The sequence below is a fragment of the Engystomops pustulosus genome, unplaced genomic scaffold (assembly GCF_040894005.1).
Source record: "Engystomops pustulosus unplaced genomic scaffold, aEngPut4.maternal MAT_SCAFFOLD_138, whole genome shotgun sequence".
NCBI lineage: Eukaryota > Metazoa > Chordata > Amphibia > Anura > Leptodactylidae > Engystomops > Engystomops pustulosus.
In genome coordinates, this window is record NW_027285018.1 from 77178 (window position 1) to 221356 (window position 144179).

The window sequence follows — 144179 nt, forward strand, 5'->3', positions numbered from 1 at the left end:
GCCAACCAATGCAGAACATCCCTATACAGACGCCAACCAATGCAGAACATCCCCATACACGAGCCAACCAATGCAGAACATCCCTATACAGACGCCAACCAATGCAGAACATCCCTATACAGATGCCAACCAATGCAGAACATCCCCATACAGACGCCAACCAATGCAGAACATCCCTATACAGACGCCAACCAATGCAGAACATCCCTATACAGACGCCAACCAATGCAGAACATCCTTATACAGACGCCAACCAATGCAGAACATCCCTATACAGACGCCAACCAATGCAGAACATCCCTATACAGACGCCAACCAATGCAGAACATCCTTATACAGACGCCAACCAATGCAGAACATCCCTATACAGACGCCAACCGCTGCAGAACATCCCTATACAGACGCCAACCAATGCAGAACATCCCTATACAGACGCCAACCAATGCAGAACATCCTTATACAGACGCCAACCAATGCAGAACATCCCTATACAGACGCCAACCGCTGCAGAACATCCCTATACAGACGCCAACCGCTACAGAACATCCCCATACAGATGCCAACCAATGCAGAACATCCCTATACAGACGCCAACCAATGCAGAACATCCCTATACAGACGCCAACCAATGCAGAACATCCCTATACAGACGCCAACCAATGCAGAACATCCCCATACAGACGCCAACCAATGCAGAACATCCCCATACAGACGCCAACCGCTACAGAACATCCCCATACAGACGCCAACCAATGCAGAACATCCCCATACAGACGCCAACCAATGCAGAACATCCCCATACAGATGCCAACCAATGCAGAACATCCCCATACACGAGCCAACCAATGCAGAACATCCCTATACAGACGACAACCAATGCAGAACATCCCTATACAGACGCCAACCGCTGCAGAACATCCCTATACAGACGCCAACCAATGCAGAACATCCCTATACAGACGCCAACCAATGCAGAACATCATTATACAGATGCCAACCAATGCAGAACATCCCTATACAGACGCCAACCGCTGCAGAACATCCCTATACAGACGCCAACCGCTACAGAACATCCCCATACAGACGCCAACCAATGCAGAACATCCCTATACAGACGCCAACCGCTGCAGAACATCCCTATACAGACGCCAACCGCTGCAGAACATCATTATACAGACGCCAACCGCTGCAGAACATCATTATACAGACGCCAACCGCTGCAGAACATCATTATACAGATGCCAACCAATGCAGAACATCATTATACAGACGCCAACCGCTACAGAACATCCCTATACAGACGCCAACCGCTACAGAACATCCCTATACAGACGCCAACCGCTACAGAACATCCCTATACAGACGCCAACCGCTACAGAACATCCCTATACAGACGCCAACCGCTACAGAACATCCCTATACAGACGCCAACCAATGCAGAACATCCCCATACAGACGCCAACCAATGCAGAACATCCCCATACAGACGCCAACCAATGCAGAACATCCCTATACAGACGCCAACCAATGCAGAACATCCCTATACAGACGCCAACCAATGCAGAACATCCCTATACAGACGCCAACCGCTGCAGAACATCCCTATACAGACGCCAACCAATGCAGAACATCCCTATACAGACGCCAACCGCTGCAGAACATCCCTATACAGACGCCAACCGCTACAGAACATCCCCATACAGACGCCAACCAATGCAGAACATCCCCATACAGACGCCAACCAATGCAGAACATCCCTATACAGACGCCAACCAATGCAGAACATCCCTATACAGACGCCAACGTGTCTAAGCTGCTGCATAACCTCACATTAATGTAGAAATGCAGTGGTGGGGGAAGATATGAGGGGATGATGCAGAGGGGTCTGTAAGGGACACTTAGGAGCTTCTTAGCTGCTCCTGCACACAGGACACCAAGGGGTTAAGGCAGAGTGTGAGGAGACACTGGGGGGAGGGAGCACTTAGCTCTGGCTGATTCCGGGCTGCTGACTCCTTCTCCTTCATGTCTCCTCAGTATGCAGCTCTCTGGTCTCCTGTATGAATCTCCCGCGCTGCTACATCCAGCCCCGGGATTGGCTGCAGGCAGACAGTCTCCTCCCCTCCCTCTCACACACGGAGGAGACTGCTGCAGGGAAGGAGAGGGAGGCGCCGCCCCTGAATTAACCCCGCGGACCCTGCGCTGCTCTGCAGAATACATCCAGGGGCATAACTACAGCCGGGGGCACAGCAGCCTGGTCTTGGCAGGCATATTAGCAGTTGCTGCAGCTGTAGTTAAGCCCCTGGATAGGAGCCCCGGCTGCGAGCCAGATGCGGCCATCAAAAGAGCCATAGGTTCCCGACCCCTGGCTTACAGTCTATGAGGATGAGGGGGTGACACAAGAGCTTACAGTCTATGTGGATGAGGGGGTGACACAAGAGCTTACAGTCTATGAGGATGAGGGAGGACACAAGAGCTTACAGTCTATGAGGATGAGGGGTGACACAAGAGCTTACAGTCTATGAGGATGAGGGGAGGACACAAGAGCTTACAGTCTATGAGGATGAGGGGGGACACAAGAGCTTACAGTCTATGAGGATGAGGGGGCACAAGAGCTTACAGTCTATGAGGATGAGGGAGGACACAAGAGCTTACAGTCTATGAGGATGAGGAGGGACACAAGAGCTTACAGTCTATGAGGATGAGGGGGTGACACAAGAGCTTACAGTCTATGAGGATGAGGGGTGACACAAGAGCTTACAGTCTATGAGGGTGAGGGGAGGACACAAGAGCTTACAGTCTATGAGGATGAGGGGGTGACACAAGAGCTTACAGTCTATGAGGATGAGGGGATGACGTAAGAGCTTACAGTCTATGAGGATGAGGGAGGACACAAGAGCTTACAGTCTATGAGGATGAGGAGGTGACACAAGAGCTTACAGTCTATGAGGATGAGGGGTGACACAAGAGCTTACAGTCTATGAGGGTGAGGGGAGGACACAAGAGCTTACAGTCTATGAGGATGAGGGGGTGACACAAGAGCTTACAGTCTATGAGGATGAGGGGATGACGTAAGAGCTTACAGTCTATGAGGATGAGGGAGGACACAAGAGCTTACAGTCTATGAGGAGGGACACAAGAGCTTACAGTCTATGAGGGTGAGGGGAGACACAAGAGCTTACAGTCTATGAGGATGAGGGGGGCACAAGAGCTTACAGTCTATGAGGATGAGGGGGGCACAAGAGCTTACAGTCTATGAGGATGAGGGGATGACACAAGAGCTTACAGTCTATGAGGATGAGGGGGGCACAAGAGCTTACAGTCTATGAGGATGAGGGGGGCACAAGAGCTTACAGTCTATGAGGGTGAGGGGAGGACACAAGAGCTTACAGTCTATGAGGATGAGGGGGTGACACAAGAGCTTACAGTCTATGAGGATGAGGGGATGACGTAAGAGCTTACAGTCTATGAGGATGAGGGAGGACACAAGAGCTTACAGTCTATGAGGAGGGACACAAGAGCTTACAGTCTATGAGGGTGAGGGGAGACACAAGAGCTTACAGTCTATGAGGATGAGGGGGGCACAAGAGCTTACAGTCTATGAGGATGAGGGGGACACAAGAGCTTACAGTCTATGAGGATGAGGGGAGGACACAAGAGCTTACAGTCTATGAGGATGAGGGGGTGACACAAGAGCTTACAGTCTATGAGGATGAGGGGGGCACAAGAGCTTACAGTCTATGAGGATGGGGGGGACACAAGAGCTTACAGTCTATGAGGATGGGGGGGACACAAGAGCTTACAGTCTATGAGGATGAGGGAGGACACAAGAGCTTACAGTCTATGCGGATGAGGGGTGACACAAGAGCTTACAGTCTATGAGTATGAGGGGTGACACAAGAGCTTACAGTCTATGCGGATGAGGGGTGACACAAGAGCTTACAGTCTAAGAGGATGGGGGGGACACAAGAGCTTACAGTCTATGCGGATGAGGGGTGACACAAGAGCTTACAGTCTATGAGGATGAGGGGGGGACACAAGAGCTTACAGTCTATGAGGATGAGGGGGGACACAAGAGCTTACAGTCTATGAGGATGAGGGGGTGACACAAGAGCTTACAGTCTATGAGGATGAGGGGGGGACACAAGAGCTTACAGTCTATGAAGATGAGGGGGGACACAAGAGCTTACAGTCTATGAGGATGAGGGGGTGACACAAGAGCTTACAGTCTATGAGGATGAGGGGGGACACAAGAGCTTACAGTCTATGAGGATGAGGGGGTGACACAAGAGCTTACAGTCTATGAGAATGAGGGGAGACACAAGAGCTTACAGTCTATGAGGATGAGGGGGGACACAATAGCTTACAGTCTATGAGGATGAGGGGGGACACAAGAGCTTACAGTCTATGAGGAGGAGGGGGTGACACAAGAGCTTACAGTCTATGAGGATGAGGAGGTGACACAAGAACTTACAGTCTATGAGGATGAGGGGGTGACACAAGAGCTTACAGTCTATGAGGATGAGGGGGACACAAGAGCTTACAGTCTATGAGGATGAGGGGGTGACACAAGAGCTTACAGTCTATGAGGATGAGGGGAGGACACAAGAGCTTACAGTCTATGAGGATGAGGGGGTGACACAAGAGCTTACAGTCTATGAGGATGAGGGGGTGACACAAGAGCTTACAGTCTATGAGGATGAGGGGGGACACAAGAGCTTACAGTCTATGAGGATGAGGGGGGACACAAGAGCTTACAGTCTATGAGGATGAGGAGGACACAAGAGCTTACAGTCTATGAGGATGAGGGGAGGACACAAGAGCTTACAGTCTATGAGGATGAGGGGGTGACACAAGAGCTTACAGTCTATGAGGATGGGGGGGACACAAGAGCTTACAGTCTATGAGGATGAGGGGGTGACACAAGAGCTTACAGACTATGAGGATGGGGGGACACAAGAGCTTACAGTCTATGAGGATGAGGAGGTGACACAAGAGATTACATTCTATGAGGATGAGGGGAGGACACAAGAGCTTACAGTCTATGAGGATGAGGAGGTGACACAAGAGATTACAGTCTATGAGGATGAGGGGGGACACAAGAGCTTACAGTCTATGAGGATGAGGGGGGACACAAGAGCTTGCAGTCTATGAGGATCAGGGGTGACACAAGAGCTTACAGTCTATGAGGATGAGGAGGACACAAGAGCTTACAGTCTATGATGATGAGGGGGGACACAAGAGCTTACAGTCTATGAGGATGAGGGGGGACACAAGAGCTTGCAGTCTATGAGGATGGGGGGGACACAAGAGCTTACAGTCTATGAGGATGAGGGGGGACACAAGAGCTTACAGTCTATGAGGATGAGGGGACACAAGAGCTTACAGTCTATGAGGATGGGGGGGGGGCACAAGACCTTACAGTCTATGAGGATGAGGGGAGGACACAAGAGCTTACAGTCTATGAGGATGAGGGGGCACAAGTGCTTACTGTCTATGAGGATGAGGGGGGACACAAGAGCTTACAGTCTATAAGGATGAGGGGGGGGCACAAGAGCTTACAGTCTATGAGGATGAGGGGATGACATAAGAGCTTACAGTCTATGAGGATGGGGGGGACACAAGAGCTTACAGTCTATGAGGATGAGGGGGGGACACAAGAGCTTACAGTCTATGAGGATGAGGGGGGACACAAGAGCTTACTGTCTATGAGGATGAGGGGATGACACAAGAGCTTACAGCCTATGAGGATGAGGGGTGACACAAGAGCTTACAGTCTATGAGGATAAGGGGGACACAAGAGCTTACAGTCTATGAGAATGAGGGGAGAACACAAGAGCTTACAGACTATGAGGATGGGGGGACCCAAGAGCTTACAGTCTATGAGGATGAGGGGGTGACACAAGAGCTTACAGTCTATGAGGATGAGGGGGTGACACAAGAGCTTACAGTCTATGAGGATGAGGGGGGACACAAGAGCTTACTGTCTATGAGGATGGGGGGACACAAGAGCTTACAGTCTATGAGGATGAGGAGGACACAAGAGCTTACAGTCTATAAGGATGAGGGGGGACACAAGAGCTTACAGCCTATGAGGATGAGGGGGTGACACAAGAGCTTACAGACTATGAGGATGGGGGGGACACAAGAGCTTACAGTCTATGAGGATGAGGAGGTGACACAAGAGCTTACAGTCTATGAGGATGAGGGGAGGACACAAGAGCTTACAGTCTATGAGGATGAGGGGGTGACACAAGAGCTTACAGACTATGAGGATGGGGGGGACACAAGAGCTTACAGTCTATGAGGATGAGGAGGTGACACAAGAGCTTACAGTCTATGAGGATGAGGGGAGGACACAAGAGCTTACATTCTATGAGGATGAGGGGGGACACAAGAGCTTACAGTCTATGAGGATGAGGGGAGGACACAAGAGCTTACAGTCTATGAGGATGAGGGGGGACACAAGAGCTTACTGTCTATGAGGATGAGGGGAGCACACAAGAGCTTACATTCTATGAGGATGAGGGGGGACACAAGAGCTTACAGTCTATGAGGATGAGGGGAGGACACAAGAGCTTACAGCCTATGAGGATGAGGGGGTGACACAAGAGCTTACAGACTATGAGGATGGGGGGGGGGGACACAAGAGCTTACAGTCTATGAGGATGAGGAGGTGACACAAGAGCTTACAGTCTATGAGGATGAGGGGACGACACAAGAGCTTACATTCTATGAGGATGAGGGGAGGACACAAGAGCTTACAGTCTATGAGGATGAGGGGAGGACACAAGAGCTTACAGTCTATGAGGATGAGGGTTGACACAAGAGCTTACAGTCTATGAGGATGAGGGGGGACACAAGAGCTTACTGTCTATGAGGATGAGGGGATGACACAAGAGCTTACAGCCTATGAGGATGAGGGGTGACACAAGAGCTTACAGTCTATGAGGATGAGGGGGACAAAAGAGCTTACAGTCTATGAGGATGTGGGGGACACAAGAGCATACAGTCTATGAGAATGAGGGGAGAACACAAGAGCTTACAGTCTATGAGGATGAGGGGGGACACAAGAGCTTACAGTCTATGAGGATGAGGGGGGACACAAGAGCTTACAGTCTATGAGGATGAGGGGGGACACAAGAGCTTACAGTCTATGAGGATGAGGGGGGACACAAGAGCTTACAGTCTATGAGGATGAGGGGGGACACAAGAGCTTACAGTCTATGAGGATGAGGGGGGACACAAGAGCTTACAGTCTATGAGGATGAGGGGGGCACAAGAGCTTGCAGTCTATGAGGATGGGGGGGACACAAGAGCTTACAGTCTATGAGGATGAGGGGGGACACAAGAGCTTGCAGTCTATGAGGATGTGGGGGACACAAGAGCTTACAGTCTATGAGGATGAGGGGGCACAAGAGCTTACAGTCTATGAGGATGAGGGGGGGGGGGGGGCACAAGACCTTACAGTCTATGAGGGGGTGACACAAGAGCTTACAGTCTATGAGGATGAGGGGAGGACACAAGAGCTTACAGTCTATGAGGATGAGGGGGCACAAGTGCTTACTGTCTATGAGGATGAGGGGGGACACAAGAGCTTACTGTCTATGAGGATGAGGGGATGACACAAGAGCTTACAGCCTAAGAGTATGAGGGGTGACACAAGAGCTTACAGTCTATGAGGATGAGGGGGACACAAGAGCTTACAGTCTATGAGAATGAGGGGAGAACACAAGAGCTTACAGTCTATGAGGATGAGGGGGGACACAAGAGCTTACAGTCTATGAGGATGAGGGGGGACACAAGAGCTTACAGTCTATGAGGATGAGGGGGCACAAGAGCTTACAGTCTATGAGGATGAGGGGGGGGCACAAGACCTTACAGTCTATGAGGATGAGGGGAGGACACAAGAGCTTACAGTCTATGAGGATGAGGGGGCACAAGTGCTTACTGTCTATGAGGATGAGGGGGGACACAAGAGCTTACAGTCTATAAGGATGAGGGGGGGCACAAGAGCTTACAGTCTATGAGGATGAGGGGATGACGTAAGAGCTTACAGTCTATGAGGATGGGGGGGACACAAGAGCTTACAATCTATGAGGATGAGGGGGTGACACAAGAGCTTACAGTCTATGAGGATGAGGGGGGGACACAAGAGCTTACAGTCTATGAGGATGAGGGGAGGACACAAGAGCTTACAGTCTATGAGGATGAGGGGGGACACAAGAGCTTACTGTCTATGAGGATGAGGGGATGACACAAGAGCTTACAGCCTATGAGGATGAGGGGGGACACAAGAGCTTACAGTCTATGAGGATGAGGGGAGGACACAAGAGCTTACAGTCTATGAGGATGAGGGGGGACACAAGAGCTTACTGTCTATGAGGATGAGGGGGGGACACAAGAGCTTACAGTCTATGAGGATGAGGGGAGGACACAAGAGCTTACAGTCTATGAGGATGAGGGGGGACACAAGAGCTTACTGTCTATGAGGATGAGGGGATGACACAAGAGCTTACAGCCTATGAGGATGAGGGGTGACACAAGAGCTTACAGTCTATGAGGATGAGGGGGGCACAAGAGCTTGCAGTCTATGAGGATGGGGGGGACACAAGAGCTTACAGTCTATGAGGATGAGGGGGGACACAAGAGCTTGCAGTCTATGAGGATGGGGGGGACACAAGAGCTTACAGTCTATGAGGATGAGGGGGGACACAAGAGCTTACAGTCTATGAGGATGAGGGGGCACAAGAGCTTACAGTCTATGAGGATGAGGGGGGGGGGCACAAGACCTTACAGTCTATGAGGGGGTGACACAAGAGCTTACAGTCTATGAGGATGAGGGGAGGACACAAGAACTTACAGTCTATGAGGATGAGAGGGGACACAAGAGCTTACAGTCTATGAGGATGAGGGGGGACACAAGGTCTTACAGTCTATGAGGATGAGGGAGGACACAAGAGCTTACTGTCTATGAGGATGAGAGGATGACACAAGAGCTTACAGCCTAAGAGTATGAGGGGTGACACAAGAGCTTACAGTCTATGAGGATGAGGGGGACACAAGAGCTTACAGTCTATGAGGATGAGGGGGGACACAAGAGCTTACAGTCTATGAGGATGAGGGGGGACACAAGAGCTTACAGTCTATGAGGATGAGGGGGCACAAGAGCTTACAGTCTATGAGGATGAGGGGGGGGCACAAGACCTTACAGTCTATGAGGATGAGGGGAGGACACAAGAGCTTACAGTCTATGAGGATGAGGGGGCACAAGTGCTTACTGTCTATGAGGATGAGGGGGGACACAAGAGCTTACAGTCTATAAGGATGAGGGGGGCACAAGAGCTTACAGTCTATGAGGATGAGGGGATGACGTAAGAGCTTACAGTCTATGAGGATGAGGGGGGGACACAAGAGCTTACAGTCTATGAGGATGAGGGTGCACAAGTGCTTACTGTCTATGAGGATGAGGGGGGACACAAGAGCTTACAGTCTATGAGGATGAGGGGAGGACACAAGAGCTTACAGTCTATGAGGATGAGGGTGCACAAGTTCTTACTGTCTATAAGGATGAGGGGGGACACAAGAGCTTACAGTCTATAAGGATGAGGGGGGGCACAAGAGCTTACAGTCTATGAGGATGAGGGGATGACGTAAGAGCTTACAGTCTATGAGGATGAGGGGGGGACACAAGAGCTTACAGTCTATGAGGATGAGGGGATGACGTAAGAGCTTACAGTCTATGAGGATGGGGGGGACACAAGAGCTTACAGTCTATGAGGATGAGGGGGTGACACAAGAGCTTACAGTCTATGAGGATGAGGGGGGGACACAAGAGCTTACAGTCTATGAGGATGAGGGGAGGACACAAGAGCTTACAGTCTATGAGGATGAGGGGGGACACAAGAGCTTACTGTCTATGAGGATGAGGGGATGACACAAGAGCTTACAGTCTATGAGGATGAGGGGTGACACAAGAGCTTACAGTCTATGAGGATGAGGGGGGACACAAGAGCTTACAGTCTATGAGGATGAGGGGAGAACACAAGAGCTTACAGTCTATGAGGATGAGTGGGGACACAAGAGCTTACAGTCTATGAGGATGAGGGGAGGACACAAGAGCTTACAGTCTATGAGGATGAGGGGGGACACAAGAGCTTACAGTCTATGAGGATGAGGGGGTGACACAAGAGCTTACAGTCTATGAGGATGAGGGGGTGACACAAGAGCTTACAGTCTATGAGGATGAGGGGGTGACACAAGAGCTTACAGTCTATGAGGATGAGGGGAGAACACAAGAGCTTACAGTCTATGAGGATGAGGGGAGGACACAAGAGCTTACAGTCTATGAGGATGAGGGGTGACCCAAGAGCTTACAGTCTATGAGGATGAGGGGTGACACAAGAGGTATAAGACTTTTTATAATGGTCCAGGCATTCCTTATAAGGGAACAGTATAAAATGATATAAAAATTCTCCTGCTTGAACCATCAGCCGCATCTTATATACAGGGTCTGAGGTGAAAGTGACTGTGGAGATGCCGGGATCTTGGTAAATATCTGCTGTTTGCCGGATTACAGGCAGGAGAAGGACATAGGTTGATAAAAGAGATGGATTAGAGGTCCATCTTTAGGGTTCTTCACTCTATGACCGTCTAGGAATTCTTTGCTTTTGTCACTGAGAACTGATATCAGCAATGAAATATCTATATCCAGGATTTACCAAAGCTGAAAGATCTGGAGGTCACGAAGTCTCCCTAGTGCCCCGAAGTACTTGGTGAATTAGTTCAAGCTTATTACCAAATTCCCAACCCTAGTGTGTCTATCCTGAGACATCATGGACCCCACTCATTTCCCACCATTAACTCCAAAGCTTGAGCAACATGTGTGTCATGACCTGTCCTCAACCCTTCAGACCTCTTATTCATCAGAACTGATCAGCGAGAAAGGAGACCTTGATATATTCCATAGTATATGGAACTGGCCGCCTCTCTAGATGCTGTACAGAATATTCTCGTACCAGGATGTTGGCTTTGTTCACTCTTCACCAAGGAAGTCCTGCTCAACCAGGATGCCAGTCAATCAGTCAATCTTCCGCTTTGGCACAGGTGAGGTTAATCTTAGTCGTGTTGTTTTCTGACTTTAGGAAGCTGAAGATTTCATTTGCATCTTGGATCTTCCTGGATCCTCTTCTTGATGTGTATAAATACTTGCTACCGTCCCCACTGGGAGCCACAGACAGCCCCAGAGACACCGCTCCGTGTAAGGTACCGTATGTTCTCCTTCAGATGGTTGGTGGTGGTGGGACAGAGGGTCAGGGTCCGGAGTATGAATGTACTGAGCAGAGCCCCTCATGTCCACCTCCTCATAGAACACACACCTGGAGGTCACCAGAAGGTATCAGGCACCCACCACTCGTTCTCCATCTACCTCACGCTCCGTGTAGTCAGGTGCAATAGGTGCAATACACCTTCTGGGGCTGGCGACATGTAGATAACTCTGTACAATCAGTAAGGGGGTCACATAAAATACATTAAAACAAAAGCAAGTACAAAATACAAGACTACAGTGATCAGGAGACAAGTAGGAGGAGCCTGCCCGTAATGGCTCACAGACTATATGGGGGAGATGGAGACATGAGGTGAGGGAGCAGAGCAGTTAATGTAAGTGACCCTGAACGGGAGAAGTCCTGGATGCGGCTGTGAGAAGAGCAGATGGTAATGGAGTGAAGCTGAAGGTCCTGTGAGGAGGTTACATGTGGGACAGTATTGGCTGACGAGGTCAGAGATATATGGAGGGGACAGGGTGTGGCGGCTTTGTAGGTCATGGTTAACACTTTAAAGAGAATTTGCTGTGCAATGTGTAACCAGTGGAGACAGATAAATGAGCCGGGTATCAGAGAGGAGAGGCAGAGGAGAGGTCAGGAGACAGAGGGATGAGCCGGGCAGCAGAGAGGAGAGGCAGAGGAGAAGCCAGGAGACAGAGGGATGAGCCGGGCTGCAGAGAGGAGAGGCAGAGGAGAGGTCAGGAGACAGAGGGATGAGCAGGGCAGCAGAGAGGAGAGGCAGAGATGAAGCCAGGAGTCAGAGTGATGGGGCGAGCAGCAGAATGGAGAGGCAGAGGAGAAGCCAGGAGACAGAGAGAGGAGCGGGGCAGCAGAGAGGAGAGGCAGAGGAGACAGAGGGATGAGCCGGGCAGCAGAGAGGAGAGGCAGAGGAGAAGCCAGGAGACAGAGGGATGAGCCGGGCTGCAGAGAGGAGAGGCAGAGGAGAGGTCAGGAGACAGAGGGATGAGCAGGGCAGCAGAGAGGAGAGGCAGAGATGAAGCCAGGAGTCAGAGTGATGGGGCGAGCAGCAGAATGGAGAGGCAGAGGAGAAGCCAGGAGACAGAGAGAGGAGCGGGGCAGCAGAGAGGAGAGGCAGAGGAGACAGAGGGATGAGCCGGGCAGCAGAGAGGAGAGGCAGAGGAGAAGCCAGGAGACAGAGGGATGAGCCGGGCAGCAGAGAGGAGAGGCAGAGGAGAAGCCAGGAGACAGAGGGATGAGCCAGGCAGCAGAGAGGAGAGGCAGAGGAGAAGCCAGGAGACAGAGGGATGAGCCGGGCAGCAGAAAGGAGAGGCAGAGGAGAAGCCAGGAGACAGAGGGATGAGCCGGGCTGCAGAGAGGAGAGGCAGAGGAGAAGCCAGGAGACAGAGGGATGAGCCGGGGAGCAGAGAGGAGAGGCAGAGGAGAAGCCAGGAGACAGAGGGATGAGCCGGACAGCAGAGAGGAGAGGCAGAGGAGAAGCCAGGAGACAGAGGGATGAGCCGGGCAGCAGAGAGGAGAGGCAGAGGAGAAGCAGAGGAGAAGCCAGAGGAGACAGAGGGATGAGCTGGGCAGCAGAGAGGAGAGGCAGAGATGAAGCCAGGAGTCAGAGTGATGAGGCGAGCAGCAGAGAGGAGAGGCAGAGGAGAAGCCAGGTGACAGAGGGATGAGCCGGGCAGCAGAGAGGAGAGGCAGAGGAGAAGCCAGGAGACAGAGAGAGTAGCGGGGCAGCAGAGAGGAGAGGCAGAGGAGAAGCAGAGGAGACAGAGGGATGAGCCGGGCAGCAGAGAGGAGAGGCAGAGGAGAAGCCAGGAGTCAGAGTGATGAGCCGGGCAGCAGAGAGGAGAGGCAGGGGAGAAGCCAGGAGACAGAGGGATGAGCCGGGCTGCAGAGAGGAGAGGCAGAGGAGAAGTCAGGTGACAGAGGGATGAGCCGGGCAGCAGAGAGGAGAGGCAGAGGAGAAGCCAGGAGACAGAGGGATGAGCCGGGCAGCAGAGAGGAGAGGCAGAGGAGAAGCCAGGTGACAGAGGGATGAGCCTGGCAGCAGAGAGGAGAAGCAGAGGAGAAGCCAGGAGACAGAGGGATGAGCCGGGCAGCAGAGAGGAGAGGCAGAGGAGAAGCCAGGAGACAGAGGGATGAGCCGGGCAGCAGAGAGGAGAGGCAGAGGAGAAGCCAGGAGACAGAGGGATGAGCCGGGCAGCAGAGAGGAGAGGCAGAGGAGAAGCCAGGAGACAGAGGGATGAGCCGGGCAGCAAAGAGGAGAGGCAGAGGAGAAGCCAGGAGATAGAGGGATGAGCCGGGCAGCAGAATGGAGAGGCAGAGGAGAAGCCAGGAGTCAGAGTGATGGGGCGAGCAGCAGAATGGAGAGGCAGAGGAGAAGCCAGGAGACAGAGGGATGAGCCGGGCAGCAGAGAGGAGAGGCAGAGGAGAAGCCAGGAGACAGAGGGATGAGCCGGGCAGCAGAGAGGAGAGGCAGAGGAGAAGCCAGGAGATAGAGGGATGAGCCGGGCAGCAGAGAGGAGAGGCAGAGGAGAAGCCAGGAGTCAGAGTGATGGGGCGAGCAGCAGAAAGCAGAGGCAGAGGAGAAGCCAGGAGACAGAGGGATGAGCCGGGCAGCAGAGAGGAGAGGCAGAGGAGAAGCCAGGAGACAGAGGGATGAGCCGGGCAGCAGAGAGGAGAGGCAGAGGAGAAGCCAGGTGACAGAGGGATGAGCCTGGCAGCAGAGAGGAGAAGCAGAGGAGAAGCCAGGAGACAGAGGGATGAGCCGGGCAGCAGAGAGGAGAGCCAGAGGAGACAGAGGGATGAGCCGGACAGCAGAGAGGAGAAGCCAGGAGGCAGAGGGATGAGCCAGGCAGCAGAGAGGAGAGGCAGAGGAGAAGCCAGGAGACAGAGGGATGAGCTGGGCAGCAGAGAGGAGAGGCAGAGGAGAAGCCAGGAGACAGAGGGATGAGCCAGGCAGCAGAGAGGAGAGGCAGAGGAGAAGCCAGGAGATAGAGGGATGAGCCGGGCAGCAGAGAGGAGAGCCAGAGGAGACAGAGGGATGAGCCGGACAGCAGAGAGGAGAAGCCAGGAGGCAGAGGGATGAGCCGGGCAGCAGAGAGGAGGGGCAGAGGAGAAGCCAGGAGACAGAGGGATGAGCCAGGCAGCAGAGAGGAGACAATTATTTTAAGAGGGGGCACTGCGCTCCTTGGTTGGAAGATATAGTCATATACAGATTAGACAGTTAAAATTGGAGATGGTGTGGATGAAAAAATGTCTAAATTTAAGCTGCTGCGTCCTCTGGTAATCAGGCCGTATGGCCTGGTATGTATGGCAAAGGTAATTTGGGTTTTTTTAACCAGTTAATAGGTCGCGCTGCCTATGGGAGGTATCTTATGATAAACTTTTTGTTATAGATGGTATGCAATGATACTGTGTACAGATGTGGATTTCTTGATACACAACATTTATTTCATAAATAAAAGAACATATATCGAATTAGACGGACAACGCGTTTCGGGGCAGGAATGGCCCCTTCTTCAGGTCCAGATGATTCTGAAAGAACGTGGAGGTGGTGGGTAGTAGTTCAAGTTATAATACAATATTACAATAGACATAATAATGATAATCATGAGTGCTGTACATATCATGGATCAAATAGTAATAAGCATGTGGATACAACAACCATAATAGAATTATCTTGGAATTAGGGCTATGATTAGTATGAGTTAGTAAGATTTAGAACATAAAACTTCATAGTTGGTAAGAGTATAATAGAAGGAATTCATAAAAAATCCTTTTTGTACAAAGGAATGTCTTTTTGAAACAGTATAAAATACAATAAAAATATAGTATATAAAAACATTAAATCAATTAAATAAATAATTGGATGAATGGAGAATGACATGATGTGAGACATAATGTATCAAAGGTACTAACCTTTTATTGTTTGGACGTTAGAATAGGAGTGTTAGCTGGTTACTAGTAGGGAGGAGGGAAGAAATGACTTGTAAAAGAGGGGGAGTGGTCCGGGGTTAATTAGTTAGTTATGAGTAAGAGAAAATGTTAACTGACCTCTAGGAAATGGAGAGCAAGGGTAACATGCCGGGTTAGGAGTAGGCGGTGAGATGAAGTGCCTTTTTTACTGGGAATTAAACTGAAAGATACAAGTGAAGGTGCATTATAGCACTAAAGAGGAAAGTTGTATGAGTAGCGTAGGGAGAGAGAGACTTACTCCGTATAGCGTCCTGTTCTGGCTTGCAGCAGCTTAAAACACCTAATGTCTGCCTGTGGCCGGACGGAGGTTTATATAGTACTAGGGGGAAGGCGCGCATGCGCAGTGTGTGGGAAATTCAGTAGTTCACTGCGCTTGCGTGGATAGCGGGGCTACGGGACATGAAACGGAATGTTGGATTGGAGGCGGCCGGTGATTGAAGTAAGGATGGAGAGGTACATGGGATGACTGATGGGCCTCGGGCTTTGTTTAGGGAATAGTGGAACTTGATGTTCAGGGTTGTATCTAGATCGAGGTGGCCACACTGAAAATAGAAGTAAAAGGGAATTAAGCGTGGTAAGAATAAGTCTTGTGAAGCATACGTTGAGAGAAGTGGGTTAGAGTTATCCTTGTAGAAGCCTTCATATTTTTTCTAATAGTTCATTCAGGCCAAAGGGGTTCATAGTGTTCAGTTTGAATATCCAGAAGTTCTCTCTTTTGATAAGTTGATTGAATCTATTCGGATGGTGTTTAGAAATCTGTTCAATTATGCTGACCTTTGCCTGAGAGAAGTCCTTATTGTGGTGAAATTTAAAATGCCTGGAAACACTGTGTAACAGGTATCCCGCTTTGGTCTTGGTGCGGTGGGCATTCATTCTCTCCCTAAAGGGTTGGATTGTGCGGCCGACATATTGGAGAGAGCAGGGGCATTCTAACAGATAAATGACAAAATCTGAGGCGCAGTTAACAAAGGACTGTATTGAGAAGGTTTCAGATGTGGTGTTAGACCGGAAAGTTTGTGCCTTATGTTGCATAATGCCGCAAGTAAGACATCTAGGGCCGTTACATCTGAAGGTGCCCCTAAGTGGTGTGGACTGAGTGTCCTGTTGGGAGTACTGAATAGCGTTCTTTGTGATAGAGCGCATCTTGGTCGGTGCCAGAAGTGTTTTTAGCGTTGGGGCTCGTTTGAAAGTGAGCATGGGATTCTTAGGGAGGGTTTTGGCCAAGTAAGGGTCTTGTAGAAGTATTGGCCAATGTTTTTTTCAAAACTGAACGGATAGTTGTGTGGTCAGATGAATAAGTAGTAATGAAATTCAGGTTTCGGTTTGTCTCTGAGTTAGAGTGTTTTATGGAAGGGAGTAGGCAGTCCTCCTGAGTGAGGTTGTTTGATCTCTGATAGGCATCCTTTATGATTTTGGGGGGGTAGCCTTTCTGTATAAAGCGTTCTCTTAGAATTCCTGCTTGTTCTTTATAGGTTGGTTTATAAGAACAATTTTTTCTTATACGTTTAAACTGGCTATACGGGATGTTATTAAGCCATTTCTTATAGTGGGAGCTAGAGAACTCTAAAAAACTGTTGACGTCAACAGATTTGAAATATGTTTCTGTTATCAGTCGTAGTTCGGTGGGGTCTATTGTAATTAATAGATCCAAAAATTCAATACGGACAGGTGAGATGTTCAGAGTAAGGGTGATACCCCATGGGTTGGTGTTGATGTTATGCAGAAAGTCATGGGCTTCTTGCTCTGTACCGTCCCAGATCAGAAAGAGGTCGTCGATGTAGCGTTTAAACATCTTTATCTTTTTTTGGTACTCTGGTTTGCCCATGATGAAACATCTCTCGAATTCCCCCATAAAGAGGTTTGCATAACTAGGGGCGAACTTCGTCCCCATAGCTGTGCCCTTTTTTGGGAGTAAATGGAGGTCTGGAATATGAAGGTATTGTGGTTTAGTATAAAATGAATGCTTTGTAGGAGGAAGTCGACTTGTCGAGTTGGCATTTTTTGATCTCTCTGTAGGACTTGTAAAATTGCTTGTAGACCTAGAGTATGGGAGATATTGGTATAAAGAGAGGTTACATCCATGGTTATCAGATAGTATGTTGGTTCCCATTTATGAATTCCTTCTATTATACTCTTACCAACTATGAAGTTTTATGTTCTAAATCTTACTAACTCATACTAATCATAGCCCTAATTCCAAGATAATTCTATTATGGTTGTTGTATCCACATGCTTATTACTATTTGATCCATGATATGTACAGCACTCATGATTATCATTATTATGTCTATTGTAATATTGTATTATAACTTGAACTACTACCCACCACCTCCACGTTCTTTCAGAATCATCTGGACCTGAAGAAGGGGCCATTCCTGCCCCGAAACGCGTTGTCCGTCTAATTCGATATATGTTCTTTTATTTATGAAATAAATGTTGTGTATCAAGAAATCCACATCTGTACACAGTATCATTGCATACCATCTATAACAAAAAGTTTATCATAAGATACCTCCCATAGGCAGCGCGACCTATTAACTGGTTAAAAAACCCCAAATTACCTCAGCATAGAGGAGAGGCAGAGATGAAGCCAGGAGTCAGAGTGATGGGGCGAGCAGCAGAAAGCAGAGGCAGAGGAGAAGCCAGAAGACAGAGGGATGAGCTGGGCAGCAAAGAGGAGAGGCAGAGGAGAAGCCAGGAGTCAGAGTGATGGGGCGAGCAGCAGAAAGCAGAGGCAGAGGAGAAGCCAGGAGTCAGAGTGATGGGGCGAGCAGCAGAAAGCAGAGGCAGAGGAGAAGCCAGGAGACAGAGGGATGAGCTGGGCAGCAGAGAGGAGAGGCAGAGAAGCCAGGAGACAGAGGGATGAGCTGGGCAGCAAAGAGGAGAGGCAGAGGAGAAGCCAGGAGACAGAGGGATGAGCCGAGCAGCAGAGAGGAGAGGCAGAGATGAAGCCAGGAGTCAGAGTGATGGGGCGAGCAGCAGAAAGCAGAGGCAGAGGAGAAGCCAGGAGACAGAGGGATGAGCTGGGCAGCAAAGAGGAGAGGCAGAGGAGAAGCCAGGAGTCAGAGTGATGGGGCGAGCAGCAGAAAGCAGAGGCAGAGGAGAAGCCAGGAGACAGAGGGATGAGCTGGGCAGCAGAGAGGAGAGGCAGAGAAGCCAGGAGACAGAGGGATGAGCTGGGCAGCAAAGAGGAGAGGCAGAGGAGAAGCCAGGAGACAGAGGGATGAGCCAGGCAGCAGAGAGGAGAGGCAGACGAGAAACGAGGAGACAGAGGAAATGAGCCAGGCAGCAGAGAGGAGAGGCAGAGAAGCCAGGAGACAGAGGGATGAGCCGGGCAGCAGAGAGGAGAAGCAGAGGAGACACCAGGAGACAGAGGGATGAGCCGGGCAGCAGAGAGGAGAGGCAGAGAAGCCAGGAGACAGAGGGATGAGCTGGGCAGCAGAGAGGAGAGGCAGAGTAGAAGCCAGGAGACAGAGGGATGAGCCGGGCAGCAGAGAGGAGAGGCAGAGGAGAAGCCAGGAGACAGAGGGATGAGCCGGGCAGCAGAGAGGAGAGGCAGAGGAGACACCAGGTGACAGAGGGATGAGCCGGGCAGCAGAGAGGAGAGGCAGAGGAGAAGCCAGGAGACAGAGGGATGAGCCGAGCAGCAGAGAGGAGAGGCAGAGGAGAAGCCAGGAGACAGAGGGATGAGCCGAGCAGCAGAGAGGAGAGGCAGAGGAGAAGCCAGGTGACAGAGGAATGAGCTGGGCAGCAGAGTTTAGGATGGATTGGAGGGGTGTTTTAGAGTTAGCTGGGAGACCGCAGAGAAGATTGTTGCAGTAGTTCAAGCAGGAGATGATGAGGGCATGGTCTAGTAATTTTGTAGACTCTGGATTGAGGAAGGGTCAAATGCGAGCAATGTTTTTGAGATGGAGGCGCAGGTTGTAATAAGGGACTGGATGTGAGGCTTAAAGGATTAGGCAGAGTCAAAGGCAGCTCCAAGGCAACGGACTTTAGGGACTGGGGAGAGGGTGGAGCCATGAATTGTGATGGTTTAGGTCAGGTGGGAGGGATTTGTTAGGTGGAGGAAAGAGTATGAGTTCTGTTTTGTCCATGTTGAGTTTTATAAAACGGGAAGAGAAGAAGGAGGATATGGGTGGCAGACTCTCTGGAATTCTGGCTAGTATACAGGAGATATCTGGACCAGAAATCTAGATCTGTGTCATCTGCATATGAATGGTATTGGAAGCCATGGAACTTAATTAAGTGTCCCAGGCCAGAGGTGTAGAGGGTGAAGAGCAGGGGTCCCAGGACAGATAGTGGTAGGTAGTGATCTTGTCTGAAGAGATGGTGGTATCTCCATAGTGTTAGGTAGTAAATATGTCTGAAGATATAATGATATCACCATACTGGTAGGAAGTAGACTTGTCTGAGGAGATGGATGGTGGTATCACCATAGAGGTGGATAGTGGACTTGTCTGAAGAGAGGGATGGTGGTATCACCATAGAGGTGGATAGTGGACTTGTCTGAAGAGATGGATGGTGGTATCACCATAGAGGCGGATAGTGGACTTGTCTGAAGAGATGGACGGAGGTATCACCATAGAGGTGGATAGTGGACTTGTCTGAAGAGATGGACGGAGGTATCACCATAGAGGTGGATAGTGGACTTGTCTGAAGAGATTGATGGTGGTATCACCATAGTGGCGGATAGTGGACTTGTCTGAAGAGATGGATGGTGGTATCACCATAGAGGCGGATAGTGGACTTGTCTGAAGAGATGGATGGTGGTATCACCATAGAGGCGGATAGTGGACTTGTCTGAAGAGATGGATGGTGGTATCACCATAGAGGCGGATAGTGGACTTGTCTGAAGAGATGGATGGTGGTATCACCATAGAGGCGGATAGTGGACTTGTCTGAAGAGATGGATGGTGGTATCACCATAGAGGCGGATAGTGGACTTGTCTGAAGAGATGGATGGTGGTATCACCATAGAGGCGGATAGTGGACTTGTCTGAAGAGATGGATGGTGGTATCACCATAGAGGCGGATAGTGGACTTGTCTGAAGAGATGGATGGTGGTATCACCATAGAGGTGGATAGTGGACTTGTCTGAAGAGATGGACGGAGGTATCACCATAGAGGTGGATAGTGGACTTGTATGAAGAGATGGATGGTGGTATCACCATAGTGGCGGATAGTGGAATTGTCTGAAGAGATGGATGGTGGTATCACCATAGAGGCGGATAGTGGACTTGTCTGAAGAGATGGATGGTGGTATCACCATAGAGGTGGATAGTGGACTTGTCTGAAGAGATGGATGGTGGTATCACCATGGAGGTGGATAGTGGACTTGTCTGAAGAAATGGATGGTGGTATCACCATAGAGGCGGATAGTGGACTTGTCTGAAGAGATGGATGATGGTATCACCATAGAGGCGGATAGTGGACTTGTCTGAAGAGATGGATGGTGGTATCACCATAGAGGCGGATAGTGGACTTGTCTGAAGAGATGGATGGTGGTATCACCATAGTGGCGGATAGTGGAATTGTCTGAAGAGATGGATGGTGGTATCACCATAGAGGCGGATAGTGGACTTGTCTGAAGAGATGGATGGAGGGATCACCATAGAGGCGGATAGTGGACTTGTCTGAAGAGATGGATGGTGGTATCACCATAGAGGCGGATAGTAGACATGTCTGAAGAGATGGATTGTGGTATCACCATAGAGGCGGATAGTGGACTTGTCGGAAGAGATGGATGGTGGTATCACCATAGAGGCGGATAGTGGACTTGTCTGAAGAGATGGATGGTGGTATCACCATAGAGGCGGATAGTGGACTTGTCTGAAGAGATGGACGGAGGTATCACCATAGAGGTGGATAGTGGACTTGTCTGAAGAGATGGATGGTGGTATCACCATAGAGGCGGATGGTGGACTTGTCTGAAGAGATGGATGGTGGTATCACCATAGAGGTGGATAGTGGACTTGTCTGAAGAGATGGATGGTGGTATCACCATAGAGGCGGATAGTGGACTTGTCTGAAGAGATGGATGGTGGTATCACCATAGAGGCGGATAGTGGACTTGTCTGAAGAGATGGAGGGTGGTATCACCATAGAGGCGGATAGTGGACTTGTCTGAAGAGATGGATTGTGGTATCACCATAGTGGCGGATAGTGGACTTGTCTGAAGAGAGGGACGGAGGTATCACCATAGAGGTGGATAGTGGACTTGTCTGAAGAGATGGATGGTGGTATCACCATAGAGGCGGATAGTGGACTTGTCTGAAGAGATGGATTGTGGTATCACAATAGTGGCGGATAGTGGACTTGTCTGAAGAGAGGGACGGAGGTATCACCATAGAGGTGGATAGTGGACTTGTCTGAAGAGATGGATGGTGGTATCACCATAGAGGCGGATAGTGGACTTGTCTGAAGAGATGGATTGTGGTATCACAATAGTGGCGGATAGTGGACTTGTCTGAAGAGAGGGACGGAGGTATCACCATAGAGGTGGATAGTGGACCTGTCTGAAGAGATGGATGGTGGTATCACCATAGAGGCGGATAGTGGACTTGTCTGAAGAGATGGATGGTGGTATCACCATAGTGGCGGATAGTGGACTTGTCTGAAGAGATGGATGTTGGTATCACCATAGAGGTGGATAGTGGACTTGTCTGAAGAGAGGGATGGTGGTATCACCATAGAGGCGGATAGTGGACTTGTCTGAAGAGATGGATGGTGGTATCACCATAGAGGTGGATAGTGGACTTGTCTGAAGAGATGGATTGTGGTAATACCATAGTGGCGTATAGTGGACTTGTCTGAAGAGAAGGATGGTGGTATCACCATAGAGGTGGATAGTGGACTTGTATGAAGAGATGGATGGTGGTATCACCATAGTGGCGGATAGTGGAATTGTCTGAAGAGATGGATGGTAGTATCACCATAGAGGCAGATAGTGGACTTGTATGAAGAGATGGATGGTGGTATCACCATAGTGGCGGAAAGTGGAATTGTCTGAAAAAAAGGATGGTAGTATCCCCATAGAGGTGGATAATGGACTTGTCTGAAGAGATGGATGGCGGTATCACCATAGAGGCGGATAGTGGACTTGTCTGAAGAGATAGATGGTGGTATCACCATAGTGGCGGATAGTGGACTTGTCTGAAGAGAGGGATGGTGGTATCACCATAGAGGTGGATAGTGGACTTGTCTGAAGAGATGGATGGTGGTATCACCATAGAGGCGGATAGTGGACTTGTCTGAAGAGATGGATGGTGGTATCACCATAGTGGCGGATAGTGGACTTGTCTGAAGAGATGGATGGTGGTATCACCATAGAGGCGGATAGTGGACTTGTCTGAAGAGATGGATGGAGAAATTACCATAGAGGCGGATAGTGGACTTGTCTGAAGAGATGGATGGTGGTATCACCATAGTGGCAGATAATGGACTTGTCTGAAGAGAAGGACGATGGTATCACCATAGCGGTAGGTTGTAGGCTTGTCATAAAAGATGGATGGTGGTATCACCATAGTGGCGGATAGTGGACTTGTCTGAAGAAATGGATGGTGGTATCACCATAGTGGCGGATAGTGGACTTGTCTGAAGAGATGGATGGAGGTATCACCATAGAGGCGGATAGTGGACTTGTCTGAAGAGATGGATGGTGGTATCACCATAGAGGCAGATAGTGGACTTGTCTGAAGAGATAGATGGTGCTATCACCATAGTGGCGGATAGTGGACTTGTCTGAAGAGATGGATGATGGTATCACCATAGAGGCGGATAGTGGACTTGTCTGAAGAGATGGATGGTGGTATCACCATAGAGGTGGATAATGGACTTGTCTGAAGAGATGGATGATGGTATCACCATAGAGGCGGATAGTGGACTTGTCTGAAGAGATGGATGATGGTATCACCATAGAGGCGGATAGTAGACATGTCTGAAGAGATGGATGGTGGTATCACCATAGAGGTGGATAGTGGACTTGTCTGAAGAGATGGATGGTGGTATCACCATAGAGGCGGATAGTAAACTTGTCTGAAGAGATGGATGGAGGGATCACCATAGAGGCGGATAGTGGACTTGTCTGAAGAGATGGATGGTGGTATCACCATAGAGGCGGATAGTGGACTTGTCTGAAGAGATGGATGGTGGTATCACCATAGAGGCGGATAGTGGACTTGTCTGAAGAGATGGATGGTGGTATCACCATAGTGGCAGATAATGGACTTGTCTGAAGAGAAGGATGGTGGTATCACCATAGTGGTAGGTTGTAGGCTTGTCTGAAAAGATGGATGGTGGTATCACCATAGTGGCGGATAGTGGACTTGTCTGAAGAAATGGATGGTGGTATCACCATAGTGGCGGATAGTGGACTTGTCTGAAGAGATGGATGGTGGTATCACCATAGAGGTGGATAGTGGACTTGTCTGAAGAGATGGATAGTGATATCACCATAGAGGCGGATAGTGGACTTCTCTGAAGAGATGGATGGTGGTATCACCATTGAGGCGGATAGTGGACTTGTCTGAAGAGATGGATGGTGGTATCACCATAGAGGCGGATAGTAGACATGTCCGAAGAGATGGATGGTAGTATTACCATAGAGGCAGATAATGGACTTGTCTGTAGAGAAGGATGGTGGTATCACCATAGTGGTAGGTTTTAGGCTTGTCTGAAGATATAATGATTATAATGGTATTTAGTAAATATGTTTGATGAGATGGCCGGTAGCATCTCATTGCGCAGCAGAGGTAAGTCATCTGAAACGATGGTGGATGAAAAAAGATAACTTTCTGGCATGAAATATGTGACTGATGGTAGCAGAAAAGGTTTATATGGCACATTTCTGCTGACAGGTTCCCTTTAAGTCATGGTGGAAGTGGAGAGGTGGTAGGTCTTAAATCTATATGATGTGATGGTGGAGGGTAGGAGGTGGTAGGTCATGGATCTATATGATGTGATGGTGGAGGTGAAGAGGTGGTAGGTAGAGATGAGCGAACATACTCGTCCGAGCTTGATGCTCGTTCGAGCATTAGCATAATTGAAACTGCTCGTTGCTCGGACGAGTATTTCGCCAGCTCGAGAAAATGGCATCTCCCGCCGTTTTGCTTTTTGGCACCCTTACACGTCGATAGCAGTGGTTGGCTGGCCAGATCAGGTGACCCTGGAATAGACTAGCCCCTGCCCGCGCTGCTCGGATCATTCTGTGTTTGGATGCCGCTAGGGAGAGAGCTGCTGCTGGTCAGGGAAAGCGTTAGGCTGTTCTATTAGAATAGTGTTAGGCAGGAGTGATTCTACAAGAACCCAACAGCCCTTCTTAGGGCTACAATAGCGTTATACATATTTTTTTTTTGTTTGCTTGTGGCTGGGCTTGCTGGCACTTGTAGTGCAGCTAGTACCATATTGTGAGGAATTTGCAGGGAGACTTGGGAACGTTCTATTTAGCTCTTAGTGACACACACATCTCAAACACCTAAGTGGGACAATTTATTAGGGGTTTGATTTGAATTAGGCACAGTCTGCTGACTTTTTTTTTACTTTTATTTTTTTTTATAACTCAAAGTCATCAGGCACAGCACAAAATCCAGTTGTGTGCTGTCAGTGTAGGTTAGAAACTAGCCATAGCAATAGCATAGCATCGTTTTGTAAAAAAAAAAAAAAAAAAAAAACACAAATAAAACACAAATAAAACAAAAAAAAAAAAAAAAAAATGTACAGCTTACACTTTAATTTTGAAAATGTTGAACCCGAGGGCTAGGGGTAGAGGACGATGGCGTGGACGTGGGCGTCCAACTACTGCAGGGGTCAGAGGCCGTGGTCCTGGGCGGGGTGAGACACCACCTGCTGATGAGGGAGCAGGGGAACGCCGCAGAGCTACACTCCCTAGGTTCATCATGTCTCAAGTTACTGGGACTCGTGGTAGAGCACTGTTGAGGCCAGAACAGTGCGAAGAGGTGATGTCGTGGATTGCGGACAATGCTTCTAGCCATTTGTCCACCAGTCAGTCTTCCACGCAGTCCACCCATGTCACCGAAATCAGCACTCCTCCAGCTCCTCCACCTCAGCCTCCTTCCCCCCAGTCTGCCCCCTCCCAGGAAAATTTGGCATTTGAACCGGCATACTCTGAGGAACTGTTTTCTGGGCCCTTCCCACAGTCACAAACCACTTGTCCGGTTGCTGCTGAGCTCTTTTCCGATGCCCAGGTTTTCCACCAGTCGCAGTCTGTGGGTAATGATGACATTATTCACGTAGTGGAAGAAGTGTGTAAAGAGGTGTCGGACGAGGAGGAGACACGGTTGTCAGACAGTGGTGAAGTTGTTGTCAGGGCAGGAAGTCCGAGGGGGGAGCAGACTGAGGGATCGGAGGATGATGAGGTGACAGACCCAAGCTGGGTTGATAGGCCGGGTGACCACAGTGCTTCTGAGACGGAGGGGAGTCCTATAGCAGAACAAGTTGGAAGAGGCAGTGGTGGGGCCAGACGGAGAGGCAGGGCCAGAGCTGGTGCATCAGCGCCAAATGTTTCACGTAGTCAAGCTCCCGTGGCGAGGGCTAGATTTTCAGAAGTCTGGAGGTTCTTTAAAGAAACACCGGATGACCTACGGACTGTGGTGTGCAACCTGTGCCAAACCAAGATCAGCAGGGGTTCCTCCACTACTAGCTTAACTACCACCAGTATGCGCAGGCATATGAATGCTAAACACCCCACTCAATGGCACCAAGCCCGTTCACCTTCGGCCGGGCACACCACTGCTCCTTCCCCTGGACCCCGGCACAAACACCTCCCGTGAGAAATCCACATCTTCGCCTCCACGATCCTCCACAGCATCCACCAGCGTTCAGCTCTCCATACCCCAGAGCGCAAAAGGAAGTATAGTGCAAACCAACCACACGCCCAAGCCCTCAACGTCCACATCCAGATTACTTAGCCTGGAAATGCTGCCCTATAGGCTGGTAGAGACCGAGGCCTTTCGCAACCTCATGGCGGCAGCCGCCCCTTGGTATTCGGTCCCGCTGCCACTATTGTTCCCGATGTGCCGTCCCAGCCCTGCACCAGCACGTGTCAGACAACATCATCCGTGCCCTGACCAACGCCGTTTCTGACAAGGTCCACCTGACCACGGACACGTGGACGAGTGCTGCCGGGCAGGGCCACTATATATCGCTGACGGCACATTGGGTTAACTTGGTGGAGGCTGGGACCGAGTCTGACCCTGGGGCTGCTCATATACTGCCGACGCCGAGGATTGCGGGGCCTACCTCGGTCCAGGTCTCTCAGGCCTACTATGCCTCCTCCTCCTCCCACCCCTCCTCCACCTCCTCCTCCGAATTACCATCCGTGGGCATGGCGCCATCAGTCGGTAGCTCTAGGTACAGCAGCAGTGCCGTCGCTAAGCGACAGCAGGCGGTGCTCAAACTGCTGAGCCTAGGCGATAAAAGGCACACCGCCCAAGAGCTATTACAGGGCATCACGGCGCAGACTGATCTTCCTGGCCCATGTGTTAAATCTCAGAGTTCAGCGTTTCCTCAAGACATACCCCAATCTGTCTGATTTGCTCACGAAGGTGCGCCGCATCTGTGCGTATTTCAGGAAGTCCAGCACAGATACTGCCACTCTCAGGGCAGTGCAGCGCCGCCTCCAACTGCCCGCTCACCGACTGTTGTGCGACGTGCCCACGAGGTGGAATTCAACATTAACCATGTTATCCAGAGTTTACCAGCAGCGCAGAGCGATTGTAGACTGCCAGATGTCAACTTCCACCAGAACTGGTAGTCAGGTCAGTCAGCTTCCTCAAGTCTACAATGAGGAGTGGACGTGGATGTCTGATATCTGTCAGGTGCTGAGTAACTTTGAGGAGTCAACACAGATGGTCAGTGGCGATGCCGCCATCATCAGCCTCACCATCCCGCTGCTTGGCCTGTTGAAAAACTCTCTGGTCAGCATGAAGTCGGAAGCTGAAACAGTGCTTCTGCGGGACAAGTAGCGAGGGAGAGTAGGCGAGCAGGCAGCTTTTCCAGCACTGGCAGGGGTACGCTTTACAAGGCCTTTGCCAGTTTTATGTCACCCCAGCAAGACACTGTCACCTGTCCCCAGTCTCGGCAGAGTAGGGCTGATCTTTACAGAAAGATGGTGAGGGAGTACGTAGCTGACCATACCATCGTCCTAAATGATCACACAGCTCCCTACAACTACTGGGTTTCAAAGCTGGACATGTGGCACGAACTGGCGCTGTACACCTTGGAGGTTTTCAGTGCAGCTGGTGGCATCATCACCGATAAGCGTACACGCCTGTCGACTGACAGCGCTGACAGGCTGACGCTTATCAAGATGAATAAAGCCTGGATTTCTCCGCATTTTCATTCTCCACCAGGTGAAAGAAGCTCAACCTGAATAATGTATGCACTCCTCCTCCTCATTGTCCTCCTTCTCCTCCTCTTTGTACACTAAAGCAGAGGAAACTGGCTATTTTTTGACAGGGCCAACTGGCTCTAGCTATAGTACTCTATGTATTTAATTTTTCTGGATGGCCACCTACCCGGTCCTCTGTTTTAAACAATTTTTGGGAGTGCCACATACAGGTACTCAATCTATTTAATTTTTCTGGAGGGCCACCTACCTGCTCCTCTGGTTTGAAAACTTTTTTGGACTGCCATATACAGGCACTCAATCTATTTAATTTTTCTGGAGGGCCACCTACCTGCTCCTCTGGTTTGAAAACTTATTTGGACTGCGACATACAGGCACTATCCAAATTAAATTGTCTCCATAGCAGCCTCCACATGTCGTCTTTTTAGCTGGCTCCACGCGTTGTCTCCATTGCTACCTCCACACGTCATCTCCATAGCTGCCTCCAAAAGTCGTCCATATAGCTGCCTCCATACATGGTCCCCTTATCAAACGAGCTGTGTCAGGCAGAATTTTGGGTTGTTTTCATGGCTTCCACATCAAACTTGTTAACTTTGTTGCCACCCTGCTGTGTAATCCACAAAATATACTGGCAAACTTTTATCATTTACCAATATTATTTCAGCGCTTCTTGCGTATCTGTTTACATTCCCCTCACCCGCCATATCCTAAACTTATAAGAACGCTACTACACTTGATCTTATACAAAAGGTTCTTAGAGGTGCTGTTTGGGGAGTAGCCTAGAGACAGGGGCTTGGATAGGCGAAAGCTCGCCTGGCAGCAGAGCGCCAGCTCCATCCCAAGATCCAACTAACATAGTTTTAACTGCAGCACCTTTAATCTACTACTACTTTACTGCCTCCATCTGTCGCCGCCATGCTGGAGACCTGAAGTTGCAATCATAGCAGCACAATATGGATGCCCCATACTGTCGCTCTTAATCATGGAACCATTTACGAAAAAACAATTAAAAATAGAACCGCTATGCTATTCCATTATTCCTAGGTGAAATATTCAAACGACCCCGCCTGCTTTGAAAATTATATTTTCAAAGTAAACGCTTCTGGCCCCAGGCCCATTTTGGGTGGGGAGGAGCCGAGAGACAGGGGCTTGGACAGGCGAAAGCTCGCCTGGCAGCGGACCGCCAGCTCCATCCCAAGATTAGGCAGCCTCAGAGGCATCCATGCATGCTGCCCCTGCTGTTTCCTGTCCATTTTGCCTCCACGATCCTCCACAGCGTCCACCAATGTCTCCATGCGCAACTTTCAACTCTCTATACCCCAGACGCTGGAGCACGAGAGGATATGCAGCACATCATCCCCTTATCAAACGAGCTGAGTCAGGCAGAATTTTCAGGTGTTTCACCAGATACATAGTGGAACTCGGCCCATCTGTCGCCGCCATGCTGGAGACCTGAAGTTGCAATCATAGCAGCGCAATATGAATGCCCCATACTGTCACTCTTCGTCATGGAAGTCGTCTCCATGGCTGCCTCCTTATGTCGTCCCCTTATCAAACGAGCTGTGTCAGGCGCATTTTTCGGGTGTTTCACCAGAGACGTTATGGAACTTGGTCACTATGTCGCCACCATGCTGTGTTATCGACTAAATATACCGTCAACCTTTTGTTCACATAGGAAATCATTTCAGCGCTTCCTGCTCACCTCCTTTGGTGAAGCCTGAGTCCATTTAGGGTATGTCGCCATGCCACTCTCTAGCCTGCCGCTGCTGCCGTTGCCTCTGCATGCCGTCCCCTATAGTGTCAGGGTCAATTATTGGATGTTTTAGATGCTATCTAGCCTCATTCGGTCACTCTGTCATGGCCATGCTGTTGCCCATTATTTTGGCATAATGGTGCGATTAAGCAGCCTCAGAGGCATCCATGCATGCTGCCCCTGCTGTTTCCTGTCCATTTCCGTGGTGTTTCCATCCTTTTCTGAGGTTTCCAGGTGTTTGGCCAAGCTTCCCTTGGTCCCCTTGAAAAATGCTTGAGTCTCCCATTGACTTCAATTGGGCTCGTTATTCGAGACGAGCACTCGAGCATCGGGAAAAGTTTGTCTCGAATAACGAGCACCCGAGCATTTTAGTGCTCGCTCATCTTTAGTGGTAGGTCCTAAATCTATATGATGTGATGGTGGAGGTAAAGAGGTAGTAGGCCATAGATCTATACCATGTGATAGTGGAGGTGAAGAGGTGGTAGGTCATAGATCTATATGATGTGATGGTGGAGGTGAAGAGGTGGTAGGCCATAGATCTATATGATGTGAGGGTGGAAATGGAGAGGTAATAGGTCATATATCTATATGATGTGTTGGTGAAGGTGAAGAGGTGGTAGGCCATAGATGTATATGATGTGATGGTGGAGGTGAAGAGGTGGTAGGCCATAGATCTATATGATGTGATGCTGGAGGTGAAGAGGTGGTAGGCCATAGATCTATATGATGTGATGGTGGAGGTGAAGAGGTGGTAGGCCATAGATCTATATGATGTGATGCTGGAGGTGAAGAGGTGGTAGGCCATAGATCTATATGATGTGATGCTGGAGGTGAAGAGGTGGTAGGCCATAGATGTATATGATGTGATGCTGGAGGTGAAGAGGTGGTAGGCCATAGATCTATATGATGTGATGCTGGAGGTGAAGAGGTGGTAGGCCATAGATCTATATGATGTGATGGTGGAGGTAAAGAGGTGGTAGGCCATAGATCAATATGATGTGATGGTGGAGGTGAAGAGGTGGTAGGTCATAGATCTATATGATGTGATGCTGGAGGTGAAGAGGTGGTAGGTCATAGATCTATATGATGTGATGCTGGAGGTGAAGAGGTGGTAGGCCATAGATCTATATGATGTGATGGTGGAGGTGAAGAGGTGGTAGGCCATAGATCTATATGATGTGATGGTGTAGGTGAAGAGGTGGTAGGCCATAGATCTATATAATGTGATGGTGGAGGTGAGGAGGTGGTAGGCCATAGATCTATACGATGTGATGGGTGAGGTGAAGAGGTGGTAGGTCATAGATCTATATGATGTGATGGTGGAGGTGAAGAGGTGGTAGGCCATAGATCTATATGATGTGATGGTGGAGGTAAAGAGGTGGTAGGTCATAGATCTATATGATGTGATGGTGGAGGTGAAGAGGTGGTAGGCCATAGATCTATATGATGTGATGGTGGAGGTAAAGAGGTGGTAGGCCATAGATCTATATGATGTCATGGTGGAGGTGAAGAGGTGGTAGGCCATAGATCTATATGATGTCATGGTGGAGATGGTAGGCCATAGTTCTATATGATGTGATGGTGGAGGTGAAGAGGTGGTAGGCCATAGATCTATATGATGTGATGCTGGAGGTGAAGAGGTGGTAGGCCATAGATCTATATGATGTGATGGTGGAGATGAAGAGGTGGTAGGTCATAGATCTATATGATGTGATGGTGGAGGTGAAGAGGTGGTAGGTCATAGATGTATATGATGTGATGGTAGAGGTAAAGAGATAGTAGGCCATAAATCTATATGAAGTGATGGTGGAGGTGAAGAGGTGGTAGGTCATAGATGTATATGATGTGATGGTGGAGGTGAAGAGCTGGTAGGCCATAAATCTATATGATGTGATGGTGGAGGTGAAGAGGTGGTAGGCCATAGATCTATATGATGTGATGGTGGAGGTGAAGAGTTGGTAGGTCATAGATGTATATGATGTGATGGTGGAGGTTAAGAGGTGGTAGGTCATAGATCAATATGATGTGATGGTGGAGGTGAAGAGGTGGTAGGTCATAAATCTATATAATGTGATGGTGGAGGTGAAGAGTTGGTAGGTCATAGATGTATATGATGTGATGGTGGAGGTGAAGAGGTGGTAGGTCATAGATCAATATGATGTGATGGTGGAGGTGAAGAGGTGGTAGGCCATAGATCTATATAATGTGATGGTGGAGGTGATGAGGTGGTAGGTCATAAATCCATATGATGTGATGGTGGAGGTGTATAGGTGGTAGGTCATAGATCTATATGATGTGATGGTGGAGGTGAGGAGGTGGTAGGCCATAGATCTATATGATGTGATGGTGGAGGTGAGGAGGTGGTAGGCCATAGATCTATATGATGTGATGGTGGAAGTGAAGAGGTGGTAGGCCATAGATCTATATGATGTAATGGTGGAGGTGAAGAGGTGGTAGGCCATAGATCTATATGATGTGATGCTGGAGGTGAAGAGGTGGTAGGCCATAGATCTGTATGATGTGATGGTGGAGGTAAAGAGGTGGTAGGCCATAGATCTATATGATGTGATGGTGGAGGTGAAGAGGTGGTAGGCCATAGATCTATATGATGTCATGGTGGAGGTGAAGAGGTGGTAGGCCATAGATGTATATGATGTCATAGTGGAGGTGGTAGGCCATAGATGTATATGATGTGATGGTGGATGTGAAGAGGTTGTAGACCATTGATCTATATGATGTGATGCTGGAGGTGAAGAGGTGGTAGGCCATAGATGTATATGATGTCATGGTGGAGGTGAAGAGGTGGTAGGCCATAGATCTATATGATGTCATGGTGCAGATGGTAGGCCATAGTTCTATATGATGTGATGGTGGAGGTGAAGAGGTGGTAGGCCATAGATCTATATGATGTGATGCTGGAGGTGAAGAGGTGGTAGGCCATAGATCTATATGATGTGATGGTGGAGGTGAAGAGGTGGTAGGTCATAGATCTATATGATGTGATGGTGGAGGTGAAGAGGTGGTAGGTCATAGATGTATATGATGTGATGGTAGAGGTAAAGAGGTGGTAGGCCATAGATCTATATGATGTGATGGTGGAGGTGAAGAGGTGGTAGGCCATAAATCCATATGATGTGATGGTGGAGGGGAAGAGGTGGTAGGCCATAGATGTATATGATGTGATGGTAGAGGTAAAGAGGTGGTAGGCCATAGATCTATATGACGTGATGGTGGAGGTGGTAGGCCATAGATGTATATGATGTGATGCTGGAGGTGAAGAGGTGGTAGGCCATAGCTCTATATGATGTGATGGTGGAGGTGAAGAGGTGGTAGGCCAAAGCTCTATATGATGTGATGCTGGAGGTGAAGAGGTGGTAGGCCATAGATCTATATGATGTGATGGTGGAGGTGAAGAGGTGGTAGGCCATAGCTCTATATGATGTGATGGTGGAGGTGAAAAGATGGTAGGTCATAAATCCATATGATGTGATGGTGGAGGTGAAGCGGTGGTAGGCCATAGATCTATATGACGTGATGGTGGAGGTGAAGAGGTGGTAGGCCATAAATCTATATGATGTGATGGTGGAGGTGAAGAGGTGGTAGGCCATAAATCCATATGATGTGATGGTGGAGGTGGTAGGCCATAGATCTATATGATGTGATGGTGGAGGTGAAGAGGTGGTAGGCCATAGATCTATATGATGTGATGCTGGAGGTGAAGAGGTGGTAGGCCATAGATCTATATGATGTGATGGTGGAGGTGAAGAGGTGGTAGGTCATAGATCTATATGATGTGATGGTAGAGGTAAAGAGGTGGTAGGTCATAGATGTATATGATGTGATGGTGGAGGTGAAGAGGTGGTAGGCCATAAATCCATATGATGTGATGGTGGAGGTGAAGAGGTGGTGGGCCATAGATCTATATGACGTGATGGTGGAGGTGGTAGGCCATAGATGTATATGATGTGATGCTGGAGGTGAAGAGGTGGTAGGCCATAGCTCTATATGATGTGATGGTGGAGGTGAAGAGGTGGTAGGCCATAGCTCTATATGATGTGATGCTGGAGGTGAAGAGGTGGTAGGCCATAGATCTATATGATGTGATGGTGGAGGTGAAGAGGTGGTAGGCCATAGCTCTATATGATGTGATGGTGGAGGTGAAAAGATGGTAGGTCATAAATCCATATGATGTGATGGTGGAGGTGAAGCGGTGGTAGGCCATAGATCTATATGACGTGATGGTGGAGGTGAAGAGGTGGTAGGCCATAAATCTATATGATGTGATGGTGGAGGTGAAGAGGTGGTAGGCCATAAATCCATATGATGTGATGGTGGAGGTGGTAGGCCATAGATCTATATGATGTGATGGTGGAGGTGAGGAGGTGGTAGGCCATAGATCTATATGATGTGATGGTGGAGGTGAGGAGGTGGTAGGCCATAGATCTATATGATGTGATGGTGGAGGTGTATAGGTGGTAGGTCATAGATCTATATGATGTGATGGTGGAGGTGAGGAGGTGGTAGGCCATAGATCTATATGATGTGATGGTGGAGGTGAGGAGGTGGTAGGCCATAGATCTATATGATGTGATGGTGGAAGTGAAGAGGTGGTAGGCCATAGATCTATATGATGTAATGGTGGAGGTGAAGAGGTGGTAGGCCATAGATCTATATGATGTGATGCTGAAGGTGAAGAGGTGGTAGGCCATAGATCTGTATGATGTGATGGTGGAGGTAAAGAGGTGGTAGGCCATAGATCTATATGATGTGATGGTGGAGGTGAAGAGGTGGTAGGCCATAGATCTATATGATGTCATGGTGGAGGTGAAGAGGTGGTAGGCCATAGATGTATATGATGTCATAGTGGAGGTGGTAGGCCATAGATGTATATGATGTGATGGTGGATGTGAAGAGGTTGTAGGCCATTGATCTATATGATGTGATGCTGGAGGTGAAGAGGTGGTAGGCCATAGATGTATATGATGTAATGGTGGAGGTGAAGAGGTGGTAGGCCATAGATCTATATGATGTCATGGTGCAGATGGTAGGCCATAGTTCTATATGATGTGATGGTGGAGGTGAAGAGGTGGTAGGCCATAGATCTATATGATGTGATGCTGGAGGTGAAGAGGTGGTAGGCCATAGATCTATATGATGTGATGGTGGAGGTGAAGAGGTGGTAGGTCATAGATCTATATGATGTGATGGTGGAGGTGAAGAGGTGGTAGGTCATAGATGTATATGATGTGATGGTAGAGGTAAAGAGGTGGTAGGCCATAGATCTATATGATGTGATGGTGGAGGTGAAGAGGTGGTAGGCCATAAATCCATATGATGTGATGGTGGAGGGGAAGAGGTGGTAGGCCATAGATGTATATGATGTGATGGTAGAGGTAAAGAGGTGGTAGGCCATAGATCTATATGACGTGATGGTGGAGGTGGTAGGCCATAGATGTATATGATGTGATGCTGGAGGTGAAGAGGTGGTAGGCCATAGCTCTATATGATGTGATGGTGGAGGTGAAGAGGTGGTAGGCCAAAGCTCTATATGATGTGATGCTGGAGGTGAAGAGGTGGTAGGCCATAGATCTATATGATGTGATGGTGGAGGTGAAGAGGTGGTAGGCCATAGCTCTATATGATGTGATGGTGGAGGTGAAAAGATGGTAGGTCATAAATCCATATGATGTGATGGTGGAGGTGAAGCGGTGGTAGGCCATAGATCTATATGACGTGATGGTGGAGGTGAAGAGGTGGTAGGCCATAAATCTATATGATGTGATGGTGGAGGTGAAGAGGTGGTAGGCCATAAATCCATATGATGTGATGGTGGAGGTGGTAGGCCATAGATCTATATGATGTGATGGTGGAGGTGAAGAGGTGGTAGGCCATAGATCTATATGATGTGATGCTGGAGGTGAAGAGGTGGTAGGTCATAGATCTATATGATGTGATGGTAGAGGTAAAGAGGTGGTAGGTCATAGATGTATATGATGTGATGGTGGAGGTGAAGAGGTGGTAGGCCATAAATCCATATGATGTGATGGTGGAGGTGAAGAGGTGGTGGGCCATAGATCTATATGACGTGATGGTGGAGGTGGTAGGCCATAGATGTATATGATGTGATGCTGGAGGTGAAGAGGTGGTAGGCCATAGCTCTATATGATGTGATGGTGGAGGTGAAGAGGTGGTAGGCCATAGCTCTATATGATGTGATGCTGGAGGTGAAGAGGTGGTAGGCCATAGATCTATATGATGTGATGGTGGAGGTGAAGAGGTGGTAGGCCATAGCTCTATATGATGTGATGGTGGAGGTGAAAAGATGGTAGGTCATAAATCCATATGATGTGATGGTGGAGGTGAAGCGGTGGTAGGCCATAGATCTATATGACGTGATGGTGGAGGTGAAGAGGTGGTAGGCCATAAATCTATATGATGTGATGGTGGAGGTGAAGAGGTGGTAGGCCATAAATCCATATGATGTGATGGTGGAGGTGGTAGGCCATAGATCTATATGATGTGATGGTGGAGGTGGTAGGCCATAGATCTATATGATGTAATGGTGGAGGTGAAGAGGTGGTAGGTCATAGATCTATATGATGTGATGGTGGAGGTGAAGAGGTGGTAGGCCATGGATCTATATAATGTGATGGTGGAGGTAAAGAGGTGGTAGGTCATAGATCTATATGATGTGATGGTGGAGGTGAAGAGGTGGTAGGCCATAGATCTATATGATGTGATGGTGGAGGTGAAGAGGTGGTAGGCCATAGATCTATATGATGTGATGGTGGAGGTGAAGAGGTGGTAGGTCATAGATCTATATGATGTGATGCTGGAGGTGAAGAGGTGGTAGGCCATAGATCTATATGATGTGATGGTGAGGTGAAGAGGTGGTAGGACATAGCTCTATATGTTGTGATGGTGGAGGTGAAGAGGTGGTAGGTCATAGATGTATATGATGTGATGGTGGAGGGTAAGAGGTAGTAGGTCATAGATCTATATGATGTGATGCTGGAGGTGAAGAGGTGGTAGGTCATAAATCTATATAATGTGATGGTGGAGGTGGTAGGCCATAGATCTATATGATGTGATGGTGGAGGTGAAGAGGTGGTAGGCCATAGATCTATATGATGTGATGCTGGAGGTGAAGAGGTGGTAGGCCATAAATCCATATGATGTGATGGTGGAGGTGGTAGGCCATAGATCTATATGATGTGATGGTGGAGGTGAAGAGGTGGTAGGCCATAGATCTATATGATGTGATGCTGGAGGTGAAGAGGTGGTAGGCCATAGATCTATATGATGTGATGGTGGAGGTGAAGAGGTGGTAGGTCATAGATCTATATGATGTGATGGTAGAGGTAAAGAGGTGGTAGGTCATAGATGTATATGATGTGATGGTGGAGGTGAAGAGGTGGTAGGCCATAAATCCATATGATGTGATGGTGGAGGTGAAGAGGTGGTGGGCCATAGATCTATATGACGTGATGGTGGAGGTGGTAGGCCATAGATGTATATGATGTGATGCTGGAGGTGAAGAGGTGGTAGGCCATAGCTCTATATGATGTGATGGTGGAGGTGAAGAGGTGGTAGGCCATAGCTCTATATGATGTGATGCTGGAGGTGAAGAGGTGGTAGGCCATAGATCTATATGATGTGATGGTGGAGGTGAAGAGGTGGTAGGCCATAGCTCTATATGATGTGATGGTGGAGGTGAAAAGATGGTAGGTCATAAATCCATATGATGTGATGGTGGAGGTGAAGCGGTGGTAGGCCATAGATCTATATGACGTGATGGTGGAGGTGAAGAGGTGGTAGGCCATAAATCTATATGATGTGATGGTGGAGGTGAAGAGGTGGTAGGCCATAAATCCATATGATGTGATGGTGGAGGTGGTAGGCCATAGATCTATATGATGTGATGGTGGAGGTGGTAGGCCATAGATCTATATGATGTAATGGTGGAGGTGAAGAGGTGGTAGGTCATAGATCTATATGATGTGATGGTGGAGGTGAAGAGGTGGTAGGCCATGGATCTATATAATGTGATGGTGGAGGTGAAGAGGTGGTAGGTCATAGATCTATATGATGTGATGGTGGAGGTGAAGAGGTGGTAGGCCATAGATCTATATGATGTGATGGTGGAGGTGAAGAGGTGGTAGGCCATAGATCTATATGATGTGATGGTGGAGGTGAAGAGGTGGTAGGTCATAGATCTATATGATGTGATGCTGGAGGTGAAGAGGTGGTAGGCCATAGATCTATATGATGTGATGGTGAGGTGAAGAGGTGGTAGGACATAGCTCTATATGTTGTGATGGTGGAGGTGAAGAGGTGGTAGGTCATAGATGTATATGATGTGATGGTGGAGGGTAAGAGGTAGTAGGTCATAGATCTATATGATGTGATGCTGGAGGTGAAGAGGTGGTAGGTCATAAATCTATATAATGTGATGGTGGAGGTGAAGAGTGTGTAGGTCATAGATGTATATGATGTGATGGTGGAGGTGAAGAGGTGGTAGGTCATAGATCAATATGATGTGATGGTGGAGGTGAAGAGGTGGTAGGCCATAGATCTATATAATGTGATGGTGGAGGTGATGAGGTGGTAGGTCATAAATCCATATGATGTGATGGTGGAGGTGTATAGGTGGTAGGTCATAGATCTATATGATGTGATGGTGGAGGTGAGGAGGTGGTAGGCCATAGATCTATATGATGTGATGGTGGAGGTGAGGAGGTGGTAGGCCATAGATCTATATGATGTGATGGTGGAAGTGAAGAGGTGGTAGGCCATAGATGTATATGATGTAATGGTGGAGGTGAAGAGGTGGTAGGCCATAGATCTATATGATGTAATGGTGGAGGTGAAGAGGTGGTAGGCCATAGATCTATATGATGTGATGGTGGAGGTGAAGAGGTGGTAGGCCATAGATCTATATGATGTAATGGTGGAGGTGAAGAGGTGGTAGGCCATAGATGTATATGATGTGATGCTGGAGGTGAAGAGGTGGTAGGCCATAGATGTATATGATGTGATGGTGGAGGTGAAGAGGTGGTAGACCATAGATGTATATGATGTGATGCTGGAGGTGAAGAGGTGGTAGGTCATAGATCTATATGATGTGATGCTGGAGGTGAAGAGGTGGTAGGCCATAGATGTATATGATGTGATGCTGGAGGTGAAGAGGTGGTAGGTCATAGATCTATATGATGTGATGCTGGAGGTGAAGAGGTGGTAGGCCATAGATCTATATGAAGTGATGGTGGAGGTGAAGAGGTGGTAGGCCATAGCTCTATATGTTGTGATGGTGGAGGTGAAGAGGTGGTAGGTCATAGATCTATATGATGTGATGCTGGAGGTGAAGAGGTGGTAGGCCATAGATGTATATGATGTGATGGTGGAGGTGAAGAGGTGGTAGGCCATAGATCTATATGTTGTGATGGTGGAGGTGAAGAGGTGGTAGGCCATAGATCTATATGATGTGATGGTGGAGGTGAAGAGGTGGTAGGCCATAGATCTATATGATGTGGTGGTGAAGGTGAAGAGGTGGAAGGCCATAGATCTATATGATGTGATGGTGGAGGTGAGGATGTGGTAGGCCATAGATCTATATGATGTGATGGTGGAGGTGAACAGGTAGTAGGTAGAGATGAGCGAACATGCTCGTCCGAGCTTGATGCTCGGTCGAGCATTAGGGTACTCGAAACTGCTCGTTACTCGGACGAATACTTCGCCCGCTCGAGAAAATGGCAGCTCCCGCCGTTTTGCTTTTTGGCGGCCAGAAACAGAGCCAATCACAAGCCAGGAGACTCTGCACTCCACCCAGCATGACGTGGTATCCTTACACGTCGATAGCAGTGGTTGGCTGGCCAGATCAGGTGACCCTGGGATAGACTAGCCGCTGGCCGCGCTGCTCGGATCATTCTGTCTCTGGATGCCGCTAGGGAGAGAGCTGCTGCTGGTCAGGGAAAGCGTTAGGGTGTTCTATTAGAATAGTGTTAGGCAGGAGTGATTCTCAAAGAACCCAACAGCCCTTCTTAGGGCTACAATAACGTTCTACTTTTTTTATTTTAATTTGCATCTTTTACCATTTTGTGAGGAATTAGCAGGGGGACTTGCTACCGTTGTGTTTAGCTCTTAGTGGCACACATATCCATAGCAAAGACCGAAGTGGGAAAATTCAGTAGGGGTTGGATTTCTATTAGGCAATAACTCAGTGTCATCTCATCTGGCATAGTAGTGTGCTTCCTTTGATACTTGGCTAGAAAATAGCCATAGGAGAATACAAACAGCTTCTTGAAGCCTACAGTAGCGTTCTATATATTTGATTTCTGGTTGATCTGCTGGTGGCTGTAGTTTCTGCAGTGCATGTACTTGCCAATTCTGAGCAATTTGTAGTGAGACTTGCGACCGCTGTGTTCTGCGCTTAGTGGCGCACATATCCATAGCAAAGGCCGAAGTGGGAAAATTCAGTAGGGGTTGGATTTCTATTAGGCAATAACTCAGTGTCATCTCATCTGGCATAGTAGTGTGCTTCCTTTGATACTTGGCTAGAAAATAGCCATAGGAGAATACAAACAGCTTCTTGAAGCCTACAGTAGCGTTCTATATATTTGATTTCTGGTTGATCTGCTGGTGGCTGTAGTTTCTGCAGTGCATGTACTTGCCAATTCTGAGCAATTTGTAGTGAGACTTGCGACCGCTGTGTTCTGCGCTTAGTGGCGCACATATCCATAGCAAAGGCCGAAGTGGCAAAATTCAGTAGGGGTTGGATTTCTATTAGGCAATAACTCAGTGTCATCTCATCTGGCATAGTAGTGTGCTTCCTTTGATACTTGGCTAGAAAATAGCCATAGGAGAATACAAACAGCTTCTTGAAGCCTACAGTAGCGTTCTATATATTTGATTTCTGGTTGATCTGCTGGTGGCTGTAGTTTCTGCAGTGCATGTACTTGCCAATTCTGAGCAATTTGTAGTGAGACTTGCGACCGCTGTGTTCTGCGCTTAGTGGCGCACATATCCATAGCAAAGGCCGAAGTGGCAAAATTCAGTAGGGGTTGGATTTCTATTAGGCAATAACTCAGTGTCATCTCATCTGGCATAGTAGTGTGCTTCCTTTGATACTTGGCTAGAAAATAGCCATAGCAATAGGATAGGATTGTTTGGTTTTAAAAACTCAAAAAAAAACAAAAAACACAAAAAAAAAAAACACACAAAAAAACACCAAAAAAAACAAAAAGAAGTAAAAAAAAAAAAAAAGTTATAACTCTCATTTTAAAAATGTTTAACCCGAGGGCTAGGGGTAGAGGACGAGGGCGGGGACGTGGGCGTCCAACTACTGCAGGGGTCAGAGGCCGTGGTCCTGGGCGGGGTGAGACACCACCTGCTGATGAGGGAGCAGGGGAACGCCGCAGAGCTACACTCCCTAGGTTCATGTCTGAAGTTACTGGGACTCGTGGTAGAGCACTGTTGAGGCCAGAACAGTGCGAACAGGTGATGTCGTGGATTGCTGACAATGCTTCGAGCAATTTGTCCACCACCAGTCAGTCTTCCACGCAGTCCACCCATGTCACCGAAATCCCCACTCCTCCAGCTCCTGCACCTCAGCCTCCTCCCCCCCAGTCTGCCCCCTCCCAGGAAAATTTGGCATTTGAACCGGCATACTCTGAGGAACTGTTTTCTGGACCCTTCCCACAGTCACAAACCACTTGTCCGGTTGCTGCTGAGCAATTTTCCGATGCCCAGGTTTTCCACCAGTCACAGTCTGTGGGTGATGATGACCTTCTTGACGTAGTGGAAGTGTGTAAAGAGGTGTCCGACGATGAGGAGACACGGTTGTCAGACAGTGGGGAAGTTGTTGTCAGGGCAGGAAGTCCGAGGGGGGAGCAGACTGAGGGATCGGAGGATGATGAGGTGACAGACCCAAGCTGGGTTGAGAGGCCGGGTGAACACAGTGCTTCTGAGACGGAGGAGAGTCCTCGACCTGAACAGGTTGGAAGAGGCAGTGGTGGGGCCAGACGGAGAGGCAGGGCCAGAGCTGGTGCATCAGCGCCACTGTCAACTAGTGAAGCTCCCGTGGTGAGGGCTCTTGCGGCGAGGGCTAGATCTTCAGAAGTGTGGAGGTTCTTTAAGGAAACACCGGATGACCGACGGACTGTGGTGTGCAACATTTGCCAAACCAGGCTCAGCAGGGGTTCCACCACTACTAGCTTAACTACCACCAGTATGCGCAGGCATATGAATGCTAAGCACCCCACTCAGTGGCAACAAGCCCGTTCACCTCCGGCCGTGCACACCACTGCTCCTTCCCCTGTGTCAGCTGCTAGTCAGCCCCCTGCCCAGGACCCTGGCACAAAAACCCCATCGTCGCCTCCACGATCCTCCACAGCATCCACCAGCGTTCAGCTCTCCATACCCCAGACACTGGAGCGGAAACGCAAATATAGTGCAACCCACCCGCACGCCCAAGCCCTTAATGTGCACATCTCCAGATTGCTTAGCCTGGAGATGCTGCCCTATAGGCTAGTAGAGACCGAGGCCTTTCGCAACCTCATGGCGGCGGCCGCCCCTCGGTATTCGGTCCCCAGCCGCCACTACTTTTCCCGATGTGCCGTCCCAGCCCTGCACCAGCACGTGTCAGACAACATCATCCGTGCCCTGACCAACGCCGTTTCTGACAAGGTCCACCTGACCACGGACACGTGGACGAGTGCTGCCGGGCAGGGCCACTATATATCGCTGACGGCACATTGGGTTAACTTGGTGGAGGCTGGGACCGAGTCTGACCCTGGGGCTGCTCATATACTGCCGACGCCGAGGATTGCGGGGCCTACCTCGGTCCAGGTGTTTCAGGCCTACTATGCCTCCTCCTCCTCCCACCCCTCCTCCACCTCCTCCTCCGAACTACCATCCGTGGGCACGGCGCCATCAGTCGGTAGCTCTAGGCACAGCAGCAGTGCCGTCGCTAAGCGACAGCAGGCGGTGCTCAAACTGCTGAGCCTAGGCGACAAAAGGCACACTGCCCAAGAGCTATTACAGGGCATCACGGCGCAGACTGATCTGTGGCTGGCACCGCTGAACCTCAAGCCGGGAATGGTTGTGTGTGACAACGGCCGTAACCTGGTGGCGGCTCTGCAACTCGGCAGACTGACACATGTGCCATGCCTGGCCCATGTGTTAAATCTGATAGTGCAGCGTTTCCTCAAGACATACCCCAATCTGTCTGATTTGCTCACGAAGGTGCGCCGCATCTGTGCGCATTTCAGGAAGTCCAGCCCAGATGCTGCCACTCTCAGGGCAGCGCAGCGCCGCCTCCAACTGCCCGCTCACCGACTGTTGTGCGACGTGCCCACGAGGTGGAATTCAACACTGACCATGTTATCCAGAGTTTACCAGCAGCGCAGAGCGATTGTAGACTGCCAGATGTCAACTTCCACCAGAACTGGTAGTCAGGTCAGTCAGCTTCCTCAAGTCTACAATGAGGAGTGGACGTGGATGTCTGATATCTGTCAGGTGCTGAGTAACTTTGAGGAGTCAACACAGATGGTCAGTGGCGATGCCGCCATCATCAGCCTCACCATCCCGCTGCTTGGCCTGTTGAAAAACTCTCTGGTCAGCATGAAGTCGGAAGCTTTGCGCTCGTCACAAGAGACGGGGGAAGAATATTCCCTTGTTGATAGCCAAAGCACCCTGAGGTCTGTTTCTCAGCGCATATCGGAGGAGGTGGAGGTGGAGGAGGATGAGGAGGAAGAGGAGGAGAATGTTGGCGAGACACAAGAGGGGACCATTGTTGAGTCCTTCACTGTTCAGCGTGTATGGGCAGAAGAAGAGGAGTTGGAGGAGTTGGAGGAGGAGGAAATGGACAGTCAGGCCAGTGAGGGGAGTGAATTCTTACGCGTTGGTACTCTGGCGCATATGGCAGATTTCATGCTAGGCTGCCTATCCCGTGACCCTCGCGTTCAAAGAATTTATTCCAGCACCGATTACTGGGTGTTCACTCTCCTGGACCCACGGTACAAGCAAAATCTTTCCACTCTCATCCCTGGAGAGGAAAGGAGTGTGAGAATGCATGAATACCAGCAGGCCCTGGTGCACAAGCTGAAACACTATTTCCCTTCTGACAGCGCTAGCGGCAGAGTGCGTAGTTCTGCGGGACAAGTAGCGAGGGAGAGTAGGCGAGCAGGCAGCTTGTCCAGCACTGGCAGGGGTACGCTTTACAAGGCTTTTGCCAGCTTTATGTCACCCCAGCAAGACACTGTCACCTGTCCCCAGTCTCGGCAGAGTAGGGCTGATCTTTACAGAAAGATGGTGAGGGAGTACGTAGCTGACCATACCATCGTCCTAAATGATCACACAGCTCCCTACAACTACTGGGTTTCAAAGCTGGACATGTGGCACGAACTGGCGCTGTACGCCTTGGAGGTTCTTGCCTGCCCTGCCGCTAGCGTCTTGTCCGAGCGGGTTTTCAGTGCAGCTGGTGGCATCATCACCGATAAGCGTACACGCCTGTCGACTGACAGCGCTGACAGGCTGACGCTTATCAAGATGAATAAAGCCTGGATTTCTCAGGATTTCCATTCTCCACCAGGTGAAAGAAGCTCAACCTGAATAATTGATCCACTCCTCCTCCTCCTCCTCATTTTCCTCCTTCTCCTCCTCTTTGTACAGTAAAGCAGAGGAAAATGGCTATTTTTTGACAGGGCCAACTGGCTCTAGCTATAGTACTTCATGCATTTAATTTTTCTGGAGGGCCACCTACCCGGTCCTCTGTTTGAAACAATTTTTGTGAGTGCCACATACAGGCACTCAATCTATTCCATTTTTCTGGAGGGCCACCTACCCGGTCCTCTGTTTTAAAAAATTTTTGGGACTGCCACATACAGGCACTCAATCTATTCCATTTTACTGGAGGGCCACCTACCTGCTCCTCTGGTTTGAAACATTTTTGGGACTGCCACATACAGGCACTCAATCTATTCCATTTTACTGCAGGGCCACCTACCTGCTCCTCTGGTTTGAACAATTTTTGGGACTGCCACATACAGGCACTCAATCTATTCCATTTTACTGCAGGGCCACCTACCTGCTCCTCTGGTTTGAACAATTTTTGGGACTGCCACATACAGGCACTCAATCTATTCCATTTTACTGGAGGGCCACCTACCTGCTCCTCTGGTTTGAAACATTTTTGGGACTGCCACATACAGGCACTCAATCTATTCCATTTTACTGCAGGGCCACCTACCTGCTCCTCTGGTTTGAACAATTTTTGGGACTGCCACATACAGGCACTCAATCTATTCCATTTTACTGCAGGGCCACCTACCTGCTCCTCTGGTTTGAACAATTTTTGGGACTGCCACATACAGGCACTCAATCTATTCCATTTTACTGGAGGGCCACCTACCTGCTCCTCTGGTTTGAAACATTTTTGGGACTGCCACATACAGGCACTCAATCTATTCCATTTTACTGCAGGGCCACCTACCTGCTCCTCTGGTTTGAACAATTTTTGGGACTGCCACATACAGGCACTCAATCTATTCCATTTTACTGCAGGGCCACCTACCTGCTCCTCTGGTTTGAACAATTTTTGGGACTGCCACATACAGGCACTCAATCTATTCCATTTTACTGCAGGGCCACCTACCTGCTCCTCTGGTTTGAACAATTTTTGGGACTGCCACATACAGGCACTCAATCTATTCCATTTTACTGGAGGGCCACCTACCTGCTCCTCTGGTTTGAAACATTTTTGGGACTGCCACATACAGGCACTCAATCTATTCCATTTTACTGCAGGGCCACCTACCTGCTCCTCTGGTTTGAACAATTTTTGGGACTGCCACATACAGGCACTCAATCTATTCCATTTTACTGGAGGGCCACCTACCTGCTCCTCTGGTTTGAAACATTTTTGGGACTGCCACATACAGGCACTCAATCTATTCCATTTTACTGGAGGGCCACCTACCTGCTCCTCTGGTTTGAAACATTTTTGGGACTGCCACATACAGGCACTCAATCTATCCCATTTTACTGGAGGGCCACCTACCTGCTCCTCTGGTTTGAAACATTTTTGGGACTGCCACATACAGGCACTCAATCTATTCCATTTTACTGGAGGGCCACCTACCTGCTCCTCTGGTTTGAAAAATGTTTGGGACTGCCACATACAGGCACTATCCAAATTAAATTGTCTCCATAGCAGCCTCCACACGTTGTCTCCATTGCTACCTCCAAAAGTCGTCCATATAGCTGCCTCCATACATCGTCCCTTTATCAAACGAGGTGTGTCAGGCAGAAATTTGGGTTGTTTTCATGGATTCCACATCAAAGTTGTTAACTTTGTCGCCACCCAGCTGTGTTATCCACAAAATATACTGGCAAACTTTTACCATTTAGGGATATTATTTCAGCGCTTCTTGCGCATCTGTTTACATTCCCCTCACCCGGCATATCCTAAACTTATAAGAACGCTACTACACTTGATCTTATACAAAAGGTTCTTAGAAGTGCTGTTTGGGGAGTAGCCTAGAGACAGGGGCTTGGATTGGCGAAAGCTCGCCTGGCAGCGGAGCGCCAGCTCCATGCGCATCATGCGCTTCTTGCGCATCTGTTTACATTCCCCTCACCCGCCATATCCCAAACTTATAAGAACGCTACTACACTTAACTTGGTGCAGGCTGGGACCGAGTCTGACCCTGGGGCTGGTCATATACTGCCGACGCAGAGAATTGCGGGGCCTACCTCGGTCCAGGTCTCAAAGGCCTACTATACCTCCTCCCACCCCTCCTCCACCTCCTCCTCCTCCGAATTACCATCCGTGGGCATGGCGCCATCAGTCGGTAGCTCTAGGCACAGCAGCAGTGCCGTCGCTAAGCGACAGCAGGCGGTGCTGAAACTGCTGAGCCTAGGCGATAAAAGGCACACCGCCCAAGAGCTATTACAGGGCATTCCACATCAAACTTGTTAACTTTGTCGCCACCCTGCTGTGTAATCCCCAAAATATACTTGCAAACTTTTACCATTTAGGGATATTATTTCAGCGCTTCTTGCGCATCTGTTTACATTCCCCTCACCCGCCATATCCTAAACTTATAAGAACGCTACTACACTTGATCTTATACAAAAGGTTCTTAGAAGTGCTGTTTGGGGAGTAGCCTATAGACAGGGGCTTGGATTGGCGAAAGCTCGCCTGGCAGCAGAGCGCCAGCTCCATGCCAAGAACCAACTAACATAGTTTTAACTGCAGCACCTTTAATCTACTACTAGTTCACTGCCTCCATACATGGCCGCCTTATCAAACGTGCTGTGTCAGGCAGAATTTTGGGTTGTTTTCATGGCTTCCACAACAAACTTGTTAACTTTGTCGCCACCCTGCTGTGTAATCCACAAAATATACTGGCAAACTTTTATCATGTACCGATATTATTTGAGCGCTTCTTGCTCACCTCCTTTGGTTCCTCTCTGCCACCCATTGGTTTGAAGCCTGAGTCCATTTAGGGTATGTCGCCATGCCACTCTCTAGCCTGCCGCTGCTGCCGCTGCCTCTGCATGCCGTCCCCTATAGTGTCAGGGTCAATTATTGGATGTTTTAGATGCTATCTAGCTTCATTCTGTCACTCTGTCATGGCCATGCTGTTGGCCATAATTTTGGCATAATGGTGCGATTATGCAGCCTCAGAGGCATCCATGCATGCTGCCCCTGCTGTTTCCTGTCCATTTCCGTGGTGTTTCCATCCTTTTCTGAGGTTCCCAGGTGTTTGGCCAAGCTTCCCTGTGCAGAGCCTTGGTCCCCTTGAAAAATGCTCGAGTCTCCCATTGACTTCAATGGGGTTCGTTATTCGAGACGAGCACTCGAGCATCGGGAAAAGTTCGTCTCGAATAACGAGTACCCGAGCATTTTAGTGTTCGCTCATCTCTAGTAGTAGGCCATAGATCTATATGATGTGATGGTGGAGGTGAAGAGGTGGTAGGCCATAGATGTATATGATGTGATGGTGGAGGTGAAGAGGTGGTAGGTCATAGATCTATATGATGTGATGGTGGAGGTGAAGAGGTGGTAGGCCATAGATGTATATGATGTGATGGTGGAGGTGAAGAGGTAGTAGGCCATAGATCTATATGATGTGATGGTGGAGGTGAAGAGGTGGTAGGCCATAGATGTATATGATGTGATGCTGGAGGTGAAGAGGTGGTAGGCCATAGATCTATATGATGTGGTGGTGAAGGTGAAGAGGTGGAAGGCCATAGATCTATATGATGTGATGGTGGAGGTGAAGAGGTGGTAGGCCATAGATGTATATGATGTGATGGTGGAGGTGAAGAGGTGGTAGGCCATAGATGTATATGATGTGATGGTGGAGGTGAAGAGGTGGTAGGCCATAGATCTATATGATGTGATGGTGGAGGTGAAGAGGTGGTAGGTCATAGATCTATATGATGTGATGGTGGAGGTGAAGAGGTGGTAGGCCATAGATCTATATGTTTTGATGGTGGAGGTGAAGAGGTGGTAGGCCATAGATGTATATGATGTGATGGTGGAGGTGAAGAGGTGGTAGGCCATAGATGTATATGATGTGATGGTGGAGGTGAAGAGGTGGTAGGCCATAGATCTATATGTTGTGATGGTGGAGGTGAAGAGGTGGTAGGCCATAGATCTATATGATGTGATGGTGGAGGTGAAGAGGTGGTAGGCCATAGATCTATATGATGTGGTGGTGAAGGTGAAGAGGTGGAAGGCCATAGATCTATATGATGTGATGGTGGAGGTGAGGATGTGGTAGGCCATAGATCTATATGATGTGATGGTGGAGGTGAAGAGGTGGAAGGCCATAGATCTATATGATGTGATGGTGGAGGTGAGGATGTGGTAGGCCATAGATCTATATGATGTGATGGTGGAGGTGAACAGGTAGTAGGCCATAGATCTATATGATGTGATGGTGGAGGTGAAGAGGTGGTAGGCCATAGATGTATATGATGTGATGGTGGAGGTGAAGAGGTGGTAGGTCATAGATCTATATGATGTGATGGTGGAGGTGAAGAGGTGGTAGGCCATAGATGTATATGATGTGATGGTGGAGGTGAAGAGGTAGTAGGCCATAGATCTATATGATGTGATGGTGGAGGTGAAGAGGTGGTAGGCCATAGATGTATATGATGTGATGCTGGAGGTGAAGAGGTGGTAGGCCATATATCTATATGATGTGGTGGTGAAGGTGAAGAGGTGGAAGGCCATAGATCTATATGATGTGATGGTGGAGGTGAAGAGGTGGTAGGCCATAGATCTATATGTTTTGATGGTGGAGGTGAAGAGGTGGTAGGCCATAGATGTATATGATGTGATGGTGGAGGTGAAGAGGTGGTAGGCCATAGATCTATATGATTACTTAAATTAGTTTTTGAATTTGGCGCAGATCTAAGAAAAATATCTGAGTATTTTAGAATGTAGTGTTGCTGTGGATCACTAAAAAGTAAGCCACTAAAAACAACTAATATAAAACAAAGATACCTGCGCCAACAAAAAATATTGGGATAAACATAGAGAAATACAGCAAATGTAACTATTATACGCCCCTAAGTCTGAATATGTATCTATACCTAATGCATTAACCAGCTATAGCACAATAGGTTTACTGGCTACGTTAGGTATAGTGCTGCACGTTCAGGCAAAATGGGCAGGAAGCTGTGACAACCTTTTCATCCGAGATGAAGCTGAATGTTCGGAGTCCAAGGATGTAGAATTCTTTGTAAATCCACGAAGAAATCCTTCACATTGCTGCATCCAAAAAGCAATCCACTGGTGGAAAAGTTTACAGACTTGAAGGGGTTAGCTGCACGTGTAGTGAAGCCCCGGCCGGCGGCTAACACTCCGCACACAGTCCAGGAGGGTTCCGTATTGTGACATCACCGAGCTATGGTAATTCCAGAGGGAAAAACTACCAACGCGCTTCAAAGACTGGTGCTGTCTTCTTCGTCAGGGAATCGATACTAATGTACCAAGGCGTGGGTTTGTAAACCCACGGTGCTACCCTGTGCCCCACACTAAGGACGTCATCCCTGGACCTCTCCGGGTTTAACCCTTTAATCCCTAAACAGGGATGTGGACTTTGCTGCAGAGAGATAGCAAGGCCGTTACCTCTCGTGGTGGTCCCAGTGTAGATAGCAGCTCGCCCAGCGGGCACAGAGACACCGGAACGTGGTAACAAAGTGGAGGCAGGCAGTGTACACGCAGAGTCAGGAAGAGGCAGAGGGCCGTAGCAGGCAGCACAGGATCAGGAACCAAGCCGGGGTCAAATGCCAGGGAACATGTAGTCGAAGGACGAGCCAGGGTCACACACACGACTGAAGGTAGGGCTGCAATGAGGAATGCGACCAGAGACACAGGCCGCACCTAAGGGAGCTGGAGCATGGGCAGACATGGTGCCTGAAGGTAGGGCTGCAATGAGGAATGCGACCAGAGACACAGCCCGCACCTTAAGGGAGCTGGAGCATGGACGGACATGGTGGCTGAAAGTAGGACTGCAATGAGGAATGCGACCAGAGACACAGCCCGCACCTAAGGGAGCTGGAGCATGGACGGACATGGTGGCTGAAGGTAGGGCTGCAATGAGGAATGCGACCAGAGACACCGTCCGAACCTAAGGGAGCTGGAGCATGGACGGACATGGTGGCTGAAGGTAGGGCTGCAACAAGGAATGCGACCAGAGACACAGCCCGCACCTTAAGGGAGCTGGAGCATGGACGGACATGGTGGCTGAAAGTAGGACTGCAATGAGGAATGCGACCAGAGACACAGGCCGCACCTAAGGGAGCTGGAGCATGGACGGACATGATGGCTTAAGGTAGGCCTGTGACAGGGAACGTGACCAGAGACACAGCCCGCACCTAAGGGAGCTGGAGCATGGACAGACATGGTGCCTGAAGGTAGGGCTGCAATGAGGAAAACGACCAGAGACACAGCCCGCACCTAAGGGAGCTGGAGCATGGACGGACATGATGGCTTAAGGTAGGCCTGTGACAGGGAACGTGACCAGAGACACAGCCCGCACCTAAGGGAGCTGGAGCATGGACAGACATGGTGCCTGAAGGTAGGGCTGCAATGAGGAAAACGACCAGAGACACAGCCCGCACCTAAGGGAACTGGAGCATGGACTGATATGGTGCCTGAAGGTAGGGCTGCAATGAGGAATGTGACCAGAGGCTCAGCCTGCACCTAAGGGAGCTGGAGCATGGACTGACATGGTGGCTGAAGGTAGGGCTGCAATGAGGAATGCGACCAGAGACACAGCCCGCACCTAAGGGAGCTGGAGCATGGACTGACATGGTGGCTGAAGGTAGGGCTGCAATGAGGAATGCGACCAGACACACAGCCCGCACCTACGGGAGCTGGAGCATGGACGCACATGGTGGCTGAAGGTAGGGCTGCAATGAGGAATGCAACCAGAGACACAGCCTGCACCTAAGGGAGCTGGAGCATGGACGGACATGGTGGCTTAAGGTAGGCCTGCGATGGGGAACACGACCAGAGACACAGCCCGCACCTAAGGGAGCTGGAGCATGGACGCACATGGTGCCTGAAGGTAGGGCTGCAATGAGGAATGCGACCAGACACACAGCCCGCACCTACGGGAGCTGGAGCATGGACGCACATGGTGGCTTAAGGTAGGCCTGCGATGGGGAACACGACCAGAGACACAGCCCGCACCTAAGGGAGCTGGAGCATGGACGGACATGGTGGCTGAAGGTAGGGCTGCAATGAGGAATGCGACCAGACACACAGCCCGCACCTACGGGAGCTGGAGCATGGACGCACATGGTGGCTGAAGGTAGGGCTGCAATGAGGAATGCAACCAGAGACACAGCCTGCACCTAAGGGAGCTGGAGCATGGACGGACATGGTGGCTTAAGGTAGGCCTGCGATGGGGAACACGACCAGAGACACAGCCCGCACCTAAGGGAGCTGGAGCATGGACGCACATGGTGCCTGAAGGTAGGGCTGCAATGAGGAATGCGACCAGACACACAGCCCGCACCTACGGGAGCTGGAGCATGGACGCACATGGTGGCTGAAGGTAGGCCTGCGATGGGGAACACGACCAGGGATGGCACACTTCATTATGATTCCCATGTCGGTTTAGTTCACTTCATACTGTGGAGCGGACTGCAAAACTAATTTGCCCTTCCCAGAGCCCCTGATAAAACTGGAGGCGCCTCCACTCCCATGTGATTCCTGGGGATAGAAATTGACTTGGCGCCAGTGGAATGTCGCTTTCTGTCCGTTAGTCGATTAACGGTTCAATCAGCTCGAAAAGTTCACTTACAGCAGTTACAGTCCTTATTAAGTAAGTTATGAAATGGTTGGGAAAGAAAGCGCTCGTAGGGAAATAATGTAGAGGTCAGGGAGCGATGAATATGTGTAACTCACCTGAAGCGGCTACGCACAACGTAAGGCATGTTCAGGGGCTAAACTACAGTGGTAGCAGCCACAGCAGCTGCTCTGGGGCCCGCAGTGTCAGGGGGCCCCCATCATCCCAATATGCTATATACATATGCTGGACATTGTACAGCATAATATGTATATAACATACGTGTGATGTATATATGCTGTATCTGGTGTTGTGTGCGTGTATATACTGTATGTGTGCATATGCACTATATGTGAGGGGATAACTGTGTGATTGTAACTTTCATGTGTAAGTATATACATATATGTATATTTTCTTCTCTGGGGCCCTGCCCCTCCCAGTTACGCCCCTGGGCGTGTTTCTCTGTCGTTGTTGGGTTTGCTAGTAGTCATTACACCTCCAGATGCGGCAGTCAGTGTGGTTATAGGACGCCTCAATCTCTAGTGTAACTGCTGCGTGGGCCGACCACTTGATGAGGTCCACGTCACATGTTTTGGTTAAATACAGTAGTGACCGGGAGGTTGATAAGAGATCTATACGGGAGTACGAGTTGTGTTTGTAGGAAAAGACTGAGTAATCCCTCTCTGTGTCATGAAGAATCCTCCAGCTGTCAAATAGCTCGTGTTCAAAGAGGGCGTTATTTGGGGATTGTCCCTGCACTATACGACATGACCGCTTTGGGTAGTGCCGACTCGGAGGAGGAGTTTGTGGAACAATCTCAACGGGCGTTATTTAGGGATTAATAGTGGAAGTGGAGTCTATGGCGGGGTCTGGGACCACCATATGACATGACCACTTTGGGTAGTGCTGACTATATGGAGGAGTTTGGGGGCATAAATCCCTATCAGCGTGCATGCATTCATTAAACAGTTTAAGATGATATACCTGCCCAATGGGTCTGTTTTGCAAGAGATCAGGGAGGCGGCCGCTGAGTTTTTAATAGTTCCTAACACTCCGCTTGGTTTTTTGCTGTAATGGCTTTGGAGAATATAGGGGAAAGAGGGCGTTTGATTCTCTGGACGTCTTTTTCAATTAAGTCTCTTGGCCGCAGATTATGTCACACCTCAAGGAAAGTGCCACATGTAGGCTCTTTTACATGGATTGTTGAGACTCTTCAAGTTGAGACTTGCAAATTTAAGCACCATGGGTACAATGAAGAGATAGGTCTGGTGTCATTATTACATGCGCTGTATTATAATGCCGTCTCCCTGCTCCCTCCACCATGATTGGTGATATACAACAAGTTGGATGCCTTATAAAACAAAAAAGAAACAATAGAAAAAGCAAAAAACTGGGGAGACCTAGCAAGGAAAGCCAAAAAAGATAAAGCAGATGCCGAATAAGTTCACAACAAGCTGCACGATGAGCCCAGCAGCTCGTAGATTAGTGCTTGGAGGCGCACTGGGAGGCGACCAACTTCCAGTCATTAGGTGGAGGATTAGGTCGATATCCAGGGTTATCTGGAGAATGAGGGGAGATATTCCAGTCGTGCAGGAGACATTGGCCTTCTTCCAGGGGGTTAATGATGTGGGAGAGTCCTTCTTTCACAAGGAACATGGCAAAGATGATGCTGACTTACACACGGCTTCTCCTTACTCCAGCGGCGCCATTACCTCCTCGCTGTCCTCTCAGCGTAGCAATGGAGCCAGCAGTGTGTCCACTCCAGAGCGCGTCTCCCCGGGAGGCATCTCACAACCTCCGCAGCCAGTAACACAAAGCCCCCTGGACAAAAGAGGTGACGGGCCACCGCCATCTCCATAAGCCAGAAGTTCTTCTAAGCAGCGCCAGAAGACCCAACACGTGGCGCCAGACCCAGTAAGTGATGTGCCCCTGCAACCCCAGACTGCAGCTCACATATGAGAGGCCTTTTCAGGGTTTCGCAGCATCAGGGAATCTCCTGGGAGAGATGCTTCTGACCTTGGGAGCCTTAGCAATCTGCTATCACCCATGCGTGCAGAGGTTAAGGACATTGATGTCAGAGTGTCCCATGTTGAAGATAAAATGAGAGACTTTGCCACTACTATTAACCAACTAGCAGATGCCTATAACGACCTAACAGATGAATTTAAGCCGCTAAAAGCCAAACTTAGGGACCTGGAGGATCGCTCCAGGCGAAAGAATTTGAAATTTAGGGGCCTGAAGTACCTGAAGTAGATCAGGCACAAGAACTACCTAACTACATTCAGGGCCTGATTAAGATATTGCTCCTGGGATGCTCAACCTTGGACCATTCCATGGACAGGGCCCACAGGGTCCCACACCCTTTGCACCTCCCGGATACAACCGACAGAGATGTCGTGGCACGCATACACTTCTTTCACAGCAATCAGGAAGGTGGGCGACTTTCCGTCTTCGCTGAGCTCTCTGCAGCCAATCACTTTAGCCCTAAGGGGCCACAAAATGCCGTACAGATCCCCAGTTAAAATCATTACCCAAAAAGTAAAGCTCCAGTTTGCCCTGTTTCTGCAGTTTGCTTTTGGCCCTGTACCTCGTCATGGGTTGTTGGGACATCGGTGTGTAACCGGAGGTAAGGGTTCATGGCCTGCTCGGCCGTTTTTTCTAGTCGCTTTGCGCTGGGATCAGAGGAGCTCTAGGGTCCAGCGTCCATTCAGCTCGGCAGCTAAGCCACGCCCCAGTGAAAATTTTTCTGTAAACAAGTGAAATTATAAAGTAGGACAGTGGTTGGAGAAGACATCCTGACAATGATACCTGTATATAACCATAAATATACAACAGGCGGAGTCATGTGATATCTGTGGGTGCCGGCGGTTGGGCTTTTCAGAGTAATCGGAAACGGTCACGACAGCTTCTGGTATTATCTCTACAGGTGAGATACACCGAGTATTAAATAGCCATTTGTAACTTTCCTACGGCGACCATTCATGTGCGGCCGTGTAGATGGTGGAGGAGCCAGAAACACTTCACTTGTGGCTAGTTCATGATTTGCCTCGGTGTTCGATGATGGAACATGTGCAGTCCAGGCGACCGCATCCAAAACTGCTGATAATTTTAGGAAAAAGTGAAATCTGTTTTGTAGCCGTTTTTGGATGTAATTTACTTGGAGCCAAAGTTTGGGAGTGTCTATACGTGAGCTTTGATTGGATGGGGATCATTCCGAAGTAATAAATCCTTTACGTTGTCCTGTAACAGATATTCCTCCCAAATACGTCCCTCGGGTGACACTAGAAAGGTTCGGGGTAATTCCAGGTGGCACAAGCTCCTTGCATAGTCTTGAAGGTTACGTTCTGGTGGCGGTCGGGAGGTTTCCATCTTCTCCGGTAACTCTTCTTGTCTTTATCCCTGTTGTTTGTGCAATGTCTGTAATGTTGCAGGGGAGACGACAGACACACAAATGTCCATAATGTGGATAGAAATGAGTTGCTTAGAGGTCACTGCAGGAATGTGGGTCTTTCTTCAGCCGCACCTGTAGGACGGGAGACCCCCTCTCTGTCCATGCTGTCCCAGGACCTCACCTGCAGACTGTCCTTTTCTGGTTCTCAACACCTTGGCTTCTGGGCCCAGTACTTTCCTTTCTTCATAGGACCTTATATCTTGGCCAGGAGCTCAGTGCCTCACACACCGCTCGCTCCTGCCTCTTACCAGCTTCTATGACCTCTCATACAGAATCACTTCCTCCTCCTCCTGCTCTATAACATGCTGTCTGCAGATAGGACACTATGTACAATGTGCTCAGCTCCTCCTGCTCTATAACATGCTGTCTGCAGACAGGACACTATGTACAATGCGCTCATCTCCTCCTGCTCTATAACATGCTGCCTGCAGATAGGACACTATGTACAGTCTGCTCAGCTCCTCCTGCTCTATAACATGCTGTCTGCAGATAGGACACTATGTACAATGCGCTCAGCTCCTCCTGCTCTATAACATGCTGCCTGCAGATAGGACACTATGTACAATCTGCTCATCTACTCCTGCTCTATAACATGCTGCCTGCAGATAGGACACTATGTACAATCTGCTCAGCTCCTCCTGCTCTATAACATGCTGTCTGCAGATAGGACACTATGTACAATGTGCTCAGCTCCTCCTGCTCTATAACATGCTGTCTGCAGACAGGACACTATGTACAATGCGCTCATCTCCTCCTGCTCTATAACATACCGCCTGCAGACAGGACACTATGTACAATCTGCTCAGCTCCTCCTGCTCTATAACATGCTGCCTGCAGATAGGACACCATGTACAATCTGCTCAGCTCCTCCTGCTCTATAACATGCTCCCTGCAGATAGGACACTATGTACAATGTGCTCAGCTCCTCCTGCCCTATAACATGCTGCCTGCAGATAGGACACTATGTACAGTCTGCTCAGCTCCTCCTGCTCTATAACATGCTGCCTGCAGATAGGACACTATGTACAATCTGCTCAGCTCCTCCTGCTCTATTACATGCTCCCTGCAGATAGGACACTATGTACAATCTGCTCATCTACTCCTGCTCTATAACATGCTGCCTGCAGATAGGACACTATGTACAGTCTGCTCAGCTCCTCCTGCTCTATAACATGCTGCCTGCAGATAGGACACTATGTACAATCTGCTCAGCTCCTCCTGCTCTATTACATGCTTCCTGCAGATAGGACACTATGGACAATCTGCTCATCTACTCCTGCTCTATAACATGCTGCCTGCAGATAGGACACAATGTACAATCTGCTCAGCTCATCCTGCTCTATAACATGCTGCCTGCAGATAGGACACTATGTACAATCTGCTCAGCTCCTCCTGCTCTATAACATGCTGCCTGCAGATAGGACACTATATACAATGTGCTCAGCTCCTCCTGCTCTATAACATGCTGTCTGCAGATAGGACACTATGTACAATATGCTCAGCTCCTCCTGCTCTATAACATGCTGCCTGCAGATAGGACACTATGTACAGTATGCTCAGCTCCTCCTGCTCTATAACATGCTGCCTGCAGATAGGACACTATGTACAATCTGCTCAGCTCCTCCTGCTATATAGCATGCTGCCTGCAGATAGGACACTACATACAATCTGCTCAGCTCCTCCTGCTCTATAACATGCTGCCTGCAGATAGGACACTTTGTACAATATGCTCAGCTCCTCCTGCTCTATAACATGCTGCCTGCAGATAGGACACTATGTACAATCTGCTCAGCTCCTCCTGCTATATAGCATGCTGCCTGCAGATAGGACACTACATACAATCTGCTCAGCTCCTCCTGCTCTATAACATGCTCCCTGCAGATAGGACACTATGTACAATCTGCTCAGCTCCTCCTGCTCTACAACATGCTGCCTGCAGATAGGACACTATGTACAATGTGCTCAGCTCCTCCTGCTCTATAACATGCTGCCTGCAGATAGGACACTATGTACAATGTGCTCAGCTCCTCCTGCCCTATAACATGCTGCCTGCAGATAGGACACTATGCACAGTCTGCTCAGCTCCTCCTGCTCTATAACATGCTGCCTGCAGATAGGACACTATGTACAATCTGCTCAGCTCCTCCTGCTCTATAACATGTTGCCTGCAGATAGGACACTATGTACAATCTGCTCAGCTCCTCCTGCTCTATAACATGCTCCCTGCAGATAGGACACTATGTACAATCTGCTCAGCTCCTCCTGCTCTATAACATGCTGCCTGCAGATAGGACACTATGTACAATCTGCTCAGCTCCTCCAGCTCTATAACATGCTCCCTGCAGATAGGACACTATGTACAATCTGCTCAGCTCCTCCTGCTCTATAACATGCTACCTGCAGATAGGACACCACGTACAATCTGCTCAGCATCTCCTGCTCTACAACATGCTGCCTGCAGATAGGACACTATGTACAAAGTGCTCAGCTCCTCCTCCTCCTGGTCTCACTGCTGTCCTGTCTGTTTCCCTGCAGATAGGACACTATGTACAGTCACTTTGTACAGTCTGGGCTGCTGGTCTCACTGCTGTCCTGTCTGTTTCCCTGCAGATAGGACACTATGTACAGTCACTTTGTACAGTCTGGTCTGCTGGTCTCACTGCTGTCCTGTCTGTTTCCCTGCAGATAGGACACTATGTACAGTCACTTTGTACAGTCTAGTCTGCTGGTCTCACTGCTGTCCTGTCTGTTTCCCTGCAGATAGGACACTATGTACAGTCACTTTGTACAGTCTGGGCTGGTGGTCTCACTAATGTCCTGTCTGTTTCCCTGCAGATAGGACACTATGTACAGTCACTTTGTACAGTCTGGGCTGCTGGTCTCACTGCTGTCCTGTCTGTTTCCCTGCATATAGGACACTATGTACAGTCACTTTGTACAGTCTGGTCTGCTGGTCTCACTGCTGTCCTGTCTGTTTCCCTGCAGATAGGACACTATGTACAGTCACTTTGTACAGTCTGGGCTGGTGGTCTCACTAATGTCCTGTCTGTTTCCCTGCAGATAGGACACTATGTACAGTCACTTTGTACAGTCTGGGCTGCTGGTCTCACTGCTGTCCTGTCTGTTTCCCTGCAGATAGGACACTATGTACAGTCACTTTGTACAGTCTGGGCTGCTGGTCTCACTGCTGTCCTGTCTGTTTCCCTGCAGATAGGACACTATGTACAGCCACTTTGTACAGTCTGGGCTGGTGGTCTCACTGCTGTCCTGTCTGTTTCCCTGCAGATAGGACACTATGTACAGTCACTTTGTACAGTCTGGGCTGGTGGTCTCACTGCTGTTCTGTCTGTTTCCCTGCAGATAGGACACTATGTACAGTCTGGTCTGCTGGTCTCACTGCTGTCCTGTCTGTTTCCCTGCAGATAGGACACTATGTACAGTCACTTTGTACAGTCTGGGCTGCTGGTCTCACTGCTGTCCTGTCTGTTTCCCTGCAGATAGGACACTATGTACAGTCACTTTGTACAGTCTGGTCTGCTGGTCTCACTGCTGTCCTGTCTGTTTCCCTGCAGATAGGACACTATGTACAGTCACTTTGTACAGTCTGGGCTGCTGGTCTCACTGCTGTCCTGTCTGTTTCCCTGCAGATAGGACACTATGTACAGTCACTTTGTACAGTCTGGGCTGGTGGTCTCACTGCTGTCCTGTCTGTTTCCCTGCAGATAGGACACTATGTACAGTCACTTTGTACAGTCTGGGCTGCTGGTCTCACTGCTGTCCTGTCTGTTTCCCTGCAGATAGGACACTATGTACAGTCACTTTGTACAGTCTGGTCTGGTGGTCTCACTGCTGTCCTGTCTGTTTCCCTGCAGATAGGACACTATGTACAGTCACTTTGTACAGTCTGGTCTGGTGGTCTCACTGCTGTCCTGTCTGTTTCCCTGCAGATAGGACACTATGTACAGTCACTTTGTACAGTCTGGGCTGCTGGTCTCACTGCTGTCCTGTCTGTTTCCCTGCAGATAGGACACTATGTACAGTCACTTTGTACAGTCTGGGCTGCTGGTCTCACTGCTGTCCTGTCTGTTTCCCTGCAGATAGGACACTATGTACAGTCACTTTGTACAGTCTGGTCTGGTGGTCTCACTGCTGTCCTGTCTGTTTCCCTGCAGATAGGACACTATGTACAGTCTGGGCTGGTGGTCTCACTGCTGTCCTGTCTGTTTCCCTGCAGATAGGACACTATGTACAGTCACTTTGAACAGTCTGGGCTGCTGGTCTCACTGCTGTCCTTTCTGTTTCCCTGCAGATAGGACACTATGTACAGTCACTTTGTACAGTCTGGGCTGCTGGTCTCACTGCTGTCCTGTCTGTTTCCCTGCAGATAGGACACTATGTACAGTCACTTTGTACAGTCTGGTCTGGTGGTCTCACTGCTGTCCTGTCTGTTTCCCTGCAGATAGGACACTATCTACAGTCACTTTGTACAGTCTGGGCTGCTGGTCTCACTGCTGTCCTGTCTGTTTCCCTGCAGATAGGACACTATGTACAGTCTGGGCTGCTGGTCTCACTGCTGTCCTGTCTGTTTCCCTGCAGATAGGACACTATGTACAGTCACTTTGTACAGTCTGGTCTGGTGGTCTCACTGCTGTCCTGTCTGTTTCCCTGCAGATAGGACACTATGTACAGTCACTTTGTACAGTCTGGTCTGCTGGTCTCACTGCTGTCCTGTCTGTTTCCCTGCAGATAGGACACTATGTACAGTCACTTTGTACAGTCTGGTCTGGTGGTCTCACTGCTGTCCTGTCTGTTTCCCTGCAGATAGGACACTATGTACAGTCACTTTGTACAGTCTGGTCTGGTGGTCTCACTGCTGTCCTGTCTGTTTTCCTGCAGATAGGACACTATGTACAGTCACTTTGTACAGTCTGGGCTGCTGGTCTCACTGCTGTCCTGTCTGTTTCCCTGCAGATAGGACACTATGTACAGTCACTTTGTACAGTCTGGTGGTCTCACTGCTGTCCTGTCTGTTTCCCTGCAGAGATCTCGCTGAGAAGTTCCTGAGATGTTCCTCCTGAGCGTCTTCCTGCTGAGCCTCTCCACCACCAGCACCGCCTTTATGTTCCCCAAGGATTGCGTCCCGCAGCCTCATCTCCCTGGGACGTGCTGCCCCTCCTACAAGGGGTCTCCCTGCGGCTCTGCCCTGAATCGGGGGAGCTGTCTCCCGGTGCAGCGCAGTCGCACAGAGACTCCTACCGTCCTCCTAGATGACAGAGACAGGTGCCCGAGCTTCTACTTCAATGTCTCCTGCGTGTGTAAAGATAAATTTATGGGCCCTGATTGTGGTCAGTGCAAGTTTGGCCGAGTTGGAGAGAATTGTGACCAGTTCATTACTGTGGTGCGGAGGGAGATCCGCCAGTTCTCAGTCGTGGAGCGAATCCAATTTTTTGCCAAAATAAATTATTGTAAGAAGCTCATCGACCCCCGCTACTACATCCTGAGGACGGGCGATCGCTTCCAGTCCTACACCTACAAATTCATCGATGCCTCCTACTACGACTGCTGGTGCTACTACCATTACTACGCCACAAAGCCCTTCCTGCAGGGCAACTCGGAATTTGGTTTCCTAAACTACGCACACGGCTCCACCGGATTCGGGTCCTGGCATCGGTTCTTCCTGTTGCTTCTGGAGAGACAAATGCAGCTGTGTCTGAAAGATCCCACCTTCGCTCTGGCCTTTTATGACTGGCAGGACGACCCCGATTGTGCCATCTGCGGTGATGACATGATAGGAGGCAACGATAAGCAAGGACGCATCAGCAAGTACAGCATCTTCTCTACATGGAGGGTGAGTACAAGGCCTTCTATAGAAAGCACAGAGGTGTCACCCCGACGGGGGGGGGGGGGGGGGGGGGATGTATCTGTGTATCTATGTGTATGTAACTGTTTATGTATGTATGTATGTATCTGTGTATCTATGTGTATGTAAGTGTATGTATGTATGTATGTATGTATGTATGCATCTGTGTAACTATGTGTATGTAAGTGTATGTATGTATGTATGTATGTATGTATCTGTGTATCTATGTGTATGTAAGTGTATGTATTTGTATGTATGTATGTATCTGTGTATCTATGTGTATGTAAGTGTATGTATTTGTATGTATATATGCATCTGTGTATCTATGTGTATGTAACTGTTTATGTATGTATGTATGTATGTATCTGTGTATCTATGTGTATGTAAGTGTATGTATTTGTATGTATATATGCATCTGTGTATCTATGTGTATGTAAGTGTATGTATGAATGTATGTATGTATGTATGTATCTGTGCATCTATGTGTATGTAAGTGTATGTATGTATGTATCTGTGCATCTATGTGTATGTAAGTGTATGTATTTGTATGTATGTATGTATTTGCGTATCTATGTGTATGTAAGTGTATGTATGTATGTATCTGTGCATCTATGTGTATGTAAGTATGTATTTGTATGTATGTATAAATCTGTGTATCTATGTGTATGTAAGTGTATGTAAGTGTATGTATGTATGCATCTGTGTAACTATGTGTATGTAAGTGTATGTTAGTGTATGTATGTATGCATCTGTGTAACTATGTGTATGTAAGTGTATGTATTTGTATGTATGTATCTGTGTATCTATGTGTATGTAAGTGTATGTATTTGTATGTATGTATATATCTGTGTATGTAAGTGTATGTATTTGTATGTATGTATGTATGTATCTGCGTATCTATGTGTATGTATGTATGCATCTGTGTATCTATGTGTATGTAAGTGTGTGTATTTGTATGTATGTATGTATGTATGTGTGTATCTATGTGTATGTATTTGTATGTATGTATGTATCTATGTGTATGTAAGTGTATGTATTTGTATGTATGCATCTGCATATCTATGTGTATGTAAGTGTATGTATTTGTATGTATGTATGTATGTATCTGTGTAAGTGTATGTATGTATGTATTTGTATGTATGTATGTATGTATCTGTGTATCTATGTGTATGTAAGTGTATGTGTATGTATTTGTATGTATGTATGTATCTGTGTATGTAAGTGTATGTAAGTGTATGTATGTATGTATCTGTGTATGTAAGTGTATGTATGTATGTATGTATCTGTGTATGTAAGTGTATGTATGTATTTGTGTATCTATGTGTATGTAAGTGTATGTATTTGTATGTATGTATGTATCTGTGTATGTATTTGTATGTATGTATCTGTGTATCTATGTGTATGTAAGTGTATGTATTTGTATGTATGTATCTGTGTATCTATGTGTATGTAAGTGTATGTATTTGTATGTATGTATGCATGTATGCATCTGTGTATCTAAGTGTATGTATTTGTATGTATGTATGCACCTGTGTATCTATGTGTATGTAAGTGTATGTATATATGCATCTGTGTATCTATGTGTATGTAAGTGTATGTATTTGTATGTATGTATGTATGTATGTATGTATCTGTGCATCTATGTGTATGTAAGTGTATGTATGTATTTGTATGTATGTATGTATCTGTGCATCTATGTGTATGTAAGTGTATGTGTATGTATGTATGTATCTGCGTATCTATGTGTATGTACGGCCAGAGACAGTCACCGAAAGAGACGGCCAGAGACAGTCACCGAAAGAGACGGCCAGAGACAGTCACTGAAAGAGACGGCCAGAGACAGTCACTGAAAGAGACGGTCAGAGAGAGAGAAAGATACACATAAAATATGTATGTATGTATGTATGTATGTATGTATATATGTATGTATCTGTGTATGTAAGTGTATGTATGTATGTATGTATCTGTGTATGTAAGTGTATGTATTTGTATTTATGTATGTATGTATCTGTGTATGTAAGTGTATGTATTTGTATGTATCTATGTATCTGTGTATGTAAGTGTATGTATGTATCTGTGTATGTAAGTGTATGTATGTATCTGTGTATGTAAGTGTATGTATGTATTTGTGTATCTATGTGTATGTAAGTGTATGTATTTGTATGTATGTATGCATCTGTGTATCTATGTGTATGTATTTGTATGTATGTATGTATCTGTGTATCTATGTGTATGTAAGTGTATGTATTTGTATGTATGTATGCATCTGTGTATCTAAGTGTATGTATTTGTATGTATGTATGCATCTGTGTATCTATGTGTTTGTAAGTGTATGTATATATGCATCTGTGTATCTATGTGTATGTAAGCGTATGTATGTATGTATGTATCTGTGCATCTATGTGTATGTAAGTGTATGTATATGTATGTATGTATGTATGTATCTGTGCATCTATGTGTATGTAAGTGTATGTATTTGTATGTATGTATGTATCTGTGTATCTATGTGTATGTAAGCGTATGTATGTATGTATGTATGTATCTGTGCATCTATGTGTATGTAAGTGTATGTATTTGTATGTATGTATGTATCTGCGTATGTATGTGTATGTAAGTGTATGTATTTGTATGTATGTATGTATCTGCGTATGTATGTGTATGTAAGTGTAAGTAAGTGTATGTATGTATGCATCTGTGTATGTATGTGTATGTAAGTGTAAGTAAGTGTATGTATGTATGCATGCATCTGTGTATCTATGTGTATGTAAGTGTATGTATTTGTATGTATGAATGTATCTGTGTATCTATGTGTATGTAAGTGTATGTATGTATATATGTATCTGTGTATCTATGTGTATGTAAGTGTATGTAAGTGTATGTATGTATGTATGTATCTGTGCATCTATGTGTATGTAAGTGTATGTGTATGTATGTATCTGTGTATCTTAGTGTATGTACGGCCAGAGACAGTCACCGAAAGAGACGGCCAGAGACAGTCACCGAAAGAGACATCCAGAGACAGTCACCGAAAGAGATGGTCAGAGAGAGCGAGAGAAAGATACACATAAAATATTTAACCCATTCTATTTTGTTATAGCTAAGAGCAGTTATGTCCTATCACAGATAACGCCAGAATCTACAGCTAGTTCTCTATAAAATATGAAGTATTTGTGAGATGAGTCCAATCCAGTGGAGCTTCAGACACGGGGCAGGGTGACAGATTGTACTATGACAAGGAAGACTTGGTGGAAAATGGAAACCGGTAACTATCTGGCTCTTTATTGAGCATCTGCCCACAGAAGCAGAGTTGATCGCATCCGGGTGGGATGGAGTCTTCATAATCCTTGACCCGATCCATGACATGAGGTTCTGATCTCTTAGCACTGGAGTGAGGGAATGATATCTGTGGCAGGTCAGACCTGGTGCCAGTATTCTACAGATGACAAGTTAATGCCTCATGTAAGAGACCCTTACAGTGCAGGATAACATCTCCGCTAGGGAGTAAATACATTGACAGCGCTAATGAGGACCTGTGACTGGTCTTCTGGACTGGACTGGAGATCAGGGTTGCTCGAGGCATCAAACCTTTGGTATTTTTTCTGTACTTTTCAATACTTTGTAATATGTATTATAATCTGCACTTTCCCCACCTCTCAGTCACCTCTGCTGCTCTACACTAGGTCGCTTTCAATGCTGCACTCCCAGTGCAGGAGATGCTGCTGCGGTCCAGGGCACAGCAGGAAATGCTGCTGCAGTACAGGGCACAGCATGAGATGCCGCTGCAGTCCAGGGCACAGCAGGAGATGCTGAGGCAGGCCAGGGCTCAGCAGCAGAGGCCAGTGCAGTTCAGGCTTCAGCAGAAGTTGCTGGTGCAGTCCACGGCTCAGCGGTAGATGCCAGTGCAGTACAGGGCTAAGCATTAGATGCTGCTGCAGTGCAGAGCCCAGTAGGAGATGCTGCCGCCATCCAAGGCTCCGCAGGATATGTTGGGGCAGTCCAGGGCTCAGCAGGAGAGGAAGGCACAGTAGAGGGCTCAGCAGTAGATGCCGGTGCGGCCCAGGGCTCAGCGGCAGTTGCCGGTGCGGCCCAGGGCTCAGCGGCAGTTGCCGGTGCGGCCCAGGGCTCAGCAGCAGTTGCCGGTGCGGCCCAGGGCTCAGCAGCAGTTGCCGGTGCGGCCCAGGGCTCAGCAGCAGTTGCCGGTGCGGCCCAGGGCTCAGCAGCAGTTGCCGGTGCGGCCCAGGGCTCAGCAGCAGTTGCCGGTGCGGCCCAGGGCTCAGCAGCAGTTGCCGGTGCGGCCCAGGGCTCAGCAGCAGTTGCCGGTGCGGCCCAGGGCTCAGCAGCAGTTGCCGGTGCGGCCCAGGGCTCAGCAGCAGTTGCCGGTGCGGCCCAGGGCTCAGCAGCAGTTGCCGGTGCGGCCCAGGGCTCAGCAGCAGTTGCCGGTGCGGCCCAGGGCTCAGCAGCAGTTGCCGGTGCGGCCCAGGGCCCAGTAGCAGTTGCCGGTGCGGCCCAGGGCTCAGCAGCAGTTGCCGGTGCAGCCCAGGGCTCAGCAGCAGTTGCCGGTGCAGCCCAGGGCTCAGCAGCAGTTGCCGGTGCAGCCCAGGGCTCAGCAGCAGTTGCCGGTGCAGCCCAGGGCTCAGCAGCAGTTGCCGGTGCAGCCCAGGGCTCAGCAGCAGTTGCCGGTGCAGCCCAGGGCTCAGCAGGAGATGCCGCTGCAGCCCAAGGCTCAGCAGGAGATGCCGCTGCAGCCCAAGGCTCAGCAGGAGATGCCGCTGCAGTCCAAGGCTCAGCAGGAGATGCCGCTGCAGTCCAAGGCTCAGCAGGAGATGCCGCTGCAGTCCAAGGCTCAGCAGGAGATGCCGCTGCAGTCCAAGGCTCAGCAGGAGATGCCGCTGCAGTCCAAGGCTCAGCAGGAGATGCCGCTGCAGTCCAAGGCTCAGCAGGAGATGCCGCTGCAGTCCAAGACTCGGCAGGAGATGATAAGTCAGTCCAAGGCTCAGCAGGAGATGCCGCTGCAGTCCAAGGCTCAGCAGGAGATGCCGCTGCAGTCCAAGGCTCAGCAGGAGATGCCGGTGCAGTCCAAGGCTCAGCAGGAGATGCCGGTGCAGTCCAAGGCTCAGCAGGAGATGCCGGTGCAGTCCAAGGCTCAGCAGGAGATGCCGGTGCAGTCCAAGGCTCAGCAGGAGATGCTGGTGCAGTCCAAGGCTCGGCAGGAGATGATAAGTCAGTCCAAGGCTCAGCAGGAGATGCCGCTGCAGTCCAAGGCTCAGCAGGAGATGCTGCTGCAGTCCAAGGCTCAGCAGGAGATGCTGGTGCAGTCCAAGGCTCAGCAGGAGATGATAAGTCAGTCCAAGGCTCAGCAGGAGATGCCGCTGCAGTCCAAGGCTCAGCAGGAGATGCCGCTGCAATCCAAGGCTCAGCTGGAGAAGCTGGTGGAGTCCAGGTCTCAGGAGGAGATGCCAGTGCAGTCCTATGGTTCCTCACGTCCATCACATGGAGGCGGAGTGTTTTTATTTAAAAAAATGGCTGAGCTTTACACTTCCTGCTGAAGTGATGTTCTCTAGTTTCAATCATAAGAGTTAATAGAAAGTTGAGAAAATGAGGATTGTTAGACGAGTGGGAGAACAGGAAAGTCTCTTTGTCTGCTCTCAGATGCTACCAATCTACTATCAGTATTGGGTAACATAGGCCTAGGAGTGTTACCAGTAGCAGCAGAGCCCATGTCACCCATGTCCATAGCGCTGACACCCATACACATCCCCAGCTGCTGCGCCCTCCATGGACCCCACAGTAGTGTCTTTTCCTGTATTCTGTGGACACTGAAGAGATGTAGGGTTGGGTCAGGCTGCTGAGCTCTACACTCATTTCTCAGCTCTACATGCAGTTCTCTCCTCCTCATGTGTCCGAGTAGCACAGGCAGTTCTCTTCTTCTAATGGTAGTGCACCACTGACAGTTCTCTCCTCACGTCTGAGCTTTACCTGCAGATTTCTCCTTCTCTTGCTCATCTCTCGGGAATCACAGGTATCTCCTATGATAGAATTACAGGATTGTAAAAACTCTACATTTCTTGTATTTTTTAGACGGTTTGTGGAACTACAGATTATAGAGGAACTTACTGCTTGATGTCTGACTGCATTTGTGAACGTACAAAGGTTTTCAGGCGTCCTGGCATGGCACTGGGATTTGGAAAACCGAACAGACTGGACGTGCAGCACTGCCTGACCATCCCAAACATCGACACTCCGCCTTACGACCCAAGCTCATCCAACAGCTCCCGATGCTGCATAGAAGGTAAGAAACATGGACAACCTGTAACCGCGGAGTCCGGCTCAGGTTCATTTCCCACTGGGTTTTGTATGTCTGAGTCTCCGATAAAGCTCTAAACGAAACCCATTGGTTATTAATTTTTGTTAAAACATCACTTTTTTTCACAAATAATAAAACTCCATATTTTTACTGCATTGTCGTTAATGTCATCAGGACACAGTCAGGGCATAGAAAGCACACAGTCAGGGCATAGAAAGCACACAGTCAGGGCATAGAAAGCACACAGTCAGGGCATAGAAAGCACACAGTCAGGGCATAGAAAGCACACAGTCAGGGCATAGAAAGCACACAGTCAGGGCATAGAAAGCACACAGTCAGGGCATAGAGGGCACACAGTCAGGGCATAGAAAGCACACAGTCAGGGCATAGAAAGCACACAGTCAGGGCATAGAAAGCACACAGTCAGGGCATAGAAAGCACACAGTCAGGGCATAGAAAGCACACAGTCAGGGCATAGAAAGCACACAGTCAGGGCATAGTCAGGGCATAGAAAGCACACAGTCAGGGCATAGAAAGCACACAGTCAGGGCATAGAAAGCACACAGTCAGGGCATAGAAAGCACACAGTCAGGGCATAGAAAGCACACAGTCAGGGCATAGAAAGCACACAGTCAGGGCATAGAAAGCACACAGTCAGGGCATAGAAAGCACACAGTCAGGGCATAGAAAGCACACAGTCAGGGCATAGAAAGCACACAGTCAGGGCATAGAAAGCACACAGTCAGGGCATAGAAAGCACACAGTCAGGGCATAGAAAGCACACAGTCAGGGCATAGAAAGCACACAGTCAGGGCATAGAAAGCACACAGTCAGGGCATAGAAAGGACACAGTCAGGGCATAGTCAGGACATAGAAAGCACACAGTCAGGGCATAGAAAGGACACAGTCAGGGCACAGTCAGGACATAGAAAGGACACAGTCAGGGCATAGAAAGGGCACAGTCAGGACATAGAAAGGACACAGTCAGGACATAGAAAGGACACAGTCAGGACATAGAAAGGACACAGTCATGGCATAGAAAGGACACAGTCAGGGCATAGAAAGGACACAGTCAGGGCATAGAAAGGACACAGTCATGGCATAGAAAGGACACAGTCATGGCATAGAAAGGACACAGTCATGGCATAGAAAGGACACAGTCAGGGCGTAGAAAGGACACAGTCAGGGCGTAGAAAGGACACAGTCAGGGCATAGAAAGGACACAGTCAGGGCATAGAAAGGACACAGTCAGGGCATAGAAAGGACACAGTCAGGGCATAGAAAGGACACAGTCAGGGCATAGAAAGGACACAGTCAGGGCATAGAAAGGACACAGTCAGGGCATAGAAAGGACACAGTCAGGGCATAGAAAGCACACAGTCAGGACATAGAAAGGACACAGTCAGGGCATAGAAAGCACACAGTCAGGGCATAGAAAGCACACAGTCAGGGCATAGAAAGGACACAGTCAGGGCATAGAAAGCACACAGTCAGGGCATAGAAAGGACACAGTCAGGGCATAGAAAGCACACAGTCAGGGCATAGAAAGCACACAGTCAGGGCATAGAAAGCACACAGTCAGGGCATAGAAAGCACACAGTCAGGACATAGAAAGGACACAGTCAGGGCATAGAAAGGACACAGTCAGGGCATAGAAAGGACACAGTCAGGGCATAGAAAGGACACAGTCAGGGCATAGAAAGGACACAGTCAGGGCATAGAAAGGACACAGTCAGGGCATAGAAAGCACACAGTCAGGGCATAGAAAGCACACAGTCAGGGCATAGAAAGCACACAGTCAGGGCATAGAAAGCACACAGTCAGGGCATAGAAAGCACACAGTCAGGGCATAGAAAGGACACAGTCAGGGCATAGAAAGGACACAGTCAGGGCATAGAAAGGACACAGTCAGGGCATAGAAAGGACACAGTCAGGGCATAGAAAGGACACAGTCAGGGCATAGAAAGCACGCAGTCAGGGCATAGAAAGGACACAGTCAGGTCATAGAAAGGGCACAGGCAGGACATAGACAGGGCACAGGCAGGACATAGAAAGCACACAGTCAGGGCATAGAAAGGACACAGTCAGGACATAGAAAGGACACAGTCAGGACATAGAAAGGACACAGTCAGGACATAGAAAGGACACAGTCAGGACATAGAAAGGACACAGTCAGGACATAGAAAGGACACAGTCAGGACATAGAAAGGACACAGTCAGGACATAGAAAGGACACAGTCAGGACATAGAAAGGACACAGTCAGGACATAGAAAGGACACAGTCAGGACATAGAAAGGACACAGTCAGGGCATAGAAAGGACACAGTCAGGGCATAGAAAGGACACAGTCAGGACATAGAAAGGACACAGTCAGGACATAGAAAGGACACAGTCAGGACATAGAAAGGACACAGTCAGGACATAGAAAGGACACAGTCAGGGCATAGAAAGGACACAGTCAGGGCATAGAAAGGACACAGTCAGGGCATAGAAAGGACACAGTCAGGGCATAGAAAGGACACAGTCAGGACATAGACAGGGCACAGATATTTAAGAAGACTTGGCACTCCTATTGGTTGCGTTTGAAAATTAGTGAGTTTTATTTCACAAGTGTATAGGCGTGGCAATCCCAAAATTTTACAACGTTTCGGTCTACATACGGACCTTCGTCAGGTACTATATACAGAAAACAAAGTGGATACAAATCAATAACAGTGGAATGGAAATATATACATAATATATACATAATATACATGAAAGTCGGAGATACATATAAGACGATAATGATGCGTTGTTGCCACCTGGCACATGATTGAGGTGAATCTTGTCAAAATTGTGCTCTCCTGGAGTTTCTTGCCAAGGTCAGCGAGCATGAACTACAGCTCCTGGATATGTGGGATAAACCTCATGAGTCTACATTTAAAGACCTAGGGATAGGTCCTACCCAACGGTGACCCGGTTGCTGTGGGTGCTTGGGTATGGCCCATCATGTGGTATATACATAGCAGTATACTGGAGGGTACAGTCTAAAGTGGGCACAGCGGTATGCAATATAATGATACATATTAGATATACAGAACGGTTAGGCTCAGGCATTGAATACTCTCTAGGTCAATTAAGCTCAGGTTCTCTATACTTACCGGATTGCATGGTATACAGATAAGAAGAAAGTGGATAGTTTTAGGCTTTGCGGCACTATGGCCGCTGCAGCGCTGGAGAGGGGGTAGCGGAGGTCCGCTGTGGAGAAAAGCGCTGGCGTTCTGGGGCGATCGCTGTGGTATATAAAGCAGCGGACCGGAAACCGGAAGTGACGTTCCGGCTTCAGCTGTTGGTCGCTTGCGTTCCAGAGTGGAACGCGGAAGATTATCTAGACAAATCAGCGATCGCACGGGGAACGGAGCTGGAGGTAAAGAAAGAAGGTATGGGCTATGTAAATGTATGTTGTGTAAAGAGGAACTGTGTATAGAGTGTAGATAGTGTGTCTGTGAATGACATTTAATGTAGATGTAGAAAAGAAGAAGTAGTGTACTGCATAGATGCTGGAGAGCCAGAGGGAGTGTTCTGCGTGTGGTCAAAGATTATGTTTGTCACCAGTGTATGTATGATGTATATTTCTATGTGTCGAGAGTATGTCCGTGTGTGGTGTATAGAAAGAGGGGGAAGGAGAGGAATATATACCTATTGCAATGCGGTCTTCAAGTATTCAGGGAATCTGAAAAGAAACAAAGTATAATTAGTGAGTGTGAGATCACAGAGGTTAATGCATATTTTGTATCTCGTATTCCCTGTTGAGCCCATTGGGAGACATTGCATTGAGGCGATGTATCCAAAAGGCTTCTCGTCTCAATAGTTGCTTGATCCTGTTGCCTCCTCGCCTAGGTACAGGTACATGTTCTACCACCTGGAATCTTAGTTGGGAGATCTTGTGTTTAGCTTGGGCGAAATGGTAAGGAAGGGGTAGTAGGAGCTTGTTGCACCGTATGTCAGATTTATGCTTGGATATACGGTCCTTTATGTGTTGGACAGTTTCACCTACATATACTAGGCCACATGGGCACTTGATAACGTAGACTACAAATGATGAGTTACAGGTGAAGTAATCTTTAATGGGGTACGTCGTGCCAGTTCTGGGGTGGGATATTTTATCTCCCCTCAGCACATTATTGCATTGTGAGCAATTGAGGCAAGGAAAGGTGCCATATTTGGGTGTAGACAGGAATCGTTGTCCTGTTTTGTTCTTGGAGGAACCTTCGTCCGCTTTCACCAATCTATCTCTTAGATTGGGCAGACGTTTAAAGCAGGGGCGAAATTGTCGCGTGAATTCAGGTATAGAGGGATGACTATTGGAAAGTATTGACCAGTGTTTGCGTATACTCTTGTGTAACTTGAATATTGTAGGGTGGTATTGGTGGATAAAATTGATACATGGTTCCTTCTTAGTTTCCTGTCTCTCCTTGTGTTCCTGTGTTTTTAGTACGTGTTCAGGATAGCCACGTGTTCTGAATTTGTCACGCATCTCTTGGAGACGTGTTTCTCTTTGTGTGGAGTCGGAGACTATCCTGTGGACCCTCTGCATTTGGGAATTCGGTAAGGCTCTTTTACAGGGATTGGAGTGACAGCTAGAGTAGTGTAGTAGGCTGTTCCTGTCTGTGGGTTTGGTGTACAAATCACTCGAAAGTCTGCCTAGTGTGTCTTAGACACCACCATTATCAAAGACACACTAGGCAGACTTTCGAGTGATTTGTACACCAAACCCACAGACAGGAACAGCCTACTACACTACTCTAGCTGTCACTCCAATCCCTGTAAAAGAGCCTTACCGAATTCCCAAATGCAGAGGGTCCACAGGATAGTCTCCGACTCCACACAAAGAGAAACACGTCTCCAAGAGATGCGTGACAAATTCAGAACACGTGGCTATCCTGAACACGTACTAAAAACACAGGAACACAAGGAGAGACAGGAAACTAAGAAGGAACCATGTATCAATTTTATCCACCAATACCACCCTACAATATTCAAGTTACACAAGAGTATACGCAAACACTGGTCAATACTTTCCAATAGTCATCCCTCTATACCTGAATTCACGCGACAATTTCGCCCCTGCTTTAAACGTCTGCCCAATCTAAGAGATAGATTGGTGAAAGCGGACGAAGGTTCCTCCAAGAACAAAACAGGACAACGATTCCTGTCTACACCCAAATATGGCACCTTTCCTTGCCTCAATTGCTCACAATGCAATAATGTGCTGAGGGGAGATAAAATATCCCACCCCAGAACTGGCACGACGTACCCCATTAAAGATTACTTCACCTGTAACTCATCATTTGTAGTCTACGTTATCAAGTGCCCATGTGGCCTAGTATATGTAGGTGAAACAGTCCAGCACATTAAGGACCGTATATCCAAGCATAAATCTGACATACGGTGCAACAAGCTCCTACTACCCCTTCCTTACCATTTCGCCCAAGCTAAACACAAGATCTCCCAACTAAGATTCCAGGTGGTAGAACATGTACCTGTACCTAGGCGAGGAGGCAACAGGATCAAGCAACTATTGAGACGAGAAGCCTTTTGGATACATCGCCTCAATGCAATGTCTCCCAATGGGCTCAACAGGGAATACGAGATACAAAATATGCATTAACCTCTGTGATCTCACACTCACTAATTATACTTTGTTTCTTTTCAGATTCCCTGAATACTTGAAGACCGCATTGCAATAGGTATATATTCCTCTCCTTCCCCCTCTTTCTATACACCACACACGGACATACTCTCGACACATAGAAATATACATCATACATACACTGGTGACAAACATAATCTTTGACCACACGCAGAACACTCCCTCTGGCTCTCCAGCATCTATGCAGTACACTACTTCTTCTTTTCTACATCTACATTAAATGTCATTCACAGACACACTATCTACACTCTATACACAGTTCCTCTTTACACAACATACATTTACATAGCCCATACCTTCTTTCTTTACCTCCAGCTCCGTTCCCCGTGCGATCGCTGATTTGTCTAGATAATCTTCCGCGTTCCACTCTGGAACGCAAGCGACCAACAGCTGAAGCCGGAACGTCACTTCCGGTTTCCGGTCCGCTGCTTTATATACCACAGCGATCGCCCCAGAACGCCAGCGCTTTTCTCCACAGCGGACCTCCGCTACCCCCTCTCCAGCGCTGCAGCGGCCATAGTGCCGCAAAGCCTAAAACTATCCACTTTCTTCTTATCTGTATACCATGCAATCCGGTAAGTATAGAGAACCTGAGCTTAATTGACCTAGAGAGTATTCAATGCCTGAGCCTAACCGTTCTGTATATCTAATATGTATCATTATATTGCATACCGCTGTGCCCACTTTAGACTGTACCCTCCAGTATACTGCTATGTATATACCACATGATGGGCCATACCCAAGCACCCACAGCAACCGGGTCACCGTTGGGTAGGACCTATCCCTAGGTCTTTAAATGTAGACTCATGAGGTTTATCCCACATATCCAGGAGCTGTAGTTCATGCTCGCTGACCTTGGCAAGAAACTCCAGGAGAGCACAATTTTGACAAGATTCACCTCAATCATGTGCCAGGTGGCAACAACGCATCATTATCGTCTTATATGTATCTCCGACTTTCATGTATATTATGTATATATTATGTATATATTTCCATTCCACTGTTATTGATTTGTATCCACTTTGTTTTCTGTATATAGTACCTGACGAAGGTCCGTATGTAGACCGAAACGTTGTAAAATTTTGGGATTGCCACGCCTATACACTTGTGAAATAAAACTCACTAATTTTCAAACGCAACCAATAGGAGTGCCAAGTCTTCTTAAATATCTATTCGATGGTCTTGTATCCTACTTGAGCACCCGGACAAGACAACAAAGCAGAGAGTGACGTGTATTATCTATAAATAGACAGGGCACAGGCAGGACATAGAAAGCACACAGTCAGGGCATAGAAAGCACACAGTCAGGGCATAGAAAGCACACAGTCAGGGCATAGAAAGCACACAGTCAGGGCATAGAAAGCACACAGTCAGGGCATAGAAAGCACACAGTCAGGGCATAGAAAGCACACAGTCAGGGCATAGTCAGGACATAGAAAGGACACAGTCAGGACATAGAAAGGACAAAGTCAGGGCATAGAAAGGACACAGTCAGGGCATAGAAAGGACACAGTCAGGGCATAGAAAGGACACAGTCAGGACATAGACAGGGCACAGGCAGGACATAGAAAGCACACAGTCAGGGCATAGAAAGCACACAGTCGGGGTATAGTCAGGGCATAGAAAGCGCATAGTCAGGGCATAGAAAGGACACAGTCAGGACATAGAAAGGACACAGTCAGGGCATAGAAAGGACACAGTCAGGGCATAGAAAGGACACAGTCAGGGCATAGAAAGGACACAGTCAGGGCATAGAAAGGACACAGTCAGGGCATAGAAAGGACACAGTCAGGACATAGACAGGGCACAGGCAGGACATAGAAAGCACACAGTCAGGGCATAGAAAGCACACAGTCAGGGCATAGAAAGCACACAGTCAGGGCATAGAAAGCACACAGTCAGGGCATAGAAAGCACACAGTCAGGGCATAGTCAGGACATAGAAAGGACACAGTCAGGACATAGAAAGGACAAAGTCAGGACATAGAAAGGACAAAGTCAGGGCATAGAAAGGACACAGTCAGGGCATAGAAAGGACACAGTCAGGGCATAGAAAGGACAAAGTCAGGACATAGAAAGGACACAGTCAGGACATAGAAAGGACACAGTCAGGGCATAGAAAGGACACAGTCAGGGCATAGAAAGGACACAGTCAGGGCATAGAAAGGACACAGTCAGGGCATAGAAAGGACACAGTCAGGGCATAGAAAGGACACAGTCAGGGCATAGAAAGGACACAGTCAGGACATAGAAAGCACACAGTCAGGGCATAGAAAGCACACAGTCAGGGCATAGAAAGCACACAGTCAGGTCATAGAAAGGACACAGTCAGGTCATAGAAAGGACACAGTCAGGACATAGACAGGGCACAGGCAGGACATAGAAAGCACACAGTCAGGGCATAGAAAGCACACAGTCGGGGTATAGTCAGGGCATAGAAAGCGCATAGTCAGGGCATAGAAAGGACACAGTCAGGACATAGAAAGGACACAGTCAGGGCATAGAAAGGACACAGTCAGGGCATAGAAAGGACACAGTCAGGGCATAGAAAGGACACAGTCAGGGCATAGAAAGGACACAGTCAGGGCATAGAAAGGACACAGTCAGGGCATAGAAAGGACACAGTCAGGGCATAGAAAGGACACAGTCAGGGCATAGAAAGGACACAGTCAGGACATAGACAGGGCACAGGCAGGACATAGAAAGCACACAGTCAGGACATAGAAAGCACACAGTCAGGTCATAGTTAGGACACAGAAAGCACACAGTCGGGGTATAGTCAGGGCATAGAAAGCGCATAGTCAGGGCATAGAAAGGACACAGCCAGGACATAGAAAGGACACAGTCAGGACACAATCAGGATATAGTAAGGACATAGAAAGCACACAGTCCGGATATAGAAAGCACACAGTCGGGGTATAGTCAGGACACAGTCAGGGCATAGAAAGGACACAGTCAGGGCATAGAAAGGACACAGTCAGGATATAGTAAGGACATAGAAAGCACACAGTCAGGATATAGAAAGGACACAGTAAGGACAAAGTCAGGGCATAGTCAGGACATGGAAAGGACACAGTCAGGACCTAGAAAGGACAAAGTCAGGGCATAGTCAGGACATGGAAAGCACACAGTCAGGACATGGAAAGCACACAGTCAGGACATGGAAAGCACACAGTCAGGACATGGAAAGCACACAGTCAGGACAGAGAAAGCACACAGTCAGGACAGAGAAAGCACACAGTCAGGACAGAGAAAGGACATAGAAAGCACACAGTCAGGGCACAGTCAGGACACACTCAGGGCATAGTCAGGGCATAGAAAGCACACAGTCAGGATATAGAAAGGACACAGTCAGGGCATAGAAAGGACATAGTCAGGGCATAGAAAGGACACAGTCAGGGCATAGAAAGGACACAGTCAGGGCATAGAAAGGACACAGTCATGGCATAGAAAGGACACAGTCAGGACATAGAAAGGACACAGTCAGGACATAGAAAGGACACAGTCAGGGCATAGAAAGGACATAGTCAGGGCATAGAAAGGACACAGTCAGGGCATAGAAAGGACACAGTCAGGGCATAGAAAGGACACAGTCAGGACATAGAAAGGACATAGAAAGCACACAGTCAGGGCACAGTCAGGACACACTCAGGGCATAGTCAGGGCATAGAAAGGACACAGTCAGGGCATAGAAAGGACACAGTCAGGACATAGAAAGGACACAGTCAGGGCATAGAAAGGACATAGTCAGGGCATAGAAAGGACACAGTCAGGGCATAGAAAGGACATAGTCAGGGCATAGAAAGGACACCGTCAGGCAGGGGCGTCACTAGATCAAAAGATCCGGGGCCCGTGCCCCGGATCTTTTGTCTGGTGCCCCGGATCTCCCTGGGTCAGCAGGACATCAGTCCCGCTGCCCGGGCATCTTCCCCTCTCTCACCACGATCCTATGTCCTCTGGACATAGATCGTGATGAGACAGGCACAGTACACAGCCTACATGCTTTCCCTGCAGGACCTGTGATGATGTCACGATCACATGACCTGCAGGGGGCGGCAGTGCACGGAGCTGCAGGAGAGAGGTAAGAGAGAGAACATAGGAAGATCTATATGGGCACATTACAGGGGGATCTGTATGGGGCACATAACAGGGGGATCTGTATGGGGCACATTACAGGGGGATCTGTATGGGGCACATTACAGGGGGATCTGTATGGGGCACATAACAGGGGGATCTGTATGGGGCACATAACAGGGGGATCTGTATGGGGCACATTACAGGGGGGTCTGTATGGGGCACATAACAGGGGGATCTGTGTGGGGCACATTACAGGGGGATCTGTATGGGGCACATAACAGGGGGATCTGTATGGGGCACATTACAGGGGGATCTGTATGGGGCACATAACAGGGGGATCTGTATGGGGCACATTACAGGGGGATCTGTATGGGGCACATTACAGGGGGATCTGTATGGGGCACATTACAGGGGGATCTGTATGGGGCACATAACAGGGGGATCTGTGTGGGGCACATTACAGGGGGATCTGTATGGGGCACATTACAGGGGGGTCTGTATGGGGCACATTACAGGGGGATCTGTATGGGGCACATTACAGGGGGATCTGTATGGGGCACATTACAGGGGGATCTGTATGGGGCACATTACAGGGGGATCTGTATGGGGCACATAACAGGGGGATCTGTATGGGGCACATAACAGGGGGATCTGTGTGGGGCACATTACAGGGGGATCTGTATGGGGCACATTACAGGGGGATCTGTATGGGGCACATTACAGGGGGATCTGTATGGGGCACATAACAGGGGGATCTGTATGGGGCACATTACAGGGGGGTCTGTATGGGGCACATAACAGGGGGATCTGTGTGGGGCACATTACAGGGGGATCTGTATGGGGCACATAACAGGGGGATCTGTATGGGGCACATTGCAGGGGGATCTGTATGGGGCACATTACAGGGGGGTCTGTATGGGGCACATAACAGGGGGATCTGTGTGGGGCACATTACAGGGGGATCTGTATGGGGCACATAACAGGGGGATCTGTATGGGGCACATTACAGGGGGATCTGTGTGGGGCACATTGCAGGGGGATCTGTGTGGGGCACATTACAGGGGGATCTGTATGGGGCACATTACAGGGGGGTCTGTGTGGGGCACATTACAGGGGGATCTGTGTGGGGCACATTACAGGGGGATCTGTGTGGGGCACATTACAGGGGGATCTGTATGGGGCACATTACAGGGGGATCTGTATGGGGCACATTACAGGGGGATCTGTATGGGGCACATTACAGGGGGATCTGTGTGGGGCACATTACAGGGGGATCTGTGTGGGGCACATTACAGGGGGATCTGTATGGGGCACATTACAGGGGGATCTGTGTGGGGCACATTGCAGGGGGATCTGTGTGGGGCACATTACAGGGGGATCTGTGTGGGGCACATTACAGGGGGATCTGTGTGGGGCACATTACAGGGGGATCTGTATGGGGCACATTACAGGGGGGTCTGTATGGGGCACATTACAGGGGGATCTGTGTGGGGCACATTGCAGGGGGATCTGTATGGGGCACATTACAGGGGGATCTGTGTGGGGCACATTACAGGGGGATCTGTATGGGGCACATTACAGGGGGATCTGTGTGGGGCACATTACAGGGGGATCTGTGTGGGGCACATTACAGGGGGATCTGTATGGGGCACAATACAGGGGGATCTGTATGTGGGGTACACTACAGGGGGATCTGTGTGGGGCACATTGCAGGGGGATCTGTATGATGCACATTACAGGGGGGTCTGTGTGGGGCACATTACAGGGGGATCTGTGTGGGGCACATTGCAGGGGGATCTGTATGGGGCACATTACAGGGGGATCTGTGTGGGGCACATTACAGGGGGATCTGTATGGGGCACATTACAGGGGGATCTGTGTGGGGCACATTGCAGGGGGATCTGTATGGGGCACATTACAGGGGGATCTGTGTGGGGCACATTGCAGGGGGATCTGTATGATGCACATTACAGGGGGGTCTGTGTGGGGCACATTACAGGGGGATCTGTGTGGGGCACATTGCAGGGGGATCTGTATGGGGCACATTACAGGGGGATCTGTATGGGGCACATTACAGGGGGATCTGTATGGGGCACATTACAGGGGGATCTGTGTGGGGCACATTACAGGGGGGTCTGTGTGGGGCACATTACAGGGGGGTCTGTGTGGGGCACATTACAGGGGGGTCTGTGTGGGGCACATTACAGGGGGATCTGTGTGGGGCACATTGCAGGGGGATCTGTGTGGGGCACATTACAGGGGGATCTGTGTGGGGCACATTACAGGGGGATCTGTGTGGGGCACATTACAGGGGGATCTGTATGGGGCACATTACAGGGGGGTCTGTATGGGGCACATTACAGGGGGATCTGTGTGGGGCACATTGCAGGGGGATCTGTATGGGGCACATTACAGGGGGATCTGTGTGGGGCACATAACAGGGGGATCTGTATGGGGCACATTACAGGGGGATCTGTATGGGGCACATTACAGGGGGATCTGTATGGGGCACATTACAGGGGGATCTGTATGGGGCACATTACAGGGGGATCTGTATGGGGCACATTACAGGGGGATCTGTATGGGGCACATTACAGGGGGATCTGTATGGGGCACATTACAGGGGGATCTGTGTGGGGCACATTGCAGGGGGATCTGTATGTGGGGTACACTACAGGGGGATTTGTATGTGGGGTACATTACAGGGGGATCTGTATGGGGCACATTACAGGGGGGTCTGTGTGGGGCACATTACAGGGGGATCTGTATGGGGCACATAACAGGGGGATCTGTGTGGGGCACATTGCAGGGGGATCTGTATGATGCACATTACAGGGGGGTCTGTGTGGGGCACATTACAGGGGGATCTGTGTGGGGCACATTGCAGGGGGATCTGTATGGGGCACATAACAGGGGGATCTGTATGGGGCACATAACAGGGGGATCTGTATGGGGCACATTACAGGGGGATCTGTATGGGGCACATTACAGGGGGGTCTGTATGGGGCACATAACGGGGGGATCTGTGTGGGGCACATTGCAGGGGGATCTGTATGATGCACATTACAGGGGGGTCTGTGTGGGGCACATTACAGGGGGATCTGTGTGGGGCACATTGCAGGGGGATCTGTATGGGGCACATTACAGGGGGATCTGTATGGGGCACATAACAGGGGGATCTGTATGGGGCACATTACAGGGGGATCTGTATGGGGCACATAACAGGGGGATCTGTGTGGGGCACATTGCAGGGGGATCTGTATGATGCACATTACAGGGGGGTCTGTGTGGGGCACATTACAGGGGGATCTGTGTGGGGCACATTGCAGGGGGATCTGTATGGGGCACATAACAGGGGGATCTGTATGGGGCACATTACAGGGGGATCTGTATGGGGCACATTACAGGGGGGTCTGTATGGGGCACATTACAGGGGGATCTGTGTGGGGCACATTGCAGGGGGATCTGTATGGGGCACATTACAGGGGGATCTGTGTGGGGCACATTACAGGGGGATCTGTGTGGGGCACATTACAGGGGGATCTGTATGATGCACATTACAGGGGGGTCTGTGTGGGGCACATTACAGGGGGGTCTGTGTGGGGCACATTACAGGGGGATCTGTGTGGGGCACATTACAGGGGGATCTGTGTGGGGCACATTACAGGGGGATCTGTGTGGGGCACATTACAGGGGGATCTGTATGGGGCACATTACAGGGGGGTCTGTGTGGGGCACATTACAGGGGGATCTGTGTGGGGCACATTACAGGGGGATCTGTGTGGGTCACATTACAGGGGGATCTGTGTGGGGCACATTACAGGGGGATCTGTGTGGGGCACATTATAGGGGGATATGTGTGGGCACATTACAGGGAGGCTGTGGGGGGACATCACTGGGGATATTACAGGGGGGCTGTGTGGGGACATTACAGGCGAGCTGGATGGATGTGTGGGGACGTTACTGAGGGAATGTGTAGGTGAAATTACTTGGGGGGGGGCCTTTGGAAGACATTATTGGGAGCTGTTTGGGTGACATTACTGGATGGATGTGTGGGGACATTACGGTAGACTGTGTGGGGGACATTACTGATGGGATGTGTGGGTGACATTACTTGGGGGGGGTTTGGAAGACATTACTGGGAGCTGTTTGGGTGACATTACTGGGGGATGAGTGGGTGACATTACTTGAGGGGGGGACATTACTGGGAGGACTGTGTGGGGGACATTACTGGGGGACTGTGTGGGGGACATTACTGGGGGGCTGTGTGGGGGACATTACTGGGGGATGTGTGGAGGACATTACTGGGGGATGTGTGGAGGACATTACTGGGGGACTGTGTGGAGGACATTACTGGGGGACTGTGTGGAGGACATTACTGGGGGACTGTGTGGGGGATATTACTGGGGGCTGTGTGGGGGACATTACTGGGGGGCTGTGTGGGGGACATTACTGGGGGGCTGTGGGGACATTTCTTGGGGCGTGTTCACACGTGGCAGTAGGAAGAGCCTAGGTTTGATCTCACATGAGTTTCCAGTGATTGTTATGTGATGGATAAGAGCATCTGGTGTCTTGTATTGGTTGAGATGCAAACCTGTGAGCGCAGCCTTACAGTATTTTGGGAGAGTGTTAGGGGCAGCAGCAGGACAACACTGTCAGGGTGCAGTCACAAGTTGCAGTTACAACTGCATCACAATCAGCTTTGAGGGGGTTTTAGGTGCCGTTTTGCTTCTTTAACAAGTGAAAGACATGATCTGAATGGGTGAATTTGAGATTAAAGGGGAAACCTGCTCCACAAATGTCTTTCACTTGATAAAATAATAAAACTGCACCTAAAACCTTCTCAAAACTGATTGTGATGCAGTTGTAACTGCAACATGTGAACGCAACTTCGGAGAACCAAGATTTCGGGACAATGAAGGACATAAGATGTCTGTGCGGTGAACTCCACAGGAAGGAGACGTGGTGATGCCGGGCCTAAGGGTGGTAGCACATGTGGCGTTTTGATCCAGGTTTTAGTCCGTTTTTTGAAAACCCATCCGTTTTTGTCCGTTTTTAATTAAGATAATTGGGAAAACCGGACAAAAACGAATGAGTTTTTAACAGACTGAAAATGCTTGAGAAAAAACGGGTTCAAAAGGTCACGTGTCCCACCACCCTAATAGTGAAGTGGACATGTCACCTGCAGTCTCTGGATGTAAGTCAGGATTTCTCTGGTGTTTCTGTAGCTGTATATACCCTCAGTAAAGTTGTTATTGGCACAACCACGTGTGAGGGGGTTACTGAAATTCTGATACAAATGCATTGGGGCCCGTGCCCCGGATCTTTTCCCACCCTAGCAACGCCCCTGCCGTCAGGGCATAGAAAGGACACAGTCAGGGCATAGAAAGGACACAGTCAGGGCATAGAAAGGACACAGTCAGGGCATAGAAAGGACACAGTCAGGGCATAGAAAGGACACAGTCAGGGCATAGTCAGGGCATAGAAAGGACACAGTCAGGACATAGAAAGGACATAGTCAGGGCATAGAAAGGACACCGTCAGGGCATAGTCAGGACATAGAAAGGACATAGTCAGGGCATAGAAAGGACACCGTCAGGGCATAGAAAGGACACAGTCAGGACACAGTCAGGGCATAGAAAGCACACAGTCAGGACACAGTCAGGGCACAGGCAGGACATAGAAAGCACACAGTCAGGGCATAGTAAGGACATAGAAAGGACACAGTCAGGACACAGAAAGCACACAGTCGGGGTATAGTCAGGACATAAAAAGGACACAGTCAGGACATAGAAAGGACACAGTCAGGACATAGAAAGGACACAGTCAGGACATAGAAAGGACACAGTCAGGACATAGAAAGGACACAGTCAGGACATAGAAAGCACACAGTCAGGACATAGAAAGGACACAGCCAGGACATAGAAAGCACACAGTCAGGACATAGAAAGGACACAGTCAGGACATAGAAAGGACACAGCCAGGACATAGAAAGCACACAGTCAGGACATAGAAAGGACACAGTCAGGACATAGAAAGGACACAGTCAGGACATAGAAAGGACACAGTCAGGACATAGAAAGGACACAGTCAGGACATAGAAAGGACACAGTCAGGACATAGAAAGGACACAGTCAGGACATAGAAAGGACACAGTCAGGACATAGAAAGGACACAGTCAGGACATAGAAAGGACACAGTCAGGGCATAGAAAGGACACAGTCAGGGCATAGAAAGGACACAGTCAGGGCATAGTCAGGACATAGAAAGGACACAGTCAGGGCATAGAAAGGACACAGTCAGGGCATAGAAAGGACACAGTCAGGGCATAGAAAGGACACAGTCAGGGCATAGAAAGGACACAGTCAGGGCATAGAAAGGACACAGTCAGGGCATAGTCAGGACATAGAAAGGACACAGTCAGGGCATAGAAAGGGCACAGTCAGGACATAGAAAGGACACAGTCAGGGCATAGAAAGGACACAGTCAGGGCATAGAAAGGGCACAGTCAGGACATAGAAAGGACACAGTCAGGGCATAGAAAGGACACAGTCAGGGCATAGAAAGGACACAGTCAGGACACAGTCAGGGCATAGTCAGGACACAGTCAGGACATAGAAAGGACACAGTCAGGACATAGTCAGGACATAGTCGGGACATTGAAAGGAAACAGTCAGGACATAGAAAAAACACAGTCAGGACATAGAAAGGACACAGTCAGGACATAGAAAGCACACAGTCAGGGCATAGAAAGGACACAGTCAGGGCATAGAAAGGACACAGTCAGGGCATAGAAAGGACACAGTCAGGGCATAGAAAGGACACAGTCAGGGCATAGAAAGGACACAGTCAGGGCATAGAAAGGACACAGTCAGGGCATAGAAAGGACACAGTCAGGGCATAGAAAGGACACAGTCAGGGCATAGAAAGGACACAGTCAGGGCATAGAAAGGACACAGTCAGGGCATAGAAAGGACACGGTCAGGACATAGAAAGGACACGGTCAGGACATAGAAAGGACACAGTCAGGACATAGAAAGGACACAGTCAGGGCATAGAAAGGACACAGTCAGGACATAGAAAGGACACAGTCAGGGCATAGAAAGGACACAGTCAGGACATAGAAAGGACACAGTCAGGACATAGAAAGGACACAGTCAGGACATAGAAAGGACACAGTCAGGACATAGAAAGGACACAGCCAGGACATAGAAAGGACACAGTCAGGACATAGAAAGGACACAGTCAGGACATAGAAAGGACACAGTCAGGACATAGAAAGGACACAGTCAGGACATAGAAAGGACACAGCCAGGACATAGAAAGCACACAGTCAGGACATAGAAAGCACACAGTCAGGACATAGAAAGGACACAGCCAGGACATAGAAAGCACACAGTCAGGACATAGAAAGGACACAGTCAGGGCATAGAAAGGACACAGTCAGGGCACAGTCAGGACATAGAAAGGACACAAAGTCATTCTTTCAGCTCACCGACATGTAGGAAGCCATATGAGGATCAGGCGCACGGAGCAAAGAAGTCGGGCCGCTCCGAGACAATGTGGAAGAACAAACGAAGGTAAGCTCCAGCGAGGATCCAAAAATGTGGGAAGTCAAGAAAAAAAATATATGAAAAAATCAAAAAAATGGAAGCATAAAAACTAACTTTTAATTCATAAGGTTAAAAAACCATGTGCACATGGGAAAGAAAAAAGCCATGACGCGTTTCGGAAGTCAATCCTTAGTCATACTGGCGTGTGTGCATGTGGGAACTTGGGGCATTTAAAGTCTAAATGGAAGCGCCCGGTATGCATGAGAAGAAGGAAGTGACGTAATGAAACCACAGTATAAGGGAAAGAAGGAAAACCCGGTGTGGACAGAAAATGTTTACAGATGTAAACAAATTGTAAACAATGAAAAGATCTAAAAAGATCAGGCAAATCTTGAAAATGCGGTAGGTATGAACTTAATAGAAATGACATAATAGAGACAACATAATAGGCCAGAGAAGGGAAAACCCGATATGGAAAGAAAAATGTTTACATGTGTAAACAAATTGTAAACAATGAAAAAAATCTAAAAAGATCAGGCAAATCTTGAAAATGCGGTAGGTATAGACTTAATAGAAATACATGAGGTCGGATCGCAAATTTAAACCATGTGGATGGCTAGTATTTAAAGTAAGTATCCAAAAAGCCTCTCTAGTGAGTAGGGTTTTGCGCCAATCGCCTCCTCTTTTAGGTGGGGGAACTTTTTCGATAACCAATGCCGACATATGTGTAAAAGAGCCAGAATGAACAGTTTTGAAATGTTTTGCTACATTGGACATGTTTCGTGAGCACATTTTGTGTGCATCATTTACATGTTCTTGTAGACGAATTTTACATTTTCTCACTGTGCATCCGACATATTGCAGATGACACGATGTGCAACTGATAAGGTATACCACATGGTGACTGTCACAATTTACATATTTATTAATATTGTACAATGTCTGGTGGGAGGTGGTATAGCTTTGAAAGGTGGCAGACTTTTTCATGAATTTGCATACCGTGCATCTATTTTGACCGCACTTAAAATTGCCTTTAAGGTGTAACCAGGTAATAGTATGTGTGCACTAGAGAACATATTAGGTGAAACAGTGTTGCCTATGGTGGAAGCACGTTTGGCAACATATTGTACACCATTAGACAGAATTTGTTTTACTATAGGATCCTGGTATAAAATAGGTAAGTTGTTTTGTATGATAGTTTTAACCATGGAAAATTCTTCACTGTAAGTTGTGCTGAAAGTTACACTATTGGCGTGCTGTTGTTTTTTACGGTTTTGCTGTGAAAATAAAAATTCCACACGGGGTTTAGTGTCTACTATTCTTTTAGCTCGTTCGAGGGTATGTGTGTTGTAACCCCTATGTTTGAAACGATTGTCCATGGTATGGGTTTCAGAGACAAATGTATCAGAGTCGGAGCAAGAGCGTCGTGCTCCGATGTACTCTCCGACTGGTAGGTTCCTGATAGTGTGCTTGGGATGACAGGATTTGCATGAAGAGTGGTATTGCCTGATGTAGGCTTTCTATACAGACACGTGGACACAGAGTGGGAAGAGCTGTGTCCTGTTAAGGTAATATCCATTGTTATTAATATAGTATTGTTGTTAATGTAACTGATGAAATTGGGAATGTTACATATGTCATCCGACCAAACTAAGATGCAATCATCTATATCTACCATACCATTTTATGGATTTAACAAAAGGGTTGGTGTCCGTAAATATATAATGTTCCTCCCACCATGCCATATATAGATTAGCTAAAGAGGGCGAGAACTTGGCCCCCATAGGGCAGCCTTGTACCTGCAAATAAAATTCTTTGTCAAAAGCAAAAAAATTGTGGGTTAGCAGAAATCTTAAGACGTCTAAAATAAGTTCTTGTAATATCTTAGAGTAATTGCTGTACTTGCTTAGGTGGTGGGCTATTGCTAAGATAGCTAAGTCGTGTGGTATCATGGTATACAAAGATGATACATCACAAGTAACCCAACATAAATTGCTATCCCAGAAAAAATTTGACATGCTTTTTAACACCTCACGGCTATCTTTGATGTATCCAGGGATGCGTAGTACAAGGGGCTGTAGCATATTGTCCAACCATCTGTCAAAGAGCCTACCCCAGATATTATCGGGCGCATAGGAGGGGGAAAAAGTTCCTTATGTGTCTTGGGTAGGGCGTACAGGATAGGGGTCAGTGGATGAGTTGGCAAAAGAAATATGTTTTTTTTGTCGTCAAAGATGTTTAGGCATTTGCCCTCTTGTAAAAGTGAAGATAATTTTTTAAGGTTTTTTAACCTTATGAATTAAAAGTTAGTTTTTATGCTTCCATTATTTTGATTTTTTCATATATTTTTTTTCTTGACTTCACACATTTTTGGATCCTCGCTGGAGCTTACCTTCGTTTGTTCTTCCACATAGAAAGGACACAGTCAGGACATAGAAAGCACACAGTCAGGACACACTCAGGGCATAGTCAGGACACAGTAAAGACATAGAAAGCACACAGTCTGGGCATAGTCAGGACACAGAAAGCACACAGTCAGGACATACTCAGGACAAAGAAAGCACACAGTCTGGGCATAGTCAGGACACAGAAAGCACACAGTCAGGACACACTCAGGGCATAGTCAGGACATACTCAGGACATAGAAAGCACACAGTCTGGGCATAGTCAGGACACAGAAAGCACACAGTCAGGACATACTCAGGACAAAGAAAGCACACAGTCTGGGCATAGTCAGGACACAGAAAGCACACAGTCAGGACACAGTCAGGACACAGTCAGGACACAGTCAGGGCATAGTCAGGACATAGAAAGGACACAGCAACGGCACAGTCAGGACATAGAAAGCACACAGTCTGGGCATACTCAGGACAAAGAAAGCACACAGTCAGGGCATAGTCAGGACACAGAAAGCACACAGTCAGGACATACTCAGGACAAAGAAAGCACACAGTCAGGGCATAGTCAGGACAAAGAAAGCACACAGTCAGGACACAGTCAGGACACACTCAGGGCATAGTCAGGACATAGAAAGGACACAGCAACGGCACAGTCAGGACATAGAAAGGACACAGTCAGGACATACTCAGGACATACTCAGGACAAAGAAAGCACACAGTCAGGACATACTCAGGACAAAGAAAGCACACAGTCTGGGCATAGTCAGGACACAGAAAGCACACAGTCAGGACACAGTCAGGACACACTCAGGGCATAGTCAGGACAAAGAAAGCACACAGTCAGGGCATAGTCAGGACAAAGAAAGCACACAGTCAGAGCACAGTCAGGACACACGCAGGGCATAGTCAGGGCATAGAAAGAACACAGTCAGGGCATAGAAAGCACATAGTCAGGGCATAGAAAGCAGGCAGTCAGGGCATAGAAAGCAGGCAGTCAGGGCATAGTCAGGACAAAGAAAGAACACAGTCAGAGCATAGAAAGCACACAGTCAGGACATAGAAAGGACACAGTCAGGGCATAGTCAGGACACAGAAAGCACAGAAAGGGCACAGTCAGGACATAGAGTGGACACAGTCAGGACATAGAAAGGACACAGGACACAGTCAGGACATAGAGAGGACGCTCACTACTTATACACTATTACACTGATGATCACACAGCGCATGCACTCACTACTTATACGATATTACACTGATGATCACACAGTGCATGCACTCACTACTTATGCGATATTACACTGATGATCACAAAGCGCATGCACTCACTACTTATACACTATTACACTGATGATCACACAGCGCATGCACTCACTACGTATACGATATTACACTGATGATCACACAGCGCATGCACTCACTACTTATACACTATTACACTGATGATCACACAGCGCATGCACTCACTACTTATACGATATTACACTGATGATCACACAGTGCATGCACTCACTACTTATGCGATATTACACTGATGATCACACAGCGCATGCACTCACTACTTATACACTATTACACTGATGATCACACAGCGCATGCACTCACTACGTATACGATATTACACTGATGATCACACAGCGCATGCACTCACTACTTATACACTATTACACTGATGATCACACAGCGCATGCACTCACTACTTATACGATATTGCACTGATGATCACACAGCGCATGCACTCACTACTTATATAATATTACACTGATGATCACACAGCGCATGCACTCACTACTTATACACTATTACACTGATGGTCACACAGCGCATGCACTCACTACTTATACGATATTACACTGATGATCACACAGTGCATGCACTCACTACTTATACGATATTACACTGATGATAACTCAGCGCATGCACTCACTACTTATACGATATTACACTGATGATCACACAGTGCATGCACTCACTACTTATACGATATTGCACTGATGATCACACAGCGCATGCACTCACTACTTATATAATATTACACTGATGATCACACAGCGCATGCACTCACTACTTATACACTATTACACTGATGGTCACACAGCGCATGCACTCACTACTTATACGATATTACACTGATGATCACACAGTGCATGCACTCACTACTTATACGATATTACACTGATGGTCACACAGTGCATGCACTCACTACTTATACACTATTACACTGATGATAACTCAGCGCATGCACTCACTACTTATACGATATTACACTGATGATCACACAGCACATGCACTCACTACTTATACGATATTACACTGATGATCACACAGTGCATGCACTCACTACTTATACGATATTACACTGATGATAACTCAGCGCATGCACTCACTACTTATACGATATTACACTGATGATCACACAGCACATGCAGTCACTACTTATACGATATTACACTGATGATCACACAGCACATGCACTCACTACTTATACGATATTACACTGATGATCACACAGCGCATGCACTCACTACTTATACACTATTACACTGATGATCACACAGTGCAATCAATCACTACTTATACGATATTACACTGATGATCACACAGCACATGCACTCACTACTTATACGATATTACACTGATGATCACACAGTGCATGCACTCACTACTTATAAACTATTACACTGATGATCACACAGCGCATGCACTCACTACTTATACACTATTACACTGATGATCACACAGCACATGCAGTCACTACTTATACGATATTACACTGATGATCACACAGCGCATGCACTCACTACTTATACGATATTACACAGCGCATGCACTCACTACTTATACGATATTACACTGATGATCACACAGCGCATGCACTCACTACTTATACGATATTACACTGATGATCACACAGCGCATGCACTCACTACTTATACGATATTACACTGATGATCACACAGCGCATGCACTCACTACTTATACGATATTACACTGATGATCACACAGCGCATGCACTCACTACTTATACGATATTACACTGATAATCACACAGCGCATGCACTCACTACTTATACGATATTACACTGATGATCACACAGTGCATGCACTCACTACTTATACGATATTACACTGATGATCACACAGCACATGCACTCACTACTTATACGATATTACACTGATGATCACACAGCGCATGCACTCACTACTTATACGATATTACACAGCGCATGCACTCACTACTTATACGATATTACACTGATGATCACACAGCGCATGCACTCACTACTTATACGATATTACACTGATGATCACACAGCGCATGCACTCACTACTTATACACTATTACACTGATGATCACACAGCGCATGCACTCACTACTTATACACTATTACACTGATGATCACACAGCGCATGCACTCACTACTTATACACTATTACACTGATGATCACACAGCGCATGCACTCACTACTTATACGATATTACACTGATGATCACTCAGCACATGCACTCACTACTTATACGATATTACACTGATGATCACACAGCGCATGCACTCACTACTTATACACTATTACACTGATGATCACTCAGCACATGCACTCACTACTTATACGATATTACACTGATGATCACACAGTGCATGCACTCACTACTTATACGATATTACACTGATGATCACACAGCACATGCACTCACTACTTATACACTATTACACTGATGATCACTCAGCACATGCACTCACTACTTATACGATATTACACTGATGATCACACAGTGCATGCACTCACTACTTATACATTATTACACTGATGATCACACAGCGCATGCACTCACTACTTATACAATATTACACTGATGATCACACAGCGCATGCACTCACTACTTATACGATATTACACTGATGATCACACAGCGCATGCACTCACTACTTATACGATATTACACTGATGATCACACAGCGCATGCACTCACTACTTATACACTATTACACTGATGGTCACACAGCGCATGCACTCACTACTTATACAATATTACACTGATGATCACACAGCGCATGCACTCACTACTTATACGATATTACACTGATGATCACACAGCGCATGCACTCACTACTTATACGATATTACACTGATGATCACTAAGCGCATGCACTCACTACTTATACACTATTACACTGATGATCACACAGTGCATGCACTCACTACTTATACGATATTACACTGATGATCACACAGCGCATGCACTCACTACTTATACGATATTACACTGATGATCACTCAGCGCATGCACTCACTACTTATACACTATTACACTGATGATCACACAGTGCATGCACTCACTACTTATACGATATTACACTGATGATCACACAGTGCATGCACTCACTACTTATACGATATTACACTGATGATCACACAGCGCATGCACTCACTACTTATACACTATTACACTGATGATCACACAGCGCATGCACTTACTACTTATACGATATTACACTGATGATCACACAGTGCATGCACTCACTACTTATACGATATTACACTGATGATAACTCAGCGCATGCACTCACTACTTATACGATATTACACTGATGATCACACAGCGCATGCACTCACTACTTATACGATATTACACTGATAACTCAGCGCTTGCACTCACTACTTATACGATATTACACTGATGATAACTCAGCGCATGCACTCACTACTTATACAATATTACACTGATGATCACACAGCACATGCACTCACTACTTATACACTATTACACTGATGATCACACAGCGCATGCACTCACTACTTATACACTATTACACTGATGATAACTCAGCGCATGCACTCACTACTTATACACTATTACACTGATGATCACACAGCGCATGCACTCACTACTTATATGATATTGCACTGATGATCACACAGCGCATGCACTCACTACTTATATGATATTGCACTGATGATCACACAGCGCATGCACTCACTACTTATACGATATTGCACTGATGATCACACAGCGCATGCACTCACTACTTATACGATATTGCACTGATGATAACTCAGCGCATGCACTCACTACTTATACGATATTGCACTGATGATAACTCAGCGCATGCACTCACTACTTATACACTATTACACTGATGGTCACACAGCGCATGCACTTACTACTTATACACTATTACACTGATGATCACACAGCGCATGCACTCACTACTTATATGATATTGCACTGATGATCACACAGCACATGCACTCACTACTTATACACTATTACACTGATGATCACACAGTGCATGCACTCACTACTTATACAATATTGCACTAATGATAACTCAGCGCATGCACTCACTACTTATACACTATTACACTGATGGTCACACAGCGCATGCACTCACTACTTATACGATATTGCACTGATGATCACACAGCGCATGCAGTCACTACTTATACACTATTACACTGATGATCACACAGCGCATGCACTCACTACTTATACGATATTACACTGATGATCACACAGCGCATGCACTCACTACTTATACGATATTACACTGATAATCACACAGCGCATGCACTCACTACTTATACGATATTACACTGATGATCACACAGTGCATGCACTCACTACTTATACGATATTACACTGATGATCACACAGCACATGCACTCACTACTTATACGATATTACACTGATGATCACACAGTGCATGCACTCACTACTTATACGATATTACACTGATGATCACACAGCGCATGCACTCACTACTTATACACTATTACACTGATGATCACACAGCACATGCAGTCACTACTTATACGATATTACACTGATGATCACACAGCGCATGCACTCACTACTTATACGATATTACACAGCACATGCACTCACTACTTATACGATATTACACTGATGATCACACAGCGCATGCACTCACTACTTATACGATATTACACTGATGATCACACAGCGCATGCACTCACTACTTATACGATATTACACTGATGATCACACAGCGCATGCACTCACTACTTATACACTATTACACTGATGATCACACAGCGCATGCACTCACTACTTATACACTATTACACTGATGATCACACAGCGCATGCACTCACTACTTATACACTATTACACTGATGATCACACAGCGCATGCACTCACTACTTATACGATATTACACTGATGATCACTCAGCACATGCACTCACTACTTATACGATATTACACTGATGATCACACAGCGCATGCACTCACTACTTATACACTATTACACTGATGATCACTCAGCACATGCACTCACTACTTATACGATATTACACTGATGATCACACAGTGCATGCACTCACTACTTATACGATATTACACTGATGATCACACAGCACATGCACTCACTACTTATACACTATTACACTGATGATCACTCAGCACATGCACTCACTACTTATACGATATTACACTGATGATCACACAGCGCATGCACTCACTACTTATACGATATTACACTGATGATCACACAGCGCATGCACTCACTACTTATACGATATTACACTGATGATCACTAAGCGCATGCACTCACTACTTATACACTATTACACTGATGATCACACAGTGCATGCACTCACTACTTATACACTATTACACTGATGGTCACACAGCGCATGCACTCACTACTTATACGATATTACACTGATGATCACACAGTGCATGCACTCACTACTTATACGATATTACACTGATGATAACTCAGCGCATGCACTCACTACTTATACGATATTACACTGATGATCACTCAGCGCATGCACTCACTACTTATACGATATTACACTGATGATCACACAGCGCATGCACTCACTACTTATACGATATTACACTGATGATCACACAGCGCATGCACTCACTACTTATACGATATTACACTGATGATCACTCAGCGCATGCACTCACTACTTATACACTATTACACTGATGATCACACAGTGCATGCACTCACTACTTATACGATATTACACTGATGATCACACAGTGCATGCACTCACTACTTATACGATATTACACTGATGATCACACAGCGCATGCACTCACTACTTATACACTATTACACTGATGATCACACAGCGCATGCACTTACTACTTATACGATATTACACTGATGATCACACAGTGCATGCACTCACTACTTATACGATATTACACTGATGATAACTCAGCGCATGCACTCACTACTTATACGATATTACACTGATGATCACACAGCGCATGCACTCACTACTTATACGATATTACACTGATAACTCAGCGCTTGCACTCACTACTTATACGATATTACACTGATGATAACTCAGCGCATGCACTCACTACTTATACAATATTACACTGATGATCACACAGCACATGCACTCACTACTTATACACTATTACACTGATGATAACTCAGCGCATGCACTCACTACTTATACACTATTACACTGATGATCACACAGCGCATGCACTCACTACTTATATGATATTGCACTGATGATCACACAGCGCATGCACTCACTACTTATATGATATTGCACTGATGATCACACAGCGCATGCACTCACTACTTATACGATATTGCACTGATGATCACACAGCGCATGCACTCACTACTTATACGATATTGCACTGATGATAACTCAGCGCATGCACTCACTACTTATACGATATTGCAGTGAAGATAACTCAGCGCATGCACTCACTACTTATACACTATTACACTGATGGTCACACAGCGCATGCACTTACTACTTATACACTATTACACTGATGATCACACAGCGCATGCACTCACTAATTATATGATATTGCACTGATGATCACACAGCACATGCACTCACTACTTATACACTATTACACTGATGATCACACAGTGCATGCACTCACTACTTATACAATATTGCACTAATGATAACTCAGCGCATGCACTCACTACTTATACACTATTACACTGATGGTCACACAGCGCATGCACTCACTACTTATACGATAATGCACTGATGATCACACAGTGCATGCACTCACTACTTATACGATATTGCACTGATGATCACACAGCGCATGCACTCACTACTTATACACTATTACACTGATGATCACACAGCGCATGCACTCACTACTTATACGATATTGCACTGATGATCACACAGCACATGCACTCACTACTTATACACTATTACACTGATGATCACACAGCGCATGCACTCACTACTTATACGATATTGCACTAATGATAACTCAGCGCATGCACTCACTACTTATACATTATTACACTGATGGTCACACAGCGCATGCACTCACTACTTATACGATATTGCACTGATGATCACACAGCGCATGTAGTCACTACTTATACACTATTACACTGATGATCACACAGCGCATGCACTCACTACTTATACGATATTACACTGATGATCACACAGCACATGCACTCACTACTTATACACTATTACACTGATGATCACACAGCGCATGCACTCACTACTTATACGATATTGCACTGATGATCACACAGCGCTTGCACTCACTACTTATACACTATTACACTGATGATCACACAGCACATGCACTCACTACTTATACACTATTACACTGATGATCACACAGCGCATGCACTCACTACTTATACGATATTGCACTGATGATCACACAGCGCTTGCACTCACTACTTATACACTATTACACTGATGATAACTCAGCGCATGCACTCACTACTTATACACTATTACACTGATGATCACACAGCGCATGCATTTACTACTTATACGATATTGCACTGATGATAACTCAGCACATGCGCTCACTACTTATACACTATTACACTGATGGTCACACAGCGCATGCACTCACTACTTATACGATATTGCACTAATGATCACTCAGCGCATGCACTCACTACTTATACACTATTACACTGATGGTCACACAGCGCATGCACTCACTACTTATACGATATTGCACTGATGATCACACAGCGCATGCACTCACTACTTATACACTATTACACTGATGATCACACAGCGCATGCACTCACTACTTATACGATATTGCACTGATGATAACACAGCACATGCACTCACTACATATACAATATTGCACTGATGATCACTCAGCGCATGCACTCACTACTTATACGATATTACACTGATGATCACTCAGCGCATGCACTCACTACTTATACGATATTACACTGATGATCACACAGCGCATGCACTCACTACTTATACGATATTACACTGATGATCACTCAGCGCATGCACTCACTACTTATACACTATTACACGGATGATCACACAGCGCATGCACTCACTACTTATACACTATTACACTGATGATCACTCAGCGCATGCACTCACTACTTATACGATATTACACTGATGATCACTCAGCGAATGCACTCACTACTTATACGATATTACACTGATGATCACACAGCGCATGCACTCACTACTTATACGATATTTTACTGATGATCACACAGCACATGCCCTCACTACTTATACGATATTACACTGATGATCACTCAGCACATGCACTCACTACTTATACGATATTACACTGATGATCACACAGCGCATGCACTCACTACTTATACACTATTACACTGATGATCACACAGCGCATGCACTCACTACTTATACACTATTACACTGATGATAACTCAGCGCATGCACTCACTACTTATACGATATTACACTGATGGTCACACAGCACATGCACTCACTACTTATACAATATTACACTGATGTTCACACAGCGCATGCACTCACTACTTATACACTATTACACTGATGATCACTCAGCGCATGCACTCACTACTTATACGATATTACACTGATGATCACACAGCGCATGCACTCACTACTTATACGATATTACACTGATGATCACACAGCGCATGCACTCACTACTTATACAATATTACACTGATGATCACACAGCGCATGCACTCACTACTTATACGATATTACACTGATGATCACACAGCGCATGCACTCACTACTTATACACTATTACACTGATGGTCACACAGCGCATGCAGTCACTACTTATACACTATTACACTGATGATCACACAGCGCATGCACTCACTACTTATACACTATTACACTGATGATCACACAGCGCATGCACTCACTACTTATACACTATTACACTGATGATCACACAGCGCATGCACTCACTACTTATATGATATTGCACTGATGATCACACAGCGCATGCACTCACTACTTATACGATATTGCACTGATGATAACTCAGCGCATGCACTCACTACTTATACGATATTGCACTGATGATAACTCAGCGCATGCACTCACTACTTATACACTATTACACTGATGGTCACACAGCGCATGCACTTACTACTTATACACTATTACACTGATGATCACACAGCGCATGCACTCACTACTTATATGATATTGCACTGATGATCACACAGCACATGCACTCACTACTTATACACTATTACACTGATGATCACACAGTGCATGCACTCACTACTTATACAATATTGCACTAATGATAACTCAGCGCATGCACTCACTACTTATACACTATTACACTGATGGTCACACAGCGCATGCACTCACTACTTATACGATATTGCACTGATGATCACACAGCGCATGCAGTCACTACTTATACACTATTACACTGATGATCACACAGCGCATGCACTCACTACTTATACGATATTACACTGATGATCACACAGCGCATGCACTCACTACTTATACGATATTACACTGATAATCACACAGCGCATGCACTCACTACTTATACGATATTACACTGATGATCACACAGTGCATGCACTCACTACTTATACGATATTACACTGATGATCACACAGCACATGCACTCACTACTTATACGATATTACACTGATGATCACACAGTGCATGCACTCACTACTTATACGATATTACACTGATGATCACACAGCGCATGCACTCACTACTTATACACTATTACACTGATGATCACACAGCACATGCAGTCACTACTTATACGATATTACACTGATGATCACACAGCGCATGCACTCACTACTTATACGATATTACACAGCGCATGCACTCACTACTTATACGATATTACACTGATGATCACACAGCGCATGCACTCACTACTTATACGATATTACACTGATGATCACACAGCGCATGCACTCACTACTTATACGATATTACACTGATGATCACACAGCGCATGCACTCACTACTTATACACTATTACACTGATGATCACACAGCGCATGCACTCACTACTTATACACTATTACACTGATGATCACACAGCGCATGCACTCACTACTTATACACTATTACACTGATGATCACACAGCGCATGCACTCACTACTTATACGATATTACACTGATGATCACTCAGCACATGCACTCACTACTTATACGATATTACACTGATGATCACACAGCGCATGCACTCACTACTTATACACTATTACACTGATGATCACTCAGCACATGCACTCACTACTTATACGATATTACACTGATGATCACACAGTGCATGCACTCACTACTTATACGATATTACACTGATGATCACACAGCACATGCACTCACTACTTATACACTATTACACTGATGATCACTCAGCACATGCACTCACTACTTATACGATATTACACTGATGATCACACAGCGCATGCACTCACTACTTATACGATATTACACTGATGATCACACAGCGCATGCACTCACTACTTATACGATATTACACTGATGATCACTAAGCGCATGCACTCACTACTTATACACTATTACACTGATGATCACACAGTGCATGCACTCACTACTTATACGATATTACACTGATGATCACACAGCGCATGCACTCACTACTTATACGATATTACACTGATGATCACTCAGCGCATGCACTCACTACTTATACACTATTACACTGATGATCACACAGTGCATGCACTCACTACTTATACGATATTACACTGATGATCACACAGTGCATGCACTCACTACTTATACGATATTACACTGATGATCACACAGCGCATGCACTCACTACTTATACACTATTACACTGATGATCACACAGCGCATGCACTTACTACTTATACGATATTACACTGATGATCACACAGTGCATGCACTCACTACTTATACGATATTACACTGATGATAACTCAGCGCATGCACTCACTACTTATACGATATTACACTGATGATCACACAGCGCATGCACTCACTACTTATACGATATTACACTGATAACTCAGCGCTTGCACTCACTACTTATACGATATTACACTGATGATAACTCAGCGCATGCACTCACTACTTATACAATATTACACTGATGATCACACAGCACATGCACTCACTACTTATACACTATTACACTGATGATCACACAGCGCATGCACTCACTACTTATACACTATTACACTGATGATAACTCAGCGCATGCACTCACTACTTATACACTATTACACTGATGATCACACAGCGCATGCACTCACTACTTATATGATATTGCACTGATGATCACACAGCGCATGCACTCACTACTTATATGATATTGCACTGATGATCACACAGCGCATGCACTCACTACTTATACGATATTGCACTGATGATCACACAGCGCATGCACTCACTACTTATACGATATTGCACTGATGATAACTCAGCGCATGCACTCACTACTTATACGATATTGCAGTGAAGATAACTCAGCGCATGCACTCACTACTTATACACTATTACACTGATGGTCACACAGCGCATGCACTTACTACTTATACACTATTACACTGATGATCACACAGCGCATGCACTCACTACTTATATGATATTGCACTGATGATCACACAGCACATGCACTCACTACTTATACACTATTACACTGATGATCACACAGTGCATGCACTCACTACTTATACAATATTGCACTAATGATAACTCAGCGCATGCACTCACTACTTATACACTATTACACTGATGGTCACACAGCGCATGCACTCACTACTTATACGATAATGCACTGATGATCACACAGTGCATGCACTCACTACTTATACGATATTGCACTGATGATCACACAGCGCATGCACTCACTACTTATACACTATTACACTGATGATCACACAGCGCATGCACTCACTACTTATACGATATTGCACTGATGATCACACAGCACATGCACTCACTACTTATACACTATTACACTGATGATCACACAGCGCATGCACTCACTACTTATACGATATTGCACTAATGATAACTCAGCGCATGCACTCACTACTTATACATTATTACACTGATGGTCACACAGCGCATGCACTCACTACTTATACGATATTGCACTGATGATCACACAGCGCATGTAGTCACTACTTATACACTATTACACTGATGATCACACAGCGCATGCACTCACTACTTATACGATATTACACTGATGATCACACAGCACATGCACTCACTACTTATACACTATTACACTGATGATCACACAGCGCATGCACTCACTACTTATACGATATTGCACTGATGATCACACAGCGCTTGCACTCACTACTTATACACTATTACACTGATGATCACACAGCGCATGCATTTACTACTTATACGATATTGCACTGATGATAACTCAGCACATGCGCTCACTACTTATACACTATTACACTGATGGTCACACAGCGCATGCACTCACTACTTATACGATATTGCACTAATGATCACTCAGCGCATGCACTCACTACTTATACACTATTACACTGATGGTCACACAGCGCATGCACTCACTACTTATACGATATTGCACTGATGATCACACAGCGCATGCACTCACTACTTATACACTATTACACTGATGATCACACAGCGCATGCACTCACTACTTATACGATATTGCACTGATGATAACACAGCACATGCACTCACTACATATACAATATTGCACTGATGATCACTCAGCGCATGCACTCACTACTTATACGATATTACACTGATGATCACTCAGCGCATGCACTCACTACTTATACGATATTACACTGATGATCACACAGCGCATGCACTCACTACTTATACGATATTACACTGATGATCACTCAGCGCATGCACTCACTACTTATACACTATTACACGGATGATCACACAGCGCATGCACTCACTACTTATACACTATTACACTGATGATCACTCAGCGCATGCACTCACTACTTATACGATATTACACTGATGATCACTCAGCGCATGCACTCACTACTTATACGATATTACACTGATGATCACACAGCGCATGCACTCACTACTTATACGATATTTTACTGATGATCACACAGCACATGCCCTCACTACTTATACGATATTACACTGATGATCACTCAGCACATGCACTCACTACTTATACGATATTACACTGATGATCACACAGCGCATGCACTCACTACTTATACACTATTACACTGATGATCACACAGCGCATGCACTCACTACTTATACACTATTACACTGATGATAACTCAGCGCATGCACTCACTACTTATACGATATTACACTGATGGTCACACAGCACATGCACTCACTACTTATACAATATTACACTGATGTTCACACAGCGCATGCACTCACTACTTATACACTATTACACTGATGATCACTCAGCGCATGCACTCACTACTTATACGATATTACACTGATGATCACACAGCGCATGCACTCACTACTTATACGATATTACACTGATGATCACACAGCGCATGCACTCACTACTTATACAATATTACACTGATGATCACACAGCGCATGCACTCACTACTTATACGATATTACACTGATGATCACACAGCGCATGCACTCACTACTTATACACTATTACACTGATGGTCACACAGCGCATGCAGTCACTACTTATACACTATTACACTGATGATCACACAGCGCATGCACTCACTACTTATACACTATTACACTGATGATCACACAGCGCATGCACTCACTACTTATACACTATTACACTGATGATCACACAGCGCATGCACTCACTACTTATACGATATTGCACTGATGATCACACAGCGCATGCACTCACTACTTATACACTATTACACTGATGATCACACAGCGCATGCAGTCCCTACTTATACGATATTACACTGATGATCACACAGCGCATGCAGTCACTACTTATACACTATTACACTGATGATCACACAGCGCATGCACTCACTACTTATACACTATTACACTGATGATCACACAGCGCATGCACTCACTACTTATACACTATTACACTGATGATCACACAGCGCATGCACTCACTACTTATACACTATTACACTGATGATCACACAGCGCATGCACTCACTACTTATACACTATTACACTGATGATCACACAGCGCATGCACTCACTACTTATACGATATTGCACTGATGATCACACAGCGCATGCACTCACTACTTATACACTATTACACTGATGATCACACAGCGCATGCAGTTACTACTTATACGATATTACACTGATGATCACACAGCGCATGCAGTCACTACTTATACGATATTACACTGATGATCACACAGCGCATGCAGTCACTACTTATACACTATTACACTGATGATCACACAGCGCATGCACTCACTACTTATACGATATTACACTGATGATAACTCAGCGCATGCACTCACTACTTATACGATATTACACTGATGATCACACAGCGCATGCACTCACTACTTATACGATATTACACTGATGATCACACAGCGCATGCACTCACTACTTATACACTATTACACTGATGATCACACAGCGCATGCACTCACTACTTATACGATATTACACTGATGATCACACAGCGCATGCAGTCACTACTTATACACTATTACACTGATGATCACACAGCGCATGCACTCACTACTTATACGATATTACACTGATGATAACTCAGCGCATGCACTCACTACTTATACGATATTACACTGATGATCACACAGCGCATGCACTCACTACTTATACGATATTACACTGATGATCACACAGCGCATGCACTCACTACTTATACACTATTACACTGATGATCACTCAGCGCATGCACTCACTACTTATACACTATTACACTGATGATCACACAGCGCATGCACTCACTACTTATACACTATTACACTGATGATCACACAGCGCATGCAGTCACTACTTATACACTATTACACTGATGATCACACAGCGCATGCACTCACTACTTATACACTATTACACTGATGATCACACAGCGCATGCAGTCACTACTTATACACTATTACACTGATGATCACACAGCGCATGCACTCACTACTTATACATTATTACACTGATGATCACACAGAACCTGCAATCGCTTACTACATGGACTCCGCTAACAATGACCTCTGGTAACGTGATTCCCTTCAGAAATTTAGATCCTTTAAGGCTACGAGCAGAGACTAATTAAGTGAACAATTTAATTTACATAAAAATGCAGCACAGTAAAAGAATTGTCAGATAAAATGAAAAAGATAAAAACAATCCACATCCGATACTTACAAACAGTGAGGTAAGAAAGAAACAAAAAACTCTTTCTAGTGGAATAGGAAGAAATTCTGTCGCCCGAGGACATGGACATCGATCCAGTCTCCTAGTGATATACAGAGTCCTCAGACTGAACAACACAATGTATGTACTGTATATATATATAAGTGTATGTATATATATGTGTGTGTATGTATGTGTGTGTATGTATGTGTGTGTATGTATGTGTGAGTATGTATATATGTATGTGTGTATAAATATGTGTATGTGTGTATGTATATATGTGTGTGTATGTATGTGTGTGTATGTATGTGTGAGTATGTATATATATGTGTGTATAAATATGTGTATGTGTGTATGTATATATGTATGTGTGTGTATATATGTGTATGTGTGTATGTATATATGTATGTGTGTGTGTAGGTGTATATATATATGTGTGTGTGTGTATATATATATATATATATATATGTATATGTGTGTGTGTGTGTATATATATATGTGTGTGTGTGTATATATATATATGTGTGTGTGTATATATATGTGTATGTGTGTGAATATATATGGCTACTACAGGTCAGTAATATGAGCTGTGATTGGTTACTACTACAGGTCAGTAATATGAGCTGTGATTGGTTACTACTACAGGTCAGTAATATGAGCTGTGATTGGTTACTACTACAGGTCAGTAATATGAGCTGTGATTGGTTACTACTACAGGTCAGTAATATGAGCTGTGATGGGTTACTACTACAGGTCAGTAATATGAGCTGTGATGGGTTACTACTACAGGTCAGTAATATGAGCTGTGATTGGTTACTACTACAGGTCAGTAATATGAGCTGTGATGGGTTACTACTACAGGTCAGTAATATGAGCTGTGATGGGTTACTACTACAGGTCAGTAATATGAGCTGTGATGGGTTACTACTACAGGTCAGTAATATGAGCTGTGATTGGCTACTACAGGTCAGTAATATGAGCTGTGATTGGTTACTACTACAGGTCAGTAATATGAGCTGTGATGGGTTACTACTACAGGTCAGTAATATGAGCTGTGATTGGTTACTACTACAGGTCAGTAATATGAGCTGTGATTGGTTACTACTACCGGTCAGTAATATGAGCTGTGATTGGTTACTACTACAGGCCAGTAATATGAGCTGTGATTGGTTACTACTACAGGTCAGTAATATGAGCTGTGATTGGTTACTACTACCGGTCAGTAATATGAGCTGTGATTGGTTACTACTACAGGTCAGTAATATGAGCTGTGATTGGTTACTACTACAGGTCAGTAATATGAGCTGTGATTGGTTACTACTACAGGTCAGTAATATGAGCTGTGATTGGTTACTACTACAGGTCAGTAATATGAGCTGTGATGGGTTACTACTACCGGTCAGTAATATGAGCTGTGATTGGTTACTACTACAGGTCAGTAATATGAGCTGTGATTGGTTACTACTACAGGTCAGTAATATGAGCTGTGATTGGTTACTACTACAGGTCAGTAATATGAGCTGTGATTGGTTACTACAGGTCAGTAATATGAGCTGTGATTGGCTACTACAGGTCAGTAATATGAGCTGTGATTGGTTACTACAGGTCAGTAATATGAGCTGTGATTGGCTACTACAGGTCAGTAATATGAGCTGTGATTGGCTACTACAGGTCAGTAATATGAGCTGTGATTGGTTACTACTACAGGTCAGTAATATGAGCTGTGATTGGCTACTACAGGTCAGTAATATGAGCTGTGATTGGCTACTACAGGTCAGTAATATGAGCTGTGATTGGTTACTACTACAGGTCAGTAATATGAGCTGTGATTGGCTACTACAGGTCAGTAATATGAGCTGTGATTGGTTACTACTACAGGTCAGTAATATGAGCTGTGATTGGTTACTACTACATGTTAATAATATGAGCTGTGATTGGTTACTACTACAGGTCAGTAATATGAGCTGTGATTGGTTACTACAGGTCAGTAATATGAGCTGTGATTGGTTACTACTACATGTTAATAATATGAGCTGTGATTGGTTACTACAGGTCAGTAATATGAGCTGTGATTGGCTACTACAGGTCAGTAATATGAGCTGTGATTGGCTACTACAGGTCAGTAATATGAGCTGTGATTGGCTACTACAGGTCAGTAATATGAGCTGTGATTGGTTACTACAGGTCAGTAATATGAGCTGTGATTGGCTACTACAGGTCAGTAATATGAGCTGTGATTGGCTACTACAGGTCAGTAATATGAGCTGTGATTGGCTACTACGGGTCAGTAATATGAGCTGTGATTGGTTACTGTAGACAATAGTATAAGACACTTATGTGTGAGGTAAGTCGGAGAGAGACAGAGATCGGGGGAGATTATCAGAAGTGTCAGAGGTAAAACTGTTCTTTGCCTATGAAACCAATCAAAGATCAGCTGTCATTTTATAAACAGCTGGGGGAAATTAAAGCAGAGCCCTGATTGGTTGCCCTGGGGAACTAGAGCGGTTGAGCTCTCTAGACAAAGTGATAGTCACTGGAATGAGAGTGTCAGAGACTGGGCAGCTTGGTGGCTCAGTGGTTAGCATTGCAGCCTTGCAGCAGGGTGACTCAGTAATTACCATTACAGCCTTGCAGCAGGGTGACTCAGTAATTAGCATTACAGCCTTGCAGCAGGGTGGCTCAGTGGTTAGCATTACAGCCCTGCAGCAGGGTGGCTCAGTGGTTAGCATTACAGGCCTGAAGCAGGGTGGCTCAGTGGTTAGCATTACAGCCCTGCAGCAGGGTGACTCAGTAATTAGCATTACAGCCTTGCAGCAGGGTGACTCAGTGATTAGCATTACAGCTTTACAGCACGGTGGCTCAGTGGTTAGCATTACATCCCTGCAGCAGGGTGGCTCAGTGGTTAGCATTGCAGGCCTGCAGCAGGGTGGCTCAGTGGTTAGCATTACAGGCCTGCAGCAGGGTGACTCAGTAATTAGCATTGCAGCCTTGCAGCAGGGTGACTCAGTAATTACCATTACAGCCTTGCAGCAGGGTGACTCAGTGATTAGCATTACAGCTTTACAGCACGGTGGCTCAGTGGTTAGCATTACATCCCTGCAGCAGGGTGGCTCAGTGGTTAGCATTACAGCCCTGCAGCAGGGTGGCTCAGTGGTTAGCATTACAGCCCTGCAGCAGGGTGGCTCAGTGGTTAGCATTACAGCCCTGCAGCAGGGTGGCTCAGTGGTTAGCATTACAGGCCTGCAGCAGGGTGCCTCAGTGGTTAGCATTACAGCCTTGCAGCACGGTGGCTTAGTGGTTATCATTACAGCCTTGCAGCACGGCGGCTTAGTGGTTATCATTACAGCCTTGCAGCGCTGGGGACCTGGGTTCAAGTCCGGTCAACATCTGCAAAGAGTTTGTATGTTCTTTCCGTGTTTGTATGGGTTTTCTGTGGTTCCTCCGGTTTCCTCCCACACTCCATACATACTGGTAGGTGATTAAAGCAGTCCAAACAATGGGGCAAATTTACTTACCCGGTCCATTCGCGTTCCAGCGGCGGCTTCTCCGCTCTGGATTCGGGTCCGGCCGGGATTTAATAAGGTAGTTCTTCCGCCGTCCACCAGGTGGCGCTGCTGCGCTGAAAGTAAACTCATCGCGCCGGAATGCACCGAGCTGGACCAGGTGAAGGTAAGCGGTCCTTATGCGACACATTTTCGGTTTTTAAATGCGGCGGTTCTTCCGAATACGTCGGGTTTTCGTTCGGCCACGCCCCCCGATTTCCGTCGCGCGCATGCCAGCGCCGATGCGCCACAATCCGATCGCGTGCGCCAAAATCCCGGGGCAATTTAAGTACAAGCGGCGCAAAACGGAAATATTCGGGTAACACGTCGGGAAAACGCGAATCGGGCCCTTAATAAATGACCCCCAATGTGTTTTTGAGCGGCACCGTGCGTATATCAATATTCGGGTGCAGGTCTTCTTAAGAGGTCTGGCAATGACCCCAAAGCATACTAGTATACAATTGAGAAGCAGCACTCCGGTATCTCTGAAGAAGTTTATTCCACCAAAAAAGTGCGACGTTTCGCCAATGCAATCAAGGCTTCAATCATGCTTGATAATGCCTTGATTGAATTGGCGAAACGTCGTGATTAGATTGTGAGCCCCATTGGGGACAGAGAGATGTGACAGCTCTGTGCAGCGCTGCGGTATCTGTGTGCGCTATATAAATAAAGAATAATTAATAATTACAGTGACTGGAATGAGTGTCAGGACGCATTCATAGGACGCGTGGCGTCGTGCAATGAGTTTTTGACTCCACTGGCTTCAGCTAAAACGCAATGTAACCTTAGCATGTAATCAAGGCTGAAGCACGACGCGACACAACGCATCCTGCACCCTCAGAGACAGTCAGTGAGAGAGACTGCCAGAGACAGACAGTCAGTGAGAGAGACTGCCAGAGACAGACAGTCAGTGAGAGAGACTGCCAGAGACAGACAGTCAGTGAGAGAGACTGCCAGAGACAGACAGTCAGTGAGAGAGACTGCCAGAGACAGACAGTCAGTGAGAGAGACTGCCAGAGACAGACAGTCAGTGAGAGAGACTGCCAGAGACAGACAGTCAGTGAGAGAGACTGCCAGAGACAGACAGTCAGTGAGAGAGACTGCCAGAGACAGACAGTCAGTGAGAGAGACTGCCAGAGACAGACAGTCAGTGAGAGAGACTGCCAGAGACAGACAGTCAGTGAGAGAGACGGTCAGAGACAGAAAAGGTCAGAGACGGTCAGAGACAGTCTATTGATACATATAAAATATTTTTTGTTAACCCATTCTGTTTTGTTATAGCTCAGAGCAGTTATTTCCTATCCTATCCCATATAAAGTCAGATTTCAGTTGGCTGCAAATGTGAAGTAATTAAGGAAATAAGGAGAGTGCACTAAATAGAAGGATATTTAATACTGTCACATAAAAAGTAACAATCAATGAGATGTGGACTGGGTGCCCTCACCCTGCTCTCAGCGAGGAGGGACAGCTGCTGGGGGGAGCGCCCAGGAACTCCTTTCTATAGCAGCCCGATACACCTCTGCCAGTCCCCTTACACCTTTCCCGGGTACTTTGCTATTATTTGTGTTTGGCCTCTGCTACGTTATACGTCCTGTGACTTTTGTGTTTGGCCTCTGCTACGTTACACGTCCTGTGACTTTTGTGTTTGGCCTCTGCTACGTTACACGTCCTGTGACTTTTGTGTTTGGCCTCTGCTACATTACACGTCCTGTGACTTTTGATCTGATTCTGTAGCTTTGTGGCCATCTTGGTCTTGTGTAGGGTCATTGCCTCTGTGCTTTACTCTCCACCATCCAGCAGCTGCCAGACACAGTAAATGTTCCCTGTCACCTTGTAGGGTCTCAGGTAGCAGCTTTTCCCTTGTCAGGGCGGTTTATCTGCTGCACGCAGGGCTACAGAGCTGCACGGACATTTCAGGGGGAGACACTTACCCAGTCTGACAGCTTGCGCCAAGTCTGGTTGTGGTTGTGTCCATGGAGATACTGACAGATTTGTGGCTTTTACGCCTTATCCCATGTGTGTCCTATTGATCATCCTCTTATTGTCCACCAGGCTGGAGGGATAGAAACGATCAACGCGGAACGTCTCTACACAACCTTTGGCACGTCTACATGGGTGGAACGATGTCGGTGGTCCCCATCGCTTGTAATGACCTCATGTTCTTCCTACACCACTGCTTCATTGACAAGTAAGTGAGAAGATCTGTCAGTGGTTTTATTACGTCTGCTTAGTAATGAAGAGTAAAAAGGAATCTTTATAAGGAGGAGGAGATTCTCAGAGCAGGGAGAACGGATACAGCAGCGAGTTGTGTGGGGGCAATGGTCAGGACTATACAAGGACTTCCCCAGGGTGGTCTTCACCCACCCATACAATCCACAGTTCACACACATTGACACCCACCATGGCACAGCACCTTAAACCTCAGCGTGGGCCTCCACCTCGCTGAGCATGCCCACTACACCATGCCATAGAAGCCTAGAAGTGATGTCCAGCTAACACCTCGCTGAGCATGCCCACTACACCATGCCATAGAAGCCTAGAAGTGATGTCCAGCTAACACCTCACTGAGCATGCCCACTACACCATGCCATAGAAGCCTAGAAGTGATGTCCAGCTAACACCTCGCTGAGCATGCCCACTACACCATGCCATAGAAGCCTAGAAGTGATGTCCAGCTAACACCTCGCTGAGCATGCCCACTACACCATGCTATAGAAGCCTAGAAGTGATGTCCAGCCAACACCTCACTGAGCATGCCCACTACACCATGCCATAGAAGCCTAGAAGTGATGTCCAGCTAACACCTCACTGAGCATGCCCACTACACCATGCCATAGAAGCCTAGAAGTGATGTCCAGCTAACTCCTCACTGAGCATGCCCACTACACCATGCCATAGAAGCCTAGAAGTGATGTCCAGCTAACACCTCACTGAGCATGCCCACTACACCATGCCATAGAAGCTTAGATGTGATGTCCAGCTATCACCTCACTGAGCATGCCCACTACACCATTCCATAGAAGCCTAGAAGTGATGTCCAGCTAACACCTCACTGAGCATGCCCACTACACCATGCCATAGAAGCCTAGAAGTGATGTCCAGCTAACTCCTCACTGAGCATGCCCACTACACCATGCCATAGAAGCCTAGTAGTGATGTCCAGCTAACACCTCGCTGAGCATGCCCACTACACCATGCCATAGAAGCCTAGAAGTGATGTCCAGCTAACTCCTCACTGAGCATGCCCACTACACCATGCCATAGAAGCCTAGAAGTGATGTCCAGCTATCACCTCACTGAGCATGCCCACTACACCATGCCATAGAAGCCTAGAAGTGATGTCCAGCTAACACCTCACTGAGCATGCCCACTACACCATGCCTTAGAAGCCTAGAAATGATGTCCAGCTAACTCCTCACTGAGCATGCCCACTACACCATGCCATAGAAGCCTAGAAGTGATGTCCAGCTAACACCTCGCTGAGCATGCCCACTACACCATGCCATAGAAGCCTAGAAGTGATGTCCAGCTAACACCTCGCTGAGCATGCCCACTACACCATGCCATAGAAGCCTAGAAGTGATGTCCAGCTAACACCTCGCTGAGCATGCCCACTACACCATGCCATAGAAGCCTAGAAGTGATGTCCAGCTAACACCTCGCTGAGCATGCCCACTACACCATGCCATAGAAGCCTAGAAGTGATGTCCAGCTAACACCTCACTGAGCATGCCCACTACACCATGCCATAGAAGCCTAGAAGTGATGTCCAGCTAACACCTCGCTGAGCATGCCCACTACACCATGCCATAGAAGCCTAGAAGTGATGTCCAGCTAACACCTCACTGAGCATGCCCACTACACCATGCCATAGAAGCCTAGAAGTGATGTCCAGCTAACACCTCACTGAGCATGCCCACTACACCATGCCATAGAAGCCTAGAAGTGATGTCCAGCTAACACCTCACTGAGCATGCCCACTACACCATGCCATAGAAGCCTAGAAGTGATGTCCAGCTAACACCTCGATGAGCATGCCCACTACACCATGCCATAGAAGCCTAGAAGTGATGTCCAGCTAACACCTCGCTGAGCATGCCCATTACACCATGCCATAGAAGCTTAGAAGTGATGTCCAGCTATCACCTCGCTGAGCATGCCCACTACACCATGCCATAGAAGCCTAGAAGTGATGTCCAGCTAACACCTCGCTGAGCATGCCCACTACACCATGCCATAGAAGCCTAGAAGTGATGTCCAGCTAACACCTCGCTGAGCATGCCCACTACACCATGCCATAGAAGCCTAGAAGTGATGTCCAGCTAACACCTCACTGAGCATGCCCACTACACCATGCCATAGAAGCCTAGAAGTGATGTCCAGCTAACACCTCACTGAGCATGCCCACTACACCATGCCATAGAAGCCTAGAAGTGATGTCCAGCTATCACCTCGCTGAGCATGCCCACTACACCATGCCATAGAAGCCTAGAAGTGATGTCCAGCTAACACCTCACTGAGCATGCCCATTACACCATGCCATAGAAGCCTAGAAGTGATGTCCAGCTATCACCTCGCTGAGCATGCCCACTACACCATGCCATAGAAGCTTAGAAGTAATGTCCAGCTATCACCTCACTGAGCATGCCCACTACACCATGCCATAGAAGCCTAGAAGTGATGTCCAGCTAACACCTCACTGAGCATGCCCACTACACCATGCCATAGAAGCCTAGAAGTGATGTCCAGCTAACACATCACTGAGCATGCCCACTACACCATGCCATAGAAGCTTAGATGTGATGTCCAGCTATCACCTCACTGAGCATGCCCACTACACCATGCCATAGAAGCCTAGAAGTGATGTCCAGCTAACACCTCACTGAGCATGCCCACTACACCATGCCATAGAAGCCTAGAAGTGATGTCCAGCTAACACATCACTGAGCATGCCCACTACACCATGCCATAGAAGCCTAGAAGTGATGTCCAGCTAACACATCACTGAGCATGCCCACTACACCATGCCATAGAAGCTTAGATGTGATGTCCAGCTATCACCTCACTGAGCATGCCCACACCATGCCATAGAAGCCTAGAAGTGATGTCCAGCTAACACATCACTGAGCATGCCCACTACACCATGCCATAGAAGCTTAGATGTGATGTCCAGCTATCACCTCACTGAGCATGCCCACTACACCATGCCATAGAAGCCTAGAAGTGATGTCCAGCTAACACATCACTGAGCATGCCCACTACACCATGCCATAGAAGCCTAGAAGTGATGTCCAGCTAACACCTCGCTGAGCATGCTCACTACACCATGCCATAGAAGCCTAGAAGTGATGTCCAGCTAACACCTCGCTGAGCATGCCCACTACACCATGCCATAGAAGCTTAGAAGTGATGTCCAGCTAACACCTCGCTGAGCATGCCCACTACACCATGCCAAAGAAGCCTAGAAGTGATGTCCAGCTATCACCTCACTGAGCATGCCCACACCATGCCATAGAAGCCTAGAAGTGATGTCCAGCTAACACCTCGCTGAGCATGCCCACTACACCATGCCATAGAAGCCTAGAAGTGATGTCCAGCTAACACCTCGCTGAGCATGCCCACTACACCATGCCATAGAAGCCTAGAAGTGATGTCCAGCTAACACCTCGCTGAGCATGCCCACTACACCATGCCATAGAAGCCTAGAAGTGATGTCCAGCTAACACCTCACTGAGCATGCCCACTACACCATGCCATAGAAGCCTAGAAGTGATGTCCAGCTAACACCTCGCTGAGCATGCCCACTACACCATGCCATAGAAGCCTAGAAGTGATGTCCAGCTAACACCTCACTGAGCATGCCCACTACACCATGCCATAGAAGCCTAGAAGTGATGTCCAGCTAACACCTCGCTGAGCATGCCCACTACACCATGCCATAGAAGCCTAGAAGTGATGTCCAGCTAACACCTCGCTGAGCATGCCCACTACACCATGCCATAGAAGCCTAGAAGTGATGTCCAGCTAACACCTCGCTGAGCATGCCCACTACACCATGCCATAGAAGCCTAGAAGTGATGTCCAGCTAACACCTCACTGAGCATGCCCACTACACCATGCCATAGAAGCCTAGAAGTGATGTCCAGCTAACACCTCACTGAGCATGCCCACTACACCATGCCATAGAAACCTAGAAGTGATGTCCAGCTAACACCTCGCTGAGCATGCCAACTACACCATGCCATAGAAGCCTAGAAGTGATGTCCAGCTAACACCTCACTGAGCATGCCCACTACACCATGCCATAGAAGCCTAGAAGTGATGTCCAGCTAACACCTCACTGAGCATGCCCACTACACCATGCCATAGAAGCCTAGAAGTGATGTCCAGCTAACACCTCGCTGAGCATGCCCACTACACCATGCCATAGAAGCCTAGAAGTGATGTCCAGCTAACACCTCGCTGAGCATGCCCATTACACCATGCCATAGAAGCTTAGAAGTGATGTCCAGCTATCACCTCACTGAGCATGCCCACTACACCATGCCATAGAAGCCTAGAAGTGATGTCCAGCTAACACCTCGCTGAGCATGCCCACTACACCATGCCATAGAAGCCTAGAAGTGATGTCCAGCTAACACCTCGCTGAGCATGCCCACTACACCATGCCATAGAAGCCTAGAAGTGATGTCCAGCTAACACCTCACTGAGCATGCCCACTACACCATGCCATAGAAGCCTAGAAGTGATATCCAGCTAACACCTCACTGAGCATGCCCACTACACCATGCCATAGAAGCCTAGAAGTGATGTCCAGCTATCACCTCGCTGAGCATGCCCACTACACCATGCCATAGAAGCCTAGAAGTGATGTCCAGCTAACACCTCACTGAGCATGCCCATTACACCATGCCATAGAAGCCTAGAAGTGATGTCCAGCTATCACCTCGCTGAGCATGCCCACTACACCATGCCATAGAAGCTTAGAAGTAATGTCCAGCTATCACCTCACTGAGCATGCCCACTACACCATGCCATAGAAGCCTAGAAGTGATGTCCAGCTAACACCTCACTGAGCATGCCCACTACACCATGCCATAGAAGCCTAGAAGTGATGTCCAGCTAACACATCACTGAGCATGCCCACTACACCATGCCAAAGAAGCCTAGAAGTGATGTCCAGCTATCACCTCACTGAGCATGCCCACACCATGCCATAGAAGCCTAGAAGTGATGTCCAGCTAACACCTCGCTGAGCATGCCCACTACACCATGCCATAGAAGCCTAGAAGTGATGTCCAGCTAACACCTCGCTGAGCATGCCCACTACACCATGCCATAGAAGCCTAGAAGTGATGTCCAGCTAACACCTCGCTGAGCATGCCCACTACACCATGCCATAGAAGCCTAGAAGTGATGTCCAGCTAACACCTCACTGAGCATGCCCACTACACCATGCCATAGAAGCCTAGAAGTGATGTCCAGCTAACACCCCGCTGAGCATGCCCACTACACCATGCCATAGAAGCCTAGAAGTGATGTCCAGCTAACACCTCACTGAGCATGCCCACTACACCATGGCATAGAAGCCTAGAAGTGATGTCCAGCTAACACCTCGCTGAGCATGCCCACTACACCATGCCATAGATGCCTAGAAGTGATGTCCAGCTAACACCTCGCTGAGCATGCCCACTACACCATGCCATAGAAGCCTAGAAGTGATGTCCAGCTAACACCTCGCTGAGCATGCCCACTACACCATGCCATAGAAGCCTAGAAGTGATGTCCAGCTAACACCTCACTGAGCATGCCCACTACACCATGCCATAGAAGCCTAGAAGTGATGTCCAGCTAACACCTCACTGAGCATGCCCACTACACCATGCCATAGAAGCCTAGAAGTGATGTCCAGCTAACACCTCGCTGAGCATGCCCACTACACCATGCCATAGAAGCCTAGAAGTGATGTCCAGCTAACACCTCGCTGAGCATGCCCACTACACCATGCCATAGAAGCCTATGAGATGTCCTCTGTCTTCTCAGTATAACCTTCCTCTATCTTTCTCTTCTTGCAGAATATTTGATGCCCACATTCGGCGTTGGGGCATCACGCCGGCCAGTTACCCCAACGTCCAGGTTTACGGGCACCGCGCATATGATTGCATGTGTCCATTCTTAGAGTGCTGGTACCACAGAACCATGTTCACCCAGAGCACTACGTTTGGCTATAGATATGACATTTATAATAATTTTTAAAGCAGAAGAATAAATGATGAACGGCGCGGCCAACGCCTTCTGCCGCTGATTATAGATCCACTGATTAGAGAAATGATCAATCGCTGACATAATGCTCAATAAAAGCGTCTCCTCATCTCTGCCTCGTCTCATCATTGGGGTCAGGGGTCACCGAGGTCATGGCAGGCCGTGTTGCCTTCTTATTGTTTCATGACCTGGGAAGCAGTAAATAACTGGACAGGAGTCAGGGCAGAGTCCTTCGGGAGCCAAGAGGGGTCAAGGCCAAGTCAATGGTGTCACGGCGGCTTGACCCGGCCTCTGCCCCGGGGGTCGTAAGGGGTAACAGTGGTAAAGGAGGGAAATCCACAAGGGGGTGTCAGAGTTTCTTGGGGCTTCCTCCGGGTGTTGTCCCTGGATGCCTGTGGAGTGTTTGGAGAAATGGAGTCAGGAATTAATGGTTGCAGCAGGGAACTCCGGTTTTTTGAAGTTTCCTTCACAATCTTCCATTTACGTCTTAGTAGTCATGTGTCCTGAATAAAGCAACGCCAGCGAGTCCCGATTCTGGAAGGTTCTGGAGAAGCACATTACTAATCCTAGTATCTCCAGGAGGCGGAAGGAATGACAGGATCCAGTAGTACATCACATACAGAACCGATGGTGAATCAGTGGAACCTTCTAGTATGTTCTAGAGTTTTGACCAATAGGGAATCACTTCTTTTCTTGGTTGTATCAGACAATATCATTGGTTAAACAATGATCATAGTAATGGAGACTTAGGCCTAGATGCGGTTTGGATTAGACCAGAACCTGGGAGATGTACAACGAGCACCACCAGAACCCTTCGGGGTCCAGGACAGGGGCAGAGGCGCAGCTCCGGGACACTACACGTCCTGATGTATCACACGTCTCATGTCCAGGATTACGTCACGCAAGTATCAGGTTATGAGAGGGTCCCATCTCATCCAACATTACCTGGAGGGCTGGAGACTCCAGAGCTTGTGACCCGCCTGACATTGGGCGCCACAGAGTGCCGGGCACAATCATGGCACATGGACGCTCAGTCCAGTGGGGGCTGTGACTTACCTGAGGCCATCCAGCTTCTACAACATAGCACACCCAGTCACTAGGCACAGGGTCCGGGGGTCCCGGGGGCTCGGAGATTATCTCATGTTTAGCGCAGAAATATTTCATCCTGCAAAACTTGTTAGATACAAACTATTACACAACTGACCGCATTACAGCGGGAAAGAAACAATAGTAATCTTACTCCATAGGTACTGCACAAAAACTCAGCTTACTACATAGATGCGGCACAAAAACCAAGCTTAGTACAAAGATACAGCACCAAAACCAAGCTTACTACATAGATACAGCACCAAAACCAAGCTTACTACATAGATACAGCACCAAAACCAAGCTTACTACATAGATACAGCACCAAAACCAAGCTTACTACATAGATGCAGCACCAAAACCAAGCTTACTACATAGATACAGCACCAAAACCAAGCTTACTACATAGATACAGCACCAAAACCAAGCTTACTACATAGATACAGCACCAAAACCAAGCTTACTACATAGATACAGCACCAAAACCAAGCTTACTACATAGATGCAGCACCAAAACCAAGCTTACTACATAGATACAGCACCAAAACCAAGCTTACTACATAGATGCAGCACCAAAACCAAGCTTACTACATAGATACAGCACCAAAACCAAGCTTACTACATAGATACAGCACCAAAACCCAGCTTACTACATAGATACAGCACCAAAACCAAGCTTACTACATAGATGCAGCACCAAAACCAAGCTAACTACATACATACAGCACCAAAACCAAGCTTACTACATAGATGCAGCACCAAAACCAAGCTTACTACATAGATACAGCACCAAAACCAAGCTTACTACATAGATACAGCACCAAAACCAAGCTTACTACATAGATACAGCACCAAAACCAAGCTTACTACATAGATGCAGCACCAAAACCAAGCTTACTACATACATACAGCACCAAAACCAAGCTTACTACATAGATGCAGCACCAAAACCAAGCTTACTACATAGATACAGCACCAAAACCAAGCTTACTACATAGATGCAGCACCAAAACCAAGCTTACTACATAGATACAGCACCAAAACCAAGCTTACTACATAGATACAGCACCAAAACCAAGCTTACTACATAGATGCAGCACCAAAACCAAGCTTACTACATAGATGCAGCACCAAAACCAAGCTTACTACATAGATGCAGCACCAAAACCAAGCTTACTACATAGATACAGCACCAAAACCAAGCTTACTACATAGATACAGCACCAAAACCAAGCTTACTACATAGATACAGCACCAAAACCAAGCTTACTACATAGATACAGCACCAAAACCAAGCTTACTACATAGATGCAGCACCAAAACCAAGCTTACTACATAGATACAGCACCAAAACCAAGCTTACTACATAGATGCAGCACCAAAACCAAGCTTACTACATAGATACAGCACCAAAACCAAGCTTACTACATAGATACAGCACCAAAACCAAGCTTACTACATAGATGCAGCACCAAAACCAAGCTTACTACATAGATGCAGCACCAAAACCAAGCTTACTACATAGATGCAGCACCAAAACCAAGCTTACTACATAGATACAGCACCAAAACCAAGCTTACTACATAGATACAGCACCAAAACCAAGCTTACTACATAGATACAGCACCAAAACCAAGCTTACTACATAGATACAGCACCAAAACCAAGCTTACTACATAGATGCAGCACCAAAACCAAGCTTACTACATAGATGCAGCACCAAAACCAAGCTTACTACATAGATACAGCACCAAAACCAAGCTTACTACATAGATACAGCACCAAAACCAAGCTTACTACATAGATACAGCACCAAAACCAAGCTTACTACATAGATACAGCACCAAAACCAAGCTTACTACATAGATACAGCACCAAAACCAAGCTTACTACATAGATACAGCACCAAAACCAAGCTTACTACATAGATGCAGCAGCGATACCAAGCTTGGTTTTCTCTTTTTTTTATTTTATTAGAAATTTTCAGAATTGACAACATCCTTACTAGTGGTAAAAGATCCAATACAGGAGAAAAGAAATAGAAATGATAAATATAAAAAGGACATTTAACATTTCCTCAAAAGATCATAAAATGCAAGAAACCTAAACCCAAAGGGCAAAGAAAGTCACAGCCCAAAATAATCTGCTCAACAATGTCCCTCCATTCACCGTATCACCCCTCCAAAAACCTTCACACCCTCTCCTCTCCCTCCCGCATGGGGGTCCTGCCCCTCACATACATAACTATACAGAATGGTGACACATGGAGGTCCTGCCCCTCACATACATAACTATACAGAATGGTGACACATGGGGGTCCTGCCCCTCACATACATAACTATACAGAATGGTGACACATGGAGGTCCTGCTCCTCACATACATAACTATACAGAATGGTGACACATGGGGGTCCTGCTCCTCACATACATAACTATACAGAATGGTGACACATGGAGGTCCTGCTCCTCACATACATAACTATACAGAATGGTGATACATGGGGGTCCTGCCCCTCACATACATAACTATACAGAATGGTGATACATGGAGGTCCTGCCCCTCACATACATAACTATACAGAATGGTGATACATGGGGGTCCTGCTCCTCACATACATAACTATACAGAATGGTGACACATGGGGGTCCTGCCCCTCACATACATAACTATACAGAATGGTGATACATGGAGGTCCTGCCTCTCACATACATAACTATACAGAATGGTGACACATGGAGGTCCTGCTCCTCACATACATAACTATACAGAATGGTGACACATGGAGGTCCTGCTCCTCACATACATAACTATACAGAATGGTGACACATGGGGGTCCTGCCCCTCACATACATAACTATACAGAATGGTGACACATGGGGGTCCTGCCCCTCACATACATAACTATACAGAATGGTGACACATGGAGGTCCTGCTCCTCACATACATAACTATACAGAATGGTGATACATGGGGGTCCTGCTCCTCACATACATAACTATACAGAATGGTGACACATGGAGGTCCTGCCCCTCACATACATAACTATACAGAATGGTGACACATGGGGGTCCTGCCCCTCACATACATAACTATACAGAATGGTGACACATGGGGGTCCTGCCCCTCACATACATAACTATACAGAATGGTGACACATGGAGGTCCTGCTCCTCACATACATAACTATACAGAATGGTGACACATGGAGGTCCTGCCCCTCACATACATAACTATACAGAATGGTGACACATGGGGGTCCTGCTCCTCACATACATAACTATACAGAATGGTGACACATGGAGGTCCTGCCCCTCACATACATAACTATACAGAATGGTGACACATGGGGGTCCTGCCCCTCACATACATAACTATACAGAATGGTGACACATGGGGGTCCTGCCCCTCACATACATAACTATACAGAATGGTGACACATGGAGGTCCTGCCCCTCACATACATAACTATACAGAATGGTGATACATGGAGGTCCTGCCTCTCACATACATAACTATACAGAATGGTGACACATGGGGGTCCTGCCCCTCACATACATAACTATACAGAATGGTGATACATGGAGGTCCTGCCCCTCACATACATAACTATACAGAATGGTGACACATGGAGGTCCTGCCCCTCACATACATAACTATACAGAATGGTGACACATGGGGGTCCTGCCCCTCACATACATAACTATACAGAATGGTGATACATGGAGGTCCTGCTCCTCACATACATAACTATACAGAATGGTGATACATGGGGGTCCTGCCCCTCACATACATAACTATACAGAATGGTGACACATGGAGGTCCTGCTCCTCACATACATAACTATACAGAATGGTGATACATGGGGGTCCTGCTCCTCACATACATAACTATACAGAATGGTGACACATGGAGGTCCTGCTCCTCACATACATAACTATACAGAATGGTGATACATGGGGGTCCTGCTCCTCACATACATAACTATACAGAATGGTGACACATGGAGGTCCTGCCCCTCACATACATAACTATACAGAATGGTGACACATGGGGGTCCTGCCCCTCACATACATAACTATACAGAATGGTGATACATGGGGGTCCTGCTCCTCACATACATAACTATACAGAATGGTGACACATGGAGGTCCTGCTCCTCACATACATAACTATACAGAATGGTGACACATGGGGGTCCTGCCCCTCACATACATAACTATACAGAATGGTGACACATGGGGGTCCTGCCCCTCACATACATAACTATACAGAATGGTGACACATGGGGGTCCTGCCCCTCACATACATAACTATACAGAATGGTGACACATGGAGGTCCTGCCCCTCACATACATAACTATACAGAATGGTGATACATGGAGGTCCTGCTCCTCACATACATAACTATACAGAATGGTGATACATGGAGGTCCTGCCCCTCACATACATAACTATACAGAATGGTGACACATGGAGGTCCTGCCCCTCACATACATAACTATACAGAATGGTGACACATGGGGGTCCTGCCCCTCACATACATAACTATACAGAATGGTGATACATGGAGGTCCTGCCCCTCACATACATAACTATACAGAATGGTGACACATGGAGGTCCTGCCCCTCACATACATAACTATACAGAATGGTGATACATGGAGGTCCTGCCTCTCACATACATAACTATACAGAATGGTGACACATGGAGGTCCTGCTCCTCACATACATAACTATACAGAATGGTGACACATGGAGGTCCTGCCCCTCACATACATAACTATACAGAATGGTGACACATGGGGGTCCTGCTCCTCACATACATAACTATACAGAATGGTGACACATGGAGGTCCTGCCCCTCACATACATAACTATACAGAATGGTGACACATGGGGGTCCTGCCCCTCACATACATAACTATACAGAATGGTGACACATGGAGGTCCTGCTCCTCACATACATAACTATACAGAATGGTGATACATGGGGGTCCTGCTCCTCACATACATAACTATACAGAATGGTGACACATGGAGGTCCTGCCCCTCACATACATAACTATACAGAATGGTGACACATGGGGGTCCTGCCCCTCACATACATAACTATACAGAATGGTGATACATGGGGGTCCTGCTCCTCACATACATAACTATACAGAATGGTGACACATGGAGGTCCTGCTCCTCACATACATAACTATACAGAATGGTGACACATGGGGGTCCTGCCCCTCACATACATAACTATACAGAATGGTGACACATGGGGGTCCTGCCCCTCACATACATAACTATACAGAATGGTGACACATGGGGGTCCTGCTCCTCACATACATAACTATACAGAATGGTGATACATGGGGGTCCTGCCCCTCACATACATAACTATACAGAATGGTGACACATGGGGGTCCTGCTCCTCACATACATAACTATACAGAATGGTGACACATGGGGGTCCTGCCCCTCACATACATAACTATACAGAATGGTGACACATGGAGGTCCTGCTCCTCACATACATAACTATACAGAATGGTGACACATGGAGGTCCTGCCCCTCACATACATAACTATACAGAATGGTGATACATGGAGGTCCTGCCCCTCACATACATAACTATACAGAATGGTGACACATGGAGGTCCTGCTCCTCACATACATAACTATACAGAATGGTGACACATGGAGGTCCTGCCCCTCACATACATAACTATACAGAATGGTGACACATGGGGGTCCTGCCCCTCACATACATAACTATACAGAATGGTGATACATGGAGGTCCTGCCTCTCACATACATAACTATACAGAATGGTGATACATGGGGGTCCTGCCCCTCACATACATAACTATACAGAATGGTGATACATGGGGGTCCTGCTCCTCACATACATAACTATACAGAATGGTGACACATGGAGGTCCTGCTCCTCACATACATAACTATACAGAATGGTGACACATGGGGGTCCTGCCCCTCACATACATAACTATACAGAATGGTGACACATGGGGGTCCTGCCCCTCACATACATAACTATACAGAATGGTGACACATGGAGGTCCTGCCCCTCACATACATAACTATACAGAATGGTGACACATGGGGGTCCTGCTCCTCACATACATAACTATACAGAATGGTGACACATGGAGGTCCTGCTCCTCACATACATAACTATACAGAATGGTGACACATGGGGGTCCTGCCCCTCACATACATAACTATACAGAATGGTGATACATGGAGGTCCTGCTCCTCACATACATAACTATACAGAATGGTGACACATGGGGGTCCTGCTCCTCACATACATAACTATACAGAATGGTGATACATGGAGGTCCTGCCCCTCACATACATAACTATACAGAATGGTGACACATGGGGGTCCTGCCCCTCACATACATAACTATACAGAATGGTGACACATGGAGGTCCTGCTCCTCACATACATAACTATACAGAATGGTGACACATGGGGGTCCTGCTCCTCACATACATAACTATACAGAATGGTGACACATGGGGGTCCTGCCCCTCACATACATAACTATACAGAATGGTGATACATGGAGGTCCTGCTCCTCACATACATAACTATACAGAATGGTGATACATGGAGGTCCTGCCCCTCACATACATAACTATACAGAATGGTGACACATGGGGGTCCTGCTCCTCACATACATAACTATACAGAATGGTGACACATGGGGGTCCTGCCCCTCACATACATAACTATACAGAATGGTGACACATGGAGGTCCTGCTCCTCACATACATAACTATACAGAATGGTGATACATGGGGGTCCTGCCCCTCACATACATAACTATACAGAATGGTGACACATGGGGGTCCTGCTCCTCACATACATAACTATACAGAATGGTGACACATGGGGGTCCTGCCCCTCACATACATAACTATACAGAATGGTGACACATGGGGGTCCTGCCCCTCACATACATAACTATACAGAATGGTGACACATGGGGGTCCTGCCCCTCACATACATAACTATACAGAATGGTGACACATAGAGGTCCTGCTCCTCACATACATAACTATACAGAATGGTGATACATGGGGGTCCTGCCCCTCACATACATAACTATACAGAATGGTGATACATGGGGGTCCTGCTCCTCACATACATAACTATACAGAATGGTGACACATGGGGGTCCTGCTCCTCACATACATAACTATACAGAATGGTGACACATGGAGGTCCTGCCCCTCACATACATAACTATACAGAATGGTGACACATGGAGGTCCTGCCCCTCACATACATAACTATACAGAATGGTGACACATGGAGGTCCTGCTCCTCACATACATAACTATACAGAATGGTGATACATGGGGGTCCTGCCCCTCACATACATAACTATACAGAATGGTGACACATGGAGGTCCTGCCCCTCACATACATAACTATACAGAATGGTGATACATGGGGGTCCTGCCCCTCACATACATAACTATACAGAATGGTGACACATGGGGGTCCTGCCCCTCACATACATAACTATACAGAATGGTGATACATGGGGGTCCTGCCCCTCACATACATAACTATACAGAATGGTGACACATGGGGGTCCTGCCTCTCACATACATAACTATACAGAATGGTGACACATGGAGGTCCTGCCCCTCACATACATAACTATACAGAATGGTGATACATGGGGGTCCTGCTCCTCACATACATAACTATACAGAATGGTGACACATGGGGGTCCTGCCCCTCACATACATAACTATACAGAATGGTGACACATGGGGGTCCTGCCCCTCACATACATAACTATACAGAATGGTGACACATGGAGGTCCTGCCCCTCACATACATAACTATACAGAATGGTGACACATGGAGGTCCTGCCCCTCACATACATAACTATACAGAATGGTGATACATGGAGGTCCTGCCCCTCACATACATAACTATACAGAATGGTGATACATGGGGGTCCTGCTCCTCACATACATAACTATACAGAATGGTGACACATGGAGGTCCTGCCCCTCACATACATAACTATACAGAATGGTGATACATGGAGGTCCTGCCCCTCACATACATAACTATACAGAATGGTGACACATGGGGGTCCTGCCCCTCACATACATAACTATACAGAATGGTGACACATGGGGGTCCTGCCCCTCACATCCATAACTATACAGAATGGTGATACATGGAGGTCCTGCCTCTCACATACATAACTATACAGAATGGTGACACATGGGGGTCCTGCCCCTCACATACATAACTATACAGAATGGTGACACATGGGGGTCCTGCCCCTCACATACATAACTATACAGAATGGTGACACATGGAGGTCCTGCTCCTCACATACATAACTATACAGAATGGTGACACATGGAGGTCCTGCTCCTCACATACATAACTATACAGAATGGTGATACATGGGGGTCCTGCCCCTCACATACATAACTATACAGAATGGTGACACATGGAGGTCCTGCTCCTCACATACATAACTATACAGAATGGTGACACATGGAGGTCCTGCCCCTCACATACATAACTATACAGAATGGTGACACATGGAGGTCCTGCCCCTCACATACATAACTATACAGAATGGTGATACATGGGGGTCCTGCCCCTCACATACATAACTATACAGAATGGTGACACATGGAGGTCCTGCCCCTCACATACATAACTATACAGAATGGTGATACATGGGGGTCCTGCCCCTCACATACATAACTATACAGAATGGTGATACATGGAGGTCCTGCCCCTCACATACATAACTATACAGAATGGTGACACATGGAGGTCCTGCCCCTCACATACATAACTATACAGAATGGTGACACATGGAGGTCCTGCCCCTCACATACATAACTATACAGAATGGTGACACATGGAGGTCCTGCTCCTCACATACATAACTATACAGAATGGTGACACATGGAGGTCCTGCTCCTCACATACATAACTATACAGAATGGTGACACATGGAGGTCCTGCCCCTCACATACATAACTATACAGAATGGTGACACATGGAGGTCCTGCCCCTCACATACATAACTATACAGAATGGTGATACATGGAGGTCCTGCCCCTCACATACATAACTATACAGAATGGTGACACATGGAGGTCCTGCCCCTCACATACATAACTATACAGAATGGTGACACATGGAGGTCCTGCTCCTCACATACATAACTATACAGAATGGTGACACATGGAGGTCCTGCCCCTCACATACATAACTATACAGAATGGTGATACATGGAGGTCCTGCTCCTCACATACATAACTATACAGAATGGTGACACATGGGGGTCCTGCTCCTCACATACATAACTATACAGAATGGTGACACATGGGGGTCCTGCCCCTCACATACATAACTATACAGAATGGTGACACATGGAGGTCCTGCCCCTCACATACATAACTATACAGAATGGTGATACATGGAGGTCCTGCTCCTCACATACATAACTATACAGAATGGTGACACATGGGGGTCCTGCCCCTCACATACATAACTATACAGAATGGTGACACATGGAGGTCCTGCCCCTCACATACATAACTATACAGAATGGTGACACATGGAGGTCCTGCCCCTCACATACATAACTATACAGAATGGTGATACATGGAGGTCCTGCCCCTCACATACATAACTATACAGAATGGTGATACATGGGGGTCCTGCTCCTCACATACATAACTATACAGAATGGTGACACATGGAGGTCCTGCTCCTCACATACATAACTATACAGAATGGTGACACATGGAGGTCCTGCCCCTCACATACATAACTATACAGAATGGTGATACATGGGGGTCCTGCTCCTCACATACATAACTATACAGAATGGTGACACATGGGGGTCCTGCCCCTCACATACATAACTATACAGAATGGTGACACATGGAGGTCCTGCTCCTCACATACATAACTATACAGAATGGTGACACATGGAGGTCCTGCTCCTCACATACATAACTATACAGAATGGTGACACATGGAGGTCCTGCCCCTCACATACATAACTATACAGAATGGTGACACATGGAGGTCCTGCCCCTCACATACATAACTATACAGAATGGTGACACATGGAGGTCCTGCCCCTCACATACATAACTATACAGAATGGTGACACATGGGGGTCCTGCTCCTCACATACATAACTATACAGAATGGTGACACATGGAGGTCCTGCCCCTCACATACATAACTATACAGAATGGTGATACATGGGGGTCCTGCCCCTCACATACATAACTATACAGAATGGTGATACATGGAGGTCCTGCCCCTCACATACATAACTATACAGAATGGTGACACATGGAGGTCCTGCCCCTCACATACATAACTATACAGAATGGTGATACATGGAGGTCCTGCTCCTCACATACATAACTATACAGAATGGTGACACATGGAGGTCCTGCTCCTCACATACATAACTATACAGAATGGTGATACATGGAGGTCCTGCCCCTCACATACATAACTATACAGAATGGTGACACATGGAGGTCCTGCCCCTCACATACATAACTATACAGAATGGTGACACATGGAGGTCCTGCTCCTCACATACATAACTATACAGAATGGTGATACATGGAGGTCCTGCTCCTCACATACATAACTATACAGAATGGTGACACATGGGGGTCCTGCCCCTCACATACATAACTATACAGAATGGTGACACATGGGGGTCCTGCTCCTCACATACATAACTATACAGAATGGTGACACATGGGGGTCCTGCTCCTCACATACATAACTATACAGAATGGTGATACATGGGGGTCCTGCCCCTCACATACATAACTATACAGAATGGTGACACATGGGGGTCCTGCCCCTCACATACATAACTATACAGAATGGTGATACATGGAGGTCCTGCTCCTCACATACATAACTATACAGAATGGTGACACATGGAGGTCCTGCCCCTCACATACATAACTATACAGAATGGTGACACATGGGGGTCCTGCTCCTCACATACATAACTATACAGAATGGTGACACATGGAGGTCCTGCTCCTCACATACATAACTATACAGAATGGTGATACATGGAGGTCCTGCTCCTCACATACATAACTATACAGAATGGTGATACATGGGGGTCCTGCTCCTCACATACATAACTATACAGAATGGTGACACATGGAGGTCCTGCTCCTCACATACATAACTATACAGAATGGTGATACATGGAGGTCCTGCCCCTCACATACATAACTATACAGAATGGTGATACATGGAGGTCCTGCCCCTCACATACATAACTATACAGAATGGTGACACATGGGGGTCCTGCCCCTCACATACATAACTATACAGAATGGTGACACATGGAGGTCCTGCCCCTCACATACATAACTATACAGAATGGTGATACATGGAGGTCCTGCTCCTCACATACATAACTATACAGAATGGTGACACATGGGGGTCCTGCCCCTCACATACATAACTATACAGAATGGTGACACATGGAGGTCCTGCTCCTCACATACATAACTATACAGAATGGTGATACATGGGGGTCCTGCCCCTCACATACATAACTATACAGAATGGTGACACATGGGGGTCCTGCCCCTCACATACATAACTATACAGAATGGTGACACATGGAGGTCCTGCTCCTCACATACATAACTATACAGAATGGTGACACATGGAGGTCCTGCTCCTCACATACATAACTATACAGAATGGTGACACATGGGGGTCCTGCTCCTCACATACATAACTATACAGAATGGTGACACATGGAGGTCCTGCCCCTCACATACATAACTATACAGAATGGTGATACATGGAGGTCCTGCCCCTCACATACATAACTATACAGAATGGTGACACATGGGGGTCCTGCCTCTCACATACATAACTATACAGAATGGTGACACATGGAGGTCCTGCTCCTCACATACATAACTATACAGAATGGTGATACATGGAGGTCCTGCTCCTCACATACATAACTATACAGAATGGTGACACATGGGGGTCCTGCCCCTCACATACATAACTATACAGAATGGTGACACATGGGGGTCCTGCCCCTCACATACATAACTATACAGAATGGTGACACATGGAGGTCCTGCCCCTCACATACATAACTATACAGAATGGTGACACATGGGGGTCCTGCCCCTCACATACATAACTATACAGAATGGTGATACATGGAGGTCCTGCTCCTCACATACATAACTATACAGAATGGTGACACATGGGGGTCCTGCTCCTCACATACATAACTATACAGAATGGTGACACATGGAGGTCCTGCTCCTCACATACATAACTATACAGAATGGTGACACATAGAGGTCCTGCTCCTCACATACATAACTATACAGAATGGTGATACATGGAGGTCCTGCTCCTCACATACATAACTATACAGAATGGTGATACATGGAGGTCCTGCTCCTCACATACATAACTATACAGAATGGTGATACATGGAGGTCCTGCTCCTCACATACATAACTATACAGAATGGTGATACATGGAGGTCCTGCCCCTCACATACATAACTATACAGAATGGTGACACATGGGGGTCCTGCTCCTCACATACATAACTATACAGAATGGTGATACATGGAGGTCCTGCCCCTCACATACATAACTATACAGAATGGTGATACATGGAGGTCCTGCTCCTCACATACATAACTATACAGAATGGTGTCACATGGAGGTCCTGCCCCTCACATACATAACTATACAGAATGGTGATACATGGAGGTCCTGCCCCTCACATACATAACTATACAGAATGGTGATACATGGAGGTCCTGCTCCTCACATACATAACTATACAGAATGGTGACACATGGGGGTCCTGCTCCTCACATACATAACTATACAGAATGGTGACACATGGAGGTCCTGCCCCTCACATACATAACTATACAGAATGGTGACACATGGGGGTCCTGCTCCTCACATACATAACTATACAGAATGGTGACACATGGAGGTCCTGCCCCTCACATACATAACTATACAGAATGGTGATACATGGAGGTCCTGCTCCTCACATACATAACTATACAGAATGGTGACACATGGGGGTCCTGCTCCTCACATACATAACTATACAGAATGGTGACACATGGAGGTCCTGCCCCTCACATACATAACTATACAGAATGGTGACACATGGGGGTCCTGCTCCTCACATACATAACTATACAGAATGGTGACACATGGAGGTCCTGCCCCTCACATACATAACTATACAGAATGGTGATACATGGAGGTCCTGCCCCTCACATACATAACTATACAGAATGGTGATACATGGAGGTCCTGCTCCTCACATACATAACTATACAGAATGGTGACACATGGAGGTCCTGCTCCTCACATACATAACTATACAGAATGGTGATACATGGAGGTCCTGCCCCTCACATACATAACTATACAGAATGGTGATACATGGAGGTCCTGCTCCTCACATACATAACTATACAGAATGGTGACACATGGGGGTCCTGCTCCTCACATACATAACTATACAGAATGGTGACACATGGAGGTCCTGCTCCTCACATACATAACTATACAGAATGGTGATACATGGGGGTCCTGCCCCTCACATACATAACTATACAGAATGGTGATACATGGAGGTCCTGCCCCTCACATACATAACTATACAGAATGGTGACACATGGAGGTCCTGCCCCTCACATACATAACTATACAGAATGGTGACACATGGGGGTCCTGCTCCTCACATACATAACTATACAGAATGGTGATACATGGAGGTCCTGCCCCTCACATACATAACTATACAGAATGGTGACACATGGGGGTCCTGCCCCTCACATACATAACTATACAGAATGGTGACACATGGAGGTCCTGCCCCTCACATACATAACTATACAGAATGGTGATACATGGGGGTCCTGCCCCTCACATACATAACTATACAGAATGGTGACACATGGGGGTCCTGCCCCTCACATACATAACTATACAGAATGGTGATACATGGGGGTCCTGCCCCTCACATACATAACTATACAGAATGGTGATACATGGAGGTCCTGTCCCTCACATACATAACTATACAGAATGGTGACACATGGAGGTCCTGCTCCTCACATACATAACTATACAGAATGGTGACACATGGGGGTCCTGCTCCTCACATACATAACTATACAGAATGGTGACACATGGGGGTCCTGCCCCTCACATACATAACTATACAGAATGGTGATACATGGGGGTCCTGCCCCTCACATACATAACTATACAGAATGGTGACACATGGAGGTCCTGCTCCTCACATACATAACTATACAGAATGGTGACACATGGAGGTCCTGCTCCTCACATACATAACTATACAGAATGGTGATACATGGAGGTCCTGCTCCTCACATACATAACTATACAGAATGGTGATACATGGAGGTCCTGCTCCTCACATACATAACTATACAGAATGGTGACACATGGAGGTCCTGCTCCTCACATACATAACTATACAGAATGGTGACACATGGAGGTCCTGCCCCTCACATACATAACTATACAGAATGGTGATACATGGGGGTCCTGCTCCTCACATACATAACTATACAGAATGGTGACACATGGAGGTCCTGCTCCTCACATACATAACTATACAGAATGGTGACACATGGGGGTCCTGCTCCTCACATACATAACTATACAGAATGGTGACACATGGAGGTCCTGCTCCTCACATACATAACTATACAGAATGGTGACACATGGGGGTCCTGCCCCTCACATCCATAACTATACAGAATGGTGACACATGGGGGTCCTGCCCCTCACATACATAACTATACAGAATGGTGACACATGGGGGTCCTGCCCCTCACATACATAACTATACAGAATGGTGATACATGGGGGTCCTGCTCCTCACATACATAACTATACAGAATGGTGATACATGGGGGTCCTGCCCCTCACATACATAACTATACAGAATGGTGATACATGGAGGTCCTGCCCCTCACATACATAACTATACAGAATGGTGATACATGGGGGTCCTGCTCCTCACATACATAACTATACAGAATGGTGATACATGGAGGTCCTGCCCCTCACATACATAACTATACAGAATGGTGATACATGGGGGTCCTGCTCCTCACATACATAACTATACAGAATGGTGACACATGGAGGTCCTGCTCCTCACATACATAACTATACAGAATGGTGATACATGGAGGTCCTGCTCCTCACATACATAACTATACAGAATGGTGACACATGGGGGTCCTGCCCCTCACATACATAACTATACAGAATGGTGACACATGGGGGTCCTGCCCCTCACATACATAACTATACAGAATGGTGACACATGGAGGTCCTGCCCCTCACATACATAACTATACAGAATGGTGACACATGGGGGTCCTGCCCCTCACATACATAACTATACAGAATGGTGATACATGGAGGTCCTGCTCCTCACATACATAACTATACAGAATGGTGACACATGGAGGTCCTGCTCCTCACATACATAACTATACAGAATGGTGACACATAGAGGTCCTGCTCCTCACATACATAACTATACAGAATGGTGATACATGGAGGTCCTGCTCCTCACATACATAACTATACAGAATGGTGATACATGGAGGTCCTGCTCCTCACATACATAACTATACGGAATGGTGACACATGGGGGTCCTGCTCCTCACATACATAACTATACAGAATGGTGACACATGGAGGTCCTGCCCCTCACATACATAACTATACAGAATGGTGATACATGGAGGTCCTGCTCCTCACATACATAACTATACAGAATGGTGATACATGGAGGTCCTGCTCCTCACATACATAACTATACAGAATGGTGACACATGGGGGTCCTGCTCCTCACATACATAACTATACAGAATGGTGATACATGGAGGTCCTGCTCCTCACATACATAACTATACAGAATGGTGATACATGGAGGTCCTGCCCCTCACATACATAACTATACAGAATGGTGACACATGGGGGTCCTGCTCCTCACATACATAACTATACAGAATGGTGATACATGGAGGTCCTGCCCCTCACATACATAACTATACAGAATGGTGATACATGGAGGTCCTGCTCCTCACATACATAACTATACAGAATGGTGTCACATGGAGGTCCTGCCCCTCACATACATAACTATACAGAATGGTGATACATGGAGGTCCTGCCCCTCACATACATAACTATACAGAATGGTGATACATGGAGGTCCTGCTCCTCACATACATAACTATACAGAATGGTGACACATGGGGGTCCTGCTCCTCACATACATAACTATACAGAATGGTGACACATGGAGGTCCTGCTCCTCACATACATAACTATACAGAATGGTGATACATGGAGGTCCTGCCCCTCACATACATAACTATACAGAATGGTGATACATGGAGGTCCTGCTCCTCACATACATAACTATACAGAATGGTGACACATGGGGGTCCTGCTCCTCACATACATAACTATACAGAATGGTGACACATGGAGGTCCTGCTCCTCACATACATAACTATACAGAATGGTGATACATGGGGGTCCTGCCCCTCACATACATAACTATACAGAATGGTGATACATGGAGGTCCTGCCCCTCACATACATAACTATACAGAATGGTGACACATGGAGGTCCTGCCCCTCACATACATAACTATACAGAATGGTGACACATGGGGGTCCTGCTCCTCACATACATAACTATACAGAATGGTGATACATGGAGGTCCTGCCCCTCACATACATAACTATACAGAATGGTGACACATGGGGGTCCTGCCCCTCACATACATAACTATACAGAATGGTGACACATGGAGGTCCTGCTCCTCACATACATAACTATACAGAATGGTGACACATGGAGGTCCTGCCCCTCACATACATAACTATACAGAATGGTGATACATGGGGGTCCTGCTCCTCACATACATAACTATACAGAATGGTGACACATGGAGGTCCTGCTCCTCACATACATAACTATACAGAATGGTGACACATGGAGGTCCTGCTCCTCACATACATAACTATACAGAATGGTGACACATGGAGGTCCTGCTCCTCACATACATAACTATACAGAATGGTGACACATGGAGGTCCTGCCCCTCACATACATAACTATACAGAATGGTGACACATGGGGGTCCTGCCCCTCACATACATAACTATACAGAATGGTGACACATGGGGGTCCTGCCCCTCACATACATAACTATACAGAATGGTGACACATGGAGGTCCTGCTCCTCACATCCATAACTATACAGAATGGTGACACATGGAGGTCCTGCTCCTCACATACATAACTATACAGAATGGTGACACATGGGGGTCCTGCCCCTCACATACATAACTATACAGAATGGTGACACATGGGGGTCCTGCCCCTCACATACATAACTATACAGAATGGTGATACATGGGGGTCCTGCTCCTCACATACATAACTATACAGAATGGTGATACATGGGGGTCCTGCCCCTCACATACATAACTATACAGAATGGTGATACATGGAGGTCCTGCCCCTCACATACATAACTATACAGAATGGTGATACATGGGGGTCCTGCTCCTCACATACATAACTATACAGAATGGTGACACATGGAGGTCCTGCTCCTCACATACATAACTATACAGAATGGTGACACATGGAGGTCCTGCTCCTCACATACATAACTATACAGAATGGTGACACATGGGGGTCCTGCCCCTCACATACATAACTATACAGAATGGTGACACATGGAGGTCCTGTCCCTCACATACATAACTATACAGAATGGTGACACATGGGGGTCCTGCTCCTCACATACATAACTATACAGAATGGTGATACATGGGGGTCCTGCCCCTCACATACATAACTATACAGAATGGTGACACATGGAGGTCCTGCCCCTCACATACATAACTATACAGAATGGTGACACATGGAGGTCCTGCCCCTCACATACATAACTATACAGAATGGTGACACATGGGGGTCCTGCTCCTCACATACATAACTATACAGAATGGTGACACATGGAGGTCCTGCCCCTCACATACATAACTATACAGAATGGTGACACATGGAGGTCCTGCTCCTCACATACATAACTATACAGAATGGTGACACATGGAGGTCCTGCCCCTCACATACATAACTATACAGAATGGTGACACATGGAGGTCCTGCTCCTCACATACATAACTATACAGAATGGTGATACATGGAGGTCCTGCTCCTCACATACATAACTATACAGAATGGTGACACATGGAGGTCCTGCCCCTCACATACATAACTATACAGAATGGTGATACATGGAGGTCCTGCCCCTCACATACATAACTATACAGAATGGTGACACATGGAGGTCCTGCCCCTCACATACATAACTATACAGAATGGTGACACATGGAGGTCCTGCTCCTCACATACATAACTATACAGAATGGTGACACATGGAGGTCCTGCCCCTCACATACATAACTATACAGAATGGTGACACATGGAGGTCCTGCTCCTCACATACATAACTATACAGAATGGTGACACATGGAGGTCCTGCCCCTCACATACATAACTATACAGAATGGTGACACATGGAGGTCCTGCTCCTCACATACATAACTATACAGAATGGTGACACATGGAGGTCCTGCCCCTCACATACATAACTATACAGAATGGTGACACATGGAGGTCCTGCTCCTCACATACATAACTATACAGAATGGTGACACATGGAGGTCCTGCCCCTCACATACATAACTATACAGAATGGTGACACATGGAGGTCCTGCCCCTCACATACATAACTATACAGAATGGTGACACATGGGGGTCCTGCCCCTCACATACATAACTATACAGAATGGTGATACATGGGGGTCCTGCTCCTCACATACATAACTATACAGAATGGTGACACATGGAGGTCCTGCTCCTCACATACATAACTATACAGAATGGTGATACATGGAGGTCCTGCCCCTCACATACATAACTATACAGAATGGTGACACATGGGGGTCCTGCCCCTCACATACATAACTATACAGAATGGTGATACATGGAGGTCCTGCTCCTCACATACATAACTATACAGAATGGTGACACATAGAGGTCCTGCTCCTCACATACATAACTATACAGAATGGTGATACATGGAGGTCCTGCTCCTCACATACATAACTATACAGAATGGTGATACATGGAGGTCCTGCCCCTCACATACATAACTATACAGAATGGTGATACATGGAGGTCCTGCCCCTCACATACATAACTATACAGAATGGTGACACATGGAGGTCCTGCCCCTCACATACATAACTATACAGAATGGTGACACATGGAGGTCCTGCTCCTCACATACATAACTATACAGAATGGTGATACATGGAGGTCCTGCTCCTCACATACATAACTATACAGAATGGTGATACATGGAGGTCCTGCCCCTCACATACATAACTATACAGAATGGTGATACATGGAGGTCCTGCCCCTCACATACATAACTATACAGAATGGTGATACATGGAGGTCCTGCCCCTCACATACATAACTATACAGAATGGTGACACATGGAGGTCCTGCCCCTCACATACATAACTATACAGAATGGTGATACATGGAGGTCCTGCTCCTCACATACATAACTATACAGAATGGTGATACATGGAGGTCCTGCTCCTCACATACATAACTATACAGAATGGTGATACATGGAGGTCCTGCCCCTCACATACATAACTATACAGAATGGTGATACATGGAGGTCCTGCTCCTCACATACATAACTATACAGAATGGTGACACATGGAGGTCCTGCCCCTCACATACATAACTATACAGAATGGTGACACATGGAGGTCCTGCTCCTCACATACATAACTATACAGAATGGTGATACATGGGGGTCCTGCCCCTCACATACATAACTATACAGAATGGTGACACATGGGGGTCCTGCCCCTCACATACATAACTATACAGAATGGTGACACATGGAGGTCCTGCCCCTCACATACATAACTATACAGAATGGTGACACATGGGGGTCCTGCTCCTCACATACATAACTATACAGAATGGTGACACATGGGGGTCCTGCCCCTCACATACATAACTATACAGAATGGTGATACATGGAGGTCCTGCCCCTCACATACATAACTATACAGAATGGTGATACATGGAGGTCCTGCTCCTCACATACATAACTATACAGAATGGTGATACATGGAGGTCCTGCTCCTCACATACATAACTATACAGAATGGTGATACATGGAGGTCCTGCCCCTCACATACATAACTATACAGAATGGTGATACATGGAGGTCCTGCCCCTCACATACATAACTATACAGAATGGTGATACATGGAGGTCCTGCCCCTCACATACATAACTATACAGAATGGTGACACATGGAGGTCCTGCCCCTCACATACATAACTATACAGAATGGTGACACATGGAGGTCCTGCTCCTCACATACATAACTATACAGAATGGTGACACATGGAGGTCCTGCCCCTCACATACATAACTATACAGAATGGTGACACATGGAGGTCCTGCTCCTCACATACATAACTATACAGAATGGTGATACATGGGGGTCCTGCCCCTCACATACATAACTATACAGAATGGTGACACATGGGGGTCCTGCCCCTCACATACATAACTATACAGAATGGTGACACATGGAGGTCCTGCCCCTCACATACATAACTATACAGAATGGTGACACATGGGGGTCCTGCTCCTCACATACATAACTATACAGAATGGTGACACATGGGGGTCCTGCCCCTCACATACATAACTATACAGAATGGTGATACATGGAGGTCCTGCCCCTCACATACATAACTATACAGAATGGTGACACATGGAGGTCCTGCCCCTCACATACATAACTATACAGAATGGTGATACATGGAGGTCCTGCCCCTCACATACATAACTATACAGAATGGTGACACATGGAGGTCCTGCTCCTCACATACATAACTATACAGAATGGTGACACATGGAGGTCCTGCCCCTCACATACATAACTATACAGAATGGTGACACATGGGGGTCCTGCTCCTCACATACATAACTATACAGAATGGTGACACATGGAGGTCCTGCTCCTCACATACATAACTATACAGAATGGTGACACATGGAGGTCCTGCCCCTCACATACATAACTATACAGAATGGTGATACATGGGGGTCCTGCCCCTCACATACATAACTATACAGAATGGTGACACATGGGGGTCCTGCCCCTCACATACATAACTATACAGAATGGTGACACATGGAGGTCCTGCCCCTCACATACATAACTATACTTGTATACTATAATACTATGTATTTCCTCTTAGTCCCCATTGAGGATTTGCGTGTATAAAAAAAATTGTGCACTTGCCTACAATGACATAGAGATACTGATACCTGTATATAGTTATTCTTCTGTGTGGTTTGTTTTGTGGGTTGTGTGTACATGGGCCCATGTGTGTGTGTCTGTATGTGTGTGTGTCTGTATGTGTGTGTGTCTGTATGTGTGTGTGTCTGTATGTGTGTGTGTCTGTATGTGTGTGTGTCTGTATGTGTGTGTGTCTGTATGTGTGTGTGTCTGTATGTGTGTGTGTCTGTATGTGTGTGTGTCTGTATGTGTGTGTGTCTGTATGTGTGTGTGTCTGTATGTGTGTGTGTCTGTATGTGTGTGTGTCTGTATGTGTGTGTGAATTCGATCTGCTAAATAGATCTTGCACTTTTTATATATATATACTGCAATAATGTGTTTTTCTATGGCATGTAAAAAATATTTTGACACGTTGTTTTTAATATATACACCTGTGTAGGGAAGTGTGCTCGGTCCCTTAGTAGTTTTTTTTTCACCGCTGTTTACATATATGCATTGCTCATTTTAGATGCATGGCTAGTCATTCCCATCATCATAATCGCCTCCACTTCCCTATACTTGATATTTCTTTATTTACCCTCTATTTATTTGTTTTTCCTCTTTCGATAATCCTATTTTCATGTTACTTTCAGATAACCATACATATTTCTATTTACACTTGGTTATTCTGTATTTGGGGTAACCACTTCACACAGTATTTTCTTTCATTCAGCCATACGCACGCTGCTCCAGACACTTTGCCGTGCGTCAGTTTACTGGTCACATGATTTTCTATCATGTGATTCGGCACGACGCCGGTCATTCACAATACGTCTTGTGGCACTGGGAACCGCCATCTTCTTGTCACATGACTGCTGGTCATGTGACTTGCGGATATGACGCGCACACACGCGCACCGTACCGGATATGTCATTGTGCGCCACACCTGTTACCATTTATTTCTATAGGTATTTATACTCAGCGACTCCCACACATCAATCACCCCTGAGGAAGCCACTGTGAGTGGCGATACGCGGGGGCTCTCCCAGCCCCTCACCCTCTGTGCCTGGTAATTATGCTGATCACCCTTTGTCTTATATTTATCATATTTCTACAGTACAGACATTTTGTTTGATTATGTATCCCTCTTTACCTGGTATATAGCTGCTATTTCACAGGCCGAGGGTTTTGGGGCTGGGTAGGGAGGGGCTGCTTTTTGATGGACCGTATCATGTGTCGTAACCTCCCTTGGGTTTTTGTATAGAGGACTTTTTGTTTCCTTTTTAAATGTTTTTATTGTTTCTTTGGTTTGGTGTGTAATATCTATGTTGTGTCTATATATAATAAAGATTATACATTTTGGAATAGCACATGTTCATTTTGTATCATTGCGTTATGAACTTTTCTTCACTTTGCAGATGAGCGCTTGTCTTCTGATAAGTTAGGAGATGCGCGAGAGTCTTCTGATAAGTTAGGAGATGTGCGTTCGTGTCTTCTGATAAGTTAGGAGATGTGCGCGCGTGACTTCTGATAAGTTAGGAGATGTGCATGTGTGTCTTCTGATAAGTTAGGAGATGTGCATGTGTGTCTTCTGATAAGTTAGGAGATGTGCGCGTGTCTTCTGATAAGTTAGGAGATGTGCGCGTGTCTTCTGATAAGTTAGGAGATGTGCGCGTGTCTTCTGATAAGTTAGGAGATGTGCGCGTGTCTTCTGATAAGTTAGGAGATGTGCGCGTGTCTTCTGATAAGTTGGGAGATGTGCGCGTGTCTTCTGATAAGTTAGGAGATGTGCGCGCGTGTGTCTTCTGATAAGTTAGGAGATGTGCGTGTGTCTTCTGATAAGTTAGGAGATGCGCGTGTGTCTTCTGATAAGTGAGGAGATGTGCGCATGTGTCTTCTGATAAGTTAGGAGATGTGCACGTGTCTTCTGATAAGTTAGGAGATGCGCGTGTGTCTTCTGATAAGTTAGGAGATGCGCGTTCGTGTCTTCTGATAAGTTAGGAGATGTGCGCATGTCTTCTGATAAGTTAGGAGATGCGCGTGTGTCTTCTGATAAGTTAGGAGATGCGTGTGTGTCTTCTGATAAGTGAGGAGATGTGCGCATGTGTCTTCTGATAAGTTAGGAGATGTGCACGTGTCTTCTGATAAGTTAGGAGATGTGCACGTGTCTTCTGATAAGTCAGGAGATGTGCGTGTGTCTACTGATAAGTTAGGAGATGTGCGCGTGTCTTCTGATAAGTTAGGAGATGTGCGTGTGTCTTCTGATAAGTTAGGAGATGTGCGCGTGTGTCTTCTGATAAGTTAGGAGATGCGCGCGTGTCTTCTGATAAGTTAGGAGATGTGCGCATGTCTTCTGATAAGTTAGGAGATGTGCGCGTGTCTTCTGATATTTTAGGAGATGTGCACGTGTCTTCTGATAAGTTAGGAGATGTGCACGTGTCTTCTGATAAGTTAGGAGATGTGCACGTGTCTTCTGATAAGTTAGGAGATGTGCGTGTGTCTTCTGATAAGTTAGGAGATGTGCGCGTGTGTCTTCTGATAAGTTAGGAGATGTGCATGTGTGTCTTCTGATAAGTAAGAAGATGTGCACGTGTCTTCTGATAAGTTAGGAGATGTGCACGTGTCTTCTGATAAGTCAGGAGATGTGCGCGTGTGTCTTCTGATAAGTTAGGAGATGCGCGTGTGTCTTCTGATAAGTTAGGAGATGTGCACGTGTCTTCTGATAAGTTAGGAGATGTGCACGTGTCTTCTGATAAGTCAGGAGATGTGCGCGTGTGTCTTCTGATAAGTTAGGAGATGTGCGCGCGTGTCTTCTGATAAGTTAGGAGATGTGCGTTCGTGTCTTATGATAAGTTAGGAGATGTGCGCATGTCTTCTGATAAGTTAGGAGATGTGCGCGTGTCTTCTGATAAGTTAGGAGATGTGCGCGTGTCTTCTGATAAGTTAGGAGATGTGCGTGTGTGTCTTCTGATATGTTAGGAGATGCGCGCGTGTCTTATGATAAGTTAGGAGATGTGCACGTGTCTTCTGATAAGTCAGGAGATGTGCACGTGTCTTCTGATAAGTTAGGAGATGTGCGTGTGTGTCTTCTGATAAGTTAGGAGATGTGCGCCTGTCTTATGATAAGTTAGGAGATGTGCGTGTGTGTCTTCTGATATGTTAGGAGATGCGCGCGTGTCTTATGATAAGTTAGGAGATGTGCACTTGTCTTCTGATAAGTTAGGAGATGTGCACGTGTCTTCTGATAAGTTAGGAGATGTGCACTTGTCTTCTGATAAGTTAGGAGATGTGCGTGTGTGTCTTCTGATAAGTTAGGAGATGTGCGCCTGTCTTATGATAAGTTAGGAGATGTGCGTGTGTGTCTTCTGATATGTTAGGAGATGCGCGCGTGTCTTATGATAAGTTAGGAGATGTGCACTTGTCTTCTGATAAGTTAGGAGATGTGCACGTGTCTTCTGATAAGTTAGGAGATGTGCGTGTGTGTCTTCTGATAAGTTAGGAGATGTGCGTGTGTGTCTTCTGATAAGTTAGGAGATGTGCACGTGTCTTCTGATAAGTCAGGAGATGTGCACGTGTCTTCTGATAAGTTAGGAGATGTGCACGTGTCTTCTGATAAGTTAGGAGATGTGCGCGTGTCTTCTGATAAGTTAGGAGATGTGCGTGTGTCTTCTGATAAGTTAGGAGATGTGCGCGTGTGTCTTCTGATAAGTTAGGAGATGTGCACGTGTCTTCTGATATGTCAGGAGATGTGCACGTGTCTTCTGATAAGTTAGGAGATGCGCACGTGTCTTCTGATAAGTCAGGAGATGTGCGCGTGTGTCTTCTGATAAGTTAGGAGATGCGCGTATGTCTTCTGATAAGTTAGGAGATGTGCACGTGTGTCTTCTGATAAGTTAGGAGATGTGCGCGTGTGTCTTCTGATAAGTTAGGAGATGTGCGCGTGTCTTCTGATAAGTTAGGAGATGTGCGCGTATGTCTTCTGATAAGTTAGGAGATGTGTGCGTGTGTCTTCTGATAAGCTCGGAGATGTGCGCTTGTCTTCTGATAAGTTAGGAGATGTGCGCTTGTCTTCTGATAAGTTAGGAGATGTGCGCTTGTCTTCTGATAAGTTAGGAGATGTGCGCGTGTCTTCTGATAAGTTAGGAGATGTGCACGTGTCTTCTGATAAGTTAGGAGATGTGCACGTGTCTTCTGATAAGTTAGGAGATGTGCGCGTGTCTTCTGATAAGTTAGGAGATGTGCGTGTGTCTTCTGATAAGTTAGGAGATGTGCGCGTGTGTCTTCTGATAAGTTAGGAGATGTGCACGTGTCTTCTGATAAGTCAGGAGATGTGCACGTGTCTTCTGATAAGTTAGGAGATGCGCACGTGTCTTCTGATAAGTCAGGAGATGTGCGCGTGTGTCTTCTGATAAGTTAGGAGATGCGCACGTGTGTCTTCTGATAAGTTAGGAGATGTGCACGTGTGTCTTCTGATAAGTTAGGAGATGTGCACGTGTCTTCTGATAAGTTAGGAGATGCGCGTGTGTCTTCTGATAATTTAGGAGATGCGCACTTGTCTTCTGATAAGTTAGGAGATGCGCACTTGTCTTCTGATAAGTTAGGAGAAGTGCGCGTGTCTTCTGATAAGTTAGGAGATGTGCGTGTGTGTCTTCTGATAAGTTAGGAGATGTGCGCGTGTGTCTTCTGATAAGTTAGGAGATGTGCACGTGTGTCTTCTGATAAGTTAGGAGATGTGCACGTGTCTTCTGATAAGTTAGGAGATGTGCGCGCGTGTCTTATGATAAGTTAGGAGAAGTGCGCGCGTGTCTTCTGATAAGTTAGGAGATGTGCGTGTGTCTTCTGATAAGTTAGGAGATGTGCGTGTGTCTTCTGATAAGTTAGGAGATGTGTGCGCGTGTCTTCTGATAAGTTAGGAGATGTGCGCGTGTGTCTTCTGATAAGTTAGGAGATGTGCGTGTGTCTTCTGATAAGTTAGGAGATGTGCGTGTGTCTTATGATAAGTTAGGAGATGTGCGCGCGTGTCTTCTGATAAGTTAGGAGATGTACGTTCGTGTCTTATGATAAGTTAGGAGATGTGCGCGTGTCTTCTGATAAGTTAGGAGATGTGCGCGCGTGTCTTCTGATAAGTTAGGAGATGTGCGTTCGTGTCTTCTGATAAGTTAGGAGATGTGCGTTCGTGTCTTCTGATAAGTTAGGAGATGTGCGTGTGTGTCTTCTGATAAGTTAGGAGATGTGCGCGTGTCTTCTGATAAGTTAGGAGATGTGCACGTATCTTCTGATAAGTTAGGAGATGTGCGTGTGTGTCTTCTGATAAGTTAGGAGATGTGCGCGTGTCTTCTGATAAGTTAGGAGATGTGCATGTGTGTCTTCTGATAAGTTAGGAGATGTGCGCATGTCTTCTGATAAGTTAGGAGATGTGCACGTGTCTTCTGATAAGTTAGGAGATGTGCACGTGTCTTCTGATAAGTTAGGAGATGTGTGCGTGTCTTCTGATAAGTTAGGAGATGTGCGCGTGTGTCTTCTGATAAGTTAGGAGATGTGCGCGTGTCTTCTGATAAGTTAGGAGATGTGCGTGTGTGTCTTCTGATAAGTTAGGAGATGTGCGCCTGTCTTATGATAAGTTAGGAGATGTGCGCGTGTGTCTTCTGATAAGTTAGGAGATGTGCGCGTGTGTCTTCTGATAAGTTAGGAGATGTGCGCGTGTGTCTTCTGATAAGTTAGGAGATGTGCGCGTGTCTTCTGATAAGTTAGGAGATGTGCGTGTGTGTCTTCTGATAAGTTAGGAGATGTGCGCCTGTCTTATGATAAGTTAGGAGATGTGCACGTGTCTTCTGATAAGTTAGGAGATGTGCGCGTGTGTCTTCTGATAAGTTAGGAGATGTGCGCATGTCTTCTGATAAGTTAGGAGATGTGCACGTGTCTTCTGATAAGTTAGGAGATGTGCGTGTGTGTCTTCTGATAAGTTAGGAGATGTGCACGTGTCTTCTGATAAGTTAGGAGATGTGCACGTGTCTTCTGATAAGTTAGGAGATGTGCACGTGTCTTCTGATAAGTTAGGAGATGTGCGTGTGTGTCTTCTGATAAGTTAGGAGATGTGCGCC

The 144179-nt window shown here is 47.0% G+C and overlaps 1 protein-coding gene across 1 annotated transcript; it reads left to right on the forward strand.

Moving 5' to 3' along the window:
* The first annotated feature begins 10850 nt into the window (after window positions 1-10850).
* LOC140108473 (tyrosinase-like) lies at window positions 10851-115528 on the forward strand. The gene is made up of 5 exons (XM_072131765.1): window positions 10851-11262; window positions 60198-61004; window positions 67095-67305; window positions 109210-109345; window positions 115233-115528. The coding sequence occupies exons 2-5, from the start codon at window positions 60222-60224 to the stop codon at window positions 115411-115413; spliced, it is 1311 nt and encodes a 436-aa protein (XP_071987866.1). The 5' UTR covers window positions 10851-11262; window positions 60198-60221; the 3' UTR covers window positions 115414-115528.
* The last annotated feature ends 28651 nt before the right edge of the window (window positions 115529-144179 follow it).

Excerpts from the sequence above, each read along its gene's own strand:
- LOC140108473 (XM_072131765.1), top strand. The coding sequence starts at position 60,222 with ATGTTCCTCCTGAGCGTCTTCCTGCTGAGCCTCTCCACCACCAGCACC. Across the intron at positions 61,005-67,094 it reads GCATCTTCTCTACATGGAGG|ACGGTTTGTGGAACTACAGA; the intron begins GTGAGTACAAGG and ends TGTATTTTTTAG. Across the intron at positions 67,306-109,209 it reads CTCCCGATGCTGCATAGAAG|GCTGGAGGGATAGAAACGAT; the intron begins GTAAGAAACATG and ends ATTGTCCACCAG.